At 42.0% G+C, this 124,045-nt stretch overlaps 2 protein-coding genes and 1 pseudogene across 2 annotated transcripts; 1 reads left to right on the top strand and 2 right to left on the bottom strand.

Moving 5' to 3' along the window:
* The first annotated feature begins 622 nt into the window (after positions 1–622).
* Positions 623–3,306, top strand: LOC139417574 (TELO2-interacting protein 1 homolog pseudogene; annotated as a pseudogene).
* Positions 3,307–9,488: 6,182 nt separating this feature from the next.
* Positions 9,489–40,931, bottom strand: LOC139416608 (V-set and transmembrane domain-containing protein 2-like protein). The gene is made up of 4 exons (XM_071165474.1): positions 40,556–40,931; positions 17,288–17,454; positions 15,684–15,728; positions 9,489–10,628 (listed from the first exon to the last, which is right to left on the bottom strand). Exons 1-4 carry the CDS (start codon positions 40,671–40,673, stop codon positions 10,233–10,235), a joined length of 726 nt encoding a protein of 241 aa, XP_071021575.1. The 5' UTR covers positions 40,674–40,931; the 3' UTR covers positions 9,489–10,232.
* Positions 40,932–43,706: 2,775 nt separating this feature from the next.
* On the bottom strand, positions 43,707–86,805 carry LOC139416607 (beta-catenin-like protein 1). The gene is made up of 16 exons (XM_071165473.1): positions 86,598–86,805; positions 85,880–86,062; positions 85,627–85,733; positions 85,308–85,447; positions 85,078–85,175; positions 84,595–84,688; positions 84,014–84,105; positions 83,754–83,826; positions 83,170–83,228; positions 78,981–79,129; positions 76,424–76,605; positions 59,958–60,055; positions 59,496–59,576; positions 48,553–48,690; positions 48,298–48,370; positions 43,707–44,044 (listed from the first exon to the last, which is right to left on the bottom strand). Exons 1-16 carry the CDS (start codon positions 86,625–86,627, stop codon positions 43,956–43,958), a joined length of 1,686 nt encoding a protein of 561 aa, XP_071021574.1. The 5' UTR covers positions 86,628–86,805; the 3' UTR covers positions 43,707–43,955.
* Between the last annotated feature and the right edge of the window lie 37,240 nt (positions 86,806–124,045).

Below are 124,045 nucleotides of genomic sequence, written 5' to 3'. Positions count from 1 at the left end.
ATGTAATGACGCATTCACTGACTGTTGTCTGCCTGGGCTTAACCATACAATTTTGGCTTGCACTCTGTGTTATACCCTCCCTCTCTCTCTGTTTCTCAATATACTAACTGCACGGGAAACCCCCACCATGGTGGCAGAATAAGATAAAACACACTGACAACCCATAAATATACACTGCTCAAAACCCTTTGGGATGGGCTCCAAAGACAAAGAACTCTGTCGAGAACCAATGGGATACTGACGCCAGGCTGGAGAGGACTGTCTATCACCTACGAACAACCAACCAGGAGCCAGAACTACCAGAATCTACCTACGTCATTTCAATGTATAAATGAACTGCCCAAATATGTTGTATGCCTCTTTTTCCGAAAGCTCCCTAAGGGTTGGACGAATAGGAGCCGTGCTGCACGTTTGCCAGATATTATTATGCTTGATTAAAAGGCCTCTAATATACCGTATCCGCCTTGTCCAGAGTCTCATCTTGGTCTTGTTTCTCCAATAACTAATCATTTACAAATCTTACTTTGTTAGGTTGTTCTAGCTTTGTCATTTAAGCATTCCATTAGCTAACCAAGATAGCTCGATACTGTATATCTGGCTAGCTAGCTAACTAGCTTTAACAATGATGGTAACTAGCTTTAGCAAGGGTGGTCAGGCAAAGTTCTGCTTTGGGTGATTAGCAACAGACCAAATTTGACTTATAAAATGAACGTTTAGGTAACAAAGATATACCTCTAAGCTATTATCCTGATAAAATTAATTTGCTAGAGTGCATTGAGCAGGCATACTGCTGAACAGCATCCTACTACTTTCCTAAAGGGCTTCGTCCTGGAGAACACCTGTGTACGGAGCTGGGAGACGCTGAGGGATCTCCTTTCTGAGCTTCTGCCTCTGCTCCCCCATGGACTCAAGGAAGCCAGCACCCGCCTCAGAGGTGCTGAAAGCTGCAGTACTGAGGTACATGGATGCTCTGCTGCATGCAGCCTACAGTGACGTGGTCTTCAAGCTGTTTGAGCCCGCCATGCTGCCTAGTCTAGTGGCCGCTATCTGTCTGCTGCTTGCCCTGGGAGAGCAGGAGAAGTCCCTCGCTGCACTGAAATGCCTGCAGGCCCTGACCCTCCAGTGTGACTGTTCTCTGGACCATGTGTCAGTGGGTCAGTAAGAGAGGCATATCCTAGGCAACACCGTGGCTTCTTTTTTAACTTGGATCGCTGTGAGCCATGTGATCACTGGGAATATTAGGCATGGACATGCTGTTATTGTTAGGGCAATAAAGGTGTGGTTCAAGACAGTGGGACTGGTGATGGCTGACGACCAGCTACAGAACAACAGGGCTGGGAAGATACAGCCCTGGGAGCTGGGGAGAGTAGGGGAGCTAGTAGTGCAGAGGACTCGGGACTGGGTGAGAAACACCCCTGGGAGGCTAGCCTTAATGTTTAAAAAAATTATAATATCCTGCACCTCAGCTCATCAGCACTGGAGAGTGAGGCTTGACATGGTCAAATTCTCAGACCACCAGCCGGTGTCCAAGTTCCTGATACAGGTGTTGGAGTTGAACGTGATGGATGTCCGCATCGTGGAGGAGAGGAACTCTTTGGTTACCATGGAGACAGGGCCCCACGGGGCACATGCTCAGAAGAAACATTTCCTCTACTTCAGAGACCAAAGGATCTTCTCCATTCTCAAGGAGATATACAGGATGTTAGGTTACTATGGAAATGTGTATCTCCTAGGGGATCACTTTATGGATCTGTACAAGTAGTCGTCGGTCTACAGGAAGCAGGCTGCCATGGTGATGAATGAAATGGTCACAGGGACAGCGAGCATCGGGGTGGCAGGGGGCACGGACAAGCAGGGTTTGCCCAGTCAGGAGGACTTGAAAGCAGCATTGGATTCCATCATAGAGGAAGGAGTAAACCAGCCTGAGCCACTGGCACCTGTCAACCCTTATTAGTGAGGAGTCTGACAGAGGGGCACAGGAGCAGCTAAGTCAGTCTAGTCTCCTCTCCATTTCTAATGGGGTTGAAGGGAAAGGGAATCCCCTCCAGTTGGTCCTAGTAGTCCACAAGAGCTCCACAATCCACGAGCTGAACAGCAGCATCTGGCAGATATGCATCCAGTTGGAAGGGATAGGCTGCTTCACCCAGGCCTTGGGGATGGACTTCCATCTAATTCTGATGACATCACTATACCCGGTTCTGGAGAAGGCCGGGGATGAGGTGCTGTTGATCAGCCAGGCAGCACTGAATGCCATGTGGGACATTAACCAGGCCTGTGGATACTCCTCCTTGAAGGATCTGATCAATGAGAACTCTGGCTACCTGCTGAACAATGTGTCTCTGAACCTCCAGAGGCTGGGCGTCCGCCCCCAGGGTCCTCACCGTCATGTTTAGCCACTCCGACCCCAGCCTGCTGCCTCTGGTGGGGGGGACATCCTCCAGGATGTGTTTCTGGCTCTGGACATGAGTTACGACGAGATGTCCCCTCTGTTCTGCACTGTGCTGCACTCACTTATGAAGGCTCTAGGTAAAGTTTCCATAACTACTTAAATGTTTTCCCTAGTTTATAACATTGTTATCACCATGTTATGCAATACTTTTAAATAGGAGAACTTAGAGGAAATTGAAACACAGGACAGAAAATGACAGCCTTTAGCTATAACACAGCCTAAGTAACACAATCTTAATCATGTTTCTTTTCAACCACAGCGAGATGGTTCCTCTCTAGTGTTGGGGGAACCAGCTGAATGTGCACCGGTTTCTCCTGGACTACCACAAACAGAAAGATCTGGTAGAGCAGTGCACAGAGCACCCAGGTTAGTTGGGGCTCTCTCTTTCTGGCTGCCACACTATTCCCCTGGGAGATCATTTCTCACACTGATGCACAACATTAATGCTATGCTTGGTGAAGCTTCTTAGTACTACTGTGCCATGTCAGACCTGAATAAGTTTCACTCATGCTGTTTTCCTCACAGCTGGGTCCCAAGTCAATGCTCGGCTTTTTAGGGATCGGCAGATTTTGTGTGGTGTACTTCTCCCAATTCAAGTCGTGTTTCACAAATGTCTATTGAAAGCTGTTCTACAGAAATCAGAATCCATCAGTGTTATGACTCGCTACGTTCCTTGCACTGCATTGAAGTGTTCTGTGGTTATTATTTCAGAGATCCCACCTCCGGTGGATTTTGAAGAAGACATTGATGGTCCTGATGTGAAAGCTGAACTCCCAGCCCACATCGCCAAAGAAGCCATGGAACGCTGCATTCACCTGCCCACCGACCCCCGACTCAGCCTCAACATACAGTTGTAGAATGTTTAGCACTCAAACATAAGGAGCTTGAAAACTGAAAATGCAACTAGTTTTGCCACCACATGTTGCTGTGTGTTTAGTGACACCAGAGCAGTTGGTCCCAGGCTCTGTAGAGCTGACCCTGTGTGTGTATTGCAGGTCGTGGATGTGCTGGAGCTGTGTGTCTGTGTGCTGATTGAGAAGGAGAATGAGCTGCTCACCGCTGCTGGCCTGACCTGCTCCGACTCACTGCTGATGAGCCGTTAGTTGCCCTCCAAGCCTTCAGGGTATCTCACTACTTCCACCACTCTGATTACTAGTACACTACTATTTAACTCAGTGGAATAATTATAATTTCATGATTGTTTATATAGTTTAATAATTGATGACACCTGTGTGTCCAGAGGTCACCAACACACTCTCACTTCTTTATTCTGGGTCACACTCAGCTCTTTTTTTCATAATTGTATTGGGAATGTTAAAACTATTTAAACTCAGCAAAAAAATAAACATCATCTCACTGTCAACTACGTTTATTTTCAGCAAACTTAACATGTGTAAATATTTGTATGAACATAACAAGATTCAACAACTGAGACATAAACTGAACAAGTTCCACAGACATGTGACTAACAGAAATGGAATAATGTGTCCCTGAACAAAGGGGGGTCAAAATCAAAAGTAACAGTCGGTATCTGGTGTGGCCACCAGCTGCTTTAAGTACTGCAGTGCATCTCCTCATGGACTGCACCAGATTTGCCAGTTCTTGCTGTGAGATGTTACCCATTCTTCCACCAAGGCACCTGCAAGTTCCTGGACATTTCTGTGGGGAATGCCCCTAGCCCTCACCTTCTGATCCAACAGGTCCCAGACGTGCTCAATGGGATTGAGATCCGGGCTCTTTGCTGACCATGGCAGAACACTGACATTCCTGCCTTGCAGAAACTCACGCACAGAACGAGCAGTATGGCTGGTGGCATTTTCATGCTGGAGGGTAATGTCAGGATGAGCCTGCAGGAAGGGTACCACATGAGGGAGGAGGATGTCTTCCTTGTAACGCACAGCGTTGAGATTGCCTGCAATGACACCAAGCTCAGTCCGACGATGCTGTGACACACCGCCCCAGACTATGACGGACGCTCCACCTCCAAACCAATCCTGCTCCAGAGTACAGGCCTCAGTGTAACGCTCATTCCTTCGACGATAATCGCGAATCCGACCATCACCCCTGGTGAGACAAAACCGCAACACGTCAGTGAAGAGCACTTTTTCCAGTCCTGTCTGGTCCAGCGACGGTGGTTTTGTGCCCATAGACGACCTTGTTGATGTCTGGTGAGGACCTGCCTTACAATTGGCCTACAAGCCCTTTGTCCAGCCTCTCTCAGCCTATTGCGGACAGTCTGAGCACTGATGGATAGATTGTGTGTTCCTGGTGTAACTCAGGCAGTTGTTGTTGCCATCCTGTACCTGTCCCGCAGGTGTGATGTTGGGATGTACCGATCCTATGCAGGTGTTGTTACATGTGGTCTGCCAATGTGAGGACGATCAGCTGTCTGTCCTGTCTCCCCGTAGCGCTGTCTTAGGCGTCTCACAGTACGGACTTTGCAATTTATTGCCCTGGCCACATCTGCAGTCCTCATGCCACCTTGCAGCATGCCTAAGGCACGTTCACACAGATGAGCAGGGACCCTGGTCATCTTTCTTTTGGTGTTTTTCAGAGTCAGTAGAAAGGCCTCTTTAGTGTCCTAAGTTTTCATAACTGACCTTAATTGCCTACCATCTGTAAGCTGTTGGTGTCTTACCCACAGTTCCACAGGTGCATGTTCATTAATTGTTTATGGTTCATTGAACAAGCATGGGAGACAGTGTTTAAACCCTTTACAATGAAGAGCTGTGATGTTATTTGGATTTTTACGAATTATCTTTGAAAGAGAGAAATGTCCCATTTTCAGGACCCTTTTTCTGCTGAGTTTATTTTTTTGGCCACTAGGTGTCAATCTTGAACTGTTTTTGAATTACAAAGTGTGTGTCCGATAGACTGCATTGAATGGTGTATGTGCATGTAAATGTCCCCAACAGAGCTCCTAAGTGAAAAAGACATCGCTGCTGCCTTAATCAAGGGAAATGGAGACACACACAAGGCAGAGCCACCATGATACCCACTGGTTTTCAACAGTAGATCGGTTTGGATACACTTCAACTAGCTGAGTCGATACATGGTCTTCCTTGGTGCTTGAAGATGCTGCCTATTTCCTCATCAGCCCCAGAGGAATACAGCTGGGTAGGCTGAAGTTGAGACATGGAGAGACAGAGGCTGCAGAAGCAGTACAAGAACACACTGGTAAACATTGGCTCCACCTCACCGCTTAAACGTCTCCAGAAAGGCAATTACTACCCAGGCCACAGAGAAAGAGAAGTTCTCCTAATGTGATATGCTTTTAGCTTTATTTACCCCATAGAGAAACTCCTGGGCTGGACTCTCCCTCAGTATTTCGCTGTGTTTCCCTCCTGTTTCCACACGAGACAGAAGGGATAGGGATACAGGATAAAATGAATGCTGAAATAATCCCATTTACCTTTTGAAATATGCACCAATGTATTCAGGCTTGTTTTTCAACCGTGTGGGTTGAATTGCCAAATAAGCAAAGCGTCGCTAAAGACCTTGAGGAAGATGCGATAAGACTTATTTTGAAATGATGTTTGAATGGTGGCCCAGTTAGGAGCTTAGGGAATATGTGTCTGTGGGGTGGGGGCTACTACTACAAAGTGATGAAGTTGCCATGACTATGAAAGGTACTGAGAGTGGGGAGTGGATGTGTGAAATCTAGGGCTGGAGACAGGCTGCTGTGAAATTCCCAGGGGATTTCAGCAGTTTCTCCTCAACACACTCCATTTTTTCCCCCTGTTTTTTTTTCTTCTTTCTTTTCCTCGGTTTTCCTTCTGGTATATCTCGGCTGCAGACAGCCACCCAAACTGCAAGAGGCATGTCTCAGGTATACGTGTAAAGCAATAATACATCTAGAAGTACAATATATTACAAGGCCTTGTCATCAACTATATATACAAAAATATGTGTACACACCCTCAAATGTGTGGATTTGACTATTTCAAGTCATCAAATGCTGACAGGTGTATAAAGTTGAGCACACAGCCATGCAATCTCCATAGACAAACATTGGCAGTAGAATGGCCTTATTGAAGGGCACAGTGACTTTCAATGTGGCACAGTGACTTTCATAGGATGCCATCTTTCCAACAAGTCAGTTTGTCAAATGTATACCCTGCTAGAGCTTCCCCAGTCAACTGTAAGTGCTGTTATTGTGAATTAGAAACATATTGGAGCAACAACGGCTCAGCCACGAAGTGGTCGGCCACACAAGGTCACAGAACAGGAGTGCTGAAGCGCGTAGCGTGTAAAAATCCCCTGTCCTCAGTTGCAACACTCACTGCAGAGTTCCAAACTGCCTCTTGAAGCAATGTCAGCACAAGAACTGTTCATCGGAAGCTTCATGAAATGGGTTTCCATGACCTAGCAGCCGCACACAAGTCTAAGATCACCATGTGCAATGCCAAGCATTGGCCTGAGTGGTGTAAAGCTCACTGCCATTGGACTCTGGAGTAGTGGAATAGCGTTCTCTGGAGTGATGAATCACACTTCATCATTGGGCAGGCAGAAGGACAAATCTTATGGCGGATGCCAGGAGTACGCTACCTGCCCCAATGCGTAGTGCCAACTGTAAAGTTTGGTGGAGGAGGAATAATGGTCTGGGGCTATTTTTCATGGTTCGAGCTAGGCCCCTTAGTTCCAGTGAAGGGAAATCTTAACGCTACAGCATACAATGATATTCTATATGATTCTGTGTGGCTTTTTGCGGCTGAATGGAAGCAAGTCCTCGCAACAATGTTCCAATATCTAGTGGAAAGCCTTCCCAGAAGAGTGGAGGCTGTTATAGCAGCAACGTGGGGACCAACTCCATATTAATTCCCATGATTTTGGAATGAGATGTTCGATGAGCAGGTGTCAACATACTTTTGATCGTGTAGTGTATTTTAATACATCATACGTTGTGGTTCAATTTATGACCTTATTATCAGCTTTCTATTATAATTTTAATCAGTTAAATGTGCTATTCTGTGTCGTGTCTTCCGGCACCTGATTTGAGGTGGACCCTGATGCCTTTTGGTTGACTCTGAACGTTCTCTACTATCCCTGCTCCTACACCCTACCCTGACCTGCAGCCTGTGGAGCTGAGTGGGATGGGCCTTAAGAAGACCGAGTACACAGACATCCTGAAACTCTTGGGAGGATTTTGGGTTAGCTCTGGACACACAGCCAGCAGCAATAGAGATCCAGTGATCTGCACCAATAAAGAGTTCCCCAGGCGGAGGAAGGAACACTACACTGACGACAGCCACAGGACCACAGCGTGTCCTAGTCTTCCCCAACCTCTTTTCAGGGACTGTACCTTGCAGACATCATCCTATAGTTTAACAGTGACTTTGAAACACAAATGTTAAGTGCTTATTCTGTGCAAGTGTTGTGTTGGGTAAAGGTGTACATATTCCAATGTGCTCACAAGGGATGGACTAAAGGCCAGTATTTTGAATGTTAAAGTAGTAATTAAGTTTTTATTATAATAGATTTTTTTTAAATGCCTGACCTTCATTGTAACTGCTTAGCCTTTCATACAAGTAGATATAACAATCGATGTCATATGACCTTTTCCACCATAAGTAGAATGGCAGAGCATTCATTTTGCCTTCCATTCCAGCTTCAAATTCACATCTTGGTTCCATTCCTCCTTTAATAACCAGACGTCATGGTCATCCCACACAAACCTCCCATTGATTCACACAGAATAGATCTGCTACTTGCTGCACAAATGCCTGATTGAAAGTTGTAGCATGATTTTGAATACAACTTGAACTCCCCTGAGGGTTCAAGTGTAGGTTACAGCCCGGGCTTGTTTGTCAAGTCTTGTTTAGACTGAGGGGTCTGGAAGAATCTCTGTGACATCATAATGAATGTGCGTGCGGGGAAATGGGAACAGGGTTGCCACGTGTTTTGCGTTGGTGAGGGAGCGCTTTATCTCCTCCGTACTTTGCTATTTATCCAGCTGACAATGCTGACAATAGCGTCATTACTCATCAACCATGGAGGGCCTGTCTGGCAGCCCATAAAAACACAGCCAGGGATAGGATAATGCGATATCCCCCACAACCAGGCTTTTTATTCTGTTAATCATGAAATCATCTGACACAAGCATGGCTTGACTGATTAGGCAGGCACTGCTTGGCACACCAATAGATAAATAATACAGTTCTGAGAAAATGACATACTGTAAGACCGAATGTGTTGATTGCTGCTCAGGATACATGGGCGTGAGGAAGGGTGAATGAGAATGTGTGACTGCCTTATGAGGTAACTGTGATGGAGTATTCTGAATTTGAATAATTATGTCTTTACAATGGCAGCAGATAAATGATAGCAAGGTCAGACGTCAACTTTTCAGGAATGTAATACAAACATTTTCGATCTATCAACGTCTCAAGGGCTTACATATTACTGGTACTGAATTATTAAATATATTCTGAAGGCAGATCACATTCAAGTCGCAATAGATAGGTTCATGTACACTTTATTTAATTTGATAAAGGCATACATTTAGTGCGAGACCAACATCCTAGAAGACATTCTAAAATGTACAACATTTTTACAATGATTTCTTACAAAACATCAAAGCAAAGGTTAGAGCAAGAAACAATTCCATTATCCATCAGGTCCTTCTCACAGCCACATTATCTGCTGGGAAAGCACAAAGCACAATGAACAGGTTTTACTTTAGAAATATTGGTTTCCATCCAGCTCTGGTTGGATGGAAATCTGGACTTATCTGAACTCTGGATTTACCATGGAGAAACAGCGAATGAACTGCTCAGAAAACAAACCCAAATGAATAAAGCAACAAGTAACCCTTCCAGCTTATACATCCTCTTAGGTGATTGAAAAAGTTTGTAAGAAAACATGTTAAACATGCACTTTTTATCATTATATACAGTAACATGTACAGTGTAGACAATCTAGAGCAGGGATGGGCAACTGGCAGATCAAACCCAAAACAATTGATTGAAATAAATAAATAGGAACTAATTCGGGGGAATTGACTGTTGAGAGTTAGAAATGGCTGATGCACAACCTATCTTATGTCAGTCACTGAAACTCACTCAATTAGCTACACATTTTTAGATTAGTAAATGAGTCTAGCCAGCAATCTAAACATAGTAATCATGGCCCCCCATCAATTATTTTTTTTGTCACTCTCACTCAGATATATTAACATGGCATAAGTCAGAACACAATGTGTAGAATTGCAGGAAATTAGCTTAAACACGGCTAATATGTCTCCACCCCATGGCTAAATGAGTAAAATTGCAGGAAAGTAACTAAAACAAACCACAAATTCTCTCCATTGTTAAAAGTGGGGGATGCTAAAATGTTTTGCTCGCAGGGTGGGGGGTCCCCCAACAAAATGTAGCTTAGGGTGAAAAACACTAGGGCCGGCTCTGACTGCATGTGTGGGTATGGATGTGGGTGCGCACACTGTGGCCACTCAGGATGAGTTCAGATTTTTTGTGGCCCCCATCCCCATCAAAGTTGCCCACTCCTGATCTAGAGGGTTGTGGTAAAGAGAAGGGGTGGGAGAGAGTTTGGCCTGGGAGAGGACTTGGGATGTTTTTGATGGGACAGTGTGAGGGCAGAGGTCAGAGATATAGGACTGAGGTGGCACTGAGATATAGTCCCTTTGGTGTCTGGAGCAGTGGTAGGGGTGGGTGAGCAATCAGCTGGGATGAATCAGAGGTCTGGGTACATTGCGCTGCGGCCCTCCGGGACTGGAACTACCCACCCGGGGAGTGGGGCTGAGGCCAGACCAAACAGGCAGAGGAAGCTATGGGTGAGCTGTGAGGTGTAGAGGACAGCTGTCAGTACAGTCAGTAGCGCTGCCAGTCTCTGCAGACCTCTTCCTCAGCTCCTTGCCAGTGCCTGTTGGTTTGTGGTGGCTGTGGTGGGCTGCTGGCGAGTGCTTGCCATGCTCCGGCTGGTGCCTGCTGCTCGCCAGTCCCTTGGTGTCCTGGGGTTGGAAGTTTTCTCCATGGTGGCGCAGCTTCGGGTTCTGGTTTCTCTCTGACTCCACCTGCAGGTAGGCCCTCACCTTGTGGTGGCGGGCGTTGCTGTCGGTGTCGCTGAAGTCGATCACGCGGCACTCGTATGTGCCCTCGTCAGACGGCTTCACACTGGACAGACAAAGCTTGTGGGAGATGTTGCTCCCGGCAACCTTCACCACCTGCAAAACAGACCAACAAAATTATATTTCATTGGTTGACATCCAAGAGTTAAATTATACATTTTGGTCCATGACTGTATACCCTATCTATTACAAACAAAAACTAGAAATCCTCACATCATGATAACTCAACCCTAATTTGTCCTCCAGCTGAATTTCTCATTCAGATCTGAAAATACTGTCTGTATCTGTTGTTATTCAATTTGCTCCAAAAAACAATAAACTTCCTTGTGCATCTCCACCATCACCCTCTTCTCTGTCCCTGCATCCTCTGTGTGTGTGTGGATGAGCCAGGCTGACTGGTCCGGATGAGGCTGGCAGACAGCTCTGTAATGAAATGCTGGCTGCGTTACCACAGATGCACCACAGTGCAACACTTACAGAGCAGCTGCCCCTGCCTCCCCAAGCCCTGTACTGCTGGCAGCCCCACCGAGCCCAGTAGTGTCCAGCCACCCGGCCCCTGCGCTCAATAAAGCTGTCTGGCAACCAAACAGATTGAGTGGGCATGTGAGGAGGCATGTACACACACACACTCAGAACAATGTCCTATTATAGGCGCCAGTCCCTTTGTTTCCATGTTGCAGACAGCTGTTCCATTTGCTCCCTTGAACAAATGAGGAGATGCTGTGCCCTGCATGCTGTACATACAGAACATGCCTTTACTGGGTAAGGATGTAATAGTTCAGGGGCTTATAAAAGGCTGTGAAAAATATATTTTATGGTGTCAGATCTTAGATAACACAAAGTGATCACATGCTGTGGGAATGTCATTGGTTGTGACGCACCAGGATATAAATCCAGTTGTCTTTATTAGCTCCCTCCCATTCAGGTAGTGTACCCAAGGCTGATGATTTGTCTGTGGCTGTCTATCTCTATTAGCAGTCCAGTGTCCTCTAGGCTTACAGGGAAAATCACACAATCACATTCAACCTTAAGACCAATAAAACAGACCAAAATACTATTTTAGGACTATAGTTTGTACAGTGCCTTGCAAAAGTATTCATCCCCCTTGGCGTTTTTCCTATTTTGCTGCATTAAAACCTGTAATTTAAATGTATTTTTATTTGGATTTCATGTAATTGACAGATGCAAAATAGTCCAAATTGGAAAAATGAAATTTAAAACATAACTTGTTTCAAAAAATTCTACAAAATAATTCTAAAAAACCCCTTTGCTATGAAACCCATAAATAAGTTCTGGTGCAACCAATTACCTTCAGAAGTCACATAATTAGTTAAATAAAGTCCTGTATGCAATCTAAGTGTCACATGATCTCAGTATATATACACATCTGTTCCGAAAGAATATGGCACCACAACAAACCTGCCAAGAGAGGGCCGCCCACCAAAACTCATGGACCATTCAAGGAGGGCATTAATCAGAGGCAACAGAGACCAAAGATAACCCAAAAGGAGCTGCAAAGATCCACAGCGGAGATCTGTCTATGGGACCCCTTTAAGCTGCACACTCCACAGAGCTGGGCTTTACAGAAGAGTGGACAGAAAAGAAGCCATTGCTTAAAGAAAAACATAAGCAAACACGTTTGGTGTTCGCCAATAGGCATGTGGGATACTCCCCAAACATATGGAAGAAGGTACTCTGGTCAGATTAGACAAACATTTTGCTTTTTGGCCATCAAGAAAAACGCTATGTCTGGCGCAAACCTAACACCTCTCATCACCCCGAGAACATCATTATGGTGGTGGCAGCATGGATGGCGCTAAATACATGGAAATTCTTGAGGGAAACCTGTTTCAGTCTTCCAGAGATTTGAGACTGGGACAGAGATTCACCTTCCAGCAGGACAATGACCCTAAACATACTGCTAAAGCAACACTCAAGTGGTTTAAATGTCTTGGAATGGCCTAGTCAAAGCCCAGACCACGATCCAATTGAGAATCTGTGGTATGACTTAAAGATTTCTGTACACCAGCGGAACCCATCCAACTTGAAGGAGCTGGAGCAGTTTTGCCTTGAAGAATGGGCAAAAATCCCAGTGGCTAGATGTGCCAAGCTTATAGAGACACACAGCTGCAAGTCTCTTGGGGTAATTGCTGCAAAAGGTGTTTCTACAAAGTATTGACTTTGGGGGGTGAATAGATATGCACGCTCAAGTTTTCTGTTTTTTTGTCTTATTTCTTGTTTGTTTCAAATAAAAAATATATTTATACAACCCCCCCCCCCAAAAAAAAAAATTTTTTAATTCCAAGTTGTAAGGCAACAAAATAGGAAAAATGCCAAGGGGGTGAATACATTCGCAAACCACTGTAGGCCTGCATGGTTTAGTATAATCTCATAGCATCAATAGAACATGAAAATACTTAAACTCTTAAGGCCATATACAAGGTGCCGAAAAGCTTATTGGTGTTTTCAGTCTGGTTGATGCCATTAGCTATACTTGTGGGGAAACATGAAAGGCTGGTATGCATCCATGTCTGCTGGAACCGATGACTCTGGGCTGGAACTCACGACACCGTTTTACCAGCTGAGCGATGGCCCAGTGGCATCCTCTTCCACACCACAGCTGGTGGTTTCATTATAGTTAGTCAGCAGCAGCTAGCCAGCCAATAGGGAATTGAACCAGGGAGGAAACATCAGATCAGAGATAGGCTTAATCTTTTCCTGGAGACAATGGAGTAGAGGGAGAACCTGGTTTATACTCCTCCACACACAGCAAGATGAATAGCTGCTGTTCGAGCACAGAACTAGCTGTTAACAAATCATTACCCTCAGTCAGCCTGGTGGCAACAAGGAACTACCCCACGCCAGATGAGCTATCAAAAGATCCGTTGACTCTCTAATCATTCTTCAGCAGGGAGCACGCAGTCTCTCTTTTTTTAAATTAAGACAGCAGATCGCACTTGTAAAGACAGCACTTGTAAAGTTTGGCCCATTCATGCTTTACTGAGAGAAGAAAAGAAGACCTTACTGCACTGTAGCCTCTGTTTCCTATAGATCTGAAACACACAACTGTAGCAGAAGCAAGTGTACTGACAATCAGCTTCCAAGAAATTTCAATATTTATTGATTACTTTAAAAAAAAAAAATGATATTTTATTTAGGGAGTAGATCAGCTTTAATATTGCAGATAGATTGTGGCTTCCATCAATGTAATTGTCTGCATATTTTCCAATCCCCCATATATATATTTTGTAAATACATATATACAGTTGAAGTCGGAAGTTTACATACTCGTTTTTCAATCACTCCACAAATTTCTTGTTAACAAACTATACTTTTGGCAAGACAGTTAGGACATCTTCTTTGTGCATGACAAGTCATTTTTCCTACAGACATATTATTTCACTTATAATTCACTGTATCACATTTCCAGTGGGTCAAAAGTTTACATACACTAAGTTGACTGTGCCTTTAAACAGCTTGGAAAATTCCAGAAAATTATGTCATGGCTTTAGAAGCCACTGATAGGCTAATTGACATCATTTGAGTCAATTGGAGGTGTATCTGTGGATGTATTTCAAGGCCTACCTTCAAACTCAGTGCCTCTTTCCTTGACATCACCGAAAAATCAAAACAAATCAGCCAAGACCTCAGAAGAAAATGGTAGACCTCCACAAGTCTGGTTCATCTTGCGAGCAATTTCCAAATGCCTGAAGGTACCACGTTCATCTGTACAAATAATAGTACGCAAGTATTAACACCATGGGACCACGCAGCCATCATACTGTCTCCTAGAGATGAATGTACTTTGGTGCGAAAAGTGCAAATCAATCCCAGAACAACAGCAAAGGACCTTGTGAAGATCCTGGAGGAAACAGGTAAAAAAGCATCTATATCCACAGTAAAACGAGTCCTATATCGACATAACCTGAAAGGCCGCTCAGCAAGGAAGAAGCCACTGCTCCAAAACCTCCATAAAAAAAGCCAGACTACAGTTTGCAACTGCACATGGGGACAAAGATCGTAGTTCTTGTAGAAATGTTCTCTGGTCTGATGAAACAGAAATAGAACTGTTTGGCCATAATGACCATCGTTATGTTTGGAGGAAAAGGGGGAAAACTTGCAATCGTGAAGCACGGGGGTGGCAGCATCATGTTGTGGGGGTGGCAGCATCATGTTGTGGGGGTGGCAGCATCATGTTGTGGGGGTGGCAGCATCATGTTGTGGGGGTGGCAGCATCATGTTGTGGGGGTGCTTTGCTGCAGGAGGGACTGGTGCACTTCACAAAAGAGATGGCCTCATGAGCATGGAAAAGGATGTCGATATATTGAAGTAACCTCTCAAGACATCAGTCAGGAAGTTAAAGCTTGGTCGCAAATGGGTCTTCCAAATAGACAATGACCCCAAGCATACTTCCAAAGTTGTGGCAAAATGGTTTAAGGACAACAAAGTCAAGGTATTGGAGTGACCATCACAAAGCCCATACCTCAATCCTATAGAAAAATGTGTGGGCAGAACTGAAAAAGTGTGTGCGAGCAAGGAGGCCTACAAACCTGACTCAGTTACACCAGCTCCTTCTAGGAGGAATGGGCCCAAATTCCACTTATTGTGGGAAGCTTGTGGAAGGCTATCCGAAATTTTTGACCCAAGTTAAACCATTTAAAAGCAATGCAACCAAATACTAATTGAGTATGTAAACTTCTGACCCACTGGGAATGTGATGAAAGAAATTAAATCTGAAATAAATCATTCTCTCTACTATTATTCTGACATTTCACATTCTTAAAATAAAGTGGTGATCCTAACTGACCTAAAACAGGGAATTTCTACTAGGATTAAATGTCAGGAATTGTGAAAAACTGAGTTAAATGTATTTGGCTAAGGTGTATGTAAACCTCCGACTTTAACTGTATATAATAAAAACATGTATATGTAAATACATATATATACACACATATACACATATACATATACATACACACATACATACATATACATACATACATATTTGTTTTTCCCCTAACCCTACCATTTATTGTATAATTTTGGTAATGAGGCCTCTATTGGACACTAAATGACCAACAAGACAAACAAAGGTGTAAAAGAGACACCAGACAGGTAGGAGATATAACATATAATGCAGTAAAGACTCACACTTATTTTGGTAGCATCCTTTGACATCTCATCCTGGGGTACAACCTGTAGGAAAATATTTCAAAGAATGAGAAACATTAGACATACTTTTATAACAATTTCTTCATTGCGTAAAAATGCCTTACATCAATGAGTCCACTTCCAGACCATTTGATCAGAGCAGAACAATGGGCCTAATAATGCCCACTTTACAGGTAATTGCATCAAAAAGGTACAGCTGGACTCAAAATGACATAAACCCAGTGTTCCTCTGTGCATAGTCTGCATACTGTATGCGGAGAATCACCACTCTATTCAGAGCAATAGATCTAGAAGTGAGACCTGTGTTTCCCCCCAAGGTACTCATCTCCACATTCATGGCATAACTCACATTTATAATATGAATTCAAAACCCAAAAAAGTATGCAATACATTTCAACCTGAGAGGAACCAATATATTATCCTGTAGACATGGTTCATCCAGGAAAATAGTGTAGGCCTGACTACATTACAACACAGACTGTACAGTATTCTAGGCCAGTAGCACCACCTGGCCCACGCTCCAGCAAGGGAGGCATGGTGTAACAGCCAGTCCTCCAGGGGCACATCATGAATAATGAATCTGAGTGAGGTGAGAGGAAGTTTCTTTACATTTCTCCCTTTTCCAATAAAAAAGTGTCGAAAGACAGCAGGAGGCCTGGAAAACGTCACGTCCTTATGGAAAACCTGCTCTGCTTTGCACAGCTCAGGTAGTCCTCCTGATGAAATATTTCCTCAGCCTCCTCTTCTGTTCTTGTGCCTCCGGGGCACCTGGGGAACCTGCTGCTATTTCTGCCTACTGCAGTGATTCATGTGTGGTTTGTTACGTGCTGCTCACCTCACTCAGTTTAGCTCTGTGTACTTTATTAGTTGGTCCTGATTCTGACCTGTATAGCTGTGCACGATGGCAAACTAAAGATTGAGACTGAGTAAAGGAGTTTGTGTGCATATCCTACACTACTTACTGCTATTTGCTATTTACATTGGGATTTGCAATGAAGGAGAATAGGAAGACTGTTCCACAACTATCCATGCTCTGCCGCATTCCTGTGATCACTGATCACAGAACACCTCCTCAGCAACATTCTCTAAGCAGTGACAGAGAGCGAGCAGTCCCTTAATGTGTTGAAAATCCCAAATTGTTTGCATTGTCAACTTCCACACAGCTCCGACACACACTTACCCCTCCAGACATGCCACCAGGAGTCATTTCAGAGTCCCCAAATCCAGAACAAAATCAAGAAAGCGTACAGTATTATATAGAGACATTATTGCATGGAACTCCATTCCATCTCATTTTGCTAAAAAAAAACAGCAAATCTGTTTAAAAAAATAATTAAAAAAGCAATACCTCACAACGCCTCTCCCCTATTTGATCTAGATAGTTTGTGTGTATGTATTGATATGTAGGCTACGTGTGCCTTTAAAAAAAAGTTGATGTATTTCCGTCCTTGAGCTGTTCTTGTCTATTAATGTTCTATATTATGTCTTGTTTCATGTTTTATGTGGACCCCAGGAAGAGTAGGTGCTGCTTTTGCAACAGCTAATGGGGTTCCTAATAAAATACCAAATACCAGTCTAGCTACCTGATTGGTGGTCCAGGGCTGTTTCTCTGTCCAGTCTCTGTGGTTTCTGATGTACCACCACTGGATCTCCAGGGAGTAGGAGGGGCCTGCCCCCCGGAAGGAGCACGCCATCTCCACGTCCTGACCACTCTGTGCTGTGATGTCATGGGGAACCTCTGTGAACACAGCTGTATGGAGAAAAAGCAGTTGGCTATGAAAAATATGACCCAGTTCTCTCTGAAGACAATATCACTGTTTTGCTCTTTGATTTACAGTGATAATACACTGTGATTGTAAAAGTCTCAAATAGAATGTTGAGTAAACCCTAGTAATAGTGTGCATAAAGAAATTGTATTTCCATGCTATAGGCCTACTGCAAATACAACACTCTTTAAGGAACACAATCCATAAAGACTTGTGTTTCTAAGCAACTATGGGGAATTTAAATCATAAATCCTCATTTACTAGATAAAACATTTCTATTTTGATGAATCTCATTGTGCTCACCTGGCTTGCCATTTAGTTAGTGTAATTATTCAATGTTTGTAATAAAAAGTGTTGGTATTAATATTACCACTCTGCATGTAATCTAAAGAAGGCATTACTGTCAAAACAGCTCCCTTGTTGCTGTTAAAGAAGCAATACTATTGTTTTGTTTTTTTCAGTTAAGATATAGCTTTGAACTATAACAGACAGCTTTGGTATATTTTCAAAAGTTGTTCTGATAAGCAATGTCATAACTGATTAGTTCAGCCTTGCTGAAGGGCTGGCAAACTAAAGAGGACTTGGGTGTCTCTCTCTCCAGCATAAAACCACACTCAATCTGTGATGGAGTGCTTACTAAACAAACGCTCAGATAGTTGTGAATGTGTTCACAAACACAAAGTGTAAATATGCAGTGCAATAATAATACAGTTTACATAGCCTGTCATAATAATATAATGTAATAATACAGCTGCAAGCAGCAATGGACGGGGTTCACAGGATAACAGAAAGAACACAAGATCAGTTGGATAACAAAGCAAGCACTCTATCATGTATGAACTATCTTAATTTATGTGCAATCAGTGAAAGCTTTACAATGTTTATCTCAATACCACAAGCATGACACAAGTGAAGTTTAGTCTAGTGCTCTAGGTTGGTTTGAATGCAGCAGGTAATCATTCTTAAAGTCATCACTTAATGTATTGAGTTTATATACTGAACAAAAATATAAACGCAACATGTAAAGTGTTGGTCCCATGTTCCATGAGCTGAAATAAAAGATCCCAGAAATGTTCCATATGCACAAAAATATTCTTTAAAATGTTGTGCACAAATTTGGTTACATCCCTGTTAGTGAGCATTTCTCCATCGCCAAGATAATCCAAAGTCACAAAAAACTCAGATGGGTGTGGCATATCAAGAAGCTGATTAAACAGCGTGATAATTACACAGGTGCACCTTATGCTGAACGCCACTCTAAAATGTGTATTTTTGTCAAACAACACAATGCCGCAGATGTCTCAAGTTGAGGGAGTGTGCAATTGGCATGCTTACTGTAGGAATGTCCACCAGAGCTGTTGCCAGAGAATTGAATGTTAATTTCTCTACCAATGTCGTTTTAGAGAATTTGGCACTATATCCAACCGGCCTCACAACCGCAGACCATATGTATGGCTTCGTGTCGGCGAGGGGTTTGCTGATGTCAACGTTGTGAACAGAGTGTCCCATGGTGGGATTATGGTATGGGCAGCCATTAGCTACAGACAACAAATACAATTGCGCAATTTTATCGATGGCAAATTGAATGCACAAAAATACTATGATGAGATCCTGAGACCCATTGTGAGCCCATTGTTTTTAAGGTATCTGTGACCAACAGATGCATATCTGTATTTCCAGTCATGTGGAATCCATAGATTAGGGCCTAATGATTTTATTTCAGTTGACTGATTTCCTCATATGAACTGTAACTCAGTGAAATCTTTGAAATTGTTGCATGTTGCGTTTATATTTTTGATCAGTATATATCAATTCTGGGTTCAATTTGATTAATGGATTAGTGTTATTTTCCTGATATTTCACATTCTAATGTACTTGTCCTCTTGCTCAGTTGTGCACCGGGGCCTCCCACTCCTCTTTCTATTCTGGTTAGCCAGTTTGCGCTGTTCTGTGAAGGGAATGGTACACAGCATTGAACGAGATCTTCAATTTCTTGGGAATTTCTCGTATGGATTAGCCTTCATTTCTCAGAACAAGAATAGACTGATGAGTTTCAGAAGAAAGTTCTTTGTTTCTGGCCATTTTGAGCCTGTAATCGAACCCACATATGCTGATGCTCCAGATACTCAACTAGTCTAAAGAAGGCCCGTTGTATTGCTTCTTTAATCAAGACAACCGTTTTCAGCTCTATTAACATTGAAAAAGGGTTTTCTGATGATCAATTAGACTTTTAAAATGATAAACTTGGATTAGCTAACACAACGTGCCATTGGAACACAGGAGTGATGGTTGCTGATAATGGGCCTCTGTACGCCTATGTAGATATTCCATAAAAAAATCTGCCGTTTCCAGCTACAATAGTCATTTACAACATTAACAATGTCTACACTGTATTTCTGATCAATTTGATGTTATTTTAAATGGACAGAAAATGTGCTTTTGTTTCAAAAACAAGGACATTTCTAAGTGACCCCAAACTTTTGAACGGTAGTGTACATAGTCAAAAAAGTGAATTGTTAATAGTTTCCTTATTTTTTAAGATATGCCAAACTTAACATGGTTCATCATGGCAATGTATATGATGACCCCCAAACGTTTTAAGTTCATAGTTCATTGTGGAGTGGATGTACAAAAGATGTAAATAGACAGGTAAAATCAGATTTCCTGATTCGTCAATAACTCAGCCATCTCTTAAAACTAGAACCCTTAGATACATTTTTGGACTTAATGAATTATATATAACCATTGATTCTTATAACTTGCCACATGAGCTTAGTTCAACTGTCGTACCCCATCAGAAAAAATATAAGTTTGTTTAACTCCGATGTTAGTAAAATTAGTAAATGTAAACAAACACTGTATAGCCTCAACAGATGGTTAAAACTATAATCATGGAGGGTCATCATCGCTAGCTCTGTCTATGAATTTGAGAGTGGTTACATTTCCCCGGGCCCATCCCACAGCTTTTTTAAAACCAAAATAAAGGTGGGGTGACCCTTTGTTATTGTTTCAATTAAGAATTCTGGCTTTAACCAATCCCTTAGCGTTTCTCAAACTAAGTTAACAGATGTATTTGGACATAGGTTTCATTAGAATATGTTTTTCAAAGGTTTTCAAAAATGTCCTAGGAGGGAAATCCTGACAGACCTTATGGGCAAATTTGTTCATCATGCACACAAAGTTTCAAGTCTTTAGGTCAAACAGGGCAACGTACTGTATATGTGAGACTGCTCATAACAGTGCCCCTTATAGGTCAATTGGTGCCATTATTTTTGACCAAGTTACTCATGGCCTCTAGGTCTTACTCTTTTCTGTGTGCCAAATTAGAAAACAATTTACCAGTCTATGCTTGAGTCATTTGACCATGTTAAGAAAAAAAGTGAATAAGAATTCAGACAATAACAGTGTGTTCACAGCTTTGCTGTGAACCTCTAAATATATGCCATTTAGCACACACTTTTATCCAAAGCGACCTACAGTCATGTGTGCATACATTTTACACATTCGTGGCCCCGGGGATATAAGCCTGCATTAAATGTTTACTCTTGCCCACGTGGATATCAGCTAACCTACTGAATGTCAAAAGAGCGTAGCACATTCTGAAGTAAGAACATCTTCTGTTTCCCACTGTAATTCACATGGAAGTGGAGCTAGATATGGGCCTCCTTCCAGACATCTGCCTGGGTGGGAGGAGAGCGGGGAAGCTGCCTGGGCTGAGCTGGCTCCTCTCCATCTATAACACGGGCTAAAATCCCCCACATGGGTAAACTAGCTTTAGCAGAATGAAGACATCAGTTTTTCTGATCGCAGCACATCTGCCTAATAACTGGGCCCAAATCCTCTTAAACACTCTCTTAAACACATTTTTAATTTGTAGCTAATCCCCTTCATGGTGACGGGGGCTCAGAGGAAGCAACCACACAACCCCACTGGTGTACTGCTGCTCACACTGTTTGAAATCTGTCTAACACTGGTGAAAGTGTCTTTCCTCGGCAGACAACGGAGTCAGCATGGCAAACCATTGTGTTCTAGAAGTAACCTCCAAAAAGTCACAAAAAACTCAGATGGGTAGCACAATATCAAACTCTAGCAATGCCTCAAATAGTACACTTTCCACAGGGAAGTGCTGGAACATAATCACATCAACCTTGAGTATTCATGAGAGACAGAACTGAGAGAATGAGAGACAGAACTGCATTCAATGTGAGACACAGAGAGCAGGAGCTGGCCATGGTGCTGAAAGTCCGGTGCTCCTGCTAGCTTATCGTTAGCTCCCAGGTGGTAGGCCTATTCAATCTCCACTAGGATACCGGAGGACATTGCATAGAGGCAATAAAGAAATTCCATTTCTTCTTCAAATTTCTATCTAACATTCTTTGTAATCCACCGCTCCCAAGTATTAGTTTAATCTAAATATCTGGACTAAATGTGCACACAGAGAACACAATGTTTCCCACTCCGGAAAGCTACAAGCCCTCAGTCATATCTCACTTGTAAATTGATCAAACCCCTTTGTATTTTTCATTTGCCAGACACAAAACACACTTTGCATTGATTCAGCATTACATGGTGGGAAGTGGAGGAGCAGCAGCCTAAGGGCTCTATTCAATCAGATTCGCTTTAGCCAACATCTGCATAGTGGTTGTTTTGGCGGTGGAACTGTGTTAGAGTCCACAAGCGGCTACTGGTATTATACCTAAAGCGGACATTGCCATTAAGAGAAATCCCATGCATTAAGAGTCACATTAAGAGAAATCCCATGCATTAAGAGTCACATTAAGAGAAATTCCATGTAGCCTTGCTTACAAGTTTGAACACTGGAATGTGAGATGTAATCTACACTTCAATTAGGCTGATAGAAATCCTCATTATTTAGTTTGATGATTTTCAATTTGAGCGTCATTATTTCTATTTAGCCTACACTTTGTCATTGTGAACTTGTAACAGGAGTGTGACAGGTGTGGCTTTGTGACAAGATCAAGAGCAGCTGTTCACTGATTTGACAGCTCCAACACAGTTACACCTCAAAAACATTAAGCTATGTGGGTGTCGGCTATGGACGGTTAACGTTAGATCTGATTCAATCTAGGCCTAAAGATTTCTTGTATTCAAAGCATTGATGTAAACGGTCATTAAATGGATAGGCTCTCTGTAGTGGTTGTTGATCACGTTTCTGTATGAATCGGGATGACACATTTGTATGACATGATGCCAAATATGGGTTTAGAGGGAAAATGTGTGAATGATTGACAATACAACAGTCTGTGTATATTTATTTGATCAAAGCCTACATGAATGACTACATTGATTTGGATACAATGCTAATTCAAAGATGGCGTGTCTAATAATTAACACCCTATCTGCATATTTTAATTAGAGGCCTCAATGGACTTTAGAAATTAGATCTGAAATGTCTGGAGTGATAGAATAAACAAATCACTTCAATAATTGCTGGAAAAACTGCAACAGAAAGACAGACGAAGTGGAGCAGGATAAGATGGAGAGGAATCTTTTAGGTTTGAGAAATCCTGGGAGGACTGCTGTCTTCATCTTCCGTTGAAATGTGGAGTTATTATTGTGCGTTGATCAAAGCTAGAGGTGGCTCATCATGGTATTGTCTTAATGCAGAATACCTCAACACTCTAACTTTTTTTGTAAGATTTCACTAATGACAGACAAATAGAGATTCACCACTTTCTCACTGCACGTAACCTTTTCTTAAATCTTTCTATTTTCTTTGTGGTTATCTTGAGAAAATGGCCGAAAGGAAGGGGGATTGCAGCCCACACTATGCTGTAAGTGGAGAGATGGATATCTATTTGATTGGACAGTATGAAAAATAACTGAGCATGGCTGGGATGGGAAATAAACCATTTATATCATCTATTCCCGTGAGATCTAATGAGCGAGGCGAGCTGTGTGGTAACTTGCTTATTAAGAATCTACAGCAGCAGCTTATTTGAACTCAGGTGGAGGAATTCCGCTCAAGTAATAATTCCAAGTTGCAGTCTGATAGTCACACTGCACAGCACAGACAACATCACGCCATTACACAACCATCATTTGCATTTTCCTATTCTGATCCATATTCTGGGCTGGAAGTTGCTGTACCACAACAACTCATCCAAATTCCACTCTCACCCCCATTGAATTCCATCACAACAGTCTTCCCCTTTCACTCTCTTGCTTTTTAAATATCTCATAACACTGCAACCACAGTCACTAGGTCCACCTCTGAATATAAATGCTTCTATTCTGTGACATGGTTATGAGTTTGAAAGTTTTGAAATGATCCTTCCCTTGTTTTGGTGGTTAGACAACAGTTGGTAGACAACATTTGCTGGGATGGTGGCCAGATGAGGACTGTGTGTTCGTTGCTGGTTCTCCCCGGTAGCAGAGAGCGAGAGCGAAAGAAGTCCCACTGGCTTTGAACAACCGATTATGGAGCAATAATTCTGATGCTTTAACTTCAGCGCTGTCTCTCATTACACCCAGCAGTACCATCCACATCCTTGACTTGGGCTTCTCCTAGATACAGTGCATTCGGAAAGTATTCAGAGCCCTTTACTTTTTCACATTTTGTTGCATTACAGCCTTATTCTAAAATTGATTAAATTGTTCCCCCCCCCCCCCCCCACCCCCCATCAATCTACACACAATACCCCATAATGACAAAGAAAAACATGTTTTTTATACATTTTTGCAAATTTATTACAAATACAAAATGGAAATATCACATTAATACAAGTATTCAGACCCTTTACTCAGTACTTTGTTGAAGCACCTTTGGCAGCGACTACAGCCTTGAGTCTTTTTGGGTATGTTGCTACAAGCTTGGCACACCTGTATTTGAGTTTCTCCCATTCTTCACGTACCGCACATACACAGACAGGGGGAGTTATCCATTTTAGAATAAGGCTGTAACGTAACAAAATGTGAAAAAATTCAAGGGGTCTGAATACTTTCTGAATGCCCTGTATGTACATATAACTAGGAATAAAAGTAACATATAGTAAACAGTAGCAGCAGCGTATGTGAGGCTGACAAAAATGTTAGTGCAAAAAAGGGTCAATGCAGGTAGTCAGGTAGCTATTTGGTTAACTATTTAACTATTTAGGAGTCTTATGGTTTGGGGGTAGAAGCTGTTCAGGGTCTTGTTGGTTCCAGACTTGGTGCATCAGCACCTCTTGCTGTGAGGTAGCAGAGAGAACAGTCTATGACTTGGGTGGCTGGATTCTTTGACAATTTTTAGGGCCTTCCTCTGACACCGCTTGGTATAGAGGTCCTTGATGTCAGGGAGCATCAATGGTACAGCTGTATAACTTTTTGAGAATCTGAGGGCCTATGCCAAATCTTTTCAGCCTTCTCGGGGGAAAAGGACTTGTCTTGCCCTATTCAGGACTGTGTTGGTGTCTTTGGACCATGATAGAGCCTTAGTGTGTGGACATCGAGGAACTTGAAGCTCTCGATCCACTCCACTACAGCCATGTCAATATGAATGGGGGTGTGCTCGGCCCTCCGTATCCTGTAGTCCACAATCAGCTCCTTTGTCTTGCTGACGTAGAGGGAGAGGTTGTTGTCCTGGCACCACACTGCCAGGTCTCTGACCTCCTCCTTATAGGCTGTCTCATTGTCGTCTGTGATCAGGCCTACGACCATCATGTTGTCGGCAAACTTAATGATGTTGTTGGAGTTGTGAGTGGCCACACAGTCGTGGGTGAACAGGGAGTACAGGATGGGACTAAGCACACACCCCTGAGGTGTCCCCGTGTTGAGGTTCAGAGTGGTGGATGTATTGTTGCCTACCCTCACCACTTGGGAGTGTCCTGTCAGGAAGAACTTTGTGCGTGGAGTAAAGGTAATTAGAGTTTTTTTCAGCTCTATTTGCACAGAGGACCTGCTGGTAGAAATGAGGTGAAACGGATTTTAGTTCTCCTGCATTAAAATCACAGGCCACTAAGAGTGCCGCCTCTGGATGAGCTTTTCATGTTTGCTTTTGGCCCTATACAGCTCATTGAGTGTGATCTAAAAGTGCCAGCATCGGTTTGTGGTGGTAAAAAGACCGCTATGAAAAATCTAGATTAAAACTCTCTTGGTAAGTAGTATGTTCTACTGCTTATCATGAAGTATTCTAACTCATCGGAGCAGAACCTCGAGACTTCCTTAAAAGCTGCTGTTAACAAAGACACACCCATCCACCTTGAGCATAACCGACGCTGCCGTTCTGTCCTGCCGATGCATATAGAAACCAGTTACAGTATATGTGTATTATCCATGTCCTTATTCAGCCAGGTTTCCGAGAAACATAGGATATTACCGTTCTTAATTTCGTCACCGGCGTAGCTTCATTAAGGTGCCTGCACGCCCGCCTCTATATCGCCGTCTCTTTCTCTTCCAGAGTCTCGGGGATTAGGGCCTTGTCCGGGGTGAACAGTGCTATATGTCCTGTGCATTCCACTAGTTGAAGTAGAAATCTTCATCCAAATCGAGGTTAGTGATCGCTGTTCTGATGTCCAGAAGCTTTTTTCGGTCATAGGAAACGATGGCGGAAACATTATGTCCAAAAAAAAGTTTGGATTAGCGAAAGAAAACACAAAATAGCAGGAGCCTGCAAACCGGCCGCAATACATTCCAACGCCATTCTATAACATTGGGCAATGGATTTTGCGTGTAGTAACTCTTTCCAGTGTGCATCAGCAAGAGGCAGTTTTTTTGCAGTATTTTTTGTAGCTAACATGTGATGATAAATACCCACTGGATTGATGTAAACAATCATGATATCATTCTGCCAGGTAAGCATAGGCTACTTTGTAATTAACATTTCATTGAGAAGGTTTTTGGGAAATTGTTTCCATCTACCAGAAGACTTTTCATTAGTATCATCGCTAACGGCTACACAAAGTGGTAGATGCACATACAAGGGGAGTTCTCGTTGCCTCTTCAGAAAGTTGCAGGAAATACGAATCACTGATACATTCTGTTCAATATATTAAATTGATTCACTACTGTTCAATGTATTTTTTTATTATGTTAACTTCCAATTTAATATCTGGATTTCGTCCGCGTTCTTTGTATTGTAGATTTTATAGGGCCTTAAAATCTGTTGTTTCAGCCATCATCCACAGGGCTGAGGATTGTTGAATGTTGTATCAGTAACAGTGACAGGTACATGTAAAACCCCAGCTCTCAGAGCCGTGATGATCCATGCTGGGGGTCTGCCTCTAACACTTAGAGCTTCTGCTACTGTAAGATGAAGTATGATGATATTGTTCCTTACAGCACAGCCTGTCTGGTATCTATAAAGCAATCGAGTGATGTGAGTAATGCCATCATCAGGCCTCTACATAAGATGTCAGTGTTCTACATTACACAGGGGGAGCTCTAATGAACTACACATTTCTACTGATCTGGAGCCAGAAACTCAGGGATTGTAGATGACACTTTGGAAAATAGAATGTAGGTGCGGGGAACGGAAGCGAGGGTGAATAGAGAGAAGGTGTGTGGGATGACAGAGATCACAAAGGGAGCGAGAGACGGAGAGAAACACACCACGGGTGAAGATGGTGTCAGGAGAGAGAAAGAGAAAAGTGAAAAGAAAAGGGACAGTTAAATGAAAAAGAGGATCTGGAGATGGTGGAGAACAGTGACATTTAAAAAGACGGCATTGTACTCAGGTACCACATTCAGGGCCCTGGGAATATAAATGAACTTACAAAGAATGCAGAACTCTGTACACACAAACTAGTGCATTGCGTTTATAATCTTGATACTTTTAACTAAACAACACTCATCCAAATGACAGTATCTACACACAAAAATAACTAGGCAGTAAATTCAGCTTTCAACCCTGGATAAAAAAAGAGCAGGAAAAACCTGTTATGAGAGTGATGTGCTTTGATACTCTCTCCCTCCCTAGATGATAGCTGGCCTAGCAGATTCATTAACCTCTGGAGTTGCCCCCACAGACCCAGGCAGAGAGAGGCAAGTCTCTGAGCTCAGCCTCTGCCTTTGATTTCTCACTTACCACTGGCAGGCCAGTTAGCCAGCTCCATCCACTCCACTAAAAGAACTGCCTCTTCTAACGATGCTCTCTTAAAATAATGTAAATAGCTGTGTCCATTTTCAAAGACACCTGTAAGCTTCTTGAAGACACAGTAAACAGACAGCGACTGACTATCCAAAGGTAATTTAATGTATATTCCCCATTCTGAAATGAATCTTTCCTGAATGTCTTTTGCTTTCATTCTTTTCAGCTGAAATGCTATGTAGATATTTCTGTTTGTAATAAATAGCCTACATGTTTAGGCCTAGTCACTTTCCAGGGAAAAGGTACTGTACATCTTTTGGAGAACAGTGGAAACCGGGGTAAGTCAAATCAAATATGATTACAATTCCAATTAACAATTTTGACACAAGACAGAGTTTGGATTTACGCAGCTGATTACAAAAAGTCAACAGTTATCGTACATAACCTCATGAAGCTGGTTTGTCACCTGGAATGCATTTCAATTAACAGGCGTGCCTTGTTAAAAGTTAATTTGTGGAATTTGTTTCCTCCTTAATGTGTTTGAGCCAATCAGTTGTGTTGTGACAAGGTAGTATACAGAAGATATCCCCATTTGGTAAAAGTCCATATTATGGCAAGAACAGCTCAAATAAGCAAAGAGAAATGACAGTCCATCATTACTTTAAGACATGAAGGTCAGTCAATACGGAAGATATCAGAGTTACCAGCCTCAGAAACTGCAGCCCAAATAAATGCCTCACAGAGTTCAAGTAACAGGCCCATCTCAACATCAACTGTTCAGAGGAGAATAAGGCCTTCGTGGTCAATTTGCTGCAAAGAAACCACTACTAAAGGACACCAATAAGAAGAATAAGAGACTTGCTGGGGCCAAGAAACACGAGCACTGGACATTACACCGGTGGAAATCTGTCCTTTGGTCTGGAGTCCAAATTGGATATTTTTGGTTCCAACCGCCGTGCCTTTGTGAGACGCGGTGTGGGTGAACAGAGGATCTCCACATGTGTATTTCCAACCGTAAAGCATGAAGGAGGAGGTGTGATGGTGTGGGGGTACTTTGCTGGTGACACTGTCTGTGACTTATTTTGAATTCAATGCACACTTAACCAGCATGGCTACCACCACATCCTGCAGCGATACGCCATCCCATCTGGTTTGGGCTTAGTGGGAATATCATTTGTTTTCCAACAGGACAATGATCCAACACACCTACAGGCTGTATAAGGGCTATTTTACCAAGAAAGAGAGTGATGGAGATCTGCATCAGATGACCTGGCCTCCACAATCCCCCGACCTCAACCAAATTGAGATGGTTTGGGATGAGTCGGACCGCAGAGTGAAGGAAAAGCAGCCAGCAAGTGTTCAGCATATGTGGGAACTCCATCAAGACAGTTGGAAAAGCATTCCAGGTGAAGCTGATTGAGAGAAAGCCAAGAGTGTGCAAAGCTGTCTTCAAGGCTAAGTGTGGCTACTTTGAAGAATCTCAAATATAAAATATATTTAGATTTGTTTACTTTTTTGATTACTACATGATTCCATGTGTTATTTCATAGTTTTGATGTCTCCACTGAAAATAGTAAAAATAAAGAAAAACCTTTTGAATGAGTAGGTGTTCTAAAACTTTTGACCGGTAGTGTAGGCCTATATTACACCACAATGAGAGATGTGTAATATATTTTATAGACCTTTTTTAAAGCATGGATTTGGGTCACAACCAGTTACTATAACAAGCACAAGCAACATCTAAATGGTTATAAAACAGTGATTAATGGCCTGGGATGGTTAAAATGATCTAGTAAAAATGCCAATGCTTTATAATCCAGTCATTGATAGTAAAAATAGCTACTTACAACATATCTAACAGTCAAAATAGTGATATTCAGAATGATCACATGATAATTCCACGAGACTATTCACTTCAGTAATTTACTGTGAGGTGTTCATTGGTTATTGTTGTGCATACGAAGTACTTTTCTTATTACGGCACTTGGGAGAAATTGGTTAAAATACCATCATACCTAAATGGATTAAAAACCAACACTGCTAAAATTATCCAATGGGAGAATATGTTAAATACTTTGTCACCGTTTCATGGAATGTCTGAGCTAAAAGGACAGAAAAATACAAAGCATGTTCAACTTGGCTAAACACAAATGAGTGGGATGAATATAGGTGGTATCATTTTTTTCATCACATGACAGACACACACTGAGCCCCATGCTGTGCTGCCTGCATAACAATAAGCAGTATGCTTTGAGACATGTAGGGCTCTGGGGGCTTTTGAGTCCATTGACATATGCAAGTCGTGTCTCCCCCGTCGTACAGTTCCAACTGTGTTTTGGCCGTCACGGAGAGCAATTAAATAGCCTCCCCACAACAATCAATGAATTCAGAGGCAAATACCTCACCTCAGAGATAGGACAATCAATAATCACAACAGTAGTGCCTAGTAAAGGAATCCAGAAGCTCTATCAGGACTCAGTAAACATGTATTCAAAAAGCACATGTAGCAATACATCCACACACAACAGCCTACACAGCTAGTTAAAGTTGTGAAATCCACTGACATCTTTTGAAAACTAAAAAGGAAAATGAAAACCAAAATGAGCATGCTCTTTAAATCTCCCCAGCCAGCTAGCGAGCCAGCGAAGCCAGGTCTCTGGGGCCAGATACAAATGGTGTGATGCAGCGCTACGAGAGATATCAGCGTTTGGTATCTAATCTCCTCGCCCTCCTAATGCACCCAGGAGTCGCTCTCTCCAGCAGCTGAGACAGAGAGGGGAGCTGACAGTTCAGAGAGCCAGCCAGGGCCAGGAGAGAAGGAGAGGAGCTGAATGTGTACCCGACAGCGATGCTGAAATTCACCTCCACCTAAATCTGCTTCTCCTCCGTTCCCAAAGGGATTCTCATTGGGCGGCCTGACACCAAAAATAAGAAATAAACGGCCTTCTTCGATAACATGTAGTCAAGGGGATTCAACAAAACAGCTCTCTTTTTCTTCTCCATCCATTTGTGGTGACTTTGATGAATGATGTAGCTCACTGCTTATGTTTAGAGCTCATCTGAAATGAATGGAACCAGACAGGAGCAAGCAGGCGCACTGCAGATACCGAGTCAGAAGTCCTATATAGACAGGAAAGTCTTGTTGGAACATTCCAGGTTATCGAATACAATAGCAAACAGTGATTTGCTGTTTCCGAAAGGTAAAAACAAGATAGGGAGAGATTTTTGTTAAATGTGTACTTTTATTACACATTTTCAACATGATTACAACCATGACTTAAAAAGTACAGTTAATACCTGGATTTTATTTTTACATTTCACTGTTATTCTTATACTCAGTCCTAGCATACCATGAGCTCCATCATTGATGAGCTATCCTATTTAATGACTGCAGAATACCAGCCAATATCCTTCACAAGAACAGAACGCCAGATAAATAAAAGACACCCGTCCTACTTTTTCATTCCATCCATTTAAAATAAAACACTTCTGCGAACTCTGAGACAGAGACTTTCTCTCTGTCCTTGAAAAGCACAGAACACCATCCGGCTTTTCAAGAGTCTCTCTCGATGCCACATCAGTGGCGCCTTTGACAGTGTGGCTGTCGAGAGAGCGCAGCGATGAGTTTGACGTGCCATATTAATAAGAATAACAGCCATGAAAAGTGTCACATTTGATTGGCCGAAACACATCAACTGTCTGCAGAAAAGTCCCCAGACATCCTGAGAGGGTGAATATGACATCCTGATAATAATTTATCTGCAGCAGGATGTATAATATCTTGTAGCTAAATGTATTTCCCTTCTAAACATTGTCCTCCATTGATGAAAAAGCCTGGCCAGCTAAAGTGATGACAAGTTCAATCACGTCTAACAACTGGGGGGGATACGCTAGCTATTAACTGCTCATCACAGCAGTGCACTACACTCCAAAAATGCCTACATGAATCTAAACTTGTGTGTCACTGCACCGAGTAACCCTATGGTCATTATCTTTTAATATCACACCAACATCTCACACTCATTCCCCCCCCTCTCCATCTTATTCATTTGAGGAGCTGCCAGGTTGTTTTCCAGTCTGACAGTTCAAGATGAGCGTGAACTTTACCACTGACACAGGACAGCTTTGCACCTGTCACAGCTTGTCTTGCTGAGGGGGAGCAGGTGCCTCTGCTGGTTATGGCAGACACAGAGATGTCTATGGAGTCTACTTTAAAAACCCTATAAAACCTCTTAGCACCTCCCCAAGACCCCACAGCTAGTCAGACGGGGGTTTATGGATCTGACAGATTTGAGATGCATAGGGAAATGTTGATTTGTTTCAGATGATAGATGCTCATCTGTTTTCCTGGTTTAGAATGACAAATACCCCACAAGCATAAAATATGCCTTAATGTTATGGTATTGTATAATTTTGTATGATATGATAGCCAGATGGCGATCTAATTACATGTAGCAAAAGCCCTATTTGGTGTAATGAGGAACGGTGTGTCCTTGGATAAAGCACCCATCTAATAACAAAGTAACTGGGTAGAGACAGCACCCAAAGGGAGATGCTGGCATTAGCTCTGAGCTACAGGAGGTGTGTGCAGTCAAGCAATACAAAACCACCAAAAAATATAATTTACTATTCTACATTACTGATAGGTGCAAGCCATCCAGCCCAGCAGCCTTTTGAAATACCAAGTAGCCCCTCAAAGGTTTCTGACAGCAATTAGAGGGACTGGTGAAAGACAGACACACTGAATATGAAAGACAGGAGCTCTGCATCGCTGGCAGACAGCAGAAATAACACTACTGGTTGGTATTCAAATGATGCTGTGAATAACGTGCAGATATCAATTCCCTGTATTAATGCTTGGTCGTCATATAGCCTGTCCTAATAAACTGCTCACAGTTATTCCAGCGTTTCTACACGTTTATCTGCTCGTTGTGTAAAATGCAGCCTTGTATATCATTAAAACTATGAAAATATCATAACACCATGAGACACATTGTAAATACACAGAGAAACAGAGTGAGTCTCCTGTGTATTCCCATCTCCCCCTCTGGGTTAGTCAGTCCACTCCCAGAATGAGATGATTGAACAGCATTGCTGGGTCTCCATTCACCCACTGTGCGTGAACTAGCCGCTCCACAGCAGCATAATTAGGGTTGGTCACTTCACAGAAATAGAGACATTATAATGGATGTCCCTGTCTCAACATGGCCCCAGGCCGGCCTTCTAATTGAGCCAGGCCTCTGATATGATGTATGGGAACATGGTGAATGGTTAACGTTGTATTTCCACCATGATAACATTGTTTTTTTTAACACTGTGTAGGCTACCAGACTAAATAATACTGGAAGCTAGCCTACATACTTTCAATAGCTACATACTGTAAGCAAAGCAGTTACATGAATATGGATCTATATTGTTTGTACTGATGTGACCCAAATCCATCTCAATGTGTTTTTCTTCAAACCCTTGAATGTTGTCTAATGCTGATAATGGGTGCCCATCAGCCATGTGATACTGATGTCAAAACCTATGAATCATCAAGAGTGGGCAAAGTAGTTTCCATGATGGTGAAGTGTCCAACTCAGTGCATATGACTGTTATTTAATGACGACTTCAGACCTAATACTGACAAAAAAGGAAGAGCTTCCAACCTTATAAAAGCTATTTATCACACTCAAAATAATTTTATGTGTGGCTTGTCCTTATAAACAAAATAGATATTATACTGAAAAAGGAGGAGCTTCAGACCTTACAAAAGCTATTTATCACACTCAAAAAACATACATACATACATACATACATACATACACATATATACAGTTGAAGTCAGAAGTTAACACCTTAGCCAAATACATACATTTAAACTCTGTTTTTCACAATTCCTGACATTTAATCCTAGAAAAAATTCCCTGTCTTAGGTCAGTTAGGATCACCAATTTATTTTAAGGATGTGAAATGTCAGAATAATAGTAGAGAGAATGATTTATTTCAGCTGATATTTCTTTCATCACACTCCCAGTGGGTCAGAAGTTTACATACCCTCAAATAGTATGCCTTTAAAAAGTATGCCTTTAAATTGTTGAACTTGAAGCCTCCCGGGTGGCGCAGTGGTCTGCATCACAGTGCAAGCTGTGCCACCAGAGACTCTGGGTTCGCACCCAGGCTCTGTCGCAGCCGGCCTCAACCGGGAGGTCCGTGGGGCGATGCACAATTGGCCTAGTGTCGTCCGGGTTAGGGAGGGTTTGACCGGTAGGGATATCCTTGTCTCATCGCGCACCAGCGACTCCTGTGGCGGGCCGGGCGCAGTGCACGCTAACCAAGGTTGCCAGGTGTGGCTTGTCTTGTTTGGGTTGTGTTTTGGAGGACCTTTGTCTCTCCCGAGCCCGTACGGGAGTTGTAGCGATGAGACAAGCTATTTGGATACCACAAAATTGGGGAGAAAAAGGGGGTAAAATGTAAAAATAATAATGATGTACTTGGGTCAAACGTTTCGGGCAGCCTTCCCACAATAAGTTGGGTGAATTTTGGCCCATTCCTCCTGACAGAGCTGGTGTAACTGAGTCAGGTTTGTTGGCCTCCTTGCTCGCCCACAAATTTTCTATAGGATTGAGGTCAGGGCTTTGTGATGGCCACTCCAATACCTTGACTTTGTTGTCCTTAAGCCATTTTGTCACAACTTTGAAAGTATGCTTGGGGTCATTGTCCATTTGGAAGACCCATTTGCGACCAAGCTTTAACTTCCTGACTGATGTCTTGAGATGTTGCTTCAATATATCCACATAATTTTCCATCCTCATGATGCCATCTCTTTTGTGAAGTGCACCAGTCACTCCTGCAGCAAAGCACCCCCACAACATGATGCTGTCACCCCAGTGCTTCACGGTTGGGATGGTGTTCTTCGGCTTGCAAGCCTCCCCCTTTTCCTCCAAACATAAGGATGGTCATTATGGCCAAGCAGTTCTATTTTTGTTTCATCAGACCAGAGGACATTTCTCCCAAATGTAAGATTTTGTCCCCATGTGCTATTCTTTATGGCAGTTTTAGAGCAGTGGCTTCTTCCTTGCTTAGCGGCCTTTCAGGTTATGTCGATAAAAGTACTCGTTTACCTGTGGATATAGACACTTTTGTACCTGTTTCCTCCAGCATCTTCACAAGGTCCTTTGCTGTTGTTCTGGGATTGATTTGCACTTTTCGCACAAAAGTACGTTCATCTCTAGGAGACAGAACGCGTCTCCTTCCTGAGCGGTATGACGGCTGCGTGGTCCCACGGTGTTTATACTTGCGTATTATTGTTTGTACAGATGAACGCGGTACCTTCAGGCATTTGGAAATTGCTCCCAAGGATGAAGCAGACTTGTGGAGGTATACCATTTTCTTCTGAGGTCTTGGCTGATTTGTTTTGATTTTCCCATGATGTCAAGCAAAGAGGCACTGAATTTGAAGGTAGGCCTTGAAATACATCCACAGGTACATCTCCAATTGACTCAAATGATGTAAATTTTTCTGGAATTTTCCAATCTACTTAAAGGCACAGTCAATTTAGTGTATGTAAACTTCTGACCCACTGGAATTGTGATACAGTGAATTATAAGTGAAATAACCTGTCTGTAAACAATTGTTGGAAAAATGACTTGTGTCATGCACAAAGTAGATGTCCTAACCAACTTGCCAAAAGTATAGTTTGTTAAGAAGAAATTTGTGGAGTGGTTGAAAAACAAGTTAATGACTCCAACCTAAGTGTACGTAAACTTCTGACTTCAACTGTGTGTGTGTATATATATATATATATATATATTTTTTTTAACGTGTGGCTTGTCCTTATAAACAAAGAGGTATTATACTTCAGAAATGAGCTCAAGCTGCTGTCTTCGTCGGTTTGTTTTGGGACACCCATAGGGGTAAGCAAGCTATTTGGAGAAGCAAATATCAGCTGGACTCCACTAAAGCAAATCAACACGACTCCACTCCTCATGCAGACAGCCAACAGATGAGCCCAGCCAAGCCCTCCCCAGGAGGTCTGCAATGGCCACCACAGCAGTCATGTGTTTAATGTGAGACAAGATTGCTCACTCTTCCAACCAGAGCCCAGAAAGTTCCCTCCATCCACTCATCTTAATATCAAGATTGGAGGAAATATGGTTCAGGGAAAGCCAGAAAATCGGTGACTCCCAGAGACACTGGCATGAAAGGGACATAAGAGAGACTCTCTGACTCCGTATCGCCAGTTGAAAGGGAAATAGTTCCTTCTCCAAGGTGCTCTGGGAATATGTTTGACCAGAGATATAAGGACATGAAAGGGAAATAGTTCCTTCTCCAAGGTGCTCTGGGAATATGTTTGACCAGAGACATAGGACATGAAAGGGAAATAGTTCCTTCTCCAAGGTGCTCTGGGAATATGTTTGACCAGAGATATAAGGACATGAAAGGGAAATAGTTCCTTCTCCAAGGTGCTCTGGGAATATGTTTGACCAGAGACATAAGGACATGAAAGGGAAATAGTTCCTTCTCCAAGGTGCTCTGGGAATATGTTTGACCAGAGACATAGGACATGAAAGGGAAATAGTTCCTTCTCCAAGGTGATCTGGGAATATGTTTGACCAGAGATATAAGGACATGAAAGGGAAATAGTTCCTTCTCCAAGGTGCTCTGGGAATATGTTTGACCAGAGATATAAGGACATGAAAGGGAAATAGTTCCTTCTCCAAGGTGCTCTGGGAATATGTTTGACCAGAGACATAGGACATGAAAGGGAAATGATGAGGAAAATATCTGTTCACTTTGAGGCGCTTACACTCCACAATAACCATCAGAACTGAGTACTCAGAGAGAAAAGACATTGAATGACTGTTTGCTGACCCTACAGTTTGTACTGGGCTGTGTTTGAGGTGGGCAATCTAGAGAGAGAGGAAAGGGAAAAGGAGAAAGAGAGCAAAAGAGAGAAATGGTTGTATCAGGAAGACTATAATAGGGGCCCTGCTCATTCAAGTACTTTGTGCTCCTTATGCTGCTGGACATTATGGTCAATCCACTGCTACTGTAGGATAAATGGTGGTAGGCTATATAGAACCAAAAATAGTTAAATGGTTCGCTTCATATAAGGCCCTCAAAATACACACACAACACAGTTGTTTTTTTTTGTTGTGTAATTACTTTACATCTAAATGTCTAATATATATCCTCCCACTCAAATAACAGAGTGAATTGGAGGTGTGTCATTCAGAGCAGCTTATACAGCCTGGTCAGGCTGTGGCCTCAGTCCCCTTCCCAGCAGAGGGACATCTGTCCCAGGAGGATTCCTCCTGGTTGGGCCTGGCAGGGAGAGGAGAAGTGTTGATACCAGCCCAGCCCAGCCAGGGCCCCACCGCTGAGAGCAGGTCAGAGACCAGCCTGTCAGCCTATCCTTCTCAGCATGAGCCTGGCTAATGAATAGTCAACACAAACTGCTGAGGCTAAAGCAGAAGTTAGTTGAGGGCTCGAGCAAAGAGCAGAGAAAGGACATAGACGTTTGGTGGCTGTTTGTTTGTTTTATAGCAGCCCTAACTATTGTTGAAGAGGAAATTCCATTTATTCAATGGCCTATTGGGTTGAAATAATGTTACTGTTACAGTGGGGCAAAAAAGTATTTAGTCAGCCACCAATTGTGCAGGTTCTCCCACTTAAAAATATGAGAGAGGCCTGTAATTTCATCATAGGTACACTTCAACTATGACAGACTTTTGTCTGAGAAAAAAAAATCCAGAAAATCACATTGTAGGATTTTTAATGAATTTATTTGCAAATTATGGTGGAAAATAAGTATTTGGTCACCTACAAACAAGCAAGATTTCTGGCTCTCACAGACCTGTAACTTCTTCTTTAAGAGGCTCCTCTGTCCTCCACTCGTTACCTGTATTAATGGCACCTGTTTGAACTTGTTATCAGTATAAAAGACACCTGTCCACAACCTCAAACAGTCACACTCCAAACTCCACTATGGCCAAGACCAAAGAGCTGTCAAAGGACACCAGAAACAAAATTGTAGACCTGCACCAGGCTGGGAAGACTGAATCTGCAATAGGTAAGCAGCTTGGTTTGAAGAAATCAACTGTGGGAGCAATTATTAGGAAATGGAAGACATACAAGACCACTGATAATCTCCCTCGATCTGGGGCTCCACGCAAGATCTCACCCCGTGGGGTCAAAATGATCACAAGAACGGTGAGCAAAAATCCCAGAACCACACGGGGGGACCTAGTGAATGACCTGCAGAGAGCTGGGACCAAAGTAACAAAGCCTACCATCAGTAACACACTATGCCGCCAGGGACTCAAATCCTGCATTGCCAGACGTGTCCCCCTGCTTAAGCCAGTGCATGTCCAGGCCCGTCTGAAGTTTGCAGAGAGCATTTGGATGATCCAGAAGAAGATTGGGAGAATGTCATATGGTCAGATGAAACCAAAATATAACTTTTTGGTAAAAACTCAACTCGTCGTGTTTGGAGGACAAAGAATGCTGAGTTGCATCCAAAGAACACCATACCTACTGTGAAGCATGGGGGTGGAAACATCATGCTTTGGGGCTGTTTTTCTGCAAAGGGACCAGGACGACTGATCCGTGTAAAGGAAAGAATGAATGGGGCCATGTATCGTGAGATTGAGTGAAAACCTCCTTCCATCAGCAAGGGCATTGAAGATGAAACGTGGCTGGGTCTTCAGCATGACAATGATCCCAAACACACCGCCCGGGCAACGAAGGTGTGGCTTCGTAAGAAGCATTTCAAGGTCCTGGAGTGGCCTAGCCAGTCTCCAGATCTCAACCCCATAGAAAATCTTTGGAGGGAGTTGAAAGTCCATGTTGCCCAGCAACAGCCCCAAAACATCACTGCTCTAGAGGAGATCTGTATGGAGGAATGGGCCAAAATACCAGCAACAGTGTGTGAAAACCTTGTAAAGACTTACAGAAAACGTTTGACCTCTGTCATTGCCAACAAAGGGTATATAACAAAGTATTGAGATAAACTTTTGTTATTGACCAAATACTTATTTTCCACCATAATTTGCAAATAAATTCATAAAAAATCCTACAATGTGATTTTCTGGATTTTTCCCTCATTTTGTGTCATTAGTTGAAGTGTACCTATGATGAAAATTACAGGCCTCTCTCATCTTTTTAAGTTGGAGAACTTGCACAATTGGTGGCTGACTAAATACTTTTTTGTATACAGATCATGAATATACAGTGGGGCACTGTTGGCTCTCAGTATCTCAGTCTCTACGTGGTTGTTTTCTTTCCTCTTTAGCACTTCATTGATTAATGTCATTGATTGACTAGATAAAACCCCCTCTGGATATTCCTGGCCTAAATGAGGATTTAATTGAAAAGTAACAACCAAAACAGTTGTTGATGCAGACTGCATAATTCAGAAAATCTGTAGTGAATTACAAATATTTTTACTTTCACTATGTGATTTTCAGCTTCGGGAAATGCTAACCGACTCTCTGTCAACAGCAGGGGCACTATAATACTTAACCCACCTTGGAGCCCTCCAGGTCTAGTGTTCCCCACCCCTGCTTTATGCTAAGTCCCTGTCACATTTAGGTAAGAGGCAGTGGGAGAGTCATGCACCTGTAGAGGTGTTTGTCAGCCTGGTTTGTCTGGGTCCAGCCCACAGGCCAGAGGTTGACCCACACACCCTGGAGGAGCAGGTAATGAGCTGCTCACACCCTGATGAGGGGCTCAACTTTTTTCTACAGATTCATTTTTGGACACCAAGATGCTTCCCGTTTTTAAACTGGTTTACCCAATGATGTTTTACCAGGGCAACATATTCCATGGTGGAATAACATCAGGCAGTTTTCCTCCCTCTGCTTTTCCTTGGATTAAAAGTTAATGAGTCAGAGGGATCTCACTTCTGTCACTGATCACACAACCCAATCAGAGAACTGATACCATGCATGTTATCATACTAGTATCTGCTAGTAATACCAGTGGGCACAATGGTGATGGTAGAAGAAGATTTGGCAGAAGTAAGCCTCTGATATTCACTTTGTTATAGGGGATCATCAGTATCTTGCTCAAGGGCATGGAGGCACTTAGCCCCACACGCAATCTTCTCTTCTCGACAGTCCATTTTTCTAACCATGCCAAACGTCTGCCCACACATCTGCTGAGCTGACAGCCAAGCAGTTGGGATTCCAAACACAAGATGATAAAGCCAGACAATACACATTTAGCTGAATGATGCAATTGTAAAATAGACAAGAGGAAGCCAGATACAGTGCTGGTGCAACATCAGAGTATGAGTCTCCAGCACAGATATTTTGGCCCTCCAGCTAAGTAAGTCTTTTGACTTATTTGCATTGTTGCGGGGGAACGAACGAAGGGGCCTCCTTCACCAAACTAAAGTTGGCACTATGCATTTGGGCAGGTAGCGTTCTCCTGGCATCCGCCAAACCCAGATTCTGTCAGACGGCAAAGCGTGATTCATCACTCCAGAGAAAGTGTTTCCACTGCGCCAGAGTCCAAAGGCGGCAAGCTTTACACCACTCCAGCCGACACTTGGCATTTTGCATGGTGACCTTAGGCTTGGGTGTGGCTGTTTGTCTATGGAGATTGCATGGCTGTGTCCTCGATTTTATGCGCGTCAGCAATGGGTGTGGCTGAAATAGCCGTATCCACGTGTCCACATACTTTTGTAGATACAGTGTATTTCTGCTTCCACTCTTGTACTGCCATGAGCATTGTCAGTGTACTAAATGTGAACTATTATTTGACAGAAAACGGTAGGCTATGTAGATTTGACCATAACAAAATGTAGTTCAATAACTGTGCATATAAAGAACATGAATTAACCCAAGGCGCTTAACTGATATTAATGTACAAAATACATAGCTCATCCTCCTACCTCAGGTGTTCCCTTATAAAGAAAAACACTTTCGCATCACTTGCCTCCACTCTGAACACACTCACTCCCTCTATACCAGCAGCATCTTCCTAGTGTTTACAGTTTCATTTCTGAATTTTGCTCACTCATATCATTACAATTGAACCAAATGAAACATTAGAGCGCAGAAACATACCGTTCCCGGAGATGTGGTTCACTAACTCTGCGTGTCCACCTTGCCTTGTGGAGGCAGTAAGTTGGATGTAGAGTCCCATGTAATGTAAAGTCCCTACTATCACCCCAAAGGCACCCATCTCTTTTGTCTGAGATTCCAGTATTCTTTGCCACTCTCTCACATTAGGTGTAGTAAGTTTACAAAATAAAATCCAGTTAACGTGTTGTAACGGTTTGAGACTAAAGCACAGGTCGCTGATTAGAAGCGGTGTGATGGTGCAGCCGCCCGCTAGTTCAAGTCGCTGATATGTCTCTTCAGCTTGATCGGCTTTGGATGCGACTGAGCAAGATTTTCCTTCACACAAAAAGGGGAGTGCCTCGGCTTGCAATGGGGAATATCAATTAGACGGAATGATCTGAGCGAGTGATTTATTGAATAAACTTTTACAAGACTGTAATTCTTAGAGCTGTAGAACCATCCGTCATTGACAAACTATCCGTCTGAACTGCATAAGCATAAAGACACACGATGCAAAGCGAAAAAACAAATTATGACAATTGACTCAACAAAAGTACTTGGTCAATTAAGCCTGTTGGATATCGACAGGTGGACGATTAATTAATGTATTTGCCTTCATCAGCGACATGTTGCTAATCTCAATTCGAAGGCAAGTTTTAATGCGATTCAAAAATAAATAATGTTATGACTGGTGTATTTAGGTTTTGGAGGTCTGACTGCATGCTGTGTGGTATTGCGCTCATATGATCCCCCTAAAGCGAGTGACAGAAACATCCTATCACTGCTTTGCTATCATCAAACATTCCATGCGCCGCAAAACTCAAGCAATGTTAATGTTAATGTCAATGTTAATGTAGGCAGCTCAGCATGACAGTTAATATGGAATTTGAGAAAGAGGTATACTGAGGGCAATTTATAGTTTTGGGAGGAAATATTTTCCTGATCGTCAAGCCTAACATAGGCTATTGTCTCCGGTTTGGTCGTAAAAGCACACAAAGGCATCAATGCCATTTCAGCACCAAATGAACAGGATGAGCCCTGCACCCCGAATGCAGCTGCACACAGCACATAGTGAACAGACTATGGGATAGCATAGCACCATTGGGAATGGAATTGCTTCAATTATCTTCTCCATAGAAATATAATAAGTAACACACTATGTAAATATTCTGTTGCAGCCAGGAACATTGAACAATGTATTCCTTCTCATTAACTTTGTCTTATCATGTTCAGAGATAGTGTTATTTATTTTGTTATAATAGCCATTCAAGGCAAACAGTCTAGAACAAGAATCTGGTTAATAATGGTAATTCAGTGTCCATTCCATGAGATAGCTCCTTTACCATGAAAACTGTAATGATTTAAGGGTCTTACATTGAATCTTCCACCAGAACTCAATATATTAAATAACATTCAAGATACAGTTTGTCTTCCCACTATGTACACTAAGGAGGCAGGGACAAAAATCACAGCACAATTCTATTCAATCACTTGTAAAACACAATTATTCTACCTCCTCTCAGCTGTGAAAATGCTGTACAGCAACTGTTAACATGGAGGCGTCATAATCACTGATAAGAGATACATAGGGTGTGTTCCTGAGAATACAATATGCAAATGACCATTCTCTAGTTATAAGCAATATTAGAGCGTAGGTTGCAGAGCAGCTGTTACGCTGTTGGAGAATGGCCTCCTATGTCTCCTCCCTGTCGTGACGCCGCCACAGCAACCCGAGACATGAGTGATTGGCATGGCAAGATTGCTCCCACATGCTCTTGACAAGCATCACTATGGTGATGTCCTTGAGTCGCTGCATGAGCCTGGGCCGGTGGCTCGCTCTCATTTGCATGTTAAGTTCGATGCTGTGGCAAAGAGAGCATCAATAAAAATGCACTCCCTCATATGACACCCCCGATCACATATGGCCTCTAACGCATCACACACACGCACACAAACAGGATTTATTAAAACTACTTTAAGATTCTAGTTACCAGGGAGATGGCAGTAATTGAGTGTGAAAAGTGTTGGGATATCTTGGAAATCCATGACCTATTGCACCAGCAGAGCATTAGACTGAACAGCTGTGAGCAATATGAAGCATTCCATTTCTAAAACTGAATTTTTTTATGTTAACATCTATGCTGAGGAAAGTGGCATTAGGGGAGCATGGGGCATAAGCACTGAAGAGTAAACAAAGACATGGGACAGAAAGCTGTACTATTGAAGAATAAGCATAACAATTTTCTGCATCACATTAGCCAGGAGGGAGATGTTTTGTATGAAAAGGCTCTGCAGGCCTTGAATTTGAGAGAGGGAGAGAGAATGGTCTGCCCAATGTAGCTGTGTGTGCTTAGCTATTCTGCTTCCTTCAACAACGGCAGAATTGCATGAAATCCCTCGTTACTCTCCCAAGGACAGTGCAGACAAGGTAGTGTGGGTTGACAAGGATTTTCACACATTTGCACATGATCAAACCACAGAGCCCACATATAGGAATGTTTTCCAACCACATTTAATTTCTATTTTAAAGCAAAAATGTTACTTTAGTTTTTTTTATTTGAATAAGATGTGCGAACAAAGCCAACCCGGCCTATTCCACTGGGATTCACTGGGAAATAATATGAAAATACATGGTGCAGTATGATACCGGGGCATTTATGCCATCATGGGAATCCCAGGCATCAGACCACATTACCACTCTATGTGCAGGATATGTCCCCCCTGTGACTTCACAATCCAACGGCAGCAGTCCTTCTGTGTAGAAGAGGCATATATTCAGACATCATTCTCCCTTGAAGTGGAGATACAGCAAATGCCATGTTTAAAAACATTACATGTGTATACTTGAAATAATAATACCATTCTGGTCTTACCAGTTGATGGCAAAAGGCCTGAGAGTGGATGGCTAGGCATCTTTTCAGGTTGTAGGTCATCATGCCCCTGGCCTACACTGGTCTTTCCTCAACCTCGCTTACTGCAAATACAACCCTGCCAACAGTAACAAAAGTTGGAATGCCATGTAATTCATCTGCACAAAAAACTAATCTAACTAATCTTTCTACCTTATAACTTAAGTATTTTTCTCAAAATAATAACTGAAATGAGGTGTAAATGAGGGTTTTGTTTTCACACAAAAAAACATCTTATCCAGATAGGATTTTATTACCAAATGTTTATTATAAAACACACAACTCAAAACACCACAAAGCTTAAGACTGCGTATCTTTGTTAATATATTTTGAGTCACTATGGTCCATCACATGTTCCAGCCCAGAGAGAGCAATCAATACACCTTCTCTGCACTTGCTGGACCCTGGTATCTTCTGTCTGAGTGTGTGGAGACCCCCCGTCCATGTCGAAGCTGACCGCTGGTCAGGTCACTCCCCCCAGTGGTTGGTTAGGGTTAGAAGTTCTCCAGCAGGTCCATGATCCTCTTCTGCTCGCTCTCTTTGAACTCCTCACTCTTCCCATCACCAATGTTTTCAGCATACTCTGAAAAAGACACACCCCCAAGTTGAGTTTGGCTGACTATGAGATCTTCATGTAGTCTTCTTTTAATCAAACCTCTCCATGGGCATGGATCCTGTAATCCACACACATCAAGGGAACTCAACCCTAGGAGGATGTTCCTGAATTACAATGACAACTCCCACTCTTTTCCTCTCTCTCACATCCAACCCCAGCATTCGTGTGTGAACACAGAGCACACACCCAGTTCTCCATACGTGAGTAAAATAACCCAGAGTTTTGTACCAAGACCAGACTACAGAAAGGAGAGATTTGGAAATGCTGCAGTCTAGAAACCTAGAAAAATAATTGGTGGTATACCTTGTTTAAAAAAAACTGAAACTGTATCTCCAATGTTCTAGCCTGTCAATCCAGTGTTATCAGTGCAGTATACTAAATTTTTATTGCTACATCCCCTGACTTACACATCGTCTCTCAGGGGTACATAACTTCAGCCTATATCCCCCGACTTACACCTCATCTCTGAGGGGTACATAACTTCAGCCTTTATCCCCTGACTTACACCTCGTCTCTCAGGGGTACATAACTTCAGCCTTTATCCCCTGACTTACACCTCGTCTCTCAGGGGTACATAACTTCAGCCTATATCCCCCGACTTACACCTCGTCTCTGAGGGGTACATAACTTCAGCCTTTATCCCCTGACTTACACCTCGTCTCTCAGGGGTGCATAACTTCAGCCTATATCCCCCGACTTACACCTAATCTCTGAGGGGTACATAACTTCAGCCCATGTTCCCTGCCAACTCACACTATACTAGACACTTCTCTGACTGAGGCAAACTCGCTGTGGAAATCCTGTCACACAGGCGTAGCCTCAAAGCAGCAGTCCATTTGTGAGTAATGTGAAGGAGAGTTTGCAGAGGCCAAGAGTAGGTAGCTCCCACTTGCAGGATTACCAGTTAAGCCCTGGGACCTTGAGAGAGGATTGCCCCCAAAAAAAACATTTTAAAATGCCAGAAAATAAATAATAAATTAGTTTTTCTGACAATGGCCTGGGGCAAGAGGAAAAACATGCCTCCAATAAAATTCTAGGGTGAATCACAAAAAGCCTGCACACAGAGAAGACTCATCTCCTCATTAATTTCACTGTCCACAGCCACGACCATGAGCAGAAATTCAACACTAGACACAGTGGTATCAAGCAGTAACAAAAAAAAGGATTCCAAATTGTTTATTGAAGTCCAACAGTCTACATCGCACCTTGCTCATTCAGCTCAAATGTGTGTGTGTGAGCTAGCAGGGTTCCTTAAGTCACCCACACAATTCCAACATCCCCTGGAATTAGCTTCAAGAAGACAGACTCAGAACCACTGGCTGGCATTCTGAGGCACTCCTCCTGTCACCGCGGCAACCAGGCTGAGGGGAATATGGCGTGACAAACGCTGCCACCATTTGCCGGGTCACCAAATAGTGCTTCCTGCTCGGTCACAAATGTCAAACTTAATTTTCGTGCAAGTCTCACTGTTGACAAGTAGGTTAATCATCAAGGACATCTTGCAGAATGGAGAAACCTTTGAAAATGAATGTCTCCTGACAATTTCATCTGACTCCTGACACTTTCAACTGTCACCTCTGATGTGTCACTGATGAGGTTACAAACTGAAGATAACAGGGCGTGCAGACTGCTGCAGTGCTTGTCAAGACACTGGAGAACTGCAATGCTACATTTCCACCAAGAACAACACGTTTACATCTGTAGTTAGTAGTCTGGAAGACAGAGGACATGACAGTCACACACAACATGACCATGGGATCATTATGATTCTGGATGGCACCGTCCACCACACAGACTTCACAGGTTGGGCCCTTTTACTGAGCTTGCTGTCGATCTGAGCTAGTCTACGAGGCCACAGCTGGTGCTGGGTAATTTGAGAAAGCTACATTCTTAATTCCCCAACACAGTTTCATTGATACCTTGCTTTCACAGAACCTCCCAGACTGAGCTGAGGGCCAAAAAGCCCCATCCGGTGGGAGCGAGTCAGACAATAAGGTCATTTGACCCGGCATGGACACTGGGGCTGCTGGACAATAGAGGCCTGGACATACAGTGCCTTTGGAAAGTATTCATAGACTTTTCCACCCTCAAAATTACGTTACAGCCTTAATCTAAAATTGATTACATTTTTTTTATCTTCAGAAATCTATACACAACACTCCACAATGAGAAAGCAAACAGGTTTTTAGATATCTTTTAATTATTATTATTATTATTATTATTATTATTATTAAAATGTATACAAAATAAGAAACAGAAATACCTTAAGTATTCAGACCCTTTGCTTTTGTGACTCAACAACAGGTGCATCCTGTTTCCATTGATCATCCTTGAGGTGTTTCTACAAATTGGAGTCCACCTGTGGCAAATTCAACTGGTTGGACATGATTTGAAAAGGTACACACCTGCCTATATAAAGGTCCCTTAGTTGACAGTGCATGTCACAGCAAAAACCAAGCCATGGGGTTGAAGGAATTGTCTTTAGAGCTCCAAGACAGAATTGTGTTGAGACACAAATTTGGGGAAGGTTACCAAAAAATGTCTGCAGCATTGAAGGTCCCCAAAAACACAGTGGCCTCCATCTTCTTAAATGGAAGAAGTTTGGAACCACCAAGACCCTTCCTAGAGCTGGCCGCCCGGCCAAATTGAGCAATCGGGGGAGAAGGGCCTTGGTCAGGGATGTGACCAAGAACCCGATGGTCACTGACAGAGCTCTAGAGTTCCTCTGTGGAGTTTATTCCAGAAGGACAACCTTCTCTGCAGAACTCCACCAATCAGGCCTTTATGCTAGAGTGGCCAGATGGAAGCCACTCCTCAGTAAAAGGCACACGACAGTCTGCTTGGAGTTTGCTAAAAGGCCCCTAAAGACTCTCAGACCATGAGAAACAAGATTATCTGGTCTGATGAAACCAAGATAGAACTATTTGGCCTGAATGCCAAGCATCACGTCTGGAGGAAAACTGGTACCATCCCTATAGTGAAGTATGGTGGAGGCAGCATCATGCTGTGGGGATGTTTTCAGCGGCAGGGACTGGGAGACTAGTCAGGATCGAGGCAAAGATGAACGGAGTAAAGTAGAGAGAACTTTGACGAAAACCTGCTCCAGAGTGCTCAGGACCTCAGACTGGGGCGAAGCTTCACCTTCCAACAGGACAACAACCCGAAACACACAGCCAAGACAACGCAGGAGTCCTTGAGTGGCCAAGCCAGAGCCCGGACTAAATGTAATATTGTAAATGTGATATTTCACTTATTTTTTTAATACATTAGCACCAAAAAATATATATACTGTTTTTGCTTTGTCATTATGGGGTATTGTGTGTAGATTTGAGGGAAAAAAACGATTTATTCCATTTTAGAATAAGGCTGTAACCTAACAAAACTTGGAAAAGTCAAGGGGTCTGAATACTATCCGAAGGCACTGTATATCCTGCATCATCTGGAGCAGACAGAATGTAATATGCCTAGGGTTTCCCAAACTTGGTCCCGGGGACCCCAATGGGTGCATGTTTTGTTTTTTCTCCAAGCACTACACAGCAGATTCAAACAATCAATTGATCCTAAAGCTTTGAACATTTGAATCATCTGTGCCGTGTTAGGACAAAAACCAAAACGTGCACCTCTTGGGATCCTGAGGACCGAGTTTGGCAAACTCTGGCCTAGTGTATAATGGAATAAAACTGATTACATAAGTATTAATTAAAGAGCCATTGACATCCTCACTGCATCTATTTAACCTTTTCATACTGCCATTTCCAATGCAGGAGTCAGCCTTTTAATTGGGGAGGTCAGGGGTGAGCATCCCACTCTGTGGGCGCGCACACACACATCTGAGCATGAATATAAAGTATCTCGAGGGACAGGAGACCGGGGATGAGGGGCTCGTGCTGCAGATCAACATGACATTCGCTACCCTGTCCAGGCTGTGACACATGACGGATGGCTCCATTTACACCACTACATGTCACCAGGGCTGAAAGAGCCATGCAGTCCACAGCTTCCCAGTATTAGTTGACAATGACATACAAGTCAATAAATAACTGAAAATACAATAACATGAATATATCAACTAAAACCAGAGAGGACAGATGTATTTATGACCTTTAGGTGAAGAAGGAAAGAGTGAGGCTGTTAAATATACTAGTGTTGTATGGCTTCGGAGTAAATCCATGTCAGTGCTAGTCTCTCTGCCTCTAGCAGGGTGGGGAGTGGACTCTCACCTCTCATGATGTGCCGCACCACTTTGACAGAGCCTCCCCTCAGGTTGAGGATCTGATGCACCCTCTGCTGCAGCTGAGAGGAAAAAAGGAAAGACAGGGTCATGACTTTCACCGAATCCCTGATAACGGTAGCGGACTGTACACTGTGACATACAGTTACACTATTTCACTCAGAGGTTTCGCTAAGAAGATAACTAGAAGGTACCAGAAGCAGGAGCTGAATCTCGATATACATTGTGCATACAGATATCCTACCTGGGATATCCCAGAGTTGCTGATCTCCACCATGATATAACAGAGGAGCTGGAGGACAAACAGTCCAGCATCCAGCCTCCGTAGGTAGAACTCATCCTCCATCACATCATCCAGAATCTCACCACGTTTAACCATGTCCTGTCACACACACACACACACACACACACACAAAGGGAGGGATACAAATTGAAGGAATCATTAATTCAAGTGTTGTTTCTCAACCTTTGCACATTCAATTTCTTTATTGATCATGTCAACACGCAAATCAATTGATTAAAGAGTTAAGTGGCTAGAGGGTCTGCTCTGTTGGCATGCACACCTACATAGTTATCAATCTTAACAAATCGGTCCGTATGCCAATAATGTATGGCTGTCAATGCACGACGGCCACATTAATCATCATTCTGAGCCATTGAAACAGACTGAGAAGGGGCTTCTAGCATGTGGTGCCTAACTCCTAACAATGACGACTTGACAGTGAAGAGCTTCAACAGAACTCTGATGTGCATGTTAGCCATTACCCTGCTTCCAGCCCAGGTGGGGAACATGACAGTTGGCATTCTTTAATGGATATAATCACACTGCTGGACATTGGCCTTCTCCCTCAGGACTAAATCTCCTTTCAAGGGATATTCTGGCATCAGAACCCCTTGGAGAGGGAGTCATATTTCTGGCATGCACACAGCAGCAAAAGTGTGCTTTAGTAGACGAACAAAGGGCATCTAACAGGAAAATGAACTCAACGCTCTATATATGTGCAAACAAATAGAGGATCCTTTAAAGGGGTTTGTGATGAAAACAAATTGCTCTTCAAATGAGGAGCCAAAGGGTAATACTGTGTGCTTGACATTTAGATTCAAATACTGAAGCTGGTCTGTCTGTTGGTTTGAATTTGAAAGCATTACAACATTTAAGGGCTTCATCAATTCAAATAAATCATATCAAGACACAATTCAAGCTAGAAAAATGTATGACGTTAATCTTACAATATCTTTAGTCTGTTTCACAGCATAAATCCAGATAACTATTTTGGGAACTTGCAAGAATTTGCAACTCTAGCCTGTTTAGATGTAAAACAATAGGCCTGCCCATGATTAAAAAAAACTATCTTAAATAAAACCATTAAAATGGAGGAAAACTTTTCCTCTGGGGAGAAGGCTGGTGCAGCTTTCAGAACAAGTCGGTCCTCTCACGCAGGCTTGCTACTGCATCAGATCCAGTGGATAAAAATGGCTGTATATGCTAATGTATAGCAAACCCTAGAGACAAGGGGACTAGCAAACATACCAGTTAGTCCGTCCTCATTACACAGTAAATTATTGGAGTGAAGAAAAACATTTTCAAAGGAAGCCTGGATGACTCAATTAAAGGCATAAAGGTCTGACAACCGACTGCCAAGGAGAAAGTAATAAGGACAGATTCTTATTCTTTTCCCTTTCCACATCCTATTCCGGCGCAGGTGTTAATATGACAACAGCAAAATGGAACGAACGCTGGCTCCATGCTTTTCCTCTGGTGGGATGCAAAGACTGAATTAATGTGACTTCCTTGTCAGCACCTCCTTTGAGCTTACTGTAGCCGTCTGTAGGGCTTACTGAATCCTTTCACTTGTGTTGTGTAAGAGTAGCTGAGGTAAAGGGAGAAAAACATGCTAAGAAGGAGAGAGATGCTGATTTTCCCTTTTGATAATCGCACAGATGACCATGTAGGTCAGGGATCATCAACTAGATTTCTTTCTGGAGTGGATGGTCTGGAGGCCGGAACATAATTACAAATAATTTGTAGACTGCAAATTGACCGCAAGAAGCCCAAACAGATATCCTATTTGACTAAAACAATTATTTGAAATCTTGCTTAGATTTATATACATCAACATATTATGCAGGGGAATACTTTGGAACACATTTCCAAAAGTAAAATCTCTTGGAGTTGATTTGCTGGTGTTTTTACAGTTCTTTTATGTCCAACAAATCAAATAAAAACTTGGGGGGCCAAATAAAGTCAAGGGCCTGCATCGCCAGTTGGGGAACCCTGATTTAGGCTTTTCAGAAATCAAATGGCATTTTCCACTAATTTGATCTAACCTAGGTAATAGAGTCCCAGAAATACAGGCAACCACCCACACACAAACATAGCTGTCTACACACACGCGCACACACACACTTTAAGCAATCACAAGGCTCAATAAGACTCCAGCAGTTGGCTGGGAGATGAGTCAGAGTTATAGGACCTTTCCAGGCCTGATCCCTACCCAGCTCCCATCAATCCCTCAGCACACAGCCAGAGCCCTCCTGCACACAGAGGCTGAGGTAATGGATGTCTGAGCTACAGCTCCATTCCCTTAATGAGGCAGGAGCAGGTCAGGGGAGGAAGACAGGAAGCAGGGAGAGAGAAGAGCAAAAATAGCCAATGCATTGAAAACCAACCACGTACACTTAAATTGGAAGAAAGGTATGGTAGGCTATAGGCAAGGTGGGGGAAGGCGAAAGCAAGTTGCATTTCTGGATCCTTTGAAATCCTTTCTCCTTTGAAATCCTTTCAGCATTGAAACGCCCAGTTATGAATGTAGTTTGCAAGCCGAATGTGCAGGGTGTGCATGTCTACATCTATAGCATGATCATTAGGATAGTGTGGCTGACTACTAGAGTTAGTGGTAGTTACGACTCCTCCTAGGTCCCTGCCTGCAGTCAGTAGAGACCTGACTAACCTGACAGTGGCTGCAGCAGGGTTTCTGTTAGGAAAATGTGTCGCCAGACATTTGACCGGCAGCGTTTTATTTTATTGGACATTTGAGAAATTTACCGGATCTATAAGCATTGCGTGTGTAACCTAATTATGCCGTTCACCCACGGTGCTCAGAATGACAGAAACCACATTTGGGTTATTTTAATTCATATTAATATGCAAGTCGAGGATGCAACAATGTGTGGTGATTCTTGTGCACTTTAAAGATATTAGAACAACTGATCACATTTACTTTTCCTCGGCCAACAAGACGAGTAACAAACAGCAACATCACTATCCTATTTCAATCTACTATCCCCCATAGTTGAACATTTTACCTATTCTATTGGTCAGTTTGACAAGAAAGAAATAGCCTATTCCAAACAGACACTTGTACAGATTATACACCAAGTATATAAAACATTAGGGACACGGTCCTAATATTGAGTTGCACCCCAACCCTTTTGCCCTCAGAACAGCCTGAATTCGTCAAGGCATGGACTCTACAAGGTGTCGAAAACATTCCACAGGAATGCTGGCCCATGTTGACGCCAATGCTTCCCACAGTTTTGTCAAGTTGGATGGATGTCCTTTGGATGGGAGACCATTCTTGATACACACAGGAAAATGTTGAGCGTGAAAAACCCTGAAGTGTTGCATTTCTTGACACACTCAAACCGATACACCGGGCACCTACGACCATACCCCGTTCATAGGCACTTCAATCTTTTGCCTTGCATATTCACCCTCTGAGCGGCACACATACACAATCCAGTCTCAATTGTCTCAAGGCTTAAAAATCCTTCTTTAACCTGCCTCCTCCCCTTCATCTACACAGACTGAAGTGGATTTAATAATTTACACCAATAAGGGATCATAGCTTTCACCTGGTCAGTCTCATGGAAACAGCAAGTGTCCTAACGCAGTAGGCTAAGCATTAAAGTTTGTTCCATAATGCAATTAGCAGGAAAACCACATTGTCAAAAGCACACCGCACACAGGAGTGGTTTCATGTGACATCTAATGGATATTTTCATCCCTATTTAGAAAGAGGGGAGTTCTAATATGCAACAACTAACCTGAGCTGCTAATACAGTGCCTTGCGAAAGTATTCGGCCCCCTTGAACTTTGCGACCTTTTGCCACATTTCAGGCTTCAAACATAAAGATATAAAACTGTATTTTTTGTGAAGAATCAACAACAAGTGGGACACAATCATAAAGTGGAACGACATTTATTGGATATTTCAAACTTTTTTAACAAATCAAAAACTGAAAAATTGGGCGTGCAAAATTATTCAGCCCCCTTAAGTTAATACTTTGTAGCGCCATCTTTTGCTGCGATTACAGCTGTAAGTCGCTTGGGGTATGTCTCTATCAGTTTTGCACATCGAGAGACTGAAATGTTTTCCCATTCCTCCTTGCAAAACAGCTCGAGCTCAGTGAGGTTGGATGGAGAGCATTTGTGAACAGCGGTTTTCAGTTCTTTCCACAGATTCTCGATTGGATTCAGGTCTGGACTTTGACTTGGCCATTCTAACACCTGGATATGTTCATTTTTGAACCATTCCATTGTAGATTTTGCTTTATCTTTTGGATCATTGTCTTGTTGGAAGACAAATCTCCGTCCCAGTCTCAGGTCTTTTGCAGACTCCATCAGGGTTTCTTCCAGAATGGTCCTGTATTTGGCTCCATCCATCTTCCCATCAATTTTAACCATCTTCCCTGTCCCTGCTGAAGAAAAGCAGGCCCAAACCATGATGCTGCCACCACCATGTTTGACAGTGGGGATGGTGTGTTCAGGGTGATGAGCTGTGTTGCTTTTACGCCAAACATAACATTTTGCATTGTTGCCAAAAAGTTCAATTTTGGTTTCATCTGACCAGAGCACCTTCTTCCACATGTTTGGTGTGTCTCCCAGGTGGCTTGTGGCAAACTTTAAACAACACTTTTTATGGATATCTTTAAGAAATGTCTTTCTTCTTGCCACTCTTCCATAAAGGCCAGATTTGTGCAATATACGACTGATTGTTGTCCTATGGACAGAGTCTCCCACCTCAGCTGTAGATCTCTGCAGTTCATCCAGAGTGATCATGGGCCTCTTGGCTGCATCTCTGATCAGTCTTCTCCTTGTATGAGCTGAAAGTTTAGAGGGACGGCCAGGTCTTGGTAGATTTGCAGTGGTCTGATACTCCTTCCATTTCAATATTATCGCTTGCACAGTGCTCCTTGGGATGTTTAAAGCTTGGGAAATCTTTTTGTATCCAAATCCGGCTTTAAACTTCTTCACAACAATATCTCGGACCTGCCTGGTGTGTTCCTTGCTCTTTATGATGCTCTCTGCGCTTTTAACGGACCTCTGAGACTATCACAGTGCAGGTGCATTTATACGGAGACTTGATTACACACAGGTGGATTGTATTTATCATCATTAGTCATTTAGGTCAACATTGGATCATTCAGAGATCCTCACTGAACTTCTGGAGAGAGTTTGCTGCACTGAAAGTAAAGGGGCTGAATAATTTTGCACGCCCAATTTTTCAGTTTTTGATTTGTTAAAAAAGTTTGAAATATCCAATAAATGTCGTTCCACTTCATGATTGTGTCCCACTTGTTGTTGATTCTTCACAAAAAAATACAGTTTTATATCTTTATGTTTGAAGCCTGAAATGTGGCAAAAGTTTGCGTTCAAGGGGACCGAATCCTTTCGCAAGGCACTGTATGACTAGGATTGTGCCTTTGGCTACTGGACAATGAAAGAACGTTTATATAAAATAATTCCACAGATAAGGTATGATTTTGGCTAGGCTACTTTGAAGCAAGGTAAGATACGCATCATAATATGTAGTAAAGCGTTCAGGTTTCAAACAAATATATGTTTTCAAAATGCATACTGTCTCCAGCTCATTGCAAAGTGCTGTGTAACACGCTGGTGAAGCCTGCCTTCTGTTGCCTACGCATTTGCTGTTTGAGATGCTGATGAAGCCTGCCTTCTGTTGCCTACGCATTTGCTGTGTGAGATGCTGATGAAGCCTGCCTTCTGTTGCCTACGCATTTGCTGTTTGAGATGCTGATGAAGCCTGCCTTCTGTTGCCTACGCATTTGCTGTGTGAGATGCTGATGAAGCCTGCCGTCTGTTGCCTACGCATTTGCTGTGTGAGATGCTGATGAAGCCTGCCTTCTGTTGCCTACGCATTTGCTGTTTGAGATGCTGATGAAGCCTGCCTTCTGTTGCCTACGCATTTGCTGTTTGAGATGCTGATGAAGCCTGCCTTCTGTTGCCTATACATTTGCTGTTTGAGATGCTGATGAAGCCTGCCTTCTGTTGCCTATACATTTGCTGTGTGAGATGCTGATGAAGCCTGCCTTCTGTTACCTATACATTTGCTGTTTGAGATGCTGATGAAGCCTGCCTTCTGTTGCCTATACATTTGCTGTTTGAGATGCTGATGAAGCCTGCCTTCTGTTGCCTATGCATTTGCTGTTTGAGATGCTGATGAAGCCTGCCTTCTGTTGCCTATGCATTTGCTGTGTGAGATGCTGATGAAGCCTGCCTTCTGTTGCCTACGCATTTGCTGTTTGAGATGCTGATGAAGCCTGCCTTCTGTTGCCTACACATTTGCTGTTTGAGATGCTGATGAAGCCTGCCTTCTGTTGCCTATGCATTTGCTGTTTGAGATGCTGATGAAGCCTGCCTTCTGTTGCCTACGCATTTGCTGTGTGAGATGCTGATGAAGCCTGCCTTCTGTTGCCTATGCATTTGCTGTTTGAGATGCTGATGAAGCCTGCCTTTTGTTGCCTACGCATTTGCTGTTTGAGATGCTGATGAAGCCTGCCTTCTGTTGCCTACGCATTTGCTGTTTGAGATGCTGATGAAGCCTGCCTTCTGTTGCCTACGCATTTGCTGTTTGAGATGCTGATGAAGCCTGCCTTCTGTTGCCTACGCATTTGCTGTGTGAGATGCTGATGAAGCCTGCCGTCTGTTGCCTACGCATTTGCTGTGTGAGATGCTGATGAAGCCTGCCGTATGTTGCCTACGCATTTGCTGTGTGAGATGCTGATGAAGCCTGCCTTCTGTTGCCTACGCATTTGCTGTTTGAGATGCTGATGAAGCCTGCCTTCTGTTGCCTACGCATTTGCTGTTTGAGATGCTGATGAAGCCTGCCTTCTGTTGCCTATACATTTGCTGTTTGAGATGCTGATGAAGCCTGCCTTCTGTTGCCTACGCATTTGCTGTTTGAGATGCTGATGAAGCCTGCCTTCTGTTGCCTATACATTTGCTGTTTGAGATGCTGATGAAGCCTGCCTTCTGTTGCCTATACATTTGCTGTGTGAGATGCTGATGAAGCCTGCCTTCTGTTACCTATACATTTGCTGTTTGAGATGCTGATGAAGCCTGCCTTCTGTTGCCTATACATTTGCTGTTTGAGATGCTGATGAAGCCTGCCTTCTGTTGCCTATGCATTTGCTGTTTGAGATGCTGATGAAGCCTGCCTTCTGTTGCCTACGCATTTGCTGTGTGAGATGCTGATGAAGCCTGCCTTCTGTTGCCTACGCATTTGCTGTTTGAGATGCTGATGAAGCCTGCCTTCTGTTGCCTACGCATTTGCTGTTTGAGATGCTGATGAAGCCTGCCTTCTGTTGCCTATACATTTGCTGTTTGAGATGCTGATGAAGCCTGCCTTCTGTTGCCTATACATTTGCTGTTTGAGATGCTGATGAAGCCTGCCTTCTGTTGCCTATACATTTGCTGTTTGAGATGCTGATGAAGCCTGCCTTCTGTTGCCTATACATTTGCTGTTTGAGATGCTGATGAAGCCTGCCTTCTGTTGCCTATACATTTGCTGTTTGAGATACTGATGAAGCCTGCCTTCTGTTGCCTATACATTTACTGTTTGAGATGCTGTAGCAGCAGCTCTCGTGCTGTCTGACAGATTTTCCGCTCAAAAGGTTCCGTATCTTTATGTTGTACGCGTGTGATTGAGATACTGAACAAAATATACTGTACACACACGCCAATTAAATTCCACTAAATTAACCTATAGACCGATAAGCATGACCAGTCAAATGTATTTCCATCAATGAAGAGGCTAAAAAGCATTATTTCGAAAGAGGATTTTTTTCTTCAACTCCCGGACAATTGGCCTGCGCCTATTTTATTTATTGGCTTTTCTAATAAATAAAAAAACTGCCAAAAGCTAGCTATTACTGGCTAACAGAAACCCTGGGCTGCAGCAGTAATTACTTGTCAGCGCCAATCAATTGCACAGCAACTTAGCACTTTCTGTCTGCCTCCCTCCCTCTGCCTACCTGCCTTGCAATAAGACATGAGAGAGTGGGGGGCGGACGACAACGTGGGGACTAATTCCAATTCACAGTGCCTTTCTTAACACAACCATTAAATAGAAGATGAGATGAGTTTCATTTGTTGCAAACAGACAGACCTTTCTGGGTTCTCAATACCGCACTAAGGAATTTTGCTCTATGCATGACAGATTGACCAGGTGAATCCAGGTGAAAGCTATGATCCCTTATTGACGTCACTTGTTAAATCCACATCAATCAGTGTAGATAAAGGGGAGGAGACTGGTTAAAGAAGCCTTGAGACAATTGAGACATGGATTGTGTAAGTGTGCCGTTCAGAGGATGAATGGACAAAATATTTAAGTGCCTATGAACAGGGTATGGTAGTAGGTGCCAATAGTAGGAAGGTGTAGTAGGAAGGTGTTCCCAATGTTTTGTACACTCAAAGTTAACCAATTGATTCTTGAAGAATAGAACTTAAAGTGCCTCATTCAACTGCCATACCCCATCAGAACCCAAAATATAAGCTTGTTCTTACAGCAATGTTAAAAACAATGTTAATGTAAACAAACGCTGTATAGCTGTAAAACATGGTTAAAACTATCATTTTGATAGCATGGACGGTCAGCCATTGCATCCATAGCTCGGTCTATAAATTTGAGAGTGGTCACATTTCTCCAGATTCCATCCTTGAGGTTTTTGCCAAAACAGAGGCGGGGTGTCAACTTTGTTATTGTTTGAATAAGGGACTCTAGTTTTAAATCGCTCTCAAATAGCATCCTTACTATTCCCACCACCAAGAAAAAGCAAGCCTGGCGGAATAAGGAGCTTATTAAATCCAGTCCTCAGATGCTGAGAAGTATACTCCTGTGGAATATCTGCTCATAATATGTTGCAGAGAGGAAAAGATTTAGCTTACCACCCCAAAATAACATCCTAACGAAAGTGGAGTGATAAAAACAGAACTGCTGATGGCAGCCAGTTGTACAAAACAAACGAAGTGGAGGAGGGAGATCAGGACACAGCAGGAAATGTCATCTTTATAGATACACCATATATACAAATGTATGTGGACACCCCTTCAAATTAGTGGATTGGGCTATTGTAGCCACACCCGTAGCTGACAGGTGTATAAATCGAGCACAGTCATGCAATCTCCATAGACAAACATTGGCAGTAGAATGGCCATACTGAAGATCTCAGACACTTTCAACGTGGCACTGTCATAGGATGCCACTTTTCCAACAAGTCAGTTCATCAAATTTCGGTCCTGCTCAAGCTGCCCCGGTCAACTGTAAGTGCTGTTATTGTGGAGTGGAAACGTCTAGGAGCAACAACGGCTCAGCCGTAATTTGGTAGGCCGAACGGGACAGCCGAGTGCTGAAGCAACAGCTCACTACGAGTTCCAAACTGCACCTGAAAGCAGCGTTAGAACAGTAACTGTTCGTCGGGAGCTTCATGAAATGGGTCTCCATGGACGAGCAGCCGCACACAAGCCTAAGATCACCATGCGCAATGCCAAGCGTCGGCTGGAGTGGTGTAAAGCTCGCCACCATTGGACTCTGGAAGAGTGGAAAGGTGTTCTCTGGAGTGATGAATCACGCTTCACCATCTGGCAGTCCGATGGACGAATCTGGGTTTGGCGGATGCCAGGAGAACGCACCTGCCCCAATGAATAGTGCAAACTGTAAAGTTTGGTGGAGGAGGAATAATGGTGTGCTTCCAACTTTCTGGCAACAGTTTGGGGAAGGTCCTTTCCTGTTTCAGCATGACAATGCCCCCATGCACAAAGCGAGGTCCATACAGAATTGGTTTGTCGAGATCAGTGTGGGAGAACTTGACTGGCCTGCACAGAGCCCTGACCTCAACCCCATTGAACACCTTGGGGATGAATTAGAATGCTGACTGCGAGCCAGGCCTAATCAGCCAACATCAGTGCTCGACCTCACTAATGCTCATGGCTGAATGGAAGCAAGTCCCCGCAGAAATGTTCCAATCTCTATTGGAAAGCCTTTCCAGAGGAGTGGAGGCTGTTATAGCAGCAAAGGCAAGACCAACTCCACTCAGTGACCAACTCCATTAATGCCAATGATTTTGGAATGAGATGATGTTTGACAAGCAGGTGTCCACATACTTGTAGTCATGTAGCGTACAAGACAACATCCTAGCCAGGACTGAAACAAGATACTCAAAGAAATTGTTACCAGTTTCTTCAACCTATAACTAAACATTTGAACAATGAAATAGGGGTATCCATGTGCATCAAGATAGTGAAGACAGAAAATCGGCTCTTTGGTTATACTTGCCCTCAAATGAATGTCAAGCCGTGTCAAGCTGTCCCGCTTTTTTTGCAAAGAATTAATCTCTCATCAGATATGAATCTGAAAGCTATCTCCCTCTTAAAACTCTACTACCTTCTCCTGCCCTCTCTCTCCTGCTGGAGAAGAGACTCCTCATCTCTTATCTCGCTCCTTCCACCTGTCTGAGTGAGCCCAGCCTACAGACTAATCTGGACCTCACACATTCTCTAGGACCACGGGGCATCAAACTGAAACACTGCCTTGTTTAGCTGAGGCTGATCGGATCTTATTGGCAATCTCTGTCCGTAACAATGGAGAGGGATTCAAGCGACAACAAAGAGACATCACCCACTCACACCGCAGCATATTCTGAGTGGGTCCATGCAGTAAGAGGTGGAGAGCTTCTTAATGTAGACAATGACTTAAGGCACTAGATTTGAATCAAGGATTCCAGCCCCTCTCCAAGCTAGCCTCTAGTCCTGAAGTTGTGACAATTACAAGCCTCTCTAAAAGGACTTCTTATCTAGACACTTGGAGCTGCTCTTGTTTCAGAGATATTGCCAGTCAAGGTTAGAATGCAAGCTGTTGATAGCAGGGGGAGGTGTAGGACTCCTACGTGTTTCTCTCCTTCTATCCTCTTGTCAGCCAACTGAACAGCTTCCAGGTACTTAAAATGCAGCTCCATCAGTCTATCAACCTGTAGGACAGAGGGAGAAGACATCAGACACCAATGCAAGGCGCTATGCATACAAAACCCCATGGAGGGAGAAAATAGGATTCAGACAGCCAGAGGCTAGCATGTAGTATGTCTATAACCATGTATGCGTGTCTGTAGCACCACTCAAGTAGCAGAGGGACTGTTGTCTCTATCACTGGTGGTGATAGAGACAACAGAGGATCAATATTTTAGTCGTTAACAGTGACCAGTCACAGGCTGATCAATACATACTCACACATGTACAAGGGGATCTCTATCAGGGAAGTGAATATGTAAAACCTAATTTTTCCTGATTTGCTTTTTATGAAATATTGCTGTGAAAATGATCTGCCAACAGTGGTGGATCAGTGAAGATCTCACCTTCTCACAGTCGTTCTCAGTGAACTTGCTAAGGAGCCTCGTCCTCTGCTGGGCTTTCAGGTTCCGCAGGCAGGAAGATATGATGGAACACACATGTTCTGCAAAGGGAGGAGAACAATATCAGTGCCACTGAGGCTTCATCAAGGTAGCTCAGCTTCATGGGGGGTTAGAAGTAGCCTAGTGTTACTGAACCCACAGTGATGGGAGCCAATATTATACTGTATGTGAAAATATTATGCATTTTCAGAATTCATAGGAGTAATAGACTATTGTAAAAACGTATATTCCAAGATCAGGTTATCGTCAGTCGCAGGAATAGAAAAATATGATTACAACTGATCATTTGCTGGAGAATATTAACAGGGAAAACATTTTAAAAAGTTATGACAAGTAAAAATCTATTTTCATTAAAAGGTTGTAATGCTCCACAACTGTTATTCTTGTCATCGAATTGAATTTCTAGTGGTGATAAAAAACAGCCTTCTGTAGAGGGTGTGTGCTCATTTAATGAGCTTGGGCTCCAAAACATCTGGTTAACAGACAAAATCACTAACAAAGAGGCAGTTGGTCCTAGAACTAGCATCACAGAACATTTACTCTACCCCAGAGATAAAGAAAATATGGAGTAATAACAGTCACATGTTGGTATTAATTAGAGGTCCAGTTTTAAGTTCAACTCATCTTGGAAGTTGCTGAGCAACAAGCAAAAGACTTGATTCTTGATATTAAACCGTGTCTTCAGCAAGGTGCTCAATACTGCTCTTCCATGTGCCATTCATTAAACACATTTTGAAGAGAGATAAGTGCCACACAAAGCAAGCTCACACCTCTATTCATTAGTGTTATCATTTACTGTTTGTGTTCATTATGAGAGTTAACTACCATTGTAATGTCACCAAGTGGACTGCCCCTCTACTGTGTGCACATAATGAAAGGAATGCAACTTCCGGGGACACTAATTTGTCAACATAACCCGAGTAGCAATTGTAGTCAGCATCTTGACACCACAGTGGGAAGTTACTGATCGCTACTCCACATACAGAACACGGTTTCCTAAAAATTTGGGGGCGTCTGGCGTTTGTTGCTCAAAATCGATGATCGATGCTGATTAAGACACTTGTCATCTGGTGAGGGAGGAGTTAGACTACCGATGGCATGAGAGGAGCTGCCGTCACCTCTCAAGCTTTAGGAGCTCACCTATGCTGACAAGAAATGAGAAGAAACATACAGCTTTTCTATGAAAACGAACAGCCAAATAATTGAGCAAGACAAGTGTACAGGACCAAACAAATATTATAAATAATAATATTTCAAAGGAAAAAAATCAGCCATCCTCTTACTAATTATAAACCCAACAGTCACAGTGATAAGCCTGTACAATCAGAGGGATTTCTAATTCAGGAAGTACACAAACAGAAAAACAGCATGTTCATCAAACAGCAGCACAGAGAAGAATTGCCATCTCAGTTCTTGCTCTCCTGCCCTCCAGAGGACCAGTGTCACATGGGCACAGTGGGGGTGTGATGGATAAATTAGGACATTATTAGAGGCTGAATAAATAGTGTTTCTGCTGAAGGATTGGGACCGCTGCTAAAACTCTCCCTGGGCTGGAGCATGCTGTGGGAGACGAGCTGGACTGGAGAGTGGCAGCTCATCTCTGAGATAGATTCTGTCTTACATACAGTCTATGCCCTGGGCTTCACTGTAGGCCAGGCCTGCCCCTCTCTGTTACGAGGGTAAAAGGATAGGGTGTGTGAATGAGTTAGCTCATTAAAGTGCCACCAGACCACGGCACGCTCCAGAGCCCCTCAATGAGAAAAGCCATTAGCAACAGGGTCATGGTTGCAGTGTGACTTTCCACAGCCTGATGATTACATCCCAAGTGTGATAGAAGGCATCAGCTTCAACACCTTAGTGCAGTAAGCATGGCTCCATTACATGTATGTAAGTAACTCAGTCACAATATTATGAATTGCTGCCTGTAGCAGGTTGTTGGCCTACATACCACATTTAATACCATGTGTGACCTGTTTGGTTCGAAGGGTTGAGGTTGAGACATGTTCCTGTTAAAGTCATTTCTATACCCAAACTTGGTTGGTTCAACATGGTTGGTCCAACTTTGAGGGGTTATGTTTGGCTAAATGTGGTCACAAAGATGATAAAGCTCCAATGTAGTTATTGTAGGAATAGGTGAATGTGCTAAATTAGTGAAATATGGTTGATTAAATGTATCGTCAATGATTTATCCACTTCTCTCCTTATCACAAATCTATAAAACATAAGGCAGATAAATGCCATTTCAATCAGTGAGTCAAATACAGCTCCCTGTGCTCACTAACAAACCATTAGGCAAACAAAATGGCTGTCAGTTCACTTAAATACAGATTCATTTGTGTTAATGGAATCATGCAACTGGTAAAGAAAATGGCTGACAAGATTGATGGCACCAGTGCGGGAGATGTAAGTAAATTACCCCATTACCCTCGCTTTTACACAACCAACAACAAGCAAACCACCAAGAACAAAGAGCAGCAAAAACAGAATGGTATATCAAATACAGGCACGGTGCATACCAAAGTCACACATAATAATGACAGTTTAACCCCATTCACTCAATACAGGAAGGCTGCATTGGCCAACTGTTCATTAGATGTGACCTAGAAAAATGATGCAGCTCTATTACCCTTATCAAAGGCACATCACAATAAGATATAGCATAGACTGCAATATTAGTCTTAGGTCTCCCAACTGATAGAGGACCAGCATGGTTGATGTTGCCGGTTTCTCAGAGAGTAGCTCAATGCTGCAGTGTGCTTTTACAAGCTCCAACGGCATCCTCCCCTCCTTGGTGAATGATGGGAGGATATGCATGTTGCACATTGCTGGTAGATCTCATCATGAGCTTAGACAACACATAGGCTATGCCACCACCCTGCTCCCTCTACCACAATCCCTAGTTCCCCCTCTTCCATAAGTCAGCAGCAGCAGAGACTGAGAAAACAATGCTTCCCGTATCACAGCCACTGCAGCACAGAGTGAGGGACAAGTGAAAAACTTTCATGAGGAAATAATACCCGTCTCTGGGAGAGCTAGGGTAGCGCCTGTGAACAGTCTCAGTCTAGAGTGGTGATCATATTCATGAGCACTAGAGACTTTCTGTTCCATGTCTAATGGAACCACAACCAGGTGACCCAATTTGACAAAAAAAATGGTCCATGTGTAACCGATGTGAAATGGCTAGCTAGTTAGCGGAGTGCGCACTAATAGCGTTTCAATTGGTGACGTCACTCGCTCTGAGACCTTGAAGTAGTTGTTCCTCTTGCTCTGCAAGGCCCGCCACTTTTGTGGAGCGATTGGTAACAATGCTTCGTGGGAGGCAGTTGTTGATGTGTGCAGAGGGTCCCTGGTTCGAACCCAGGTAGGGGCGAGGAGAGGGAAGGAAGCTATGCTGTTACACATGCTACTACTTACTGTATTAACATCATCAACATCGGTTGAAAATCTCATCTGCATGAAAACCAGAACAAATACCACACTGAACAAAAATATAAACGCAAGATGTAAAGTGTTCTTCCCATGTTTCATGAGGTGAAATAAAAAATCCCAGAAATGTTCCATACGCACAAAAAGCTTATTTCTCTCAAATTGTGTATACAAATTTGTTTTAGCGTTGCCCCCGTCTAAGAAAAAATGTTGGTTGACCGAAAGTCATCTGTTCTTTCGACCAATCGATTGCCTTTTTTTTTTATTACGTTTTTATGCATATATATATATATATATATGACATTTTAATCAAATCTACTATATGCATTGAACTTGTCTGATGCTTTAATCTTACAGTTTGATGCATCAAGACGGTTTCAGAGATCTAGATAACCAAAATTTAAAACTTAACCTGACCAAACCATTCTCCTCCTGCTGGCTTTCGCAGATTCTGCTATTACTCTCCTGAAGTTGCCAGTAATAGGCTACATGAGGAGTCAACAACCTTTCTCATATGGAATGCCAATTTATCTTACCATTTCTACTGATCAGCGCGCCAGTTACGGTTTTCATATGCACATTTTCATGAAAGTTTAATTTAATTTATAATAACATCTTCATATCGCAAACTCATTGTCATGTGGTTAATGAAAATTCTATCCAAATCTAAATGAAAATGATACCAACCTAAAGTTACTTTTATTGCCAACTACGTAAAAACAGCCCACAAAGCCAACAAATAAAAGCATTGCAGCGTATTTCCTATGAATCACATTGCCTACACATGGCCTGTCTGCAACGAACTTGAAACATTGTATCAACTATTAACTTGGGTCAGGCCAGAAGCTAGAGCTACCGAACTTGCAACATTGTATAAAATATTCTAGGCCCTCAGAGTTTCCTGCACCAGTGAGCTCAGGGCAGACACAGCTATAGGCTATTTGCGAAAGGGATAAAAAGCAGTGCTTGACTTGGGCAGGAGTTCACCAGAACGGAGTACCTGCACCTCAAATGTTCTACAGCTTGAGCTCCTTGTTCCTCGTGTAGAATATTAGCTCAAAAGTATTGTGGCACTCCTGCACCTAAATATAAACAGTACGAGCCCCCAAATTGAGTACCGGACCCTATTTAAATCCTAGTCGAGCACTGATAAAAAGCCTATTTTATGGTGTTTTCACTGGATCAGAGTATGACATTTTTCTCTTTCACGCTGAGTGATTATCAAAAGGGAGAGAGGTGGAAAGGTTATTTAAATACATTGAGGAACTATTGTAATTTTCAATGGATGTAAAAAAAAAAAAAAAATTAATTACATTTTCTTGAGACGAAGAACGTTTGAGACGAAGAAAACATTACTTTGAGAAGCTCGACAGGGGGTGGTGCGTTAAGCCAATCAGAAATACTATCAGAGACCTTCTAGAGCAGCAGCGCCCCATCAAGGTTCTGAGCCTGTCTGGCAGGGGTGGTCCTGCAAAGCCACAGCCCCCTGATGGGAGAGCATAATATACAAGGAAATTCTCAAAGCTGCTAATGAGATCCTTGACGACCTTGTACCTAGCCGGTGGGGATTCCGGTGGGGTGCCCCCACCCAGGCAGTGGCAGAGCTAGCAACACTAGCTGTAGTAACCCATGGGGGGGTCACACTCGGACATTCACGGAGGTACAAAATCAAAGGTCTGACTGCATGGCGATGCTTGGGAATACGGTCACTACGGGGGACCATGTTGTAGGTGTTTCAGGGGATAGGGGGATCTGACCTCCATCAGGCATCAATGGTTAATAAAATCTCCCCATTTTTTGCTCAGATTTGCAGGCCTTCTCATACAGTTGCAACTATATACATTCGTAAATCAAGACCTTTCTTGAGTTGGGTTCTGGGATGGTGCAACTGCTGAGAATCTGTGTATATGGTTGTTGTGGGGGAAAGGGGTGGAGTGTGTATCCCACAACTGTTGCGAGGGAGTAAAAGATGTTAGGGACAATATAGGATGAATCACAATAATCTTTTGCTAACATAATAATTGCTTGCCATAATGTAATTTTGTTAATGGCGAGAGGTAAAAATCCTTTGCATAAACTGCCTACATTACTACAAATGTGAATAGCTAATTATGGGGGGATAAAAAGATAAACAGGATTAGAAAATATATATATATATATATATATATATATATAATATATATATATATATATATATATATATATATATATATATACACATACATACATACAGTGGGGCAAAAAAGTATTTAGTCAGCCACCAATTGTGCAAGTTCTCCCACTTAAAAAGATGAGAGGCCTGTAATTTTAGGTAAACTTGTGTGTGTGTGTATATATATATATAAAAATATAAATAATACAAATTGAGGTGAGGGCAATGAAAATGCATTTGGCGGTTGATCTGCTTCTGTTCTGTGGGTGGCACTGCTATTTTCGAAGAATGGTACCCGGTCTTTCCGGGGTGGTCTGCCGGGCATTGGGATGACAACCCAACTCGGGATGAGGGGTTTTAGCGGGTGGAATAGTGGGGACCAATTGGAGGTTTACTTAGTAGCAATGTAAATATCAAGGTACAGCTATATAGACAATCATGTTACTTTTTAATGGTACATCTAAAAACAATATATTATGATAAATAGAATTGAAACTTATGTCTCATTATAGTAATTGGTTAAATAAGTATAGCCAGTTATAATTGTAATGGCTTAGCAGATAAGAAAAGAAGATCAGTACTTACCTTTATTTATTTTTTATAGTACTTACCTGGCTAAAAGAGAAGGAATATAATATCAATTGTTTACAGGAAACTCATTCAACAATTTTAGATTCACTTTTGTGGAAAAATGACTGGGGAGGGGGGGCAAAGAAATTGAAAAGGGGTGATGATATTAATTAACAGTAATTTTGATCCAAATGTGCAAATTGTCCAAACAGATCCTCAAGGAAAATGGATGATTTGAAATGTTATTGGACCATAAACAGATATGGCTTATTAACCGATACGGTCCAAATAATGATGATCCAAGCTTCTTTGAAAATATATATAAGAATTGATCAACTCTACAAGCAACACTAGACTATTATTATGGTTTGAGATTTTAATACGGTTTTAAATACCTCTATGGACCGTAAAGAAATCAAAATACAAACGATCATCCCCAGACACTTAAGGAAATCATGAATGTCATGGATATATTGGAATTAGTGGATATATGGAGGCTTAAATACCCTGACCTAGTGAGATATACATGGCGGAGGCGTAATCAAGCCAGTAGTCTTGATTACCTTCTTATATCACTATCTCTGGCACCAAAAGTTTAAAAAGTGTTGAAAGGGGACAGAATGCTGTCAGACCATCACATATATTCGACAATTGGAAATTTAATCAAAGCATACTGGATGATAACTTGTTTTTAACTAGGACAGAAGAATTTATAACTTGCTTTTTCCGACATAACATAGGTACAGCAGAACCCCTTATTGTATGGGACACTTAAAATGTGCCTTTAGGGGTCTTGCAATTCAGTACTCATCTATAAAACAAAAGCAACTTAGGGTAAAAGAGTCCATATTAAACAAATTCAATTGAAGGACTGACAGTACAGATAGATAGCAATAAAAACTGTACCATAAAGGCACAGAATAAGTTGGAGGAAAAACAAAAATAAATGGTGGAACTTATCAAGAAAGATCCAGTGTAATATATTATAAAAATAAAGCAAAGTGGATGGAATATGGGGGAAAATGCACCAAATTATTTTTTAATCTTCAACATAGAAATGCTACCAAACATGTATTGAATCTTGTTACAAATTAAGGGAGTCACTCATGATTACTTTAAGAATATGTTTTCGTTTCAGTCTCCTCCTTCTCCACTAACCGAAGCTAATTGTATGGATTTTTTTACTATTAATAATGTAAAATTAGCATCTATACAGAAAGACTCATGTGAAGGGCAAATTACAGAGGAGGAACTTCTTGATGCAATTAAAGCCTTTAAGTCCAAGAAAACTCCAGGGCTGGATGGCATACCCATGGAAGAATACAACATTTTTTTTTTTTTTTAACTCAAGAGGACTATTATTAGCATGTTTTAACCCCTCCTATATAAACGGTATATTATGAGACACGGAACAAGAAGGTCTGATATCATTATTACTGAAACAGGACCCAAGTGGTATATATAATGATCCAGTCCATTTAAAAAATTGGAGGCCTTTTACACTTCAGTTTAGTGATTAGGGCTGACGGTATTTTTAGTTTTTGAAAAATACAAGTTGTACATTTGCTTTATGAGTAGTGAGTGAGTGATCCTAGGGTGGCAAAACATACATTCTGAGTGATTTCAATGAGTCTTTCTCCATTCTGATTGTTTTATACTGTTCAATTCAAATGTCAACACTTTAATAATTTCTGCATTTCCTGCACTCAACTGCAGTGGTGGAAAAAGTATCCAATTGTCATACTTGAGTAAAAGTAAAGATACCTTAATAACTTGTTAATAGAAAATTACTCAAGTAAACGTGAAAGTCACCTAGTAAAATAGGACTTGAGTAAAAGTCTAAAAGGTATTTGGTTTTAAATATACTTAAGTATTAAAAGTATAAATCATTTCAAATTCCTTATATTAAGCAAACCAGATGGCACCATTTTCTTGTTTTTTTTTTAATTTACAGACAGCCAGGGGCACACCAACACTCAGACATAATTTACAAACCAAGCAATTGTTTTTAGTGAGTCCTCCAGTAGATGACCAGGGATGTTCTCTTAACCACGGCGTGAATAGGACCATTTTCCTGCCCTGCTAAGCATTCGAAATGTAAGTACTTTTAGGTGTCAGGGAAAATGTATGGAATAAAAAGTACAGTATTTTCTTTAGGAATGTAGTGAAGTAAAAGTAAAAGTGGTCAAAAGAAATAAATAGTAAAGTACAGATACCAAAAAAACAACAAGTAGTACATGAAAGTATTTTTTACTTAAGTACTTTACACCACTGCTCAATTGAGATAATATCCGCACTGCCACGTAGGGCTCCACGATATGGGCAAATAATCTAGGACTTATTCTTGACCAAATGTTGCAATTGCAATTTGACTCACAAATCTGAGCAAAACTGTTGAAATCATGGATATATAATGACTATTATATAGTTAGAATACAGTGTTGTTTGAGATGACAACAAATTAAAATGCCAGGGAGGAGTTATTGTGACAGGTTAGGAACTAAAGTGTTGGTACGTGTTTCCTAGGGGACCCTATAAGCTTTGGCTACATTGCATGTTGTTTTCTCTTAGCTACTTCATGTAGCAAACATATTCTTGCTTTGCATATTCCTATGTGATTTAGAAGATACTGTTGCACAAACAACATGCTGATTTAGGTCTATACCATCACTGGTATTATCAAACTATATTAGCTAGCTACGTTTGCTATTACCCAGTACATGTATTTGCTAGCTAGCTATTAGTGGCTAACAATTAGCATCTCACAAGATTTAGGGCAACTTGCTAAGGAAAGACAAACTGTTCGCTGATGTAAGAAGCAGAAACGAAGTGTCATTATAGAACGCTAATGGATTTATATTAAGAAGCAAAGTGAAAATAGCATTGTTGTCATCAACAATGTTGCATGTGCTGCATTGACCATGCAGACCGAACACAAATTACTCGTGATTGAGGAACATCAAATGCGCTCCTTGATGGCTGATGATACCACCATATTTTTAAGAGACAGGAATGAGATTTCTAAAGCAGTTTCCTGTATTGAAGACCTTTCCTTAGTTTCGTTTTTGAAAATGAATATCAATAAGTCAGTCTTATTTCCACTCAAGGATTGTGTTTTACAGGAAGTATATGGTATCCCAATTAAAGATAAGGTTACTTATCTTGGAATTGTTATATGCAAGGATGAAAAACAAAGGAGTGAATTGAACTTTAACCCCATTATTAAGAAAACAAAGAAGAAATTGAACCTCTGGTTGATTCGGTTTTATTCTCCAAAGCTGAAGGGTTATCCAGATCGGTTTATGTCTCGTTATCACTTGACTTATCCCCTAAAATTGTAAAGGACTTAGATAAGATTCATAATTTTATTTGGAGGAACAAGCCTCACTATCTACGAAAAGATATTCTCACTAATACCGAAGAACAAGGAGGTCTTGAGGTTTTATATTTCAATACTCTAAATAATACTTCTAAAATAAATTGGATTCTGAAGTATGTTAATAACCAGAACATTATTTGGAATGTCTTCCCTAAGCATTTATTTGACTCTGTTGATGGTTTAGAATTTTTGCTTCGATGTAATTTTGATGTTGATAAAATCCCAGTAAAGTTGGCAAAATTCCATAAGCACGCAATTTTAGTTTGGATGTTAGCATATAAACACACATTTTCCCCTCACAGATACATTTTATGGAACAACAAAGATATTTTTAAATTGTATAAGACTCTTTTCTTCATAACTGGTTTGAGAATAAAATTATTTGTTGGTCAGTTACTGAATAAGGATGGATATCTACTCTCATATGGGGAATTTCTTTATAAATTTAAAATTCCAATAACCCCAAAATAATATGCAATTGTTTTTGATGCGATTCCAAGGGGGGTTGTATCTCTTTTAAATTCCCCTGTGGTTGATGTAAGTAACATAGATTTACATGAAAATACATTTATTGGCAATATTAACATCAAAGATAAATGTAGTAATAAACAGATTAGGAATATTGTTTAAGATACTACAATTCCCTCAGCAAGATTATTTTGGTCAAATATCTATGGTGATGTACAAAATGGGGGAAAGCATGGAAAATTGCTAACAAATATTGTATCAGTAACAAAGTAAAGGAAGTTTAATTTAAAATGTTACATAGAATTTATCCTGTGAAACATGTTTTGGAAAGATTCAAGCTGAATATTTACGATACCTGTGATTTATGGGGAATGGAGGAGGAGACAATTTTGTATTTGTTTTTTTGCCTGTATTTATAGTAAACATTTTGGGATTGACATACAGAATTTTGTTACAAAAAATAGGTCCAGTTATACTATTTAATGGTTTTGATATGTTTTATTTAAATTCTGACATAAAGATGTAGTATATTTAATTCAACTGCTAATAATACTAGGTAAATTTCATATTCACAAAAGCAAAATGGTCTAATTCACAACCAAACTTTTTTCACTTATAAATGAGTTTAAACAATGGCACTACTTTACCTAAAATAAAAAACAAAAAAGGCAATTAAACTTGTTTTATTATTAATTAATATGATTTGTTTAGGATTCCTGGCAATGTAAATAGTTTGTTTGTATGCTTGTTTGCATGTGACTATTCCTCTTGTGTTTTATGATATTTGTTAATAAAAAATAAAAATGTGCTCCTTGAGTGACAGGGGGTGTGGCTAAATCTGTGTAGAAAGTGGCACGGTGAGAAAGAGCGGAGAGAGATGACTCAAGAAGTGAAGTAAACTATAACAATTGACATTGCACATGGCGTATCACATTTAACAAACCAAACATTAAAATACCGGTATAGAAGGTAAAGTAAAAACCAAACCCGTCCCTGCATCAATACCGGTATATCATAAAATACGGTATACTGCCCAGCCCTAGTTGTGACGCTAAAAAAGGTTTTGTCAGATATTATTCATCCTAATCAGGCAGGCTTTATTTGAAAATGGAAGATACATTGGAGATAATATAAGACAAGTACTGGAAACAACAGAATACTACGACATATCGGGGAAACCAGGCCTGGTTTGTATAGTAACACTAGGTGTAAAATAGTAAATAACGGCTACATCGTTTGATAAAGTACAACTGGAGTTTATATATAAATGCCTGGAATATTTCAATTTTGGAGAATCTCTTATAAAATGGGTTAAAGTTATGTATAGTAACCCTAGGTGTAAAATAGTAAATAATGGCTACATCTGAGAACGTAAAACAAGGTTGTCCACTATCGGCATATCTATTTATTATTGCCATCGAAATGTTACAAATGTTAAAATTAGATCCCCAACAATAATATTAAGGGATTAGAAATCTATGGCTTACCAACAAAGATGTCAGTGTACGCTGATGATTCATGTAAAAAAACAAACACAATCAGAATCCCTCCACAGCCTTAGAGGATCTAGACACTTTTTCTAACCTCCCTGGATTAAAAACAAATTTGTGGAGTGATTGAAAAACGAGTTAATGTAAACTTACGACTTCAACTGTATGTATGTATGTAATAATGTATGTATGTATGTATGTATGTATGTATAATTGAAGTCGGAAGTTTACATACACTTAGGTTGGAGTCATTAAAACAAATTTTCCCACCACTCCACAAACATCTTGTTAACAAACTATAGTTTTGGCATGTCGGTTAGGACATCTACTTTGTGTGGGACACAAGTCATTCTTCCAACAATTGTTTACAGACAGATTATTTCACTTATAATTCACTGTATCACAATTCCAGTGGGTCAGAAGTTTACATACACTAAGTTGACTGTGCCTTTAAAAAGCTTGGAAAATTCCAGAAAATTATGTCATGGCTTTAGAAGCTTCTGATAGGCTAATTGACATCATTTGTGTCAATTGGAGGTGTACCTGTGGATGTACTTCAAGACCTGCCTTCAAACTCAGTGCTTGAAAACATGGGAAAATCAAAAGAAATCAGCCAAGACCCTCAGAAAAAAAAAACGTAGACCTCCACAAGTCTGGTTCATCTTTGGGAGCAATTCCCAAACGCCTGAAGATACCGCGTTCATCTGTACAAACAGTAGTACGCAAGCATAAACACCATGGGACCACACAGCCGTCATACCGCTGAGGTAGGAGACACGTTCTGTCTCCTAGAGACAAACATACTTTGTTGCGAAAAGTGCAACAGCAAAGGACCTTGTGAAGATGCTGGAGGAAACAGGTACAAAATCTATATCCACAGTAAAACAAGTCCTATATCAACATAACCTGAAAGGCCGCTCAGCAAGGAAGAAGCCACTGCTCCAAAACCGGGTTTGCAACTGCACATAAGGACAAAGATCATCCTTTTTGGAGAAATGTCCTCTGAAACAAAAATAGAACGGTTTGGCCATAATGATCACCGTTATGTTTGGAGGGAAAAGGGGGGAGGCTTACAAGCAGAAGAACACCATCCCAACCGTGAAGCATGGGGGGAGCAGCATCATGTTGTGGGGGTGCTTTGCTGCAGGAGGAACTGGTGCACTTCACAAAATAGATGGCATTATGGGGGGGGGGGGGGGGGGGGGGATTATGTGGATATATTGAAGCAACATCTCAAGACATCAGTCAGGAAGTTAAAGCTTGGTCACAAATGGGTCTTCCAAATGGACAATGACCCCAAGCATACTTCCAAAGTGGTGGCAAAATGGTTTAAGGACAACAAAGTCAAGGTATTGGAGTGACCATCACAAATCCCTGACCTCAATCCTATAGAAAATGTGTGGGCAGAACTGAAAAAGCGTGTGCGAGGAAAGAGGCCTTCAAACCTGACTCAGTTACACCAGCTCTGTCAGGAGGAATGGGCCAAAATTCACCCAACTTATTGTGGGAAGCTTGTGGAAGGCTACCCAAAACGTTTGACCCCAAGTTAAACAAATTAAAGGTAATGCAACCAAACCTAATTGAGTGCATGTAAACTTCTGACTCACTGGGAATGTGATGAAAGAAATAAAAGCTGAAATAAATAATTCTCTCAACTTTTATTCTGACATTTCACATTCTTAAAATAAAGTGGTGATACTAACTGAACTAAGACAGGGGATTTTTACTAGGATTAAATGTCAGGAATTCTGAAAAACTGAGTTTTATTGTATTTTCTAAGGTGTATGTAAACTTCCGACTTCAACTGTATATACGCATGCACGCACGCCCACAGATAAATATACATACATACCTATAAATGATATGTATTTATTACTGTTTGACTAAAACAATCTCGGTTGACAAACAGCCTAACAACCGACCAGTTGACTAATTAGGGTCAGCCCTAATTTTTTTACACCCCTATTTCGCTTTTGCCAAGATAATCCATCCACCCGACAGGTGTGGCATATCATTAAACTGATTAAACAGCATGCTCACTACAGGTGCACCTTGTGCTGGAGACAATAAAAAGGCCACAAAGAATGTGCAGTTTTGTTACACACAGATGTCTCAAGTTGAGGGAGCATGCAATTGACATGCTGACTGCAGGAATGTCCACCAAAGCTGTTGACAGATAATTGAATGTTCATTTCTCTACCATAAACGGCCTCCGCCATTTTAGAGAATTTACCAGTACATCCAAATCCTCACAACTGCAGACCATTTATAACCACGCCAACCCAGAAACTCCACATCCGGCTTCTTCATCTGTGGGATCATATGAGGGGGCGCTGAGGAGTATTTCCAATAACCTGGAGCAGCCATCAGGTTAACATGCAAAGAGGGCCACGAGGCAGGCAATTGAGCTTGGAGGAGGAGGAGCAGTAGTGGAGGTTGACAGTGGCAGGTCCTGACAGTTCTCTGCTGGGGACAGATTGAACCTGAACCAGCCGTGTCCTGAGGAAAGCAATCAACCGAGCCCGGCCAGACCAAAGGCACCCCTGCAGGGTACGAGCTCTCGTCTACACTGTCTGAGGCAAACTTCCACCATACCTGACTAGAATAGTCCAGGGGAAGAAATCACTGACAAGGCTGGGCTGCGTTTCATAAGCTATTTTGATGGTTGACAATCATGTGATGGCTTCATTATGGCTCCTGTCATTGATGGGTATCAGCAACATCAAAATGGACTGACCAAGTTTCAAACCAATTCAAAGATGTATGTATGCAGGTATGGATGAGTTCCCATCATCAAATTCCCTCATTGACAACACCGGAGACTATGAACAGTTTGAGTTAAAAGGAAAGAGACTACTGGTAGATTGGCCAGCAGCTGGCTTGCCTCTGAAGCTAAACAGGGTTGGTCCTGGTCTGTCCCTAGATGTGAGACCAGATACTGCTGGAAGTGGTGTTGGAGGGACAGTAGGAGGAACTCTCTTCTCTGGTCAAAAAAAATATCCCAGGGCAGTGATTGACACTGCCCAGCGTAAGGTGCCTTCTTTCGGATGGGACATTAAACAGGTGTCTTGACTCTCTGTGGGCACTAAAGATCACAAGGCACTTATTGTAAGAGTAGAGGTGTTTACCCCAGTGTCCTTGCTAAATTCCCAATCTGGCCACCTAATCATCCCCAGCTCCCAATTGGCTCATTCATCTCCCTTGTAACTATTCCTCAGGTCATTGCTGTAAATGAGAATGTGTTCTCAGTCAACTTTCCTGGTAAAAAAAGACTCAAATTAGTGCAGTATTTTGCACTGATCACAATATCTGTTAATTAGGCATATTATCTGAAACAAAGTTATAAAAATCTAATTCCACTACAGCTCCTATTCTTCTAATGTAGTTTTAGTATAATGTGAAAACAAGAAGATAGAGATTTTAAAGCACTCAGCAGCGTTAGATCGACATCCAAGGAAAACAAAACAAACTACAAAGGGCTGCAGTGCAGTCAGAACTAATGTAAATGGGGTATTTACTTCTGTTCCATCACACTGTGTGCATCATTAGCCTGCTAAATATAGTCTGCCAGAATCTCATTCTATCTATGCAAAACATTAGGACATGGAAATGAATACAGACCTTAAAAAGGTACGCTATTGTGAGTCATCACATTCTGCAAAGATCCTCTGCAATATTTTTTCTCAAAACCACTGTATGCAAATGTGGTCCGACAATTCACAGCCACTGGGCCTCAGTATATTTTCAGAGGCGATTTAATGGAGATCAATCTCTCTTTATGATGGAGAGGGGTTTGGAGTGCTTTACCTATTAATTACTTAAACTCTCATTTGTGTAGCCCCTGATAGATTCATTAATTATGACTGCATTGTGTTATTTTTGAGAACCACTTTCTTCTGTTTAAAAAAAAATCACTACAGCAGAGGAGACACTAATCACTGTCAAAAACTATGACAAATCAATCATGCATCCTCAAAACAATATCAAATGAATTGTAAAACATTGCTGCTATGAAAAAAGCTGTGACTTTCAAAAAGTTGAAAAAGTGGCAAATAAAGCTAACACTAAATAATTGGTCATCACTCACAATAATAAATAAAATACAAACGATGTAAGGACAAACATAACTAATGCTTAGTATCATCGTCATTTAGTAAATAGGCCTATCTCAGTCAAGAAATTATGCAATGCATTAGGGACATCTCTAGGAATATTATGGTCCAAAGGTATGTTACGAGCTGTAGTCCACTGCTCTATAGCCTAGATGCCCTCCGGCCTCAGCCCACAATTATAGTGAGCATTCAAAGCTGCACACAGCACAGCAGCGTAACCACACTTCATGGCAGTTTGGCTTGGCTGTGACTAGTAGGAGGTCTATCAGTGGGAGCACCAGGGGGATAAGCTTTAGCGGGCCCTGTTATGTCTGGCCCCTACTCGGAGGTTCAGGCAGGTCTCAGGTTAATTAATTCTGTCCCCCAGATGAAGGAGACAGACAAAAGAGGCCAATTTGTTCACCAAGGGTGGGCCGTGCGGACGTATGAGATATAATTAAAAGACAGAGAAGGCAGTGTTTCCCCTATATTCATTTAGCAGTGGCGCCGCTGCTAAATCGAGGCAGCCACTGCAAAACCAAAAGGGGGGAAGGGAGGGGTGGCTGATAAGCGCTGATGCTTTCATTATCTTATTTCACAACTCAAGAGTGGATTCTGAGAGGAACAGGAGAAAAATCAATCAAGGTTAGATTGATAACTTAAATCGACAGACGAAAAAGCCATTAGACAAACCTGATTAGATCTCCTGCCTTGTTAAATTGTGTTTTGGGTACAGACATTGGACAACTGTAAGCAATTGCCCTAAACTCAGACAAGCAAAAATATTTCATTGTTTATAAAAGGAAATTTGGAGAGTATAAACATTTGCAAACCTTCATGTTCTTTGTCTGCGGCCCCAGCTTTCCTCATCTTCTTGGGGGTCTTCATGAACAGGGGGAAAATGGTCCTCAAGCCCAGGATGTCCACAAACTTGTGGCAGTTATCAGAACCCTCTGGGCCAATCATGCCATGGTCTAAGACCCTCAGAGCGCTGGTCCGAGACATTTTCTTTTCCCTGGGAAGAGGCAGTGCAAAAATAATAAAAAATTATAATAACTATAAGGGCTCAATTATCTCAGGCACAACAGCATCAAGGTCATGATTGTATTTTGCCAGGCACACAGACTGCACTATATATACAAAAGTATATGGACACCCCTTCAAATTAGTGGATTCGGCTATTTTATTTTTTATTTTATTTTATTTCACCTTTATTTAACCAGGTAGGCTAGTTGAGAACAAGTTCTCATTTGCAACTGCGACCTGGCCAAGATAAAGCATAGCAGTGTGAACAGACAACACAGAGTTACACATGGAGTAAACAATTAACAAGTCAATAACACAGTAGAAAAAAAGGAGAGTCTATATACATTGTGTGCAAAAGGCATGAGGAGGTAGGCAAATAATTACAATTTTGCAGATTAACACTGGAGTGATAAATGATCAGATGGTCATGTACAGAGTTGGTGTGCAAAAGAGCAGAAAAGCAAATAAATAAAAACAGTATGGGGATGAGGTAAGTAAAAATGGGTGGGCTATTTACCGATAGACTACTTCAGCCACATCCGTTGCTGGCAAGTGTAGAAAATCAAGCACACTGCCATGCAATCTCCATAGACAAACATTGGTTGTAGAATGGACTTGCTGAAGAGCTCAGTGACTTTCAACGTGATTCTGTCATAGGATGCCACCTTTCCAACAAGTCAGTTCGTCAAACTTCTGCCCTGCTAGAGCTGCCCCGGTCAAGTGTAAGTACTGTTATTGTGAAGTAGACAAGTTGAGGAGCAACATCGGCTCAGCCGCGAAGTGGTAGGTCACACAAGCTCACAAAATGGGACCACCGAGTGCTGAAGCGCGTAAAAATCGTCTGTCCTCGGTTGCAACACTCACTACCGAGTTCCAAACTGCTTCTGGAAGTAACGCCAGCACAAGATCTGTTCATCAGGGGCTTCATGAAATGGATTTCCATGGCGGAGCAGGCACACACAAGCCTAAGATCGCATGAGCAATGCCAAGTGTCGGCTGGAGTGTGTAAAGCTTGCCGCCATTGGATTCAGGAGCAGAAGAAACGCATTCTCTGGAGTGATGAATCACACTTCACCATCTGGCAGTCAGACAGACTAATCTGGGTTTGGTGGATGCAAGGAGAACGCTAACTGTCTTAACGCATAGAGCAAACTGTAAAGTTTGGTGGAGGAGGAATAATGATCTAGGGCTGTTTTTCATGGTTGCACAGAGCCCTGACCTCAACCACATTGAACACCTTTGGGATGAATTGGCATGCCAATTGTGAGCCAGGCCTAATCGCCCAACCTCAGAAATACTCATTGCTGAATGGAAGCAGGTCCCCGCAACAATGTTCAAACATCTAGTGGAAAGCCTTCCCAGGAGAATGGAGGCTGTTATAGCAGCAATGGGGGGAACCAACTCCATATTAATTCCCATGATTTTGGAATGAGTTGTTTGACAAGCAGGTGTCCACATACAGTACACTACATTACCAAAGGTATGTAACCTAGCTACAAGGAGTCCCTTGCAACTTGCAGTCCTTTAAGAAGCTTATGAGGAAGTAATTTTTTAGACAAAGTTAAACAGTTTTAAGAATTCAGATAGAGGCAATTATAAAGATGCCTTCAACCGTGTTCCTAAGCTCATATTGCAAACCCCTTGATAAATCCTAACCTCTACAAAAATAGAGAAAACTATTGAAGCAGAGGTGCAGAACTTATGATTCTGTGAATCTCAAGAGAAGTAAAAAGAGAGAGTTACGTGTTGCTCGCTAGATAACCTATTCTGAGAGACTTCTGTGGATGATTTAAAAGCGGGTTTTGCATCGCTAGAATTAGATATCGATTTTGGTTTTAAATCGGTCTGCCTGCCAGGCGTCGTCGTGATGATTAGAGCTTGGGCATGGAGGGTTTCATAAATACATGTAATGTCTCTTTATTGCTCTTTAAGGTCCCGTCGTGGTGCTGCAGCGCTCTGTCGGCTGATTGATTGGACTGGCAGCTGAGCAGAGCCAGAGACATGCTGTGCGAAAACAAAGACATCACTCAACCCTGCCACTCACTAGGGTTCATGGTGCGCCCTCTGACAGCCTTAACAGCAAACAAAAGTTGAGTTCAAAGAAATCAATTGACATATATCCCTACTGCGTAATGATATCAGATCACCAGTGACCCGTGTGAATTGAAAGGAGGGTTGAAATTAGAAAAGGACTACAGCCAAGCCAGGGGAACTGTCCATCTCTACATTAGGCCTCCATTGAGGTACTTGGATGAAGATTTGTTTTAGCTGAAAAGCTTAGGATATTAAATTATTGAAACATTCAAACTCAGCTGTGTGTGGAGACTCATTTCTTCAGGTGGTGTTAAACATCTGGGTCTTTACCTAAGCATGAGGTTCATGAGCTGCAGACCCTCTCCCCTGAGGAAGCGATCCCGGTTGGAAGCCAGCATCAGACAGGAGCACATGGCATCAAACAGGTTCTCCATCATCTCCTGCTCCTCCGCTGTGGCTGGGTTGTGGCGTTTGAACACCTGAAGGAGAATGACACCCACACTTCTACTGTCTATCAACTGTGATGCTGGTAAATTCAGTTTAAATTATGAGAGTTTCAACAGTGTAACTGGAAATCATTTTGGGGTGTGTATGAATCACCTCACATAGATAGACCAGTATTCAACCAAATGCATTTTAGGTGCAATGCTGTGTAGTGCCCTGAGAACTAAGGACACACTAAAAGCTTGCAACCAGCATCGCCAACAGAGTAAGAGACTTACAAAGCACAGCAGAAAATCTGTCTAAACATCAAGTTACACTTCTAAGTCTTATTCATTTGCGTCAGACATCATTATTACTACAGGCCTTGAATATATCAAATAGTATAATAATTAGCCAAAAGGCTAATTGGCCGACGTCTTTTCAATTACATTTAGTTGGGGTTTTTGTGAGCCTAGAGAGAAATTAAGTCAAGAACTGTGGGATGCTGGGCTGAAGGGAGTTGTGTTTTCATCAAGCAAATATTCCTAGAAGTTCAGGGCATAAATGTTGCAATTAACCACAATGACCAAAATCCATTGCCCTAGTTCTTTCCGGCTTGGACAGAGATGGATATACTTTTACACCTGCTACGTTAGGTTAGATAAACACAGACTGCATGAGAGAGGAATGTACACAACGAAAGAGACTGATAGAGACTGTTCATGAAAGTATGTACTTTGATGAACTAGTCAAATGATTTTACCAGACAGCTCTGCAGAAGACTTAAGCGGTCAGCATGCTTTAAACCGCTTTAGTTCGGCTGGCGCCTTGCCGAGTTGCGAACAGAACGAGTGTGCTCGCATCGTCCGGCAATAGTGCTGTTTGTCCATTTTGAGTCGCCGTAGCCAGTATACACGTCCTCAAAATAGTCAGAATGAATCTCAAATAACGCAAGAAAAATGTTAACGTGGTTTGCTGAGGAAATCTTAGTTGCGCAATTCTACGTCTAACAAAGACTTTAGTGCAGTATTTCTCAATGGAAAAAATGTGCATGAAAACAAGTCATCTCTCGTTGAATGACAACAAAGACAATTTTGTATTTATTTTATTTCACCAGGTAGGCAAGTTGAGAACAAGTTCTCATTTACAATTGCGATCTGGCCAAGATAAAGCAAAGCAGTTAGATAATAATTATAATATAATTAAGAATCCGTACTGACCAATCACCGACAAAAGGGGCGTAGACTTCGGCAACCGACTTCAGCTTGCCTCAAGGGGAAAAAAAATGTGTCCCCGAACAGCCAAAAACGCCCTTACCGAAGTCCAAAACGTCACAGAATAGTCATAATATGTTCACAAACGGACGCCTCTAGACTGGCTAGTTTAGCTAGATAGGATGACTAAAGACAGTACAGTATGGGGAGCACAGAGATAACGTTGTCTGGCTGGCTGCTACTGCCTGAGTAGAGATGAGATGACGCCTTTAAGGAATGAAAAATAAAAACTCATCAATTAAAAACTAAGTAATATACACAACTGAAATAGTGCATTATTTCATAAGGATTTCCTGTATTTCTATTGATGTCCTCTCAATGTGGATTTTTCCCCCAATGTTTTGGCAATTGGATGTTCATTATTTTTCCATTAAAAAGCTCTAAAATATATATTTTTACTGCAAATATATTTTAAATAATCAAACAAATCTAGAAGCGACCTCAAAAAGCACTAATCGCTCAGCATGATGTGAAGAAGGAGGACATACAGTCGTGGCCAAAAGTTGAGAATGACACAAATATAAATTTTTAACATCTGCTGCCTCAGTTTGTATGATGGCAATTAGCATATACTCCAGAATGTTATGAAGAGTGATCAGATGAATTGCAATTAATTGCAAAGTCCCTCTTTGCCATGCAAATGAACTGAATCCCCCAAAAACATTTCCACTGCATGTCAGTGACTCTCTCTTTAACACAGGTGTGAGTGTTGACGAGGACAAGGCTGGAGATCACTCTGTCATGCTGATTGAGTTCGAATAACAGACTGGAAGCTTCAAAAGGAGGGTGGTGCTTGGAATCATTGACCTTCCTCTGTCAACTATGGTTACCTACATGCCGTCATCATTGCTTTGCATAAAAAGGGATTCACAGGCAAGGATATTGTTGCCAGTAAGATTTCACCTAAATCAACCATTTATCGGATCATCAAGAACTTCAAGGAGAGTGGTTTAATTGTAGTGAAGAAGGCTTCAAGGCACCCAAGAAAATCCAGCAAGCGCCAGGACCGTCTCCTAAAGTTGATTCAGCTGCGGGATCGGGGCACCACCAGTACAGAGCTTGCTCAGGAATGTCAGCAAGCAGGTGTGAGTGCATCTGCACACACAGTGAGGCAAAGACTTTGAGGATGGCCTGGTATCAAGAAGGGCAGCAAAGAAGCCACTTCTCTCCAGGAAAAACATCAGGGGCAGACTGATATTCTGCAAAGGGTACATCGATTGGACTGCTGAGGACTGGGGTAAAGTCATTTTCTCTGACGAATCCCCTTTCCGATTGTTTGGGGCATCCAGAAAAAAGCTTGTCCGGAGAAGACAAGGTGAGCGCTACCATCAGTCCTGTGTCATGCTAACAGTAAAGCATCCTGAGACCATTAATGTGTGGGGTTGCTGCTCAGCCAAGGGATTTTTTGCCTAAGAACACAGCCATGAATAAAGAACGGCACCAACAAATCCTCTGAGAGCAAATTCTCCCAACCATCCAGGAACAGTTTGGTGATGAACAATGCCTTTTCCAGCATGATGGCGCACCTTGCCATAAGTCAAAAGTGATAACTAAGTGGCTCGGAGAACAAAACATCGATATTTTGGGTCCATGGCCAGGAAACTCCCCAGACCTTAATCCCATTGAGAACTTGTAGTCAATCCTCAAGAGGCGGGTGGACAAACAGAAACCCACAAATTCTGACAAACTCCAAGCATTGATTCTGCAAGAATGGGCTGCCATCAGTCAGGATGTGGCCCAGAAGTTATTTAATAGCATGCCAGGGCAGACTGCAGAGGTCTTGAAAAAGAAGTGTCAACACTGCAAATATTGACTCTTTGCATCAACTTCATGTAATTGTTATTAAAAGCCTTTGACACTTATGAAATGCTTGTAATTATACTTCATCATTCCATAGTAACATCTGACAAAAATATCTAAAAAGACATTGAAGCAGCAAACTTTGTGGAAATGAATTTGTGTCATTCTCAAAACTTTTGGCCACGACTGTACAGTTCTTATGATCTGCTGAAACTTCAACAGTGTGAGGTGAGTTTGAGACATGGATGAATCAGAGAGAGAGAGAGAGAGGAGGAGCTAGGGTTGGGCGGTATCAAGTTTTCCATACCGTTCCTGTACCATACCGGGGAATATGGTATTACCGGCACAATTTCTACCAAACATTTGTTTTGTATGTTGGAAGATATTGCAGATGCTAGCTAAATACTAACAAGCGAACATAAACTAAATGCAAAGTCAGACAACACAGCTCATGAAATTATACAACTAGCTATCTCAAAAGGCTCCTCACACTTAATCCAGGAGGAGTTTGATTGTCTCTGCTGTAACCAAGAAGCTTAATCTTGCAAGCTAGCCACCTATAGCTAGCACTATTGGTTAGAGCCTGTAAGTAAGCATTTCACTGTAACGTCTACGCCAGTTGTATTCGGCACATGTGACAAATTAACTTTGATTTGAAGTTAGTAAACCAAATGCATAGCTGGAACACTGAGCTGGAGAAAATGTATTTGGCACATCTTAGACCGTTAACTTATAGAGTTATAATACGTTTAGCTGGCAAACAGTAGTGAACTTTGATCTCTTTTGTGCTGCTCAACATTGGATTGTCACATTACGTTTGCTCCATGTGCTCTTTGAAAAACAAACATACCATGTGACATGTTCATATGAATTTTTGTTAATACAATTTTTATAAATAATAATACTTTTTGGGATGGACATGGTATTGAAAATCATACAGTCAGTACTTCAAAATACTCCGGTATAGGGTATATTGCACAAGCCTAGGAGAAGCAGTAGAACATGTGATAAGACAGGCTTACAGAGAGCTGCTGCAGTAACACGTCAATTCCATCCAGCTCCCCCAAGAGCTCCCTGGTGCCTGGAAGTAGAGTGAGAGAGAAGAGGTGGGAGGAGAGGAAAAAATAGAAGGGGAGGATGCAGGGAGTGGAAAGGAGAGAGAGGGAGAGAGAGATAAATGGAAGGAGAGAGAGAGACAAACTGTTGAAGGAGTATGGCGCATAAACATTGAAAAACATGGTGATAAAAACCAAGGGAGAAGATGAATCGATCCAGCTCTTGAGCTGCTATATGCAACACAGCACAACCAACCCAGGTAGCTAAACTCACTCAGAGGGGAACAGAGAGGAAAATGAGATTGATATTATTTTTGAGTTCTATGTATCCCAGTCCATTACTGATCTGGACATGGTGCATGTCTGTCGTCCTGCAGCACTCCAAGGCCTTCTAGACCCAGCCACTCAGACAAATAGTATACTTTAACCGGTCATGATACTCTACTATTTTGGTCCACAGCCACAACAATCACCTCTACGGCTGACTACATTAGATGAAAACCATTTTCATCACATTGTACAGCAACTAGAGAAAAGGGCTGGAAACGTACTGTCATTGTTTTGAAGCAAGATAGCCAAGACTTCACTGCAGTACAGCTTGTTAGCATCGAAAGGAATCTTTGCCTGAAAGAGAGAGGGGCAAAATCAGTGATAACATGACAAAATCTGTGACAGCATGAGTAATTGAAAGCCTATATACACCATACTGTAGGTATAGTTCTATAACAGACATTTCAACCAGACATATCGACGCAGACTACATACGGCATCAATAACCAATGGAATGTGTCATCTTCAGTTATAGCCTGACCTTGATTCTTTTTAGCAACCACTGCATGAGTCCTTGCTGAGCTGCTTCTGTGCACAGGCCAGGCCTGAACTCTGCCATGTTCTCAATGATGGCTGATGGAGAGAAGAGAGAGGTGAATATGGGACTATCAAATTATGACATTACCTCCTGAGAAGTATAGAGGTCTCAGATACCTTTGCTAATATTTGCATTGTAAAGCCGTCTGAGACACCTCAATCATTCAGCAGAAAGGCGACAAAACCCCAATGGAAAAAAAAAGAGAGAGAGCGAGAGAGAGGAGAGACAAGTAGTGGGAGAGATGGAGAGAGAGAGTGAGTCAATGAGTGAGAGACACACAGAAAGAGAGACCTGTTGGAGGAGAAGGAAGCCTTTAGCACTAATTCCAAATGAACAGACACCATCCTGAGGACATGAGCCTGTAAGCCCCAACCAGGAGGCAGACAAAATACTTATTCAAGCCTGGAGAGCTGCCTTGATATACGCCATAAAAACAAGAAGTACTGAGCCCAAATTACATTTTACAAAGATAAATAATCCCCATATTTTGTCCAATCATGTACACATTGTGCAGTGCGGCTTACCTAACGTGTTGTAGACTCCATCAGCTTCCTCCTTCACCTGCTCATCCAGTCTCTCCATGTTCTGCACCAGAAGGGCCACAACCTGTCCCTCCAGCTACAGTTAGAAAAGGAGACAGGTTGTCATCACAGGATTATGGGATACTGTGTCGTGTGTGACAACATTAAAGGCTCATGCCTCATTTCCGCTGCTAATTTATAAGTCGTGTAAGACCAGAGCGATTTCACCTTTGCCTCCATGGACTTTTTATGACGGGGCACTCAACCTTTCCCAGAAAATGGCGAATGACTTTGCTGCTGTCAAAGTGAGTGCAAAGGGATGGCTAAAATAGACCATTTTAACTATGGCCATTAGCTGGGATTGAATGTGCTTTTTCTATTGTGTTCATTATAATCAGCATCAATATGGTTGTGGATGCATGAGAAATAAGAAAATACCAGAACCAAAATGCATGCATTGATTGTATACAAACAAACTGGACTCACCAAAGAGTCTATGAGTACTTCAGCCCCCTCCTCACTTTCATGAAGTGTGTCGATGTCTGTCAGCTCTTGTAACAAATCAACCACTGCAATGGCTATATGTAGGAAAGGCTAAGGATTTTTTCAGTTTATCCTGGGTTCAGTCAAATGCATAGAATAACATAAATACAGGTAAATTAACTGAATTAAAGAGTGAAGGATGCTTAGTAAGCCATCTTTGAAGGAAAGGATATCTGTGTTCTCATGGCTGAGTAAACCCAGCAGGGAATGGACAGCATTGAGCTCCACCAACAGGTGGTAGAGATCAGGCATGGTGGCTATGACATGCATCTCCTGGATGATGTCATTCAAATCCAGCTCTGTTTCCATGAACCTGGACAGCGGAATAATAAAATATGTTGTACATGGAAACTAAGTCGTCTTGTTGAATGCAATGTCATGTTATTGAAGCAGCAAGTCAATTTACTCTTACCATAGATGGATAACTTCTTAAGCAATGGTATTTAATGTATAGCTGAACTTAGGATGAATGTTTCCCTCTCATTAACTTACCTTCCTGGGGTGTCTGGGAACTTTATCCTCAGCTCTTGGTTCTTGTAGGACCTTTTTTCAAAGGTCAAGATCATTTTCTTCACTGAACTCTCATCCACTGGTTCACCCTGTATAATTACAACAACAACAACAAAAAAAGAGTGCCCTTTAGTGAAAAGTGTTACAAAGACAACAAAAAAAAGTATTTTAGGAACAAGATCAGCACATTAAGCTATGTATGCATGCATTATCATGTCACTTAAGCTTTTCCCACCTCTTGGTCATCTGCGTCCTCATCATCATCCATGAGTTTCTCCAGTATTCTCTTCCTATCCCCACTCGGGTCTTCACTGTCATCTCCCTCCAGGTGTCTGGCCAGTTCTCTGCCGGCCTTTTTGTTTCTGGGGTCATCATCATCATCATCACCAGCCCGTAGACGTTTTGCCCCCCTGTCAGGCTACAATGAGCATTAACACATGTTAAGCAGGTACATCAAAACAGGAAGGTCATATGGCTTTGTAATGTATCTAAGCGAAGAGTTGGCCAACCAAAAAGTAAAGAATGGAGAAAATTAAAATGCATTCATCGTCAAATGTAAATAGTACTTGAATCCTATAACATAATATTAGTTTTTATATTTGATGCTCAAATTATATTCCATGAGAGGGACACTGCTTTACCTAGCTAGCTAGCTAATACAGCTGAACTAAGCAAGAGTTTATCAAACTAGTTACAACAGTAGAGTTGGCTAGCTAACGTTAGTTACTAACTAGCAAAGTAGCAAGACTAACTTGCCTTCTTTTTCATCTGTCACATCCTTAACTAACTTAGCTAGTAAACTTGGTTTATTAGCTAACTAGCAATCATGTTAGCCTGTTCGCTAGCCAATGTGGCTATGGTCAAAGACAATGGCGGTGGCTTAAACATTAATTTTGCTAGCTAGTCAACAATTGCAGCAAACACTAAGGATATGTCTCACTAATGAACGTTACCTGATAATTCAGTAGCTCGCCTACATCCATGATAAAAGGTTATCCAAAACGTGGAAAAATAAACCATTAAATGTTAAGTTATCGGCAACAGTTAGCAAGCTCCAGCTATCCACAATGAATACAGGCTAACATGCTAGTCTTGCAATTTTCCGCTATCAACTCAAAACAGAAAAATCTGTCGTAAAGAACTTCGTTGTCGTGATATTCTGAGGTGTCATGGAAAACTGCAAACATGAGTGTCTGGAAGTGGGTGTGTCAACAGAAGTGGGAGGCTGAACCGAAGTTGGTGTATGGAAAGCGAATCAGCTAATTGGACAGATTTGTTGCCGCTCAAAACCGTTTTGAGTGGCTGCTGTGTGTTTTCAAGCTTTCGGAGTGTGGTCTTGGTCGGCAGAAATGATAGTAAGAAATGTCAGTTAGGCTAATTTTACCATGAACTTTGAGCTGTGTCTTTGATGTAGCTACCTGAGTTCTTTGTAGGTGTATACAAGCTAGCTTTTTATTGCTGCATAACATGAATGTGACTATAATCTACCAACCTAGCCTGTTAAAGTACACTGAACAAAAATATGAACGCAACATGCAACAACTTCAAAGATATTACCGAGTTACAATTCATATAAGGAAATCAGTCAATTGAAATAAATTCATTAGGCCCAAATGTATGTATTTCAGGTGATTGGGAATACAGTTATGCATCAGTTGGTCACAGATACCTAAAAAAAAAGGTAGGGGCGTGGATCAGAAAACCAGTCAGTATCTGGTGTGACCACCATTTGCCTCATACAGCACCACACATCTCCTTCTCATAGAGTTGATCAGGCTGTTGATTGTAACCTGTGGAATATTGTTCCTCTTCAATGGCTGTGCGAAGTTGCTGGATATTGGCGGGAACTGGAACACGCTGTCATACACTTTGATCCAGTGCATCCCAAACATGCTCAATGGGTAACATGTCTGGTGAGTATGCAGGCCATGGATGAACTGGGACATGTTCAGCTTCCAGGAATTGTGTACAGATCCTTGTGACATAGGGCCGTACACTATCATGCTGAAACGTGAGGTGATGGCGGCGGATGAAGGGCACGACAATGGGCCGCAGGATCTCGTCACGGTATCTTTGTGCATTCAAATTGCCATGCAATTTGTGTTCGTTGTTCGTAGCTTATGCCTGCCCATACCACAACCCCACTGCCACCATGGGGCACTCAGTTCACAACGTTGACATCAGCAAACCCGCTCGCCCTCACGACACATTACACACTGTCTGCCATATGCCAGTACAGTTGAAACCGGAATTAATCCATGAAAATCACACTTCTCCAGCGAGCCAGTGGCCATAGAAGGTGAGTATATGCCCACTGAAGTTGGTTACGATACAGAACTGCAGTCAGGTCAAGACCCTGGTGAGGACGACGTGCACGCAGATGAGCATCCCTGAGACTGTTTCTGACAGTTTGTGCAGAAATTCTTCGGTTGTGCAAACCCACAGTTTCATCAGCTGTCCGGGTGGCTGGTCTCAGATGATCCCGCAGGTGAAGAAGCTGGATGTGGAGGTCCTAGAGTGGTGTGGTTACACATGGTCTACGGTTGTGATGATGTTGGAGGTGGCTTATGGTAGAGAAATTAACATTAAATTCTCTGGCAACAGCTCTGGTGGACATTCATGCAGTCGGCATGCCAATTGCACACTCCCTCAACTTGAGACATCTGTGGCATTGTGTTGTGTGACAAAACTGCACATTTTATTGTCCCCAGCACCACAGTGCATGAATGCCGACTGCATGAATGTCCACCAGATCAGCAGTTAATGATCATGCTTTTTAATCAACTTCTTGATCTGCCACACCTGTCAATTGGATGGATTATGCACAACATTTGAGAGAAATAACCAGTTTTTTTTGTTGTTGAATTTTTACCCCTTTTTCTCCCCAATTTCGTGGTATCCAATTGTTGTAGTAGCTACTATCTTGTCCTCCGATACACAACCCAACCAAGCCGCACTGCTTCTTAACACAGCACGCATCCAACCCGGAAGCCAGCCAATGCGCCGGAGGAAACACCGTGCACCTGGCCACCTTGGTTAGCTCACACTGCGCCCAGCCCGCCACAGGAGTCGCTGGTGCGCGATGAGACAAGGACACCCCTACCGACCAAGCACTCCCTAACCCGGGCGACGCTAGGCCAATTGTGCGTCGCCCCACGGACCTCCCGGTCGCGGCCGGTTACGACAGAGCCTGGGTGCAAACCCAGGATCTCTGATGGCACAGCTGGCGCTGCAGTACAGCGTTCTTAACCACTGAGCCACCGGGGAGGCCAGAAATAAGCTTTTTGTGCATTTGGAACATTTCTGGTATATTTTATTTCAGTTCATGAAACATGGGACCAACACATTATATATTGTTTATATTTTTGTTCAGTGTAGTTATCATCACCAAGAGTCCTGTTTGTGGTTAGCGATTGTTAGCTAACGTTATCAACTCATCTAAATAACTAGCCAGCTTGCTAAATAAACTACACTACATGACCAAAAGTATGTGGACACCTGCTCGTCGAACATCTCATTACAAAATCATGGGCTTTAACCCTTGTGTGGTGTTCGGGTCTGTGGGACCCATTTTTAATGTTTACTAAAATAAAAATGAGACAATTTAATAATGTTTTCAAACTGAGACTCATTGGCCTTGCAAATGTTCTATGTAGAACATGTAAAATAACACATTTTCACTGAGTGCACACTGCATTCCCCCACACATTTATATTACAACTGTGGTGTTCAGGTCCACTGGGCCCGAGGGTAATAAAAATGTGGAAAAGTGTGTCTGTAGGTGAAAACAGGTAAAAATTTGAAAAAAAACGTTGCTGTGTGCCTTCACTCTGTCTTCCTCCTCCCTGGGCCTGCTGTTTTAACATAGCATCAATAACCTGTCTGCCTGTCTCCTGCTTTTCTCACACTCTTTACCCTTTGTAGTGTGTGAAACTACACAATGTCTTGTGCAAACCTGCACAATGTTATTACAATACATTATTTCAATACATTGTAAAAATGTCAGTATTTTCCCATACTCCAGCTAGGTGCAAATTGAGGGAGAGACAAATAAATAGCTTTGCGTGTGTGGCTCCTTACCACAATCAATCAGTATGGAAAAAATAATCTCTGCTCAGAGGGCCTTAGAAATCATTTCTGCAGAGAGAGAAGCTGGTGTGGAAGGAGTCCACTTTGGAAGATGAAGAATTTTCCAAATATGAGGATCATGTCTCTTTCAGTTCGAAGTTTGACAGTGAGATGGAAGAAGAGGATGAGATTGACCCTCAGCCAGCCCCAGGACCAGCCCGTCAGCAGCCAGCCCCAGGACCAGCCCGTCAGCAGCTTGCTCATCAGTAGCCTGCGGGAGGAGAAATATGGATGTAAAAAAAAAAGAATGAAATGTAATGGTCTTCTTGCTGAAGGAATGAGCCACCCCGCATGGCTGCCAATGTGATAAGGATACAACCAGGGTCAACACGGATGGTGATTACTCATGTGCAGGACATAATGTCTTCATTTGAATTGTTCATCCCAGACACCATCCCAAAAATCATTCTGCACTGCACTCATTTGGAGGGACGGTGTGTTTTTGGAGAGCGATGGGCCAAACTCATTTACATGCATACTTTGGGGTTCTTGTCCTTGCAGGTGTTTTCAGATCCAATGGGGAATCCACAGAATCCCTGTGGGATGCAGAAGCTGGCAGAGAACTTTTCAGTGCAGCAATGTCTCTGGAAAACCTCCACATTATTTCCAGGATTATCCTCTTCGATAACCGAGACACCAGACCAGCTCGGCGGCAGAGAGACCAGCTAGCTGCAATCAGGTCAGTGTGGGACAAGTAGGTGGACCGCCTTCCCCTTTTTGACAACCCTGGGCCCAACGTTACTGTTGAAGGAGCAGCTTATGCCATTTAGGGGGCGCTGCCCCTTCAGGCAGTACGTACTGTCTAAACCAGCAAAATATGGAATCAAGATCTGGGCTGCCTGTGATGCTGCTTCATCAAATGCGTGGAACTTGCAATTGTATACGGGAAAGCCAGATGGAGGAGCCCCTGAGAAGAACCAAAGGATGCAGGTTGTCCTGGATGTGACACAGGGACTCCGTGGCCACAACATCACATCCAATAACTTTTTTACTTTGCACAAGCTGGGACAGGAGCTCCTCAAGAGGAAGCTGATGATGGTAGGAAGAGTACGAAAAAACAAGCCAGAGCTCCCACCTCAGCTATTAAATACACGGAACAGGCTTATCAATTCCTCTAAGTTTGTGTTCACGGCCGACACGTGCCAAAGAAAGGCAGAAATGTGGTACTCGTGAATACTCTGCATAGTGATGGGAGAATCTGTGGCCAGGAACATCAAAAACCAGAAATCATAATAGATTACAATGCCACAAAAGGAGCGGTGGACAATTTAGACAAGCTGGTGACTGGCTACCGCTGCAATATATATGGTAATATATACCATATATATGGTAATTATACAGGTGATCACTTTTACGGGACTTATTCATTTGATTTTCATTATTTGTTTCCTGCACGTATTTGCAATTTACAGCATTGTAATTACATAATCATAATACGGTTATTAATTATAAAATAATTACAGAGCAATTATGGCATGATGCGACACACACACACTTACACAAATACACATACACACACACTGTGCAGCCTTGACAGTCCTCTATAGATGCTCCACCAGTGTCTGTTTACAACAAATTCAAAATAAAGATTCAGAGCAGGGCCGCATGTGAGACAAGCAGAAAATCACCTTTTAAATCTGCGTCATTCAGGATTTATGAGTGTTGTCTGGCAGGGGCCTCCATCTTGTCGCCCTTCACTGTGACCAGCGATCTGTGACAGTAGTGCAATAGCAAAAACATCCAAACAGGAGGCCATTGTAAACCAGTCAAGCTTGAGATCCCATCAACTGCCAACGTGATCTCAGGGCAATTTATATTTGTTTGTAAGTAAATGTGTGACACTCCATTTAGTATATGTTAGATTATAAATGGAATAGCGGTCGTACAATATCATATGAATTAGAGGACATATAGTATCATACCTCTTACCCGGTTGTACAATAGCATACGAATTGGATAATGTAACTTATCATACGTCTCGGAGGATAGTATTGCACGTCTTTATCTAAGACACCAAATGATAATTAGAGGAGAATTTACCTTGGTAATGTGAATTTATGTAGCAGGTTAGGTGAATTGGGTTAAGTTTAGAGTAAGTGTTACGGGAAGGGTTAACTACAATGCTACAGTTGTCCCCGACGCGACTCGAACATGCAACATTTGGATTGCTAGACTGTCACAGATTATGCCCACTCATCCTCCTCGACCAATCTCCCTACTTTCGTTTCTGTCTCATTTAAATAGACCATTAGTACTGTAGGTATCGTACGTCTTGGAGGTGCTCAGAAATATGTAAAGTATATTTCGTATGGCTGAGGCCAGGCTGCAGCAACACGGGGAAAAAGAGAAGGAGACGGGGGTAGTAAAATCCTAATATACTGTACATTGAAAGCACAGGCAGTTTGGCAAAGCAAAATATGCACACTTCATGGTGCTGTAATTGATGAAAAATATGTTTGTTCTTACCAATCCAGTGAAGATAATCCTAATGTATAAAAGCAGGGTATTGATAAACATTTGTCGAAAAGGAGAAAAGTGTGAATGGCTCTCGTAACTGGTCAGCAATGTCTCCCTGCTATATATGTAATTAAAATCTGTCTTAACTCACACTCCACATGGAAATATACCATAAGGTCTCTAAGAAACACTGCTGGAGGTGACATCTCTCATAACCATGGCAACTGTAAATGGTTGGCTACTGAGAATTACTCCTTTTGTGCTGTAAGCAGTGTATGTGGTAATTCAAAATTAAATGTAGCTATTTCTATTTCATGGAGTGCACAATTGTTATTTTAACGTGCTTCATGTCTATATTACTTTAGTTTGTCTGGATTCTTTGCTTGAGTAAAAGTTTCCTGCGAAGACATGAGAGATGAACTGTAGATCTACTGTGAAGGCTTGAAGTCATAGAAAGAACCCAGTTGATGAATGGTACAGCATTACAAACCAGGCCCAAGACATATTTTGAATGAAACCATTGGGACATCTATTAAATATGTCAAATTAATCTTTGGCTGAAAATACATTATCCAGAGACCTAATTAGCAAAAACTGTTATGGTTCTCTGAAAAAAAACTGTTATGGTTCTCTGAAAAAAACTGTTATGGTTCTCTGAAAAAAAACTGTTATGGTTCTCTGAAAAAAAACTGTTATGCTTTTCTATTACCTCCCTCCTAAAGCAATAAAACAAGGCCTGATACAGTGCTATTATTTCCTCTCTAGCGACCTCCAGATGTATAACTTGATTAACTGCAGGTAAAACTTTGTTTAATCTTTAATACACAGATACAACATCAACTATTGTTTTAAAGAAGTTTACCTGGTCCTTAACGTAAAGATGGTCAAGGGAACCGTATAAGCCTACAACTGCACTCTATTATATTAATAAACATGTGATGTGGTTACTGATTACCGTTTCCTCCATTCTGTCCTTATGGCATTCAAATCAACATGCAGGAGCATATTCCGAAAAGTGGCTCGGCTCTGACAACAATGTTAATCAACAACCAACTGCAAAGGGGATCCCCTGACAGAAGGAAAGCCAGAACTTTATGTAGTTTGCTTCAAAATTAGTTTATATTCAGCTCCTCAGGTGCCCACACTAAATCGTCCTGCAGAAAGACATGACACACATTGATCTCAAAACGTGAAAAACAAATAGACCTACTGTATGTAGGGATATTATACGAACGGTAGAACCTTGTCAGTGCCATTAGGCATGCATGCCTGAGGAGACAGAGTCCGTGAAAGTCAGGTACTGTAAAACATAAAACAGGAGGACAGGGTTTTTCCTGTATCTACAGCTGCAGTACGTACAGTCATCATGTGAGCAATGAATTTCAAGGACAATTTGGCAAAAACGAATAAAAAAGAAAACCTTGAAATCAATCCACTCTTGTTTCCTCCTGCTGAACCACAAAGCCACCATTAATATCCCCTGTTCAACAGAATGATTAACTTGTACCATGATCCCTGAAGATGTTGGGCCTTTTTATGCGGAGTCTTCTGGCTGTGTTAATAACATCTCTTCCCCCCAATGTATTTGGGCTGTGCCACTGGATCATTTCCATAGAATAAGTTCCACTGAATGATCTATCCTTCCAAACGGAACAATATAATTTCACACAAGCTGTGAGAGCTGATTAACCTAATCCGCTGAGGTCACCAGTGATTGCATCACAGCAGAGCAGCTACACTGAGTGCACCCGAATCCACACTGTGACTCCATTATTTAACATCAGGGTGATCTGGTGGCCTGAATTAGTCAACTACAAAGCATTGTTTAACTCCACAGTCAAATGGTGCAACCACAAATTGCACATTTCACCCTGAGATACATTGCATTCGGAAAGTATTCAGACCCCTTAGCTTTTTCCACATTTTATTACGTTACAGCCTTATTCTAAAATGTCTTAAATGTAAATTTAAAAAATCCTCATCTACACACAATACTCCATAATGACAAAGGAAAAAACATTTTTAGTAATGTTTGCAAATTTATAAAAAATAAAAAACAGAAATACCTTATTTCAATAAGTATTCAGACCTTGTGCTACGAGACTCAAATTGAGCTCAGGTGCATCCCGTTTCCATTGATTATCCTTGTGATGTTTCTACAACTTGATTGGAGTTCACATGTGGTAAATTCAATTGATTGGACATTATTTGGAAATGCACACGCCTGTCTAAGGTCCCACAGTCAAGTGCATGTCAGAGCAAAAACCAAGCCATGAGGTTGAAGGAATTGTCCGTAGAGCTCCTAGACAGGATTGTGTTGAGGCACAGATCTTGGGAAGGGTACCAAAAAATGTCTGTAGCATTGAAAGTCCCCAAGAACACAGTGGCATCCATCATTCTTAAATGGAAGAAGTTTGGAATCACCAAGAATCTTCCTAGAGCTGGCCACCTGGCCAAACTGAGCAATTGGGGGAGAAGGGCCTTGGTCAGGGAGGTGAACAAAAACCTGTTGGTCACTCTGACAGAGCTCCAGAGTTTCTCTGTGGATATGGGAGCACCTTCCAGACGGACAACCATCTCTGCAGCGCTCCACCAATCAGGCCTTTATGGTAGAGTGGCCAGACGGAAGCCACTCCTCAGTAAAAGGCACATCACAGCCCGCTGGGAGTTTGCCAAAAGGCCCCTAAAGAACTCTCAGACCATGAGAAACAAGATTCTCTGGTCTAATGAAACCAAGATTTAACTATTTGGCCTGAATGCCAAGCGTCATGTCTGGACGAAACCTGGCACCATCCCTACAGTGAAGCATGGTGGTGGCAGCATCATTCTATGGGAATGTTTATCAGAGGCAGGGACTGAGAGTCTTGCCAGGATTGAGGCAAAGATGAAAGGAACAAAGTGATGAAAATCTGCACCAGAGCGCTCAGGACCTCCGACTGGGCAAAGGTTCACCTTCCAACAGGACAACGACCCTAAACACACAGCCAAGACAACGCAGGAGTGGCTTCGGGACAAGTCTCTGAATGTTCTTGAGTGGCCCAGCCAGAGCCCGGACTTGAACCCAATTGAACATCTCTTGAGAGACTTGAAAATAACTTTGCAGCGATGCTCCCCATCCAACCTGACAGAGCTTGAGAGGATCTGCAGAGAAGAATGGGAGAAACTTCCCAAGTACAGGTGTACCAAGCTTGTAGTGTCATACCCAAGAAGAGTCAAGGTTGTAATCGCTTCCAAAGGTGCTTCAACAAAGTACTGACTAAAGGGTCTAAATACAAAAAAATGCCATTATGGGGTAATATGTGTAGGTTGACGAGGGAAAAAAACGATTTAGTCAATTTTAGAATAACGCTGTAACGTAACAAAATGTGGAAAAAAGTCAAAGGGTCTGAATACCTTCCAAATACAATGTATGTCCACCTTCCTCTTGCATGCTATCCCTCCCCAAAACAATTTACGTTCAATTGTTTCAGGCCTATACCTGTAAGTGTGTGACAGCTGTCAGGGTGTGTCAATTGAGGAGTCAAATGGTTCCCACTAGATAACACAACCACAAAGTCAAAATGGGTAATAATCGTTAAAAAAAATATGGGATAAAAAAAATGTGCTTTTTAATCCTGTAATTTAAGGATACGATAAGCCTAAGGTTATCAGTATGTTTCAGGATAGGGTTACGGTTAGGTTTAAAATCAGATTTTAAAACAAGACATTTTAGAAATAAGCAGGGTTTATGACTTTATGGCTGTGTTAACTACTGACAACCGATTCACATACACTATATATACAAAAGTAGGTGGAAACCCCTTCAAAAAAGTGGATTTGGCTATTTCAGCCACACCTCTCTTCGTATCACATCGAGCACACCGCCATGCAAGAGCTCAGTGACTTTCAACATGGCACCGTCATAGGATACCACCTTTCTAACAGGTCAATTATTAAAGTTTCTGCCCTGCTAGAGCTGCCCCTTTCAACTGTAAGTGCTGTTATTGTAGAGTGGAAACGTCTAGGAGCAACAACGGCTCAGCCACGAAGTGGTAGGCCACACTAGCTCACATAACTGGACCGCTGAGTGCTGAAGTGCGTAGCGTGTAAAAATCCCCTGTCCTCAGTTGCAACACTCACTACAGAGTTCCAAACTGCCTCTGCAAGCAATGTCAGCACAATAACTGTTCGTCGGGAGCTTCATGAAATGGGTTTCCATGGCTGAGCAGTTGCACACAAGCTTAAGATCCACATGCGCAATGCCAAGCGTTGGCTGGAGTGGTGTAAAGATCTCTGCCATTGGACTCTGGAGCAGTGGAAATGTGTTCTCTGTAGTGATGAATCACGCTTCACCATTTGGCAGTCCGAATCTAGGTTTGGCAGACGCCAGGAGAACGCTGCCTGCCCCAATGCAGTGTGAACTGTAAAGATTGGTGGAGGAGGAATAATGGTGTGGGGCTGTTTTTCATGGTTCAGGCTACCCTTAGTTCCAGTGAAGGGAAATCTTAACGCTACAGCATACAATGACATTCTAGATGATTCTGTGTTTCTAACTTCGTGGCAACAGTTCGGGGAAGGCCCTTTCCTGTGTCAGCATGACAATGCCTCCTTGCACAAAGTGATGTCCATAAATAAATGGTTTGTTGAGATCAGTATGGAAGAACTTGACTGGCCTGCACAGAGCCCTGACCTCAACCCCATCGAACACATTTGGGATGAATTGGAACGCCGACTGCGAGCCAGGCATTATCGCCCAACATCAGTGCCCAACCTCACTAATGCTCTTGTGGCTGAATGGAAGAAAGTCCCCGCAGAAATGTTCCAACATCTAGTGGAAAGCCTTTTCAGAATAGTGGAGGCTGTTATAGCAGCAAAGGGGGGACCAACTCCATATTAATGCCCATGATTTTGGAATGAGATGTTCGATGATCAGGTGTCCACATACTTTTGGTCATGTAGTGTACTGTATATTACAGGGTATCACTGACACTTAATCACTCAATACAAAATATGATGACTAGAATTTGTGGGGAAATAGGTTTGCCAGTTATACTCAGTGGTGTAAAAAGTACTCAATTGTCATACTTTAGTAAAAGTAAAGATACCGTAATAGAAAATGACTCAAGTAAAAGTGAAAGTCACCCAGTAAAACACTACTTGAGTAAAAGTCCAAAAGTATTTGGTTTAAAATATACTTAAGTATCAAAAGTAAATGGAATTGCTCAAATGTACTTAAGTATCAAAAGTATAAAGTATAAACCATTTCAAATTCCTTATATTAAGCAAACCAGATGACACCATAAAAAATATATATATTGACGGATAGCCAGGGGCACACTCCAACACTAAGACATAATTTAACAAACAAAGCATTTGTGTTTAGAGAGTCCGTCAGATCAGAGGCAGTAGGGATGACCAGGGATGTTCTCTTGATAAGTATGTGAATTGGACCATTTTCCTGTCAAAATGTAATGAGTACTTTTGGGTGTCAGGGAAAATGTATGGAGTAAAAAGTACATTGTTTTCTTTAGGAATGTAGTGAAGTAAAAGTTGGCAAAAATATGCATATTAAAGTAAAGTACAGATACACCCAAAAAACGACTTAAATAGTAATTTTAAGTATTTTTACTTAAGTAGTTTACACCACTGGTTATACTGTAAACAGTGGTGTAAAGTACTTAAGTAGTACTTTAAAGTATTTTTACTTAAGTAGTTTTTTTGGGGTATCTGTACTTTACTTTAATAGTTATATTTTTGCCAACTTTTACTTTTACTTCACTACATTCCTAAAGAAAATTCTGTACTTTTTACTCCATACATTTTCCCTGACACCCAAAAGTACTTGTTACAGTTTGACAGGAAAAAGGTCCAATTCACGGACTTATCAAGTGAACATCCCTACTGCCTCTGATCTGGCGGACTCACTAAACACAAAAGTTTTGTTTTTAAATAATGTCTGAGTGTTGCTGTGTGCTGCTAGCTATCCGTCAATAATAAAATAAGAAAATTGTGCTGTCTGGTTTTCTTAATATAAGGAATTTGAAATTATTTATACTTCTACTACTTTTGATACTGAAGTATATTTTAGCCATTCCATTTTTTTGTGTTCTTAAGTATATTTAAAACCAAATATTTTTAGACTTTTACTGAAGTAGTATTTTACTGGGTGACTTTCACTTTTACTTGAGTCTTTTTCTATTAAGGTATCTTTACTTTTATTCAAGTACGACAGCTGAGTGCTTTCCACCACTGACTGTAAACATACGGAGGAGGAATGGTTGAGTGGGGTGTTTAGGGATAGAGGGTTTGTCTGAATATAAACAATTGTATTCTGGAGGCTATGAATGTAGCAATCACTTCACTCGATTGTTACAGAAAGGCTGAAATAAACCTACATTTTAAACCCATATACTGTACATCGTTGACAATTTTGAAAACAAATTAGCTCAGCTAATTTAAATAAGTTAAACTTTCCGTATATACAGGCCATTTGTTTTTCAAGAACATGGATGAATAGGAACCCACTGGGTACAGGCATCAGTTCAATGTTTAGTTTTGATTTACATTTGGTTGAGTTGTCAACTAATGTGAAATCAACAAAACATTTCACCATGTCATTGGATTTGGTTAAGAGAGAGAGAGACTGTTCTTTGGAGGATGGCTAGAGGACCAGGTGCTGTGCTTGGGGCAACAAATCTGCACACACACACACACACACACACAGTCACAGACACAGAGACATGCACAGACTTTTATTTGTTTTTATTTAACCTTTATTTAACTAGGCAAGTCAGTTAAGAACAAATTCTTATTTACAATGACAGCCTACCCCGGCCAAACCCTAACCTGGACGATGCTGGGCCAATTGTGCGCCGCCCTATGGGACACCCAATCACGGCCGGTTGTGAATCACAGCCTGGAATCGAACCAGGGTCTGTAGTGAAGCCAATAGCACTGAGATGCATTTCCTACAGTTTAGAAAAACCAGAGGATAAAACAATCTCAGATCCTTTTGCACAGACACACACAAACACTTCAGTTTCTGGCAAATCCTTGCTGTGTCTATCACCTCCACTCTTGCTGTGGGGTAATTTCAGCCACAAGTGATGCTGATAAATCTCATTTCCATAAGCTTCTATATTTTCTATAAATAATTTACACTTCAAGAATCCAAACCAGTGCCAGACATGAGATGTGGCCAGACATGAGAGGTGGTCTCTGAATCCATTACTGCCCCTAAAAACAAGAACATGCATACCTCGCTATAGCATTTGATAGACAGATACAGTGGCAAGAAAAATTATGTGAAGCCTTTGGAATTACCTGGATTTCTGCATAAATTGGTCATAAAAGTGACAACAGACAAACATAGTGTGCTTAAACTAATAACACACTTATCTATATTGAATACATAATTTAAACATTCACAGTGTAGGTTGGAAAAAGTTAATTGGAGTCAGGAGTCAGCTAACCTGGAGTCCAATCAATGAGACCAGAATGAAGATGTTGGTTAGAGCTGCCTTGCCCTATAAAAAACACTCACAAAATTTGAGTTTGCCATTCACAAGAAGCATTGCCTGATGTGAACCATGCCTCGAACAAAAGAGATCTCAGAAGACCTAAGATTAAGAATTGTTGACTTGCATAAAGCTGGAAAGGGTTACAAAAGTATCTCTAAAAGCCTTGATGTTCATCGGTTCACGGTAAGACAAATTGTCTATAAATGGTGAAAGTTCAGCACTGTTGCTACTCTCCCTAGGAATGTCCGTCCTGCGAAGATGACTTCAAGAGCACAGCGCAGAATGCTCAATGTGGTTAGGAAGAATCCTAGAGTGTCAGCTAAAGACTTACAGAAATCTCTGGAACATGCTAACATCTCTGTTGGCGAGTCTACGATACGCAAAACACTAAACAAGAATGGTGTTCATGGGAGGACACCACTGCTGTCCAAAAAAACCCTTGCTGCACGTTGGAAGTTAACTAAAGAGTACCTGATTGTTCCACAGCACTACTGCCAAAATATTCTGTGGACAGATTAAACTAAAGTTGAGGTGTTTGGAAGGAACACACAACACTGTGTGTGGAGAAAAAAATGCACAGCACACCAACATCAAAACCTCATCCCCACTGTAAAGTATGGTGAAGGGAGCATCATGGTTTGGGGCTGCTTTGCTCCCTCGGGGCCTGGACAGCTTGCTATCATCGACGGAAAAGTGAATTCCCAAGTTTATCAAGACAGGAGAATGTTAGGCTGTCTGTCAATTGAAACTCATTAGAAGTTGGGTGATGCAACAGGACAACGACCCAAAACACAGAAGTAAATCAACAACGGAATGGCTTCAACAGAAGAAAATACGCCTTCTGGAGTGGCCCAGTCAGAGTCCTGACCTCAACCCAATTGAGATGCTGTGACATAACCTCAAGAGAGCGGTTCACACCAGACATCCCAAGAATATTGCTGAACTGAAATAGTTTTGTAAAGACGAATGGTCCAAAATTCCTCCCGACCGTTGCGCAGAAAACCACAGAAAACATTTGGTTGAGGTTATTGCTGCTAAAGGAGGGTCAACCAGTTATTAAATCCAAGGGTTCACATACTTTTCCCACCCTGCAATGTGAATGTTTACACATTGTGTTCAATAAAGACATGAAAACGCATCATTTTTTGTGTATTGTTAGTTTAAGCAGACTGTTGGTCTACTGTTGTGACTTAGATGAAGATCAGATACATTTTTATGACCAATGTATGCATAAATCCAGGTAATTCCAAAGGGTTCACATACTTTTTCTTGCCACTGTACATATACGTACTGTAACATGCTGTTAAAAAGCTGAACCTTCACTTCTAATCAGGGGTTGGATCCGGTTCAGGGAATAAAACCGGAAAATAATAAACATTTTCAAGGAACAGAAACGGGACCGGTAATGAAAGTGATCCATATTCCATACATAAAGTGATCCATATTCCATACAGAAAGTGATCCATATTCCATACAAAAAGTGATCCATATTCCATACAGAAAGTGATCCATATTCCATACAGAAAGTGATCCATATTCCATACAGAAAGTGATCCATATTCCATACAGAAAGTGATCCATATTCCATACAGAAAGTGATCCATATTCCATACAGAAAGTGATCCATATTCCATACAGAAAGTGATCCATACAGAACCGTTATTTTAAAAGCATGGGAACCGGTTATTAATGTTATTTTACATTCCAGGCTATTTCTTTCTAGTCCAACAAAAAAACGCAACAAAGTGCCTATGCAAAGCTCTCTCTGTCACTCAGAAACTTGCCAGCATGTGTATGTGTTTAAGGTACCTGCCCCTCCCCCCTCCGAAGGATAAGCTACTGTACTGACGTTAGAAGCATGATTCAGAAGATTGGCTAGAGAAGAATGGATTCACTCTTTGAATGCTAATTAGGATACTATAGGCCTAGTTATCACATTTCACATGACCATTTCAAAAAATGACCTGCCCTTTTTTCCCCCAATTTCGATCTTGTCTCATTGCTGCAACTCCCCAACGGGCTCGGGAGAGGCAAAGGTGGAGTCATGCATCCTCAAAAACATGACCCGTCTAACCACGCTCCTTAACACCCGCCAGCTTAACCCAGAAGCCAGCCGCACCAATTTGTCGGAGCAAACACTGTTCCAAGTAAAGCCCCCTCGGTCAAACCCTCCCCTAACCCGGACAACGCTGGGCCAATTGTGTGCTGTCCTATGTGATTCCTGGCCACGGCCGGTTGTGGCACAGCTCGGGAATGAACCTGGGTCTGTAGTAACACCTCTAGCACAATGCAGTGCTTTAGACCGCAGTGCCACACAAAATACACAACTTTTATTTTTTTATGATTAAGCTGTTAAAGGCCTCACCTATATAGTAAGGAAGCTAATTGAAACAGATGTGAGGGATCAGGGAGGAACACAGAGCCATCAGCTGCAGGGGCCCAGGGAGCAGGTTTGAGGAGGGCCAGGTCTGGATACATGATGGGACTCACATGTGAGCAGAGCTGGGCAAATCAGGTGTTAAACTGCAATAAGAGCCAGGATGAAAATGTAATTAAAAGGCTGATAAGACAAAAACGTCAAAAAGTATTAAATACATTTTCACTTCGTTTTTTAATGGCTTTTTAAGGCATTAGTGACATTTTATATTATTTTAAATTAGTCTCTGGTGAATCTAAACACAGCTACAAATAGTCACATCCTGTTCTTTCTCTGACAAAGTCAACATTATTCCTGTAAGGTGTCGTCGTTGTTGATGCGAGCCACGGAGAGATCTCCCCTCCTCTGAGAGCACGATCCTGGCGGCATGAAATCAAATGTTGAGAATTGCAGACCCTATCAGAATGCTGAGGAGGTAAGGACCATGGTAACCAGACCACTGTGGTTTGCAACGCCATGGGGCATTGAAGAGTGCATGGCCCTAATGCAAATGCGCCTGCATCTCATTAGCTCTCCACAGGCATATGGAGGGAGGGAGAGCATGTGTTCTTAGGACATACCATACATGCTACAACAAACAAAACATAGGTTTTGTCTTATCTAGCATGTATGTCCTTATATTTACACTGTACAGTTGAACATGCTCTGAACCCAGGAAGGGACTAAGGAGAGGGGCAAGGGCAGAAGGTGAGATGAGATCCCCATCTATGACTGCCTAAGCCATCTCAAACCGACAGGCAGGGAGGAGAGAAGGAGCCTAGATGTGATCTTAACTCAATATGCTGTTGTCCTCTTCTTTTCCACAATATAGCAAAAGCATGTATCAAATATATTAATTATATTACATGGTTTGTTAACACGGTCAGCGTCTCTGACTCTGCATTCAGGTATGGTTATGTCCTATGTGGGTAGAGAATTTAAATATGAAATATTGTAAAACTGTTGACTGCATTTCGAAGCTTCTACATTTAAAAATCCCTGAGTTTGTTTACCACCTGAAATGACTGAGTCATTGCTTTGCAATACTAATGAAGTGAGGATATTGGAAATTGGAAGGTTAATGAGATTTTCACTAAGTGTCCGTCTAGCGGTTTGAACCAAGATTAAATTGACACACTATGATTAAAATTAATTGACCTGTGAAAAGGCTGTGCCCCTGAACAGTTAGGGATTGATATAGGAAAAATAGAGATGGGAGGAGAATAAAGCAGAAACATGGCTGAAAACCTCCTCACCAACCAGCAAACAGGAGAGAGGTTGTAAGGGCCCCAAGGTCACAGGAGTGACCTATACTGTAGATGCTCCCACGCAGGCATGGCACAACCCAATACAATATATTTGCCAACTGTAAATATGAGGAATAAACCAAGTGTGCGTGTAGGTCACTGACATTGCTTAGCTGACACTGCAGCAAAATAAAGCAAGCAAAATAGAAAGGAAGAATCCTCAAGTCCACCTCTTCAAGGGGACTCAAGACATTGAAGTACAAGTGAAAAGTTCCACGAAGGGACAAATGTCTGCGGAGGACGCAGACGGTTATTCACATCTTTCTCTTCCTCTGAAAATGCACATCTTTCTCTTCCTCTGAAAATGCACATCTCTCTCTTCCTCTGAAAATGCACATCTCTCTCTTCCTCTGAAAATGCACATCTCTCTCTTCTTCTGTAACAAAACAAACTCTGTCAGAAAAATAATAATCATACTAGCAGTGTCATAAAGCTGTTTAAGGACTCTCATATCAATGCTTCGCATAGGGCAAGATAATTCTTCACAGATATAACAAGAATCATGATAGTAGGTACTATAGGCCAATGAGCGGGACATTTTTTCCACCCAAGCTATAGTAGCTAAGTCTGAATGGATTGCATTTCAGCTTGAATTTCATGGTTGAAATGGCTTTACTGCAAATCGAGAATTGTCATGGTATGGTGGACTGACAAGAGGCCAATATTTGTTTGAGCTCATTTACATATCTCTCTCTCTATCTCTGTCTTTATCTCTACTACAACATTTTACTTAATGTTATATTAATTTAGTCAACCAGATCTGCCAAAGCAACATTTACACTGTGAACAACAAGTTTTAGCACCAAGCTACACAATATTATTCACAGCCAGGCAAGTATTATTTGTTCGGTGCAACCTTTGCCACTCTGACTTGTTATTATGCAAATCACTTTTTTTCCTCAGTTGGTGGTGACATTGCATAAAGTGAAACGTAGCATGAAAATATAATTAATATGCAAATAAGACATGAAAATGACTGCCGTTCGACTCACATTGTACCGTCTCTGTCATATACCATCTTGTGGTTTGGTTGAAATTCAAATCCCTAGTTGGTTTACTGGTGTGACTGTACGCCTCAGACAGATCTTCAAAGGGAATAAATAGTATTCACATCAACAGGCTAGAGAAACCCATTGAGTTACATTTTAAAAAGATGCATGAAAACCATGAAAATAAAAATCACGCATAACATCTCCCCAGGCACAAATTAGTTGAGTCAACATGGTTTCAATGTTATTCCTCAATTTCTGGATGTATCACATTGGGTCAAAGTTTTTAATGCATTTTTAAAAAGTATCAATATCAGTACAGTGTTCTAGTATACATTTCAAGGTATGTTTAATGCATGAAGCTCTACAAACAATATTTTACATAAAATGCTTGCTTAGACTCAGACAACCAGAGCAAGGATTGATGATGAACAGTTGTTGTCAATGTACTTTATTTACACCACAGGAGGTTGGTGGCACCTTAATTGGGGAGGACTGACTCATGGTAATGGCTGGAGCAGAATGAGTGGAATGGTAACAAATACATAATTTGATAACATTGGCCATTAGTATGAGCTGTCCTCCCCTCAGCAGCAACCTGTGATTTACACATAACAGTAACCCTTTTGTGGTGAGTCACTGGTCTCTTCAGTTCAGTGCAGCTCTAGCTCCATGCAGCACTCCAATGCAACAAGGCAAAAGGTTGGATTGTTGCTATAGTAACATCTGCACAGAATAAAAGTCAGAAGGAGATACAGAGAGCATCTTTGTATGTTAATTTTCTTCTTCTGATTCTTTGTTGCCAAGTGTGACTCTAGGAAATTATAACTATTCACTGGCAGTTTATGACCATACAGCAGGCAGAGAAGGATAATTACTGTAAGTGACAAATTTGACTTATTTGTCCACAGTCAAAATGTAAATGATTAAATCAAACTTGGTACTTTTGTGGCCATAACAATAGGATGCATATGATCCATTGAAATTAACCCAACGCACAGATCAAAACACACAGATAAACTTACATGTTGACCACAATGATTGCCTTATATGCGCGTTGCGATTATTATTATTTTTTTACACATACATGTTATGCAATAATTTAATCCAAACTGCTCACGCACATCAACGAGCGTCTGCGTAGCCAGGAGCTAAAATATTTTTGACTCCTGACCCGCTGCAAGTCCCTCCTCTCCCATCTCCTCATTGGTTTTTAGGAGCACATACCCACATGGGTGATTGAAAGATGAACTGAGGTCCACACTCCAGTCCAGTTGGTGGTGATAATGCACCTTAAAGTTGGTTGCCAACTGCTATATAAAGTCCACAGAAGGAGAAGAAAACTGAAATAGGAGAGATTTCTAGAAATAAACTTGGTTTACCTTTTTATCTGTAGATGAATTACCGGAGAGATTTCTAGAAATAAACTTGGTTTACCTTTTTATCTGTAGATGAATTATCGGAGTAGAGGACCTTGTGCATTTTAGGTAAAATAACAACACAATGTTTATATCCCAGGACAAATTAGCGAGCAAAATGGCCATGAATGTTAAATGTGTTTCGACCTGTCCCCAAATTATTATAGTTGGTTCAGAGTTCGTTTTGATATTTAAACCTGCACATCCTGATCTCGTCTGGTGTGGATGGACAAAATCAACATGCGGGTGATGGCGCATGCACGCTGGTGCCCAGTCTAGTCAGCATGTTACAGGGAAACCAGACCAGCCACATAACGTGTGCGAGCGTTGCAAAATAAATGTACGTGTACGTGTTATTCAATAATTTCATCCACACTGCTCGCGCTCGTTGCGTCTGCATTGGCGAATGCTAAAATAGAACTTGATTCTATTTGAGATGCTTAACGTGCTTCAAGTCCTGCCTCTCCCGTCTCCTTATTGGTTTTCACGAAGATACAAACCCACATGGGTGCTTGAAAGATGAATGGGGGGAGATTAATCAAATATAAGTTTTAAAAAAACTAGGTTTCCTTTTTTTATCAGTGGATTAATCGTCAGAGTAGAGAAACACCTTATTTTGTATGACTCCAGTTCAAAATTGTACAAAGAACCAGCTAAAAAGACCATATGCATGTCAGGTGAAATAACAACTCAATGTTCATCTCCCAGGACAAACTGCTAGCAACAGCTACTTAGCTAAATGTCATGAATGTTCATCTCCCAGGACAAACTGCGAGCAACAGCTACCTAGCTAAATGTCATGAATGTTCATCTCCCAGGACAAACTGCTAGCAACAGCTACCTAGCTAAATGTCATGAATGTTCATCTCCCAGGACAAACTGCTAGCAACAGCTACCTAGCTAAATGTCATGAATGTTCATCTCCCAGGACAAACTGCTAGCAACAGCTACCTAGCTAAATGTCATGAATGTTCATCTCCCAGGACAAACTGCTAGCAACAGCTACCTAGCTAAATGTCATGAAGGTTTTGACCTGCCCCAAAATGTATATAATTGATTCATGATCGCGTCTGGTGGGGATAGACAAAATGATCACGTGCACGCAGACACGCGTGGGGCCGGTTTGGTCATGGTGTTAGCTCTATCCAAATGGGTTGGATCTTTATTATCAATCATGTCTGAACACCCAATAAAGTTTTGCACTTACTGTGTGCCTACATGGATGGTACTTAGTGGTGTGGGTGGTGTGTTGAGTTAAATGACAGGGGATATCACAGGCCTTCCAGCTCAGTTCTCCATCCTAACAGAGGTAATCATTTATCGCTGATGGATTCAGAGAATGACTCTGCTACTGACACTGTGATGAAATGATTTTCTACTTCAGCGCTTTTCAATTCACATTAAGAGAAATGTGCACTGCTTTAAAAATGCCAGAAGGTAAATCGTTCGTTATTAGTCCAAGTCTGGAGAGCTAGACTTCTTATCCCTACCTACATGGCTTCATATTTGGGGCTTAAATGTGCTACTTTGGTCCTCTTACTTTATATTCAAATCATACAGAATACCATGACTAACTCAGGAAATGTCCTACAGTATCAACAAACTGTATATCAGAGGAGGGAACCCCTTCCCAAGGAAGTATCTCTTCCATCCAGGTGACCTTTAAATTGGGTCAGTTGTACACTGAAGATGAGGTTGCTATGGTCACTAAATTGAATTACCCATTTGCTTTGTCCTCTCACTCTCTCTGCTGGTATTGTCCTTAGTTGTCACTGGCACAATACAAATTCCACCTCAAAACTTCAGCATTGATGAAATCACATTGCCCACTGCCAGAAACCATTTTTTTGGATTAGCGCACTCACAGAGATGCCAAGGTACAGTTGGCATCAAGGAGTGACTGTAGGCATTCAGTAGTGGTTCAGTAAGCCCTTTCAGAGAAGATGATTCACAACACAACATGAGACAGAATTATCCCAGGCATTGATATTAGTGATGCAAACTGAGTGTTTTTATTTTTTTTATTTCACCTTTATTTAACCAGGTAGGTTAGTTGAGAACAAGTTCTCATTTACAACTGCGACCTGGCCAAGATAAAGCATAGCAGTGTGAACAGACAGCAACCCAGAGTTACACATGGAGTAAACAATAAACAAGTCAATAACACAGTAGAAAAAAAGAAAAAAAAGAAAAAAGGAGTCTATATACATTGTGTGCAAAAGGCATGAGGAGGTAGGCGAATAATGACAATTTTAGCAGATTAACACTGGAGTGATAAATGATCAGATGGTCATGTGCAGGTAGAGATATTGGTGTGCAAAAGAGCAGAAAAGTAAACAAATAAAAACAGTATGGGAATGAGGTAGGTAAATTGGGTGGGCTATTTACAGATGGACTATGTACAGCTGCAGCGATCGGTTAGCTGCTCAGATAGCAGATGTTTAAAGTTGGCGAGGGAGATAAAAGTCTCCAACTTCAACGATTTTTGCAATTCGTTCCAGTCACAGGCAGCAGAGAACTGGAAGGAAAGGCGGCCAAATGAGGTGTTGGCTTTGGGGATGATCAGTGAGATACACCTGCTGGAGCGCGTGCTACGGGTGGGTGTTGCCATCATGATCAGTGAACTGAGATAAGTCGGAGCTTTACCTAGCATAGACCTGGAGCCAGTGGGTCTGGCGATGAATATGTAGCGAGGGCCAGGCGACTAGAGCAGTGGTGGGTGGCATAAGGTGCTTTAGTAACAAAGCGGATGGCACTGTGATAAACTGCATCCAGTTTGCTGAGTAGAGAATTGGAAGCCATTTTGTAGATGACATCGCCGAAGTCGAGGATCAGTAGGATAGTCAGTTTTACTAGGGTAAGTTTGGCAGCGTGAGTGAAGGAGGCTTTGTTGCGAAATAGAAAGCCGATTCTAGATTTGATTTTGGATTGGAGATGTTTGATATGAGTCTGGAAGGAGAGTTTACAGTCTAGCCAGACACCTAGGTACTCGGAACCATCCAGGGTGGTGATGCTAGTCGGGCGTGCGGGTGCAGGCAGCGAACGGTTGAAAAGCATGCATTTGGTTTTACTAGCGTTTAAGAGCAGTTGGAGGCCACGGAAGGAGTGTTGTATGGCGTTGAAGCTCGTTTGGAGGTTAGATAGCAGAGTGTCCAAGGACGGGCCGGAAGTATACAGAATGGTGTCGTCTGCGTAGAGGTGAATCGCCCGCAGCAAGAGCAACATCATTGATATATACAGAGAAAAGAGTTGGCCCGAGAATTGAACCCTGTGGCACCCCCATAGAGACTGCCAGAGGACCGGACAACATGCCCTCCGATTTGACACACTGAACTCTGTCTGCAAAGTAGTTGGTAAACCAGGCAAGGCAGTCATTAGAAAAACCGAGGCGACTAAGTCTGCCGATAAGAATATGGTAATTGACAGAGTCGAAAGCCGATTTTGCAGGTTTTCCTACTTACAAAGCATGTAGAGGTCTGTAATTGTTATCATAGGTACACTTCAACTGTGAGAGACTTAATCTAAAACAAAAATCCAGAAAATCCCATTGTATGATTTTTAAGTCATTAATTTGCATTTTATTGCATGACATAAGTATTTGATACATCAGAAAAGCAGAACTTAATATTTGGTACAGAAACCTTTGTTTGCAATTACAGAGATCATATGTTTCCTGTAGTTCTTGACCAGGTTTGCACACACTGCAGCAGAGATTTTGGCCCACTCCTCCATACAGACATTCTCCAGATCCTTCAGGTTTCGGGGCTGTCGCTGGGCAATACGGACTTTCAGCTCCCTCCAAAGATTTTCTATTGGGTTCAGGTCTGGAGACTGGCTAGGCCACTCCAGGACCTCGAGATGCTTCTTACGGAGCCACTCCTTAGTTGCCCTGGCTGTGTGTTTCGGGTCGTTGTCATGCTGGAAGACCCAGCCACGACCCATCTTCAATGCTCTTACTGAGGGAAGGAGGTTGTTGGCCAAAATCTTGCGATACATGGCTCCATCCATCCTCCCCTCAATATGGTGCAGTCGTCCTGTCCCCTTTGCAGAAAAGCATCCCCAAAGAATGATGTTTCCACCTCCATGCTTCAAGGTTGGGACGGTGTTCTTGGGGTTGTACTGATCCTTCTTCTTCCTCCAAACACGGCGAGTGGAGTTTAGGCCAAAAATATATATTTTTGTCTCATCAGACCACATGACCTTCTCCCATTCCTCCTCTGGATCATCCAGATGGTCATTGGCAAACTTCAGACGCGCCTGGACATGTGCTGGCTTGAGCAGGGGGACCTTGCGTGCGCTGCAGGATTTTAATTCATGACGGCGTAGTGTGTGACTAATGGTTTTCTATGAGACTGTGGTCCCAGCTCTCTTCAGGTCATTGACCAGGTATTGTCGTGTAGTTCTGGGCTGATCCCTCTCCTTCCTCATGATCATTGATGCCGCACGAGGTGAGAACTTGCATGGAGCCCCAGACCGAGGGTGATTGACCGTCATCTTGAACTTCTTCCATTTTCTAATAATTGCGCCAACAGTTGTTGCCTTCTCACCAAGCTGCTTGCCTATTGTCCTGTAGCCCATCCCAGCCTTGTGCAGGTCTACAATTTTATCCCTGATGGCCTTACACAGCTCTCTGGTCTTGGCCATTGTGGAGAGGTTGGAGTCTGTTTGATTGAGTGTATGGACAGGTGTCTTTTATACAGTTCAAAAAGGTGCAGTTAATACAGGTCATGAGTGGAGAACAGGAGGGCTTCTTAAAGAAAAACTAACATGTCTGTGAGAGACTGAATTCTTACTGGTTGGTAGGTGATCAAATACTTATGTCATGCATTAAAATACAAATTAATTACTTAAAAATCATACAATGTGATTTTCTGGATTTTAGTTTTAGATTCCGTCGCTCACAGTTGAAGTGTACCTATGAGCTGTTGAGCTGTTGGCCGAGGTTGGAGTAGCCAGGAGGAAGGCATGGCCAGCCGTTGAGAAATGCTTGTTGAAGTTTTCGATAATCATGGATTTATTGGTGGTGACCGTGTTACCTAGCCTCAGTGCAGTGGGCAGCTGGGAGGAGGTGCTCTTGTTCTCCATGGACTTTACAGTGTCCTATAACTTTTTTGAGTTAGAGCTACAGGATGCACATTTCTGCTTGAAAAAGCTGGCCTTTGCTTTCTTGACTGACTGCATGTATTGGTTCCTGACTTCCCTGAACAGTTGCACATCGCGGGGACTATTCGATGCTATTGCAGTCCGCCACAGAATGTTTTTGTGCTGGTCGAGGGCAGTCAGGTCTGGAGTGAACCAGGGGCTATATCTGTTCTTAGTTCTGCATTTTTTGAACGGAGCATGCTTATCTAAGATGGTGAGGAAGTTACTTTTAAAGAATGACCAGGCATCCTCAACTGACGGGATGAGGTCAATATCCTTCCAGGATACCCGGGCCAGGTCGATTAGAAAGGCCTGCTCGCAGAAGTGTTTTAGGGAGCGTTTGACAGTGATTAGGGGTGGTCGTTTGACTGCGGACCCGTAGCGGATACAGGCAATGAGGCAGTGATCGCTGAGATCCTGATTGAAGACAGCGGAGGTGTATTTGGAAGGCCAGTTGGTCAGGATAACGCCTGTGTACTGTGTACTGTCCTCACAATGTCAAAAGGATAACAGGGGAACTTTGAATTTCGACCAAACTCTCAAAGAAACAGCAGCACTCACTCTAAGAATTCAGTGCAATCCACAAAAAGAAATATAAACAACAGTGAGGGAAATCATAATGGCAGGGCATGAGCTGAGCTGAAAATCAGTTTAGTGGATTGGACCAGCAGCAGTCCCACATAAAGTTCCTATAAGAACACTACCCTCCTCTGCAGAGCTATCTGTTGGGTAGTGGTAGCCCCTCTGAGTGTGTACTCAGTGGCAGGTCTGCAGGAGGAGAGGGGAATGATGGGAACACAAGGGCCAGTGTAATTACCCACTCTCTACTATGGGACATCTGTTACACTGATAAGCCCTCTGTTCATCTATCTCTCTTAAAAATCAGTTGGCCTTCAGAAAGTTGGCTTGAGGGCTTGGCATGGCCTGAACTGGACTGGCCCGGCCTGTTGTGTGTGTGTGTGTGTGTGTGTGTGTGTGTGTGTGTGTGTGTGTGTGTGTGTGTGTGTGTGTGTGTGTGTGTGTGTGTGTGTGTGTGTGTGTGTGTGTGTGTGTGTGTGTGTGTGTGCGTGCGTGTGTCACAGATGTGGCCGTAATTCCACCCCCCTGGAAAGCCCTGAGAAAGCCCTCGATCACACTGAGCACAAACCGGCCACTAATTCTCATTCCAGGTATCCCCTCTGTCTTTCTTTCTGTCTCCATTCAGTGTTTCCACAGTTAAGTACTCTGAATGCTGATTTTAAATACTCTGAATGCAGCAACCCCTAGAGTTATCATATTGAAATATGAAATACTGTATCTTCAGAGCTCACTGTATCTATGCATACGTACAATTCCGTCATTAGGTGTTCAGAAAACAATATATCAAGCAAGATATAAACAATTTGGAAGGAATGCATGTCCTCTAAGAGATTTGACTGACAGAAAAACGTGTTGGAAAAATAGACCTTGCTGCTGTGTCTTCTACCGTACTTCCCATTCTCTTTACTGATGATACCAATTCGATTTTATCACATATACAAAAATGGACCCTACAAAAATGTATTCACTAGTTAATGAAGCCAACCCGGGAATGGCCAGATTTGCTGAATGGTTCCAGATAAACAAATTATCTATAAATTTAAAAAAATTCTACTTTATTGTATTCCCTAGTAAGAATAGGAAATATTGTCAATTGATGGGAATGAAATGGAACAAGTCACGTCCACTAGATTCCTCTGAGTTGTAATTGATGAAAAGTTATCCTGGATCATATTCAATTTGTCTGCAGCAAAGTGATGAAATCTGTTGGTATTACCAGAAGGATTAGTGGTTTGGTTCATCAGAGTTAATTTACCCATATCTCATTTACTGTAATATTGTCTGGGCCAGTACATATGCCTCCTGCCTACACAAATTACTCATCAGACAAAATACATTTGCAAGACTAGCCACCACCTCTAATTACCTGGCTCCATCTGCACGTTTGTTTAAGAAACTCAATATCTTGTCTATTTACGACATTCATGTAAGTCAATTATGCACTTTCATCTACAAATATTCATACCTCCCAGACAGTGTACATAAACTCTTCAATCGATTCTTCCAGGTTGAAATCCATCTATATAACACAAGACACTGGAATAACCTTCACCCTCCCCACAGCCGCACCTCACATAGTCAATTCTCTATCAGATACAGAGGTACCATACTCTGGAATTCTTATCTTCACATTGCCAAAACATCATCATCCCTCAATAACTTCAAGCGAAGACTGGGGGGGTCAGCCTGATGAACCAAACTACTCAGTAATCTCCTCCATATAGCCTAACTCTCACACACTCACATGCACACATACACACCAATGGAGACTAGTGGGAGGAGCTATACGAGAACGGTCTCATTTTAATCATTTTAATGGCTCATTTTAATTTCCTATAGCTCCTCCCTCCAGCCTCCACTGATGCACACACACGTTTAAACTTATTTATTGTATTGTTTGTTTCTGTTGTGGTTTTTATATAAGCCCTTGGGCTTCCAACCACACCTGCACAGCGTATTTTTAATTATTTGTATCTGTATTGTTGTCTAGGACTTGTTTTCTTTGGTGCAAATAAATAAATAAAATAAGAGTCACGGTAAGGTAAAGGAAAGAGCTTCATTGCGGACGTTTCTGGGCATTCTAAGCTCTGTAGCTAAATGTCAACTAACTTGAATACTTCGGTTAAAATCTCTGTCATAATCAATTGAATTTGAAATGTTGATGAAGACAAAAAAGTTCTCCAAAGTAGCTCAGGTTGAGAATCAATGAATCGAGGGATAGATGGATGGCCAGACTTCCAACGAGGCAATCAAGAGTCCATTCTTGTTGGCAAAAACTATGGCAAAAAGTTACTTTGGTTCCACTTACTCTTGATTTGTTCTCTAAATGTGCTAAATTGCAGTAGTGGGTGGAAGTAACATTCTAAACTTTATTTGATGAATTTTGTTTCGTTTCTCCCAAACTTTAAAACATAATGAAGTTATTCCAAGTTCTTTCTGGTCTTAATTACTTTCATTTTTTGGATGCTTTTAAGCTAGAACTATAGGATGCATTGATTTAAATCCCATAATAAGATTCTAAGCAGAAATAGCCAACCCACACCCAACCCACATCTCTCTCTCTTCCTATTCTCACTCTCTTCTCTCTCACACTTTCTTCTCCCCCTCTCGACCCCTCTACCTCTCCCGCTAACTCTCTCACTCTCTCTCACACACACGTCAGAGATACACACATACACGCACACACACACACACACATCACACACACAGACACACACCCCTGCTCTCTCTCTTTCTTTCAATAAATGCATATAACATAACGAAACTGAGTAACACCTTAAAGACAGCATAACAGATTCGAACATAAGCAATATTTCTTCATTTGAGGCAGATTACTATAGAAATCATGGCTCTCTCTTGTCCCTCTGCATCAGACATATGGTGAACATATTCGCAATAAAATCAGAGTCACGAATCACAATACATATCGTATCGGTACTTAAGTATCGTGATAATATCTTATCGTGAGGACCCTGACAATTCCCAGCCCTAGTTGCCAGGCAACAGCCTTATAAAACAGAGATCATGCGGTAATGCAACCTGGCACTCTGTGATTTAATCAGTGCACCCACTAAACCATAAATCATCATCAGCTGTGAATTATTGCACCTTAAGACAGCCCGTCTCTACACCTACCTGAGAGACTCTTAGACCTAAGCCCATTGGCTATGCATGAAGGCCACTAGTGTAGCTGCACACTCTCAGGGAAAAGTGTGAATCAAAAACAACACAGATTCTGGATTGAATACTCAATGCGCTTGGACGTTATGTGGAGCACATTACTATAGCAGCCACACATATCTCTCTACCCTGATCTGCTAATTCATCTACCTGACCACTTTTCCCTGTCTCTCCCCTGCCTCCTCTTTGTGTAACATCGATCATTCATGGCCTCCTGGTTCTTCAGGGTTTGGGGAGGCACAGGTGACTGTACACCTTATCTGAATCCCACAGCTGTGTCCCCATCGCCGGCTGGATCATCTGTCGAGGGGAATTTAGTTGGGGGTGTTTAAAATTAGATTTAGCATCTATCATTTCCCTGGGCTGAATGGGTTTATGTCAGCACTTGGCAGGGGCAATCCTTCACCGGGTGTCCGTCTGTCCTGGCTCAATAGCCCATCAGTCAAGCCTGCAAGAGCAGCAAGGTGACAGAAAGAGGGCCATCTGTGAGAGGAGGGGCATGGGAGATAAAATATCACTGCAGGACAAACCACAAATACACTGCGAAGTAAAACACAAAAGATGCCACTGGACAAGCGAAGCGAATGTCAATGATATGAAAACATTCCTTTCGTAACTCTCAAGAGAATCCACAGGAAGGTTCCTGACATGTGTCTGTGGTCAATGGGAAACAGGGAGGGAGAGAGGGCATAGACAAAGGACTTTATTTGTCTATTCTACAAGGCTTCAGCCATCAGCCAAGAGATACAAGGTAAAGCTGGTCTTAACCTTGATGATCCCTCGTGATAATTCTTCTTTTTAAATGTCATGCCACCTCTCCTGGTCCAGTTAAAAGGCAGATCCCCTCGCTTCCTGTTCCTAAAGTCATCAAAATAATCATCTGTTTTGAATAGGTTGGTTTTGTAAGTCAGTATTAATTGACCATGCAACTGTGTATGATCACAGATAGAGTATAATAAATATTAAAAACCATGACCTATTCCTGAAAGATACATGTATTGATACAGTAAGATGGGGAAACTAGCAGAACACAGCATTTTCCATCTTTAGATGGCCAGCAGAGAAGCTAAGCAGAGATGGTCCTGGTCAGACCTTAGATGGGAGGCCAGATGTTGCTGGAGGTGGTGTTGGAAGGCCAGTAAGAGGCACCCTTTCCTCTGGTCTAAAAAAATATCCCAATGCCCCAGGGCAGTGATTGGGGACATTGCCCTGTGTAGGGCAGCAGTCTTTCAGATGGGACATTACATGGGTGTCCTGACTCTCTGTGGTCACTAAAGATCCCATGGCACATATTGTAAGAGTAGGGATGTTAACCCTTCCCAATCTGACATTCATATCATCATGGTTACCTAATCATCCCCATCTTAAAATTGGCTCATTCATCCCCTGTAACTATTCCTTCTGTTTCTGTAAATGAGAATGTGTTCTCAGTCAACTTACCTGGTAAAATAAAGGATAAATAAAAAGATGGTCATACTATCAACAAACTTTTTGTTGATAAGCAACTGATTATATGTTAATAAGCAACTGCTTAGAATAAGGGTTAGGGCCTCCCTAGTGGCGCAACGGTCTAAGGCACTGCATTTCAGTGATAGAGGTGTTACTGCAGACCCGGCTGTGTCAGAGGAAGGCCCTAATAATTGTCAAAGACTCCAGACACCCTAGTCATAGACTGTTCTCTCTGCTACCGCACGGCAAGCTGTACCGGAGCGCCAAATCTAGGTCCAATAGGCTTTTAAACAGCTTCTACCCTCAAGGGATAAGACTCCTGAACATCTAGTCAAATGGCTACCCAGACTATTTGCATCCCTCCCCCCTCTTTACACCACTGCTACTCTCTGTTGTCATCTATGCATAGTCACTTTAATAATAATAACTCTACCTACATGTACATACTACCTCAAATAACCGGTGTCCCCTCACATTGACTCAGTCTCGGTACCCCCCTGTATATAGTCTCGCTGTTGTTATTTCACTGCTGCTCTTTAATTACTTGTTACTTTTATCTCTTATTCTTATTTGTATTTTTTTAAACTGCGTTGTTGGTTAGGGGCTCGTAAGTAAGCATTTCACTGTAAGGTCTATTCGGCGCATGTTGTATTCGGCGCATGTGACTAATACAATTTTATTTGATAGACAAGAGAAGACTAGAGTGTATTTGAACAGTGAAACTACAGCAGTATATAGATGTCTGACTGTATGTCAACGCTGAGAAATTGATTACACAGAAGAGAGTTGTGAGAGGTAATTATTAATCTAGCATCAGATCTCCTCAAAATATCCTTACGGAAAAGGTTGTTGTGGTCTTTTGGTCCATCACAAAGACATTTTTAATATCAATAGATGTGATGTGCATTTGTTTTTACAAGGATGTATGTATTGCAATTACATCAGCACATTACTCATACATTGATTCACTTGTGCATGTAACTAATCTATCCTTCAACAAACTATGTAACCAACATTAAGTTCCCTCTGTAGTGGATAGGGAGGACATCTCTCCATAATATGCTCTGTAGTTGCATATTCTTGCGTTACAATCTCTCGCCGTGTGTGTGTGTGTGTGTGTGTCTGCGTCTCCTACACAAAGCATCTGTGAGCTAGGTTGCTCCATCCGTTGCTATGGAACAAGCATAATATCAGCCTCTTTTAGCCTCAAGGAGTTTATTGACCTTGGGAGATGTGGCTCTCCCTGCCCGGTTGTTGACATGGATCTCAACATACTGAATGAGTCCATGGGCTTCAGTAGACATTTTCAACCTCTCCCTGACCCAGTCTGTAATTGTAACGGCAGATTTCCTCCTCTTCGTCTGAAGAGGAGTAAGGATCGGACCAAGATGCGACGTGGTAAGTGTTCATGACGAATTTTAATAAGAAAAGCATGAACACTATGAAATACAAAACAAGAAAAGATAACATGAAATAAACTAAACCGAAACAGTCCCGTGGGGCACAAGCACAAACACAAACACTGACACAGGAAACAAACACCCACAAACCAACAGTGAAACCCAGGCTATCCAAGTATGATTCTCAATCAGAGACAACTAACGACATCTGCCTCTGATTGGGAACCATACTAGGCCGAAACAGAAACCCAAACATAGAAACCCAAAACATAGACTGCCCACCCCAACTCACCCGTGACCATACTAAATAAAGACAAAACAAAGAAAATAAAGGTCAGAACATGACAGTAATACCTACATCCCTCAAACTCAACTCTGGACCTCAAAGCCAGCTGAGACTGGTGTCCCAGTCTAGACCTGGGACACCAGGTAGGTATAATTCATTATCAGGTAGAACAGAAAATCAGCAAGCTCCGGACGTTGTAGTGTAAGAGTTGAATTCTTCTGACCAACATGTTTCAAGCAGACCACCATAGTCCCTGTTCCAAAGAACACGAAGGTAACCTGTCTAAATGACTGTAGCACTCACATCTGTAGCCACAAAATGCTTTGAAAGGCTGGTCATGGCTAACATCAACACCATCATCCCAAGCACCCTGAACCCACTCCAATTCGCATTTTGCCCCAACAGATCCACAGATGACACAATCTCTATTGCACTCCACAATGCCTTCTCCCACCTGGACAAGAGGAGCACCTATGTGAAAATGCTGTTCCTGACGGGCCGCCCCCAGGTGGTAAGGGTAGGTAACAACACATCTGCCACGCTGACCCTCAACACAGGGGCCCCTCAGGGGTGTGTGCTTAGTCCCCTCCTGTACTCCCTCTTCTCCCACGACTACAACGCCATCATTAAGTTTGCTGAAGACGTGATGTTGGTAGGCCTGATCACAGACGAAGATGAGAGAGCCTATAGAGAGGAAGTCAGAGACCTGGCAGTGTGGTGGCAGGACAAAAACCTCTCCCTCAACGTCAACAAGACAAAGTAGCTGATTGTGGACTTCAGGAAACAGAGTTCCGAGCACGCCCCCATCCACACTGACGGGGTTGTAGTGGAGTGGGTCGAGAGCTTTAAGTTCCTACGTGTCCACATTACTAACGAATTAACATGGTTCACACACACAACACAGTCATGAATAACCCTTCTTGCCTTCCCCTCAGGAGGCTAAAAACATTGGGCATGGGCCCTCAGATCCTCAAAAAGTAATACAGCTGCACCATTGAGAGCGTCTTGAGTGTCTGCATCACCGCTTGGTATGGCAACTGCTTGACATTCAGCCGCAATGTGCTACAGAGGGTAGTACGTACAGCCCAGCACATCACTGGGGCCGTGCCCCCTGCCATCCAGGATCTCTCTAACAGGCGCTGTCAGAGGAAGCTCCTAAATATTGTCAAAGACACCAGTCACCCAAGTCACATACTTTTCTTTCTGCTACCGCATGGCAAGTGGTACGGATGCAGTCTGGAACCAACAAGATCCTGAACAGCTTCTACCCCCAAGCCATAAGACTCCTAAATAGTTAAATAGTTAACCAAATAGCTACCCGGACTACCTGCATTGACCTTTTTTTGCACTAACTCTTCTGTCTCATCACAAACGCTGCTGCTACTGTTTTTTTTAATCTATCCTGTTGCCTAGTCACTTTATCCCTACCTATATGTACATTTCTACCTCAATTACCTCGTAACCCTGAACATCGACTTGGTACTACCCCTAACCCTAAGTATATAGCCAAGTTATCGTTACTCATTGTGTATTTATTTTTGAGTTATTATTTCTTTCTATATTTTTCTCTCTGCATTGTTGGGAAGGGGCCGTAAGTAAGCATATCAGTGTCAGTCTACACCTGTTTAAGAAGCATGTGACAAAGAACTAGTAATTTGATTATTTTTTGTTTGAATCACCTGTGAGAATATATACTGTAGATGCAGAGGTTAGCGCTTCAAAATGCTATTCACACTTTTAATGAGTTCATATGTACATGTGGTTCTGGACTAAAACGTTGCCAATAGATCTGATTAATGCGTTTAATGGCTAATTGCAGCTAATAAGTAGTCATTAGATCTTAGTCATAAGGCCATCTACCATCAGAGAGTCTGAACATTAATCACCACGGTCAATAGAATTTGTGTCTTCTTTCCCACATTTTTACTTAATCTATGATAGCATCAAGTCACCTTTGTGATAACCTATTCTGAGCACACTTAGGAGAAGAACACAGGGATACATCTGTTATTCTGTCAGTACAGTGTCCTGAATGTGTCACACTCATAAACTCCCCACATACAGTAGTGCAACAAGGTGACTGTTAGCTGACCGCTCGCTCATTACCATGGTGAAACTTACATGAAAGGCTGACATACATACCAGATGACTGACATGATGACTGACAGATGACTGACATGATGACTGACATACATACCAGATGCCTGACATGATGACTGACAGATGCCTGACATGATGACTGACATACATACCAAGGTTTAATTTTGTGACATTTTTTATTTGACACACAAATGTGAGTGCGCGCGCACACACACACACACACACACACACACACACACACACACACACACACACACACACACACACACACACACACACAAACGCACTATCCATCTTAATATATTTCTGACAAGCAGTGTACCTTTGGATCCATGTCAACAAGCAGAGGCGGCAAACAATGACCTAATATTCTACAACAAAGTCAGGGATGATTGATGACCTCAGCATGTGACCAAGACCTGCAACATGCTCTGTAAAATCCAACAAGCCATCCATCTACATCTACATATTCCAAATTCCTAAGTTGCCAGACATGCTTCACTTCTCCTTTAATATATGTGGTTCATCATGCATTTGATTGAAACAGTTCAGTGGTTAGAGTGGACAGTATGTTGATTGAAACTGTCAAAGCACTATAGTGATATTACACAATCTGAAAAACGTGCATGATCATGCGGTTTTAAGCTGATTTCTTTCAGTAACAGTTACTACTTCTCTCAGCTGATGTTTAAAAGCCAGATGTGTACACAGCTAGAATAGTTTTCACTGTGATATACTACCTGCAGTTTGAGCTTGTACTGCTTGGGGATGTGCAAGTGATGATGATATTTTATGTCTATTGATTTCAGAAGAGAGATTTATAGAAAGCATAATGTCTATTGATAGGAATAGATTGGCAGCCAGGGTTATGGGCGGGGCTGGTCCCACTTTCACTCCAGTAAAAAATAACTAACTACCCTAGAGGGCCTAAATCAATGTCTCATTCGTTCTCCTTCAGGTATTACTCTGCTGAAAACGAATAAGAATGTAAATACAAAGATGGCAGAAAGCACTCCATACAGTACTTTGACTTGTGTTTTGATTGCAATCTGTCAATTTAGAAATAAATGAAATTCGTAAAAATCGACGGGACACACTCTTTTTATGGTACTTCGATACAAAGTGATTTTCATTGCAGGTTAGGGGAGCATTTTCCTAACCTACTACGGAAAGAGTTCCCCAAAAATCTACAGCCAAAGCAACAGCAACTTGATGGATGTCCATCCAAAACTCCTTCACACAACGATACATTTTGTATACAAGTCTAATTGTGACAATCCACCAAATTACTGGGGTGTTGCAACACAGCAGGGACTACAAAAGAGGTCTAAAGTCGATATCCTTGGCCGCGAATAAATTGAATGAGCATAATAATAAATCCTCATCAGTCTTTCTCTTTAAGCTAACCTAACGTACCATGAGTAAAATAAACGCCTGAGCAGGGTTCCCGCCATTCAACCCTAGAACATGCCTCTTTTTGCGCTACAATGCCCACAAGCCTTGCAAGACACATCTGAAGGTAACCCAGTACCGGGCAAAAATGAATGGAATTAAATAGGGCATATCCATGTTAAAGGTATACCAGTCAATCCACTGAGCTTTCTTATATCGCTCAAATACTTATTTTTGATCATTGTTTTTACTAAATGTTTTGCCATGTATGAATGTGTTATTCAATGTGTTTCTATGGGTTAATAGCAGTATGGCCAAATTCAATGGGGTCCTACAATTCCAAATCAAATAGCTAATGGTCCATGGTAAGACCATGTTAAAACAATTCCACATGTTAGCTAAGTAGAACTTTGTTGAAGCACCTTTAGAAGTGATTATAGCCTCAAGTCTTCTTGAGTATGGCGCAACAAGCTTGGCACACCGGTATTTTTGGAGTTTCTCCCATTCTTCTCTGCAGATTTTCTCAAGCTCTGTCAGGTTGGTTGGGGAGCATCGCTGCACAGCTATTTTCAGGTCTCTCCGGAGATGTTCGATCAGGATCAGGTCCGGGCTCTGGCTGGGCCACTCAAGGACATTCAGAGATTTGTCCCAAAACCCCTCTTGCGTTGTCTTGGGTGTGTGCCTTGGGTCGTTGTCCTATTGGAAGGTAAACCTTCGCTCCCAGTCTGAGGTCCTGAGCGCTCTGGAACAGGTTTTCATCAAGGATCTCTCTGTACTTTGCTGCGTTCATCTTTCCCTTGATCCTGACTGGTCTCCCAGTCCCTGCCGCTGAAGGCTGCCACCACCAAGGCTGCCACCACCATGCTTCACCCCAGGGATGGGGTGGCAGCATCATGCTATGGAGATATTATTGGCCAGGTGATGAGCGGTGCCTGGTTTCCTCCAGACGTGACTCTAGGCATTCAGTCCAAAAAGTTCAATCTTGGTTTCATCAAACCAGAGAATCTTGATTCTCATGGTCTGTGAGTCTTTTAGGTGTCTTTTGGCATACTCCAAGCAGGCTGTCATGTGCCTTTTACTGAGGAGTGGCTTCTGTCTGGTCACTCTACCATAAATGCCTGATTGGTGGAGTGCTGCAGAGATGGTTGTCCTTCTGGAAGGTTATCCCATCTCCACAGAGGAACTCTGGAGCTCTGTCAGAGTGACCATTGGGTTCTTGGTCACCTCCCTGGGCGCCCAGCTCTAGGAAGAGTCTTGGTGGTTACAAACTTCTTCCATTTAAGAATGATGGATGCCACTGTGTTCTTGGGGACCTCCAATGTTGCAGACATTTTTTGGTACCCTTCCCCAGATCCGTGCCTCGACACATCGTGTCTCAGAGCTCTATGGACAATTCCTTCGACTTCATGGCTTGATTTTTGCTCTGTGGGTGATGATCTGGAAACACAGGAAATTCTAAAAGTTATGCAGTTCAAAATATGGAATGACAGCATAGCCTAGTGATACAGAGTGTAGTGATAATATGTTCGTATAACAAATGTGAGATTTGACATAAAATAACCCACAACTTTAACTGATGTAGCTTCATAGTCCCCTTTCCTTGTTGTTGCTCTAATGTTGTCATGACGTTCATATAATCTAGTGATTTTCTCTTCTGTGGCTGTGCTAATTCTGTTACATTGCTTTATCCTGGAGCATTGAAGACTTGTTGGGCTGTTTTCATTTGCTCTCATTGCTTTTGTTGAAAATCCAAATTTTCTGTTTGCGGCTTTGACCAGGCCATACTTTCTCAGGATGTTGCTTCTGAGCATTTTTGAAGACACTTGTTTGTCCTTGGCACTGCATTTTTTGATACTTTAACTCCGCAACGATGGCATTTTGAACCTATAAAATCCTTCTCAAGTTTTTTGAAGTTCCTTTCATTTGCTGTTTTGTCTTGGTCTTTGGGGAAGCTTGTCTCTCCATTTACTTCATCAGTCAATCATACCTTTTTTGTATTTCTCAGTTTTCCACAAAGCAATATCAAGTTTGACATTTGTCATGAAAAGATCTCTGTAAAAGATATCTTCCAACCTTTTTCCTTCCAGCAGGTATTCGACTACTCATTCCTGTTGCAGACTATTAGGAAGGGGTATCAGAGCGTACATCAGGGGTAGGCAAGTTAGGGGCAGGTATGCTGGCCTCATGTTCTGGCTGCAAGTTATCTGGTGACTGAGGTGGTGTGTTGCTTGATAGGTAGGTGTCCATTGCATCTGTTCTCTTTAAAGTCTGTCTTCTATTCCGTTGCATTTCCGCTACCTTCTCTTGCTTCTTTGTTCTCGCTTTGTAAGCTCAGAGATAGATTTCACTTCTCCTTTTTCTTTTTTCTTCCAGTATCTCTCCCTGTCTTTTGCAGATGTTCCTGGTATCATATAGGATATATATATTTTTTATATCTATATGTCTGTGATCTCTGTGCTGTTTTATGTGGCATCTTCTAAAAACAAAAAAAATACTACTAGTTTTTTGTAACATGTTCTGGATTAAATTAACTTAAAACATTAAATAAGCCTAAAGTTTTTTTAAAAAGTTACAACTAATAAGATAATGGATTTTTGTCATTTCTACCACGTTGTCATTTCCACCACAGTTGAGTTTGTGATGGAAATGACTGTGATGG

The sequence above is a fragment of the Oncorhynchus clarkii genome, chromosome 9, assembly GCF_045791955.1.
Source record: "Oncorhynchus clarkii lewisi isolate Uvic-CL-2024 chromosome 9, UVic_Ocla_1.0, whole genome shotgun sequence".
NCBI classification, from domain to species: Eukaryota; Metazoa; Chordata; class Actinopteri; order Salmoniformes; family Salmonidae; genus Oncorhynchus; species Oncorhynchus clarkii.
Note: the sequence above shows the minus strand (reverse complement) of the source record. Positions and strands in the feature narration are given on the sequence as shown.

What these genes read in the sequence shown, in the direction of transcription:
- LOC139416607 (XM_071165473.1), bottom strand. Translation starts at nt 86,627, where the DNA reads ATGGATGTAGGCGAGCTACTGAATTATCAG. An exon ending in GGTTGCTAAAAAGAATCAAG is followed by an intron (nt 83,827 to 84,013) that starts GTCAGGCTATAA and finishes TCTCTCTTTCAG; the next exon opens with GCAAAGATTCCTTTCGATGC. An exon ending in GGTGCGGCACATCATGAGAG is followed by an intron (nt 44,045 to 48,297) that starts GTGAGAGTCCAC and finishes TGTCTTTTTCAG; the next exon opens with AGTATGCTGAAAACATTGGT.
- LOC139416608 (XM_071165474.1), bottom strand. Translation starts at nt 40,673, where the DNA reads ATGGGTGCCTTTGGGGTGATAGTAGGGACTTTACATTACATGGGACTC. An exon ending in GAACCACATCTCCGGGAACG is followed by an intron (nt 17,455 to 40,555) that starts GTATGTTTCTGC and finishes TTCTCCATACAG; the next exon opens with CTGTGTTCACAGAGGTTCCC. An exon ending in AGGATGCTACCAAAATAAGT is followed by an intron (nt 10,629 to 15,683) that starts GTGAGTCTTTAC and finishes TCTGTTTTGCAG; the next exon opens with GTGGTGAAGGTTGCCGGGAG.